Source organism: Cydia amplana, chromosome 14 (assembly GCF_948474715.1).
Source record: "Cydia amplana chromosome 14, ilCydAmpl1.1, whole genome shotgun sequence".
NCBI lineage: Eukaryota > Metazoa > Arthropoda > Insecta > Lepidoptera > Tortricidae > Cydia > Cydia amplana.
In genome coordinates this window covers 3,454,067-3,598,245 of record NC_086082.1, presented here as the reverse complement: position 1 = coordinate 3,598,245, position 144,179 = coordinate 3,454,067, and the positions used below count along the sequence as shown (strand labels likewise).

Genomic DNA, 144,179 nt, shown 5'->3' with positions numbered 1-144,179 from the left:
TAATTACAAAAAGATCTTCACGGTTTGATTGTGGCGGCGCCAGATCGAGGTTTTCTCAATATCAACACGACTTGATTTAATAACATGTCACGGTAAATCAATTCCTTAAAACTAATTGAGTAAAGAAAACCACCCAACGTGGTCAGATTCACCTTGCATCTTGAGATTTGGTACAAATCACGAGTGACCGACTCAAGAAATAGCACATTTATTAAAAATATATATTAAAACGGGACACTTGCGTATTATTAAGACGAAGATTGTTCGCCATGTTTCGCTCAACAACGAGTAGCTTCAACCGGAGCACGCGTTGGCGGACCGACACATGCAGACTGCGGGCGACAAACTACTCTTGTATTTTATATATTTCGGTTTCGCAGTGAAATATTAGGGGCTCTATGAGATAAATTGCCGCCTGATGAAATAAAAAAATCGAATTCATGAAAATCGGTTGAGAAATGCGACCAGGACTATAATCGCGAAAATCGAAGTTCGCAAATTGCGGGCATCTTTCTCTGTCACTCTAATTACGCCTTCATTGGGGTAAAAGAGAATTAAAGATCCCCGCAATTTGCGAATTTCGGTTTTCGCGGTAGTCCCCCAGGTAGCGTAGCCAACATGTCACTCCGTAGACAGATAAGTAATAAAGTAACACAATTTAAATTTTCGGTGATCGCGGTAGACTCCTTCATCACTCGTATTCTGTAACTTAACCCTTCCGCAGCTCGGCGGCCAATTTCACAGATTCGTCACCGATTAGCACGCGACGTACAGTACGCTCGTACCGCATTGGTATGTGGTATGCTAAGAAAGATAGGCAGAGGGAATTTTAACATCTAGTGCACTCTTGGTATATTTTAATCACAGATATAGTGATTTTTTGAAGTTTACAGCAGACCCTGAAACAGTGGTCAGTTTCTGTCGTGCCATGCGTATAGTATGTTGGCGCCAAATCATAGCACCCAAGTAACACAAAGTGCAGCAGCCCAGCGTTCTGGGCTATAACCGCAAAAATCGAAAATTTCGAGCAACTATCTCTGTCATTCTATTTACGCCTTAATTGGAGTAAACGACATAGTTGCTCGAAATTTTACATTTTCGATAGGCCCTCTGTTTCACCCTTCGATCTTTCTCCTCTGGCAAAATACATAAGATGAAAACAGTGGCCAGTTCCCGTCGTGCCGACTATAGCTGCTAGTTGGCGCCACCATGGCGCTCGCAGCAGCCAAGCGTTCAGTTCCACCCTTCCACCTTCCCTGCATTAACAAATTCAATGTAATAAAATAAATACTCTATAAACTTGAGTGCGCTTCATTATTTCTGAGGAATCAAAACATTGCGATGATTAAATGTTATGTACAGTCAGCAGCAGAAGTCGCTAAGCGGGCGAAGTGTTCAAAATTACCTTGACGCGCTCTCATTCTCTCAGACCCAAGATACACTTGTAAGTTTTACTTACGTAAGTAGGGACACAGCTATACTACAGATAACCGTAAAATAAACTATTATAGCGTATAAATAAGGCCTACGAGAGCTTAAATTCAATTAATTTAAATATACTTAATTGAATACTCGAACAGGACTTGCAATATTATATCTTGAATTTGTCTTCGACACCCCATAATTTCTTTTAATGATTTTAGTAAGTACCTTATAAAAATGGAGGAATTTACACAAGTATCTGAGACAAAAGTCTCATCTTGTTTATAAGCAACCGCAGGCCTTAATTATCCGTGAGGCATTCGAGTAGGTAAGGAAGCTCTTGATAAGTTGATGACAAAAAATGCGTATAATTCGTCGATAAAGCTTAAAGTGCAGCTTTTGGAAGAGTTGTTACGATCGCATGCCGTGCAATGGCGACCGGTAGCAGGCGGGGCCACAGAATAAATAATAGTACTAAGTACAGAAGACTCACTCTCTAACAAAATGCGTCTGTTACGATCAGCACAGATATGGCCGCTAGGTGGCGACAGCACCACGCGCGGCTTATGGCTTTCCCCAAAATTGGGGCCGAACGGATGTACATGCTATTATTTATTATGTGCCGGTTGCTTTTAGTAAAGTGATAGCTGGACTTTACAAATAGCCACGATGGATTTCCCGGTGTCGACAAAAAAATGGTTAAACGCGATTCAAGACTAAGGGCACATTTAGACGGCGCGCGAACTCGTATGCGATTTTAGTTACATTGCGGACTGTTGGTTACGTCCAATTCAACCGACCGATCAAAACCCGCAATGTAATGAAACTCGCATGCGAGTTCTCGCATCGTCTAAATGAGCCCTATTCTTCATTCAGCTGTACACTTCCACGTTAGTTCATTGCATATTAATTAAGCTATCCATATTACAACTAAAACAACACCAATGAGCAAAATACATATAGGAGGTCTACATTATAAGAAATTCTAGCTGTTAGCTTACTTAACTACATGAGACTGTTTGTTTCTAAATAAATAAATAAAAACTCGAGCCGACTTCGCTATTTTGAAGTCCTTTGTTTAAATAGGTACGATTAGACATTCTGAGATCCCATTTACGCTGGTCCGCCTGCCTCGCCCGAGCGTGCGCCTCGCCCCTCGGCCAGCAACGCCAACACGGCGAGTTAATAAGGACAAACGTTTATTGTGGCCAGTGGCCACATTTCGCGCCCGAAACGGCAGTGGGCCACTTAAGTGCGTTCCTCGAACTTAATATGACAATTAGTAACGCAAGATGCTGCTTGGAACATTGTTAGTAAAGGGGCATATGTTCTGCGAACACGGTAAAACAGTTTCGGGTAGAATCGGACCAAGCTAACTTTGCATGGGATTTTTGAATGTCAATGTGATAAAGTCTATTCCCGAAAAAACTTATTAATATATCGCAACCACAAATTGCAAAAATAAGAAATTAAAAGAAAATCGCAGCACATACCTATACTATTCTACTTATCTATACTAGCGACCCGCCCCGGCTTCGCACGGGTTACACAATTAGTTTAGGATTATGTTAAGGTACAGTCGCCATCAGATATGTATATCGAAGCGGCCAAGGCGCTCACAAATCACACGCCTCTTGTCAAGTCGTTAAAGGGCTTGTTCACATATTTTTGAGCATCTTGGCCGCTCCGATATATCTGATGGCGACTGTACATATTATCCTAAACCTTCCTCAAGAATCACTCTATTGATAGGTGAAATGCATGAAAATCCGTTCAGTTGTTTTTGAGTTTATCGCGAACATGTACATGTCGCAGGGAAATGATCAAAATAGAGATTTGAAGAAATCTCTAAGGGATATGATCAAATCACGCAGGATGTTAAAATGGCGAATCCATATCATCATTTCCCTAGAAAACTTCAGTCATTTGACCAAATCACTGACTCTGTTTAGTGAAAAGACAAAATCGGTCAATAAACGCGAAACGCTTTTTCATTTCACTAGATTTGTTTAGGAATTTGACAAAATCCCTAACCACGACAGTAAGTTGACAAAACGAACTCAAAAAGTCAACTAGTTTTATAATTTCGCTAAACAGGTTTAGTGAAATGATAAAGTCTCAACTGGAAGATGGTACATATACTTATGGTGATTTGATTAAATCTCTGAACGGTTTAGTGAAATGACGAAAGCAAGTACAGAATACAACAGTTTACTTTCTACAGTTAAGCGATTTGATCAAATCTCTGACTAGATTAAGTGAATTTTTTTGAACATATGGGCTGAAAAATGAAAGAGACTTCTCTGCACAAATTCAAAGAGTTGCTAATCAAATCAAGCGTGTTGGTGGACGTCCCTAAGGTAGACAGAGGTCCATTAGATGGAAGTAATTACCGGGGATTGTTTTAAATTACTGCTAAGCTATGCTAAGTTATCTGTATTTGGAGGTCAGGGGTTCAAGAAGTGTTCCTGTGAAAAGTCCAAAGTACAATGTAAAACAAATAGATGTGCCTGTAAAAAAAATAATGTCATGTGTAACTCAAGATACCACAAATCTACACATGTTTTAACAAATAATTGGCTACTTTCCTACTAGCACACTACTAGTCAAATCGGCTACTTTTTTAGAACTGTCAAAACGATTTTCTAATATGGAATTTGGGCGTTTTCTAAAATAAATATTGAAAACCCGATTCTCACAGATCCTGGTGTTTTTGGGTTCTTTCAACTCAGAATCACTAGCATATTCAATCCTGATGATAAAAAAACTTGTCCCAAAAATTTGTAAGAAAATTGTACATTCTACTACGTCACGTCCATACAAGTGAAAAATGTTCTCATAATAAAACGTGACGTAATGGAATGGACATTTTGGGACATCTTTTTTTAATGGAAGGATGGAGAATGCTGTCGATTCTGAGTAGAATGAGCCCAAGCATGTCCAGATTTGAAAGAATCAGGTTTTCCATATTTATTTTAGAAAACGCCCATTTATATGAAAACCTGTATAGTGACGTCACGGTCAACTCACATACTTTATTACATTACAATCCGATTTATTAAAAAAAAATATGTTTAAAATAACTGCTCTGTCTATGTTTTTCTAATAATTATCTGGTGCTTTATTTCGTGCACGGTGTGAAATAATTAATTTGAAGTAATTAGAGGAAAGTACTTATTAAAATTACGTTTACGCACTTGTAGCTTCGTTTTTCATTACCGTCAAAACTGGCAACTTTACCATCAAAAGGTAACTTTACCATAGTCTATTGTAGTAAGAAAGTATGGTATAATTATAATAATTAAAAAGACAATCCCTCTTAATAATTAATTATTATGTTTCAGTTTACAACCACCTATTCTTGTATTCGATTAACTTTGATACCCAGTACTATTGACATTTTACCTCAATCGCTTACAAATCGCTTAAACTGTAGAGTAAACTGTTGTATTCTGTACTCGCTTTCGTCATTTCACTAAACCGTTCAGAGATTTAATCAAATCACCATATAATGTACCATCTTCCAGTTGAGACTTTATCATTTCACTAAACCTGTTTAGCGAAATGATAAAACTAGTTGACTTTTTGAGTTTGTTTCGTCAACTTACTGTCGTGGTTAGGGATTTTGTCAAATTCCTAAACCAATCTAGTGAAATGAAAAAGCGTTTCGCGTTTATTGGCCGATTTTGTCTTTTCACTAAACAGAGTCAGTGATTTGGTCAAATTACTGAATTTTTCTAGGGAAATGATGATATGGATTCGCCATTTTAACATCCTGCGTGATTTGATCATATCCCTTAGAGATTTGTTCAAATCTCTGTTTTGATCATTTCCCTGCGACACACATACCTACATACAAACAGACCGACGCGGCGGGGGACTTTGTTTTATAAAGTGTAGCTTCCGCTAATACTTTTAAGAATAAACGCATAACATTCAAAATAACTTTAAAACATTTAAGTGGTAAAATTGTATTTAAAATACTTACGCATCACGTACTAAATTCATACCAGTTTTTACACCAACAAATGATGTTTTATCCAATAATGACACGGTGTATTTTATTAGCCTTATTCGGATAATCGTAAATATCAATGTGGAATATAAATTTAAAAGCAGAATTATGTTTTTTTGTTTCACTTTTAAGAAACAGATCACCGCTGTGTATTTATTAGGTACAATAATGAAACATTTAACTTAATATTCATTGCTTTGTTGAGTGATTTATGTTGACGCATTTACATAACACAATGTAAAAGGCTCCTTAAAAGAGCATAGACAAAAATACATTTACTCGGAAATTCAGGCGGCTACTTAAAAATGCTGGCTGCCATCTGTAACATTTGTTGACACTGAGACATGACAGATGAATAAAAAGTAAAACTAACGACTTGCGGCAGACTACGCATGTGTGATCCGCGCCTCAAACGAGACTTTAAAAAAACATGGAAGCTTTATTTTTAATTTTAATTTGTAGGTTGTAAAGATTAAATTGGGTTGTGCTGTAGCCTAATCGTTTTTCAGCCAACGCTAAGCTGTTAACTGTAAATTTAAGCTAAATATTTCGTGTCATTAGAAACGCCGATCTTTTAGCAGAGTCAAAAATTAAAGCTATGCCATTTTCGACTTTGAGCGCGTACAAATAAAGAACGCGGTGACATTTTGACCTCACGAACATTAGTCAATAATTATTTGGCGAAATGTCAACGTTTCAGTTTTGTTGGAAACCATTTACTTATTTAAGTTGTAGTTAATTAATTTTACAGCAGTCAGGTGTTCGCGGTAATTATTGAATTTCGTCTTCCTTTTCAAATATTTATTTTTTACATTGTCAGTTAATAGTTTTGAGTTGTACAGTCGCCTGCAATTAAATACCTTACACAACGGAAGCCGCAAAAATATGTGACGCGGTCTTATGGCGCTACAAATAAGATCGTGTCAGATATTTTTGCGGCCTTCATTGTGTAACATATTATTGCTGGTGACGGTACAATAGATATACAGGGACATATTAGGTTAAAAACAAAACAAAAACTGCAGCGTAGGAAGCTCTTTAACTAAGATTCTAACTGCACGAGACAGGCCTAGCCTAGTGTGGCGGCAATTGGTAAAAAAACTTGTACACTTTTAGGCAAAATCTATTTTTTAACCGACGAAAAAAACGGAGGAGGTTCTCAAGTCGACGCGTATACATATATATTTTTTTTATTTATGACCACGCATAACTTTTTACAGAGTACATAGTTCGATTTTGATAATTATTAATATAAATAAATTTGGAAAAAAAAATCCAACCTTAAGGGTAAGAAAATAGGAAACTAAAAATGGAAAAATAAAAACTTTTTACAAAAAAAATAATACCGACTTCAAAAAGGATGAAATAAAATATTATTGAAGTAATCAGCTTTATGGCTATAAATCCCATTTTTGACTGGTATTGTTACTACTTGGCTTGGCACCGACTTCAAACATATCAGTTGGTAACGCATAGACTTCAATAATATTTTATTTCATCCTTTTTGAAGTCGGTTTTATTTTTTTTGTAATTTAGGTCCTCTATTCTTTAATTTGCGCAAACGCAAATCGATCTAACCCTAACCCTGTGCGGCACGTGGCATAATGTCAGTTTCGGCAGCCACCTGCCGGCAAGCTGCCCGCCGCACCTGTGCTGCATCAGGTGGTAAGGACGTTGGTAATTGTTTAAGACGGTTGGCTAGTTTGGTAGGAATAGGAAGGACTTTTTTGTATTACGTCAGTGGCAAACAAGCGTATGCGTAAGCGATTACCGTAGACATCAGAAGGCCTAGCCAAGATGCCAATCGTTTGAATCGTGTTTTTTAAATACAAATACAAATACAAATGCATTTATTTCATTACTTTTTACATCAGTAGCGGCTATTAGGCCCCCTGAACAAAAAGGGTGTCACAGGCGCGTTGCCGATTCTTTGAAAACCTGTAAGTAAATCAATTTTTTGATATTGTAGTCTTGACTGGGAGTTAATTTCATAATTCTTTTGAAATCTAATACAAGGTTCCATGGATGCAGAAAATAGAAGACGTTTAATGGTAGCGTTTATTTTGAAATTCTTCAATGTTTTCATGATAAACGGTAATTGATGGTACTAACTTCATGTATTGGACTTTTGTAGTACTTATATTTAATCACATTTTCTAGACAACTTCGCAAAAAGCTACATTCACTCTTAACCTATTTACCTATCTTCTACTACTATTCTGATTAACACATTAAGCCTATCCTCAGAACAGCTAACATATTTTCGCCAATTTCCAACCACTTAACGTACCGAAGTTCCCCAAAGAAGCATTAGCGGAAAACCTGAGTGTTTATGCGACCGGGAGCTGCCGCGACTGTATGGCGCCGCGCGCGGTCGATATTGGGCGCTTCTACAGGGTGCATAATATCAAAGGTAACTAGACTTCTTACTTTGACATTGTATTGTAAATTATTTTGATAATTTATCTATGGCCATAATGGCCATACACAGGCCAGGTGGGCCGCCGCCTACGGCCTCGCGCCAGGCGTGGCTCACTCCGCGATTTCGTCGCTTTGCTACAGGTAAGTAGCTAAAAGTACATCCGTTCCACAACAATTTTGGTGGCTAGCCATTAGCCGCGCGTGGCGCTGTCGCCACCTAGCGGCCATATCTGCCCTGATCGTGACAGACGCGTTTTGTTAGAGAGTGAGTCTTCTGTACTTAGTACTATTATTTATTCTGTGCTAGTACTATTATTTATTCTGTGCTCGCGCCCCGATTGTTTAATGCACAATTCGGACACCAGAGTGCCTGACAACAGACTACCTTGCCTACATTAAATTAGGGTTTTGCCACAGATTAATGAAATAGTTGTTTTGCGCCGCCACTAAAACTGCACACTTAGCTGGATGATCAAGCTACAGGCATGCAACTTGTAATCCGGAGGTCGCGGGTTCAAACCCCGGCTCGTTCCAATGAGTTTTTCGGAAATTACATGTACGAAATATCATTTGTTATTTACCAGTTGCTTTTCGGTGAAGGAAAACATCGTGAGGAAACCGGACTAATCCCAATAAGACCTAGTTTACCCTCTGGGTTGAATTAAAAGGTCAGATGGCAGTCGCTGTCGTAGAAACTAGTACCTACGCCAATTCCTGGGATTAGTTGCCAAGCGGACCATAGGCTCCCATTAGCTGTGGCAAAATCCCGGGACAACGCGAGGAAGATGATGATACAGCCAATCTCAGTTCTGTTCGTTTAGGTCGCGCTTTCTAGGCACACATAGGCCGTAATAACCGTTCTCAGACTGTACGTTGGTTTGCAACCACTATAAAAACTGTAGGTACATGTGGCAGGAACGTGCAGACCCCCGCGCACCGACGGACGCACGTGCATTTGTTATTAGCTAATCTAACAGACATTAGCGGTAAAACGACACATCTGCGTACCAAGGCAATTTGCAGCCACATGTCAACTATTAGCTGGGTCACGCTGGGTATAGGTATGTCTACCTAAGTATAAGTTAATTAGTATGTACCTAAGTACTTAGGTACGGCCTAAGATACACTCTTGATCGCGGCGAGATCTTGAGTTCTCGCAATATGGAGACGTTAGTCCGAAATGCTGTCCAGCTATCTATTAGATTAGAGCATACAATTTTCTTGATTTTCCGAGGTACGTTGTTTTCGTAGACTTTACTTATTTTATACGTAATACGTAGTTACATATATATTTGATTTGGATATAATATGAAACTTTGGCAACTTTGCATGACAAATCGTTAACCACTGGTAGCGACATCTTTTGAAATATTGTGTCAAACTATGACGTAGGAGTAACTGCAACCGGACATGTATGTTTTGCTACTCGCCGGTAGATGGCGTAATCATTGAAATAATTTGAATTGAGACGTTTATTTAGGTAATTGGTTAGTTCCTGGCATAGAGAAAAAATACATAGAGTGCTCACTCCATACATCAGTTTTAGTACCAAAAAGACTATTAGCATCTAGCATCGAGTAGCGGAACTATCAGTACTGCTACTTGACAATAGATGTAGCACCGACCGGAAAGTCTTATGATGAGATAAGACTTTCCGGTCGGTGCTACATCTATTGTCAAGTAGCAGTACTGATAGTTCCGCTACTCGATGCTAGATGTAGACACTGAAATTAATAGTCTGAACTGATGTATGGAGTGAGCACTCTTATGTTCCTGGTTCTGGTTAATTAATTAAGTACTTTTTCATAATTTTAAAAATATCCAGTTTAAGCGTATTTAATTGTATTTGAGTGATGAGTTTGAAAAACCATTAACTTTTCGGATATTTTTGGGGGGCTATTGTACAGGTATGACCTGCATCACAGCAGCGGAACATGTGATTGTGATCTGCCTCATACCAATCTTCATTTATTTTATAACCATGCATTTAAAATACCTAGCTAGTAGGTACCTCAATTTTCAACACAAACAGATGCATATCTGCCAAGGCCACGACGTCACGATTATCTCTCAGACACTTGTAAACAGTATCAGCGGTGCTATAGGTCTATAGCCTGACCAGTAATATATGAATATATGAGGAGTACTGCTCGCAGCATCTAGTTCGTACAATTTACGTCCTGTGTATGACATTGATGGACTTTCAGATGAAATGGAGTTAATAGTTGCAATAGTACAATGGAGAAATATTAAGTTTATCTTCTGTGTAGTTTATCTCCCACCTAATTACAGGGATAGCCAATATCTAGCCGTGCTGACGTGCTTAGAAAACGTGGTTTGCAAATACCCAGACCTCTGTGTTTTAGTGTTAGGTGATTTCAATTTAAACTCTTGTAGTGCGACAGTTAAATACCAATTCGAGACTTTTATGACATTCTGCCAATTCCACCAGCACAACACAGTTCTTAATAAACACGGTGGGCTATTGGACCTTGCATTGAGCGGATTAGGGCCAGGGCGAGTCAAAGTGTCCGGTGATTTGGAGCCGCTGGTGCCGGCGGATGACTACCACCCGCCGCTTGAAGTGGAGCTTGAGTTTCCACGCGGTACGCCAATGTCATCCTTTCCCTCTATAAGTGCTAGTCCAGTACAGGGGTGGGATTTCCGTAAAGCGGATTTGGAGTCTTTGTACGTATCCCTGGCGGGGATTGATTGGGTCGATGTACTGACGACAGGAGATGTTGAGGTAGCATCGGAAATCTTTTATGCAAAGTTATATGAGTGTATTTCTGCGTGTGTACCTAAAAGGAAACCGAAAAAACATACAAACTGTAAGTACGTCTATCCAGCCTGGTATACACCCGAAATTATAAGAAATATACAGAACAAATATTTCCACCTTAAAAGATTTAGGCAGACCGGGAAAATCTTCAACAAAGAACTTTACAAGTACTACAGGGGGCATGTGAAAACGCTAATCGCAAACGAATATAGGCAGCACATCAGAAATATAGAGGGCAGTATTATTGCCCAACCGGCCCGTTTCTGGGATTATGTTAAGAGTAAGAAAAAAGACAGGAGACAGTGCACGGGGTACACTTATAAGGATAGGACCGTAGTCGGACAGGAGGCCGCTGACGCATTCGCTGAATACTTCAGCTCGGTATTTCACCATGAAACTCCGCAGCTGAACGCAGTGGCGGCGGCGCGCTACGGCGAGGATGTGGATACAGCGCATATTTCAGTTAGCAGCGTAGACGTGGAGGAGCTGCGCCGTGCGGCCAAGAAACTTAAGCCGCGTTCGGCGGCTGGTCCCGATTCCGTCCCCCCGTTTCTGGTTCGGGATTGCATTTGCGTTCTGGAACAACCGCTCTTGTATATAATGAATCTGGCATTAAATCAGTCTTCATATCCTTCCTGCTGGAAATTATCGAAGGTGTCCCCAGTGCCCAAGAGCAATGCTGGGTCGGAAGTTAGTAACTTTAGACCAATAGCGGTGCTGTCGGTCTTCGGCAAGATCTTTGAGACTATCATTGACGGGCAAATCAAATGTCAAATAGAGTCTCTACTTGATGATGCCCAACACGGGTTTCGAGCTGGTCGGTCAACCACAACCAATCACATATGTTTTGTGGATTATGTGACTACAGCCATGGATCGTCGTTTACAAGTTGATGTGGCCTATTTCGATTTTAAAAAGGCGTTCGATCTGGTTGACAACGACATTCTGCTACAAAAGTTAGCTAAGCTAGGTTTCGCGTCCAAGCTTTTGCACTTTTTTGCTAACTACTTGAATGGTCGTTGTCAATACGTTACCATGGCCGGGTATGAGTCCCAGCCGTACTATACTCGTTCCGGGGTGAGCCAGGGGAGCACACTGGGACCGACTTTGTTCCTGTTGATGATAAATGATTTGCCGAAGGTCATTAGCGCCGCTGGGTGCTTGTTATTTGCGGACGACCTCAAGCTGTTCCTGCAGGTGAGTTGTAGTGCGGACTGTGCTAAACTGCAGAGCGATATCAACGCTGTTAATGAGTGGAGCGAAACCAATAAGTTGCAATTCAACATATCTAAGTGCAATATAATAACTTTTACTAGGGCTCGCTCTCCAATTCATTCTGCGTATTATCTCGGGAATACCTCACTCGAAAGAGTGTACCAGGTAAGGGATTTGGGACTTGCTCTGGATGTGGAGCTAGACTTTCGGGAGCATGTAACTAGCACTTGTAAAACGGCAACCAAAACCTTAGGATTTATAATGAGGGTATCAGCGGAATTTAAAAATACCACAGTGGCTATGATGCTCTACAATGCGTATATCCGGAGCAAGCTGGAGTTCGGAGCCCTTACGTGGGACCCCAGTGAGGAAAAGTATAGGCTGATGATCGAGAGGGTACAAAGACGGTTCGCGCGATATATCTACAAACGAATTTACGGGTACTACCCTTATATGTATCCCTCTCTTTTCGTGCTGGGTATGGTGGGACTCAGCACGCTTAACCTCAGACGCAAACTGCTGCTGTTGATCCATTATTGTGGAATTCTCAATGGTGGAGTAAATAACCCCTGTGTGCTGGGGAGGTTGGGTTTATTTGTACCGAATGCGCGCCCCTGTCCTGCAGGGCTGAGCGCGCTGCCGGCGAGGCGCCCGCAGCGGCTCTTCGCGGCGAGCGCAGTGCGCACGCGCCGCGCAGGGAACGCACCTACCGCGAGGGCCCTGTCTTTGCTTAATGCCATGTCCGTCGACGCCCCACATATAGACGTGTTTGCGGATAGTGTTGGTGGATTTGGTCGAAAACTTTTAATTTATTTAAATAATAACTTTGTATAGTTTATTACAAGGATTTGTTTTAATTCAAAAATGGTTTACAACTTTACAGATTTAATTATTTAAATTGTATATTTTGTGGCGTGTTACGGTTAATTTTATCTAAATGATTAGTCCTAGTATATAAGCGACTTGGTTTCTTTGGACTGTAATGCTTATATATTTCGTAATAAATAATAAACAATAAATAATAAACAATGATAATTGTCAAGAGGGCGCTGTTATTCTCATGACAATTCAGTGTAGTATGAAAAAATTAGTTCCAGTGAAATTCCGCAATATGGCGCACCCTCAATAGATCCTGGTTCACCTATACTTTATACTCAAACGAGTCTCAAATTTAATTTCAGATTTCACAACTTAGATAATTTTGCGTCAGTATCATCTACTTATATAGTAAGTACAGGGGGCCGATTTTTGAATTTCGAACGTTCGAATTTAAAAGCGAGTGGTCGAAAATACTCGTATACGAAAATTTGTCACGATTTTTTTCGCATGATCCTAATAATACCTATTTTTGAAAGTCACCATTCGACCGTGTAGTGATTGACTTTCGATGGTAAGGACTTAAAAAATATTTATATTTCAATCAAAAACTAGCTAATCTAATAAACACATAAAATCTAATAAATTAATTCCTTTAAGATATTTTTTTATTGGCGGCATATAATACAAATATGTGACTAAAATTGTGGATTCCTACTTTCTACTGATAGAATTGAATACGAGTGGTCAATACCACTCGATTCTCAAATTCTATCAGTAGAATTTCAAAAATAGCATTTCATCGTTTTTCACTGATTTTCGAGTGACGAAATCGAATGGTCGAGATTCAAAAATCGGCCCCCAGATAGTACAATAACTATAAATACAAGTAACATGTGGTAACATTCACATACACAACCTAAAGAAGTTAGCGGTGACGACAATAGTTATCTAACATTTTTATTTTATATTGTATGTTTCTGAAAAGATGTCTCTGAGAAAAGTTTTGGTGGTTAATAAAACATTTCCCGCTGCTGGTTTGGAGTTGTTGAAAAAGCAGTAAGTTATACAATTTTACTATCCAGAGATGATCCAGAGTAGATTTTAGGTTAGGTTAGATATGTTTATGTTTAACATATGATTGTCAATAACTTCAATAAGGTCAATTTCTTATTAAATATCCATGTCAGTCGCGCCTCCCAAAAATACCCGCACTGATGTTTTAAACAAACAATAATTAATTCGCAGAAAAAGGGTAAAGATTACATTTTAAACAGTAATACAATTGTTTGTTTTAAATTGACTGTACCTACTACATGTCTTCCGTTAATGTTAAGTAATTATACTAATTATCGATGTAACAAATGGATTGTCACATTCATTACCATTATTATAATTTCAAGAACTAAAACATTGACGTATACGTACCTATGTAAATAATAGTAATATAGTGTGTCAAGGGTCTGTTTGATTTCAAACACAGACAGAGAGAATCATACTATCTTTGTCTTACACTAGTACTAGCACCCAAAAGAAAAGGATGAGTATAGTTTTTTGTTCCTATTTACTGACAAGATTTGGTTGACCCAGTATATTTTGATTCGTGTAATTTATGCCGGTTACGTGATTGAACGAATAATTAATTTTTAATGCTTTAACGGCACGAGTAAAGGATGACTCACGCTGGACCGGGCCGGGGCCGGGCCGGAGCTTCCGGCACTGCGTTTTCTATGGAAAGTACCTCGTCAGCACATTTCTCTAGGGTCAAGAGTCAAGATATTTTGAAATTAAGAATAAAACGTAATCTTTCCCATTTCAGAGTTGAGGTGACTGTTGTGCCCCACATAGATCATGAGCCTGAAATTGTGTCTGCAATAGAAAATGAGTTGAAAGAGCAAAAATATGATGGAATCATTTGGAACACGAAGCACAGGTTGACTGGACCTCGTTTGGATTTGGCTGGTTAGTATTTAATTTTAGACATTTATTGTAATAAAGCTAAATTATTCAATATTCTTCTTTGACGTGGAAAACTCCAATTAAATGGGATTTTTATATCAATCCTCGTAAGACCCAAGCCAATTTAATACTTACGAGGCTATCCTGTCGCCGGACACTTTCTGCTAAGAGGGACAGAGAAAGGTATTTTTTATTTCTCTGTCTCTCTTTGTAGCAAGATAACTATAGCTGGTCAACCAAATCTTGTCAGTAAAAAAAGGCGCGAAATTCAAATTTTCTATGGGACGATATCCCTTAATTCGCGCCTACTTTTTTCAAATTTGTCGCCTTTTTCTACTGTCAAGATCTGGTTGACCAAGTATAGTAGATAACCGGATAAATGTGCTTAATAATCCCAAAAGCGCCACAACATCGAGACGGTATTCTCCCGTCCCGGGTTCGAACCTTCGAACCCTGGTAAGGGTATTAATTGTGCGTTTATCATACAATTCACAAATACTTGTTCCTGAGTCATAGATGTTTTTTATGTAAGTATTAAAGTATGTAGGTACCTAATTATACAGTATATCGTCGTCTAGTACCCACAACACAAGCCTTATATCGAGCTTACTGTGGGACTGTGTCGATCTGTGTGAAATTGTCGTATTATATTTATTTATTCTTTGGAGGTTAGAAACACTCTTGATTCTTTTAATAAAATAAACGATCCAATGAAAGAATAGCAATTGATATCCTATATTTTTTTAAGGACCAAAACTAAAATGTGTGTCAACAATGTCATCTGGCTTGGACCAGATCGATATAGAGGAGATAAAAAAGCGCGGTCTGCGCCTGGGCAATACAGTTCAGGTTCTTGACAATGCGGTGGCAGACATCGCCGTTGGACTGCTTATAGGAGCGGCCAGGAGGTTCAAGGAGGGGGTAGAAGAATTGGAGAGGCAAGTACCTATACTCTTCTAAGCTTTTACACGTTTTCCGGATAGATTAGACACAGCTTGAGAGGGCACGGGATCTGTTTTGCATCTTGCATCGTTGCATCCAGCACCTTTAAATACTACAATAGCCTCCTATCCTACTACTCAATTCTTGAGACTCAGGTTCCAAATTCCAGGTAAGTACCTGAAAAAATAGGTGCTAAGTACCTGGACACACTGGAGAAATACTAAAGATAATAGAGGGAAGGATCGCAGAAAGTCAAGGAAAAACGGGGAAAGCCAAGGAAGTTCATAAAAATATAAACAAGATTAAATTAGGAGCTAACCAAAAGGTGAAAGAACTGTTTAAAAAAATCAAGAATTGGAGAGAGCTGTCCCAATAAAAGTTATCATTTGCTTTATAAAAGTGATCATCATCGTCAATTGGTTGAAAACTTTGTCGAGAATATGTACCTTATTGCATGTTTTGCCCTAAGTATATCGTTTGAACCCTCTTTGCTAACCGATTTATTTAAGGCTAAACCAAAAATAAATTTTGTAGGGCTAAGATGGCCGGCTCTTTATCATTTGTCACCATGGCTGTCAAGTTCTAACAAATATGTAAGTGCGAATGTGACGCATAGCATGACAGGTGATAAAAATGCGACCATGATAGCTGGTCGAATACTTATAGCAAATCGTTTCCAACAGTGGCGTATGGAAAGAAGGAGTCCAGTGGATGCTGGGACAAGACATAGAGGGCAGCACAGTGGGCATCGTAGGCCTCGGGGGCATTGGGCAAGCCATCGTCAGGAGGCTGAAGGGATTCGATGTGAAGCGGTTCGTTTATAGTGGGAGGAGTGAGAAACCTGAAGGTACGTTTTATGACTGCTTAGATTATTTTATGCTGGCTTCTGCCCGGGATTTTGTCTAGGTGGTACCTACGTGGAATGATTATGATTGATAAAAACTATCCTATGCCCTTCCCCGGGCCTCAAACTATCTTCATACCACATTTCATCTAAAGCTGTTTTCTAAATCAGTCGGCCGACGCCGGTTCTTCTTTTAGATTTAATAGTTTAATTTTAAAATGTAAGTATCTTACCTAGAGTCTGTGCGGAAAGAGAAGAGTCGTGGAATGTATTGGGCCACGTTCTATGACTCTTTTCTTTACGCAGACTCTAACGTTTTTGTTTCACCAGCCAAAGCATTGGGTGCAGAACGAGTACCTATAGAACAACTGCTAATGGAAAGCGACTACGTAGTCCTGTGCTGCCCGCTCACAAGTGAAACCAAGCATTTGATCAACGATGAACGGCTCGGTATTATGAAGAAGAACGCAGTTCTCGTTAATATAGCACGAGGAGGTACGATCGTTACGTGACAACTAAAACTCACTATTACATAGAAAACAATTTAACCTTTTTCGGTACAACTACGGTTCGCTGTGACTCGGCTTTTAACTTGTGGTAAATGTAGTAATTAGTGAGTTTTGGTTCTCATTGACAAGATATTTTTCACCTCAGCAGCTCGAACAAGGGTACCTACTTTGATTCTTAAAAACAGTGAGCAAAATGCGATTTTGCTCACTGAGTGAGACAAAATGACATTCAAGTGACCTTTATAGTCAAATGTCATTTCAACATGCGGGGTCTAAAAAGTTCGAAATACTTGGGTTCTATTATCTCTGTCCCTTTCACACTGTTAACAAAAAGAAACAGACAAAAAAAAGATAAAACGACATTCAACGGTATATTCATGGTTTATAATAGACCCCCGAAAAACTTCAGACCGCATCGTTCCAAACCACGTACGAGTATGAATTCTTAATAATTAATTAATAAAAATAAAGTTTAAGATTTGATAAAAACTGATAAAATACCATATTTTAGGTATTTTATTGTACAATTAAAATAATGAACTCAAAAAATACACAGATCATCACGCAAAATTATTTTACTTTTAAGAATTTCTACCATAGTTGACAAATAGTACGTATCCGCAATTCGGACCGTATCTTACAAAGATTTTTTTTACAATAAAAAGTTGTCGATTGAAGTGTCAGTTAATGTTTGTTGTTTCTATATTATTTTACTGGAATTTATTATTACGTTTTGTTTTTGTGTTCCATTGCGGTAATTAAACTTAATTGTTTGTATATCTTAAGAAAACATGAGTGCAGGTACATATTAAGTGATGAAGAAGGATTACATTTTTCAAGTTGTCTAATAGGTATGGTCTCACTGCTCAGGTGAAAAATGTTGTGTACTACACGAGATCAAAGTTATTTACATCTCGTGTGCTTTTGAGTCCCTTACTACGCTCAAGATTCTAAATTAGATTCACTCGCTACGCTCGTGAATCTATTATAGAATCTATCGCTTGCACGGGACTCAAAATAAGCACTCGAAGAAATATCAAACTTTGATCACTTGTTGTACAAATAACTATTTTCAAACACTTCCATACAGCATTGCTGGCCTAGGTCTGGACGGCAAAGTGAATTATGTAGTAATATACTGGGTCAACCAAATCTTGTCAGTAGAAAAAGGCGGCAAATTTGAAAAATCGCGGGTTAGGAACACTACGTTTAAATTATTCAAAAATCGTGTGTCATTTATATCTTATCTGTAGAACTGTTTTGTTTACATTTCATCGTTGTTCGATGTACATTGCTGCTTTTTATTAGTTTCCTAGGGATACCATAGGTACTTTAGTTTGCTTTACATTGCTACTGACATATCCGGCTTGACAGACTATAGAATATAACATTTAAACTATGCCCAGCCATAGCAGTAAGTAGCTAACTGATCGAAAACCCATGGAACGTTTTAACTCTACTCGTCATAGTAATATAACTTAGCCTTCTGAGCCTCAAAAATTTTTTTTGCCATAATAAGTACTTAGTTCTTTTTTTACAGGTGTCATAGACCAGGAAGCGTTGTATAAAGCTCTGAAAGAAAAGCGTATTTTCGCGGCAGGGCTCGACGTTACAACTCCAGAACCTCTTCCGAAAGACGACCCTCTAGTCTTATTGCCTAATTGTTGTAAGTGCACATTTGTTACATTACTTGTCTGCCCACGACTTTGTCTGCGTGGGATGCCATAAAAACCATACGATGTCCATCCTCAGGTCTTAAACTAACTCCATACCAAATCCATCTAAATTGGTTCAGCGTTCCTGAATACTTACAGAACCGATAAAATAATATTGTCTATGATCTCTAGTTTTTTGTTCACCATAGACAATACTCGTACCTATTCATATAGTGCGACATAAAATAATAGAAATTAAATAAAAGGGAACTAAAAAAATCATTGTTGTCATGTTTAAGCATTTTACGTCAAAAATGTGACCGTTACGTAGGAAGTGACGCCCTCATTTATTTTCTACAATTTCTTGTCGGACTGTATCACTGAAATCGATTCACAAATTAAGGCCATATCATATCTGTGTGTAATAATTATAATAATTTTATTCATCATTTGTTTCATTTACCTCTTCTTATAGGTAATACGATTTCAAATAGATTAAGTATGTACTTAAAGCTGGTCAAGCAGATCTTGTCAGTAGAAAAAGGCGGCAAATTTGAAAAATGTAGGCGCGAAGGCATATCCTCCCATAGAAAATTTGAATTTCGCGCCTTTTTTTAATGACAAGATTTGCTTGACCAGCTATAGTTAATAGTTCTTTGGGGTATGTATAAAGTTTTCTAATATTCATTTTCCATTTTTACAGTTATTGTACCTCATTTAGGCAGCGCTACAAACGAGACCAGAAACATGATGTCTAGAATTTCAGCCAAAAACATATTGTTAGCATTAGAAGGGAAGCCTATGGTGAATCCTGTTATCTAGTTTAATTAAATAAGTTTAACTCAACAACCTTCTTATGGCAAGAGTAGAAAAACGAATTTTAAATACTTATTTCGTTACATTTTGACTTTCACTCGATGGAAAAATATATAAAATGCACTTTAAACATTACAAACAACAAACGTATTTGACAATTTTTTATGGTGGTTTGTTTTGAGGATCAAATGTCTGTATGGGACCCATTGTCTTAAAGCAATACAAAAGTCACAAATGATAGTCAAAGTCTGGCACCCGCACTTTACTGAACGTTAGAAGCCGTTTCAATGTATGGAAAACCAGGAAATTGCGATTTTGTCGGTGAAATATTGCGTTTAAAATGTATATGGTTGCCATACAATATTTTTTTAAATAAAATGTAAGGAATCGAATTTTGAAATTTAAGGCCTTGTATTTTTTTATTATTCCCATATTTTTTAAATTTCCAATGCATTGTGATAAATTGCTCATTTTCTATCTATAGATGGTCAAGCAGATCTTGTCAGTTGAAAAAGGCGGCAAATTTGAAAAATTTTGGCGCGAAGGGATATCGTCGTCCCATAGAAAATTTGTATTTCGCGCCTATTTCTACTGACAAGATTTTCTTGACCATCTATATTTAACTAGATTTCGTTATACAATTCATCATGTGTCAAATACCCTATTAACAAAAGCTAACAATACGAACATTACTTCTAAAAATCTGCACATATTTGAGGGAACGTATAGATTACTTTTTTTTATTTGTACGTACAAAAAATTTAAATTAAAAAACATGATAATGAGGGTAGAACACAAACTTAGCTTGTAAAAATGGCGCAGTCGGTAGTATAGGATCTACACTTACAAACGTTTGTGAAAAAATTGCTTAAATACTTATAGCTAAGTATGTATTAACTTCAAATTGTTTGTTTTGAACAATCATAATCTTGGTTAGGATTTTTCTAACTTTTTATTTAATTTACTCGCTCATCAGATCGACAGTTTGTGGCATATAATGCATCAACAAAACTACTGGCGGTAGGTCGTTTCTCTAAACCTATTTTAGTTTTGTTGCTTTTCGCCCCTTTTTTTACATACGATTTAACGTAAAAGTCACTGAAAAGGTATATCATTACGCCCAGATTGAAGAAAATTATAAATAGCATAACGAAGGAGGTGTTACATTTTGACACGAATACGCTGGCGAATGCGTGTAAGACGATGAGTCCAAATTGTATCTGAAACAAGAACACACAACATTAATTACATGTGGACTTCCTTAAATTCAATTTTAAAGATAAAGTCATAAAGATACTTATACTAGTTCTAAAGTTCAGGAATTATTTCAACCGGTCAATATAGTAATTTAATTTGTGTAATACAATAACAACACACAGGTACCTGCGCCAAACACGCCCCGATTTTTAAACTAGAATAATTATAGCCTAGCTACTATCAAAATCTCATACAAATAATAAAAATAACGATGGGTGCTTACATTAAAAATTAATAGAATATAATAGAATAGAAACCAATCATTAACTAACTATAATTTGTTGTCATCATTCCATTCTTTTATGTCGCCGTTATGGCCCTAGAACAGTGGTTTTTAACCGGTGATTCCCGAACGGTTGATGGCCCCTTGGGGTTCTGAAGTGGTTTACGACTTTATGTTAATTACTTATCACTAAAAAGTTAAGAACAACTGCCCTAGATCATATGTGAGCAATTAAGATCACTTTTCTACAGACGGATTGCCTACAAATTATTCTAACAAATTTAGTCCTTACCAGCTGAAACGACGTAATATACTTCTTCCACCACAAATATTTCGCCAGGCTAGGGTACGCAGACAACCCATAGTAACCATACATGATAACATGTACGAAAGAGTTGAGCGTCCCTAAGAATATAAGTACATCCGTAGGATTGTACTTGAGGGCGAACCACGAAGCCATCACCATGAGAGAATGGTGGTAGACATGAAGGAAAGACACTTGGTTCGTCTTCTTTCGCAGTACGAAGAACACCGTGTCCAGCAGTTCCGTAATCTTTGCGATGAAGTATATCCAAACGCCACGTATTATCTGAAATTCGATCATGATTACAGGTAAATGTTGCTGAAGCCCTTCCTTTTGCACAGCCGCAGGAGTTGCTAAGCGGGCGAGGCGTTCATAATTAAGAGCCAACAGGAGCTAATATTTAAATATTTTAGGTAAATATACCCGTCTCGCTAACGGAAGCGGCTCCTAAAACTAGTGCGATAAGGACAAGGCGAAAAACCCTTGATATCAGTTTTGAATAGCACGCCTCTCATTGCGGCATAGTCAATTAGTCCATTTTGGCCATTTTTGAAGGGCTCTAGCGCCTTCAAAAACAAAAATATCAAAAAAAGCAAAACGGTCCGACACAGATATTGACAATATTGATCTGTGTTGAAAAAATCATTGCTCTAGCTTCAAAACCCACGGAGGAAACAGTCGAGTACGTTTGTATGGAGAAATGCCACTCCTGTTGGCTCTTAAGTCTAAAGACGCGTCAAGATTATTTTGAACACCTCTTAGCAACTATTGCTGCTGGCTGTATGTAGTTTTGATCGGTATGTGGGATTACATCTACCCACTTGTCCTTTTTCAGGAAGATTTCTGCTGAGGAAGATAAAGAATAAGTACCTATGTTGTTTCCCTGTCTCACTTAACAATACTTTGTAATACGATGGCTGCAATAAACAATTATGATTAGGTATGATTACTTACTCAGCGTACTACGTAGGCGAACAACACAGTTGTTGCGTTCGCTTAGAAGAAAACATTGAAAAACTTACATAAGCTTGGGTTTCCTTTGCTTCAATAGCACAGTGCGAGCTCACCACTCCATATGTGCTCATTTGCCATACACCCTGCGAATAAATATTAAATTATCAAACGTTCGCATAATGGTGTAGTGAACGTTCCTACCGATACGCTTATGGCACTTCGCCAGGTAATGTGACTATTGTTTGTAGAAAAAAGGTACCTACAATAGAATTATTAATATCTAGCTTTTCCGCCCGTTTTACTATATTTTCAAGTGCCATGCTATTGGTCATCACTTTTATGATATCGCCTGACCGTCTGCAAGACGTGTAAACGTTTTTTGCCCTTGGTTCACCGCGAATGTCCCCGATTGTTCCTACATACGAAAAAGCATTGGTTTTTGGCAACGGTAGGTAGCTACTGCCAGAAAAGAGTACTAGATACGACGGGAAAGTAGCATTATTAGCATCGCATTAGTTATTTATTTATTAAAATTATATTACACAAAATACAAAAATAATGTGGAAATGGCAGACTTAATGCCTATAATATAATGGCAATCTCTACCAGTCTACCATTGGGACTTGGAGCTGACGGTTAGCTCTTGTTAAATTTTGACTATTTACCAGATTTAGCTAATGATCGATGAAAAAAAAACTGCAACGACCATTCAGCTGCAGAAAAATCTGTATCAGGGGGGATTAATATGGGGGTCAGGTATTAGCTGACTGTACTTTTTACTTACCATGTAAACAATATAGCAGGATAGCAAAACTTGAAATAAATTGTATACGGCTAAAACATTCGTGAGTTTGTAGGCTGGTCTTTTGGACATGTAGGCGGGTCCCCATTTCAACACAAATGTGATGTACGCGAACCATATTGTGAGAAGTAGCCAAGGTGTGGACATCAGGAACCAATCATCTACGTAATCCACTGAAAATATACATTTTTATTACCTAAATAAAAAAAACGTGGGACAAATACACATTTAAGAGAACTTTAAACATTTCTTCTTCAAATATGGAAGAGCTCCACTAAGAAAGGATTTTTTGGAATTCAAAGCCGAAAATAGGGTTGATTTTTTTCTACTCAGTCAATGTCGCGGGCGGAGGATAGTATGATAAAAATATATGTATTATCTCACATTTATAGACGCGAAATTCGCGAATTCAAAACGCGACAAATTATACATAAACCTTCCTCTTGAATCACTGTATCTATTAAAAAAACCGCATCAAAATCCGTTGCGTAGTTTTTAAAATCAAAGCATACATAGGGACAGACAGACTGCGGGAAGCGACTTTGTTTTATATATACTAATTAGTGATAAATATATATTGTTATTATTCTTTATTCATTTTTTTATATTTTTTTTTATAGAATTTATAGAATTTATAGAAAAAGCTTTATTCAAAAACGCTTAATTTAAACTTAACTAATAAAAACACTGACATAGATTGGTTATAAAGCGTTCCTGAAATGGTCTCCACTCAGCTTCATGTCAAGGAACCTTTGAAGTCCCCGACGCTGGTCTTCCGTGGAAACCCTTTCGAGAGAGCGCAACTATAAGCTATACAATTTAAATTAAATATAATACTACAGTTATACAAATTAAATTAAATATAATTTAGTTAGTTTTTGTTATTATTGTTATTAAAAAAAGGTGACTGAAACCCTTTTCCCTTATATACCTACAAATAGTAAAATAGACTCACCGGCACCCTTATACCAAGACATGGTTGCACAATTTTCAGTTGCTTTTTACCACAAACTATAACTTATAACTTTATAAGTACAACCTATCCTGAATGTAATACACTACCACCACCCGACTACGTTTGTCACTATGTGTGTTACCTCTGTGTTACGTTCGTTTGTTAAAATTGTTAAATTGGGATAGTATTTTATTCGGCATTAATATGTAAAGGTAAAAAAATAGGCCAAGTTACTAAGGCAGTCAAGTAAGGCAGAAATTTTGGCACTCATTTTTTTAACTTAACAAGTCAAACCACTTTTATATGTACTATTGTAATTAAAGATGAAAGGAGAAGAAGAAAATAAATGGATCCAGGTCACTGACAGTATTGCTTATTACTAAAACACTTTTAAAAACAGTAGCTGAAATGGTATCTAGGTAGCAGGTAGCTACTTATCTTGGCGTCAAGTTACCTTTCGGACACCTTGGCGGTATGAATTTCAAAGTCGAATTTCAAAAAGTGGGCACCATAACGCATGAAGATGACCTGGGGAGCATTTTTTATTTACAAGTTTACCTACTTTAAGTTTTAAGGTACTTTAGATTTAATATTAATGTTTTTTTATTGATTTTGTTAATTTTGAAGGATGGTGCAACGATTTTGTTAGCACACACAGTGCAAGTGTTATTTTAAGTATCAAACTTCTATGAAATTATGGCTTTTAAAATAACACTTGTAACACAGCCTGTGCTATCAAAATCGCTGCAGAGTTATCATGATCTGAGGGGGTACCGCGAAAACCGAATTTCGCAAATTGCGGGCATTTTTCCCTGTCACTCTAATTAAGCCTTCATTGGAGTAAAAGAGAAAGATCCCCGCAATTTGCGAAATTCGGTTTTCGCGGTAGCCCCTCTGACTCTAACGTGGGTGGATAAAAGGCTCGGATGTGTAGGTTACCGGTACGTACGTATAATCTCTATAAATATGTAATTATTTATTTATGAAAGACAAGAGCCGAACGGCATTTTTCTTCAAACTTGGCCAGACACACTGCCACGTCTACAATAGGTAGGTCTATTTAATTAAATCATCTACGAAAACCTTGATTTGAAGTGAAATTCTTTAGCGTCGCGTATTAATTAGATTAGGTATGTCTTTCATGAACTTTGGCATTGCAATAGCAAAGTAAATAAGTGTTTTTCGTTAACAACAGAGAAAAAACCGGCCAAGTACGAGTGGGACTCAAACACGGAGGGTTATAGGTTTTAATAAACGATAAACCAAGACATAAAACTATTAAAACGGATTATCAAAAAAAAAACAAATACTTATCATTTATTATCAGGCAACTAAAGTCTATTTTTTTATTCCGTAGACTAAAATGACATTTAATAGTATGAAATGACATTTCATGTTCATACTATGAAATGTCATTTTAGTCTACCGAATAAAAAAATAGACTTTAAGGCCCATATACATGTCACCGTAAAATTGTAAACACTCGTCATATTATAATCTCGCTAGTTACATTATAAACTGACGGTAGGGAGATTATAATCTAACCTAACCTACGTTAGATTATAAACTAACGGGTTCACAATCTTACGGTGTCATATACATACCTTACAAACTAACATAGGTACAATAATAAAAATCTTACAAGCTAAAAAATATTTATTATATCGCGTATATTGAATTTCCGTTCCGTTACTTTTGAAGCGGCATACATCAAAAACAAACAGGTTTATACCTGTCATTCGCTCATCTACCCGCTGGCCATGTGCTGCACCAATTAGTTTTTCTGTTTGATGATTTTTGGCCGATTTTTGAAATTCGACCGCTTGATTTCGTGTATTTCGTTCAGTAATATCTCCACTACTAGGCATGTAAATTCTACTAATATAATTGAAAACGAGTGGTCAATAGGTTCCCAATTTCTGTCGCTCGTATTTCAAAAATCAGCATTTCGCTGTTTTCCACCGATTTTCGAGTGACGAAATCGAGCGATCGAAGTTCAAAAATCGGTCCCCTGCAGACATTTTGGACTAGTCATTGAGTTTTCACTTCTGTCGGCACTGCCGAAATGCAACCCGTTGTTTTTTATTTATTTTTTACGTGTTTTAACACTTTTAACATCATTGGAGAAACGAAAGCCACCAGACACCGAGGGCTTGGGCATTTAGTCCGAATGGGTGAAGATCGTGCAGTCTGGAGAGCGTAATTCCGTACACATAGATTTGATAGATTGGAGTTCGTACATTGAACCGCCATTTCATATCTCTATCGCACGTGCATAATTATATTGCTGTCCAACTCGCAAAGTGGCATTGACGCGCATGGGATAGAGATAGCAGAAATGGCAGGTCAATATAACACTTTAAACTCTCGCGTTTTCTACACATATTTAATTACACAAACGGGTCTACCGCGATATAATTTCATTGTTTTTACCTTTGTTTTTAGCTGAAACGTCGGAATTAAAGGTAAAAACAATGAAATTATATCGCGGTAGACCCGTTTGTGTAATTAAATATGTGGCAGGTCAATGTATGAAATTCTCAGAGTCGGTCTCAGAGTCCTTATTTTATCTAAAATATTCTCTGGTATATGCGTGCGTCCGTGAGGGACAAAACATACGCAATACGACTCTATGATTGGTCGAATTTATTTGTTGCCTATTCTACCATAATCCATACTGACTTTACGGTGGGGAATTAAAAAAAATGTGAGACTGTGACAAGGACAAACAATAATTGAATAATAGCGCTTTCGCTGCTACTCCGCCTACTCCTACTGAAAGATACACAAGACTCCCGTTTGGTTCGGTCATTTCCCCCCACCCCTCATGCCTGATCCAGTTATACTAGATTCATGACTCTGTCACAGCCACTTTGTCAGTAGAAAAGGCAGCATGTTGTTTATAAAATGTAGGCGCGAAATGGCGCGAAGGGTTGATCTCCCATAGAAAATTTAAATTTCGCGCCTTTCCACTGACAAGTTAGGTGTGTTTGAGTATAGCATGTTAAGTGCTTCAAGGTCTATAGAGGCTTGATGGACGTCGATTGTTGAGCTGGACATAAATGGCTGTGCATTACATAGTATCTCTATCTGTCAACCTACTGTCAACCAAGTAATAACAATAACATAACCTACAATCACAAAGTAAGTTAACGTTTATTTCCAAGAGTAATTAAAATTAACTGATAAGTTTATACAACCAATCAAGTTAAATGGTACGCAAAGTTTGTGAAATACGTCGGCTGCGCGTAGCTCGCGGTCACGCTCTGTGAGTGTGGAATTTTAAAGATAAAATCTAATTTAATAAAAGTTTGTTATCAATTGATAAACTGATAAGAATGGTTATTTGCTCGGTAACGTTACTCGGTCTGTGTGCGTTTGTTTCACAGACGGGAAGCGCCGAGATTGCAACGATGACGAAGGATTTAAAAGTGTTGGTTTCTTCGAATGATTACCCTGAGGCGGGGTTGCAGGTTCTACGGGAACAGTGAGTGTTAACTTTGATTATTAAATAAAAATTGTCTTTTACACATAGTTTAACACATTTAGTGCCGAAAACCCGACTATTGGCTATTAATTTTATGATTTCGTTCCCAGGCCGAACGACCCGATAGTCGGGATCGAGGTACTACAGCTTTTTTGTGGCCTGGTGCGGATGTCTATATTTGGCTGGGTGGCAATGAATGTGTTCATAAAGTACCATCACGCTCCGTGATTGTTGCGCCATTTAGGGTCCTAGCTAAATTGGTTGTTCAATATAAGTTTTGTTTTGTGGAAATTCTATAGCGTAAGCGCTATAGAATTTCCAGTTTAGCAAGAACTCTAAATCGCATAACAATCCCGTGTGGTGACTGTACAAATGTACATGCATTTATTTACTTCAATATTTAAATTAATTCTGTAACTTATCTCATGTCTCTTCATTCCATATAAGATATCTCAATTATTTTGTATTTCAAGTACCTACCAAATAACCTCTTATTCTCTTAACAATTAAGTTGTTCTGTTTATCATGCCAGGTTATCAACCTCTGTCTTTTTGCATCTATCCTAATGGCTACCACTAAATATAATTATAAGTTTGAGAAAAAATTATGAGGGTAATTCAAATAAAATTCAATATTACAGTTTCACGGTTCTCGAGAGTCGGTACAACAACTTTGGTGAAGAAGGCATTACACAAAACAAGGAGGAACTGCTCCGACTAGCTCCTGGCATCTCGGCCCTGGTCTGGGTGTCACACCACCCTATCACTAAGGAACTGCTAGACAAAGCTGGTAGGTCATATGGTGATAAGTTTTTGGCAAAAATTCCATTTTATCGCTGACTGTACTTTTTTTTCCACAAGCAACTAATACTCATTGAGACAATTCTAAAAACCCCAAACAGAATTAGGGTTCGTTTTCATACAAAAGTAGTCAACAAATAGGTTGTTACAATCACTAAGTTAGTTAAATGTAGTCATTTTTATCTTATCTCTGCGAGTATTACATAAAGGTTATCAATTATTTAACCTAGACTGTTATAAAACATGTAATCAATGTTATCTTCTCTGCCATATTATCTTCTACTCCGACAGCCAATAACATAAAATAATAAAGGCTGAATATCCAAATAAAATCAGGCGCCTCTTAACCTTTTAACCGCCAGCAATTTTTGATCGAGCGTGCTCGTGTCGCCACCGACAGTAATTGTACCACACAGAGTAAGGTTGTCATAGTTACGGGAGTTATAAATGTGCTGTAAAAACCAAATCAGATCTTTGTCTTATTTATCAGACTGTGGCGAAATGAGCTGGATATGTAATGTCTTATATATCACACTCTGGCGGTTAAAGGGTTAAAGCCGTAACACATTATCGTACCGCACCGCGACCTCGGTGCGCCGCACCCATATGTGAGAGCGAGAAAAAGATATCTCTTTCTCGCCATAACAGACTACCGCAGCGCAGCGCACCGTAGCCTGTTACGGATTTTACCCATTTGGAGAATCTGATTTGGAAAAAAGAAAATATTTTTTTGTTTCGTATGAATTAAAAATTCTCTTTTTAGGGTTCCGTAGCCAAATGGCAAAAAACGGAACCCTTATAGATTCGTCATGTCTGTCTTGTCTGTCTGTCTGTCCGTCCGTCCGTATGTCACAGCCACTTTTCTCCGAAACTATAAGAACTATATACTGTTGAAACTTGGTAAGTAGATGTATTCTGTGAACCGCATTAAGATTTTCACACAAAAATTGAAAAAAAAAACAATAAATTTTGGAGGTTCCCCATACTTAGTCAAAAACTCAAAACCCCCCCCCCCCCTGTAATTTCCAAAATAAGAGAATAATAAAACTAAAAAAAATATATGATGTACATTACCATGCAAAATTCCACCGAAAATTGGTTTGAACGAGATCTAGTAAGTAGTTTTTTTTAATACGTCATAAATCGCCTAAATACGTAACCCTTCATGGGCGAGTCCGACTCGCACTTGGCCGCTTTTTTGCTCTGGATACACCTTCATTAGAGTTTTAAAGTGCTACCCACAATTAATTTTACCAGCTGTGAACCTGTATTTAAAAAAAAATACCATCGCTAATAGCTCCATCCATGGACGTTTCTAGCTGATGGATTAAATACATTTAGTTACAAATTTTAATAGAACTGCCACCCCCCGGCGACGCTCTTGGCTTCATCTAAGATAAATGATTACCAGCCTTTACCGTTCCAGGTCCTTCTCTCAAAGTGGTGGCAACTGCATCTGCCGGCTACAACCACTGCAATGTAGACGAGCTCAAGGCGCGCGGCATCAAGTTATCAAACACACCAGACGTGCTCAGTCCTGCGGTCGCCGAGGTCGCTATTGCGTTGATGCTAGGCGCAGGCAGGCGCTTTACGGAGAATTTGGAGCAAGTTCACAGGTAATGTTGCTGTTATATTTGTTGTAGCCGTATGTCAATAAAACAACCAAAAATCTGAAATGGTTATTTATTATTTTTGGTTTAAGTCATGTTAACTTACAAGTAAAAAAAATACCTTTGCATGTATACTTATATTTTTGCAAAATTATCCTTAAATTTATGTGCAAAACAATAATAATGTATGTACCAAAAAGTATTTTGGATAATTTCTATAAACCGATATCTCATTATTGTAATACTTTCAGCAAGGCAACATAACATTTAATTAACTTCTAAACTTATATGACTCTATAATAACTTAGTTGTTGGATTTATTTGAATTTTGTACCATTATGTACCTATATTTTATAAAACTACCTGCTAAAAATTGTACCATAATGGATAGCAAAAATACCAACGTACAACTGTTAGCTGCAAAAACAAATTAGGTAATAAGATGGCATAAAATTAGATTTAACTTTGGCAAGCCTAACACATTCAAGATTTTTCCTTCTCTTCATCAGAACTGTCATCCCTTCCTAGTGGTTCCTTTTTTTCTTCACTCATAGCCTCCCAATAAGAAGGTGGTGCGGACCCACTAGCTTCCAAAGAACTGTCAAGTCTATCAATCACTTGTACAGGTATCTCCAGCACTAAGTTACGGTGTGGCATCGATATAACAGCGGTGATAGCTACGGCATAATCTCTGGCTATAATCTCTGAGTGATCTATTGATGCAAGGCCCGCTGGAATGGTAATTTCATCCGAGAATGTTTTGGTTTCACCACTCTGCACGGCACCATATTTAATATCAGTTTCTTTTACGTCTTCAACAATTAACACTGTCACCGGATTTCACTACGGAGTTAGCCATAGTAGCTTTAAGGTTCATAATGCTCTTCTTGCTTGAAAATAAAGAGGTTAATTGAAACAAACTAGTCTGTTCTCCGTAAACGGTTGGTTCGGTTGGCAATCTTGGAGTCACTCCGGAAACAACAGTTACTTTCTTCTTGTAATGCTTGTTAAAGCTCAATAACTCTGATTTTTAGGGTTCCGTAGCCAAATGGCAAAAAACGGAACCCTTATAGATTCGTCATGTCTGTCTGTCTGTCCGTCTGTCCGTCTGTCCGTCTGTCTGTCCGTCCGTATGTCACAGCCACTTTTCTCCGAAACTATAAGAACTATACTGTTGAAGCTTGGTAAGTAGATGTATTCTGTGAACCGCATTAAGATTTTCACACAAAAATAGAAAAAAAACAATAAATTTTTGGGGTTCCCCATACTTCGAACTGAAACTCAAAAATTTTTTTTTCATCAAACCCATACGTGTGGGGTATCTATGGATAGGTCTTTAAAAATGATATTGAGGTTTCTAATATCATTTTTTTCTAAACTGAATAGTTTGCGCGAGAGACACTTCCAAAGTGGTAAAATGTGTGTCCCCCCCCCTGTAACTTCTAAAATAAGAGAATGATAAACCTAAAAAAAATATATGATGTACATTACCATGTAAACTTCCACCGAAAATTGGTTTGAACGAGATCTAGTAAGTAGTTTTTTTTTTATAGGTCATAAATCGCCTAAATACGGAACCCTTCATGGGCGAGTCCGACTCGCACTTGGCCGCTTTTCCAATTTGATGCGGACATAGTATTTTATATTGCACCAAACTGTGTATTGAGGGCTCTTGTTCATGTATTTTAGTGAACCTGGTATGTTTTGTGGTAGTTGATAGTTAAATTCAGTCTCATAACTCCCTGCTGGCAATGGTTCTCCTTTTGCATTCTCATAAATGATGTTTTCTACATCCACATAGTTTTCCGAATTCCTGTATGTACATAGTTGATTATTTGACTTCTGGAAGTCATCGTCGAGTACTAGCCATCCATGCCCTTTCAGAGACACTATTATCTTACTAAAAACAGTTTCTTTGTCCAAACAATACTTGATCTTGCCTGAAACTGTGCTTCCTGGCGTGTACACCCCATCCACTGGCTTACATAAGTTGATTTCGCAGTACAATCCCATGATGGTGATGTTTTGATCACAATTTCACAACAAATACGTCCTCTTTCAAATATTTGTGATCATTAATGTTAATGCATTTGTTAACCGACTTCAAAAAAAAAGGAGGTTCTCAGTTTGACCCGTATGTATGTATGTATGTATGTATGTATATTTGTTCGCGATTATCTCGCGTTTGGCTGAACCGATTTTGATGCGGTTTTCAAAAAAGTGTTTCTTACATTCTGGAGAAGGTTTTAGTATACATAGATCTGAGCTGATGCTGAACCCTGGCTGTACCTAGTGGAACTCAGGTTTGGTGCAACATAGGCTCACGCTGTTTTGGTCATCCGTCACATCTTTATGAGCACTTGGGAGAGCAGTACCCAAGATAGAGCTGATGCTGAACCCTGGCTGTACCTAGTGGAACTCAGGTTTGGTGCAACATAGGCTCACGCTGTTTTGGTCATCCGTCACATCTTGATGAGCACTTGGGAGAGCAGTACCCAAGATAGAGCTGATGCTGAACCCTGGATGTACCTAGTGGAACTCAGGTTTGGTGCAACATAGGCTCACGCTGTTTTGGTCATCCAACACGCCTTGATGAGCACTTGGGAGAGCAGTACCCAAGATAGAGCTGATGCTGAACCCTGGATGTACCTAGTGAAACTCAGGATGTATACCTAGTGGAACTCAGGTTTGGTGCACCATAGGCCCACGCTATTTTGGCCATCCGTCACATCTTGATGAGCACTTGGGAGAGCAGTACCCAAGATAGAGCTGATGCTGAACCCTTGCTGTACCTAATGGAACTCAGGATGTACCTAGTGGAACTCAGGTTTGGTGCAACATAGGCCCACGCTATTTTGGTCATCCGTTACATCTTGATTAGCACTTGGGAGAGCAGTACCCAAGATAGAGGTGATGCTGAACCCTGGCTGTACCTAGTGGAACTCAGGTTTGGTGCAACATAGGCCCACGCTATTTTGTTCATCCGTCACATCTTGATGAGCACTTGGGAGAGCAGTACCCAATATAGAGCTGATGCTGAACCCTTGCTGTACCTAGTGGAACTCAGGTTTGGTGCAACATACACACTTTGTTTTGGTTATCCGACTTGTCGTCGTGTGCCTATGTTGCAGAGTTCCGCTAGGTGGGTCGATGAACTTTTTTCTAACTGCCTTTAAAAAAAGGACGTTCTCAGTTTGACCCGTATGTATGTATGTATGTATGTATGTGTGTTCGTGATTATCTCGCGTTTGGCTGAACCGATTTTGATGCGGTTTTCAGAAAAGTGTTTGTTACACATTCTGGAAAAAGTTGTGGATGGTTTGAAAAACCAATTGGACCCGGTAGGTGGCCATGCTATCGGTATACCTACCAACAAATTTAAGTTGCTGAAACCGATTTAGATAAAATAGTGGGAGTGGGAGCAATATACATACAAATCGTTTAGCACCGAAACGTCATATTATGTTGTGACGCAGTTATCATCGAGTTAGGCCATCCCCAACATTAGTAGGTAGTTACTAGCCCAAAACTAAATGGAGAGCCTAAAAAACTAGTATTTTAGCCCAAAACCTAAAATAAATGAAGTACCTACCTATCACTAAAAAGTAAAAAATAAAATAAAATAAATAAAAGAAAGAATTAAAAAATTAAAAATAAACCCAAAATAAAATAACTTAATATAATATCTTTATAATATCTTTTTTAAAAAAAGGGAACCGCCTTCAAAAAACCAACCCACTGAAAAGCACAAAATAATTTCTATATGGCACTCCTCTACGTGTCCAGTCCCTATCCCGTCAAAAGCAAATTTCTGCCAAAAAGTAATTAATACCTAATAATAAGAAAATTAATAATCATCCGGGTAATTACTTAGTTTTTGAAGGCGGTGCCAAACCAACAAAAACATTCTTTACTACCAATCAGAAAAAAAATACGAGTACGTTGTAGTACCTACAAGAACTAAATTAATGAGTAAACCAACTATGTCTTTATAATGCAAGTAAGTGAAGCGTTCGTTCTTCGTTGTCTAAAATATCGGTTCTCAAAAATTTTGGTTTGGCACCGACTTCAAAAACTAAGTAATTACCCGGATGATTATTAATTTTCTTATTATTAGGTATGAATTACTTTTTGGCAGAAATTTGCTTTTGACGGGATAGGGACTGGACACGTAGAGGAGTGCCATATAGAAATTATTTTGTGCTTTTCAGTGGGTTGGTTTTTTGAAGGCGGTTCCCTTTTTTTATTTGTTTTATCTGATAGTGTTATCTCAGTTGTAATGTTTCTAATAGAACACATGATAGTAAATACTAACTTTTATGAATAAACTAGCTCAACTATTGGAATGTGTCATCTTTTGTTTGGAATTGTGGGCGTTGTTTCCCTTATGTTATTTAGGAAAAACCAAACAAAATTAAGAATTCAATGCATGCATGATGCATAGTTTATTTACACTAATAATCTAATTTAATTAAACCCTATGTACTTGGAAATAGAGTCTAAAATGCTATTTATGAAATGCACTTAGCTTTGACAGTTAACAGACAGCGCGTTCATGATAACAATTTTATATAGGCTGCGTTCGGTTGACTAAATGAATGAATACTTGGCCAAGTAATCGGTATTAACACATAGCTACTTGCGTGCTTAATTCCTAGTGAATTTAGTTTGACCTATAAATTTTCTTCAATCACTAGGTTTAGACGGCGTAATTGGCATGGACTGTGCATGGACTAGTTTTTTTTTGTAATTCCCTTTTCTTTTTCTAGAGTATTGCATCCACTTTCGATCCTTTTCTTTTCGACGAATCATTGATGTCCTCGGCCATCACTTCCCAGTAGGTCGGTGGATCATCCCAGCTAGAAACGCAATAGCTGTCCTCATCGCTGCTCGATAGAGTTTTTATTACTTGAAATGGTATTTCTAGAGGCATATCTATATATAAGCCCGGTAATCTGACAACAGTAATTACAGCATAATCTCGGGATAAAAATTTACAATGCTCGATCGAAGCAAAATGTTCAGGAATTGTGATTTCGGCAGTGAATTTCACTATTTCACCACCTGGTATAGTCTCATAACTATATCGAGCACCCTCTACATTGGTATAATTTTTAAAAACGCTGCCTCCCATAGAAGTGAACTGGTCAAGTTCTGATATTTTCACTTGAATACCTTTGATTGTTTTATTCGTATTGTTGGTGATCTCATATTCCACTTTCACACACTCGCCGGCTCTGAGAACCGAAGTCATCATAAGGGCCTTTAGTTTGACAATGTATTTTTTACCTAGGCATAGAGGGTTGATTTGGAGTAAGCTTTTCTGGCCACCGTAAACTAAAGGCTCCATGGTAAGACGTGGTGTCTGAACGGAAATCACGTGTATCTCTTTTTCGTACTGCTTGTCCGGTCTGAAAACATTCAGCATCTCAAATTTAATAGATACAACATACTTGACATAGCATTTCACAAGGTACTTCACCGTTTCCTTATAGTAGTCTATTGATGCCGGAATATTATGAGGGAGTTGAAAACTGAACTGAGTATTGAATTGTCCTACTGGATGAGAGTCCGATTCGAAAGTGTATAAAACTTCGTCTAAATGAACGTAAATTTCGTCGTTGGTGTATGTATACATGCGTCTTCTTCTCTTCTTCGTTAAATCTTCTAGGTAGAGATGTCCACGACCCTTTAAGGATACAGTTATCGATCTAAAGTTGTATTCTTCATCGATGGCGTATCTTATTCCTCCGGATACGAAGCTTCCAGGTTGGTACGTGTGTCTCCCGTCATCTGGTTTACACAAACTTATTTGACAAAAAATCCCCATAACGAATGTGTCGTTCGAGTATTTCTGCACTATTTCATTATAAAATGTAGGTACTGTCCGTTCGATTTTCTTCTAAACATTGAAGCGGGCGGATATTTCGTTCTCGTTTCGTCATTATCATAACCAGATAAGGTTAATCCATTTATCTTTAAGATACAATACTCACTACAAAAGATCATAGGTAAGTTTTGTTTATTCACAGGGATGTTGCGGATGCAGATTTTTTGACATCCGCGGATGCGGATGCGGATATTTGAAGGCTCACATCCGCGGATGCGGATGTCAAGATTAGGTCCTACTTAGAAAACGTCAAATTTTACATTTTTAGTATTTTTTTATTTAAAAAAAACTAAACTTTTAGTATTTGAGCAAGAATATAGGTGTGTTATATTTAATAAACAGTAACTTCGCCGACTTTTCTGGATCTAGACGATTTCGTTATAGGTAATGACGAAATTACCTAGCACTTACGCCGCCGCTAAGACGTTCCTGTACCGACTTGTTCGACATCCGCATCCGCATAAGCTCCGCATCGATTTTATGCGGATGTTGAAAATAATGCGGAAGTTCCGCGGTTGCGAATGCGGATGTTCGCAACATCCCTGTTATTCATCAATAATTTCTCTTTGCAGTGGACAATGGGAGATAGGTTTCCAGAAAGTGTTGGGCCAGGAGATCCGCGGCAGCACGGTCGGTGTGTTCGGCCTCGGAGGCATCGGACAGGCCATCGTGAAGAGACTGGCCGGGTTCGAGGTTGAGAAGTTCCTTTACACTGGACACAGGGAGAAGCCACAAGGTAATTGAAATGTTTTCATTGGTGAGTTTTGTGACACCATGTTAGAGTCTGTGCGGAAAGAGAAGAGTCGTGGAATGTATGGGGCCCAATACATTCCACAACTCTTCTCTTTCCGAACAGACTAATGTTTAGGTACAATAGGTCTCCTTGATCAATCAGCAACCGTTTTTGTACAATCGACGGCGCGGAGTTATTACAGATATTTTTTTAATTTTGGCACTTCAGCGATAAATACATTAGTTATCGTTTATAAATTCCATTTAAGTGTAGCGCACACACTTAAATGGAATGGAACGCGTTATCTGAGTGAGTACCTGATTCTCGAGTAGAAAGAATACCTATAACTCTGTCGAAATTATAACCACACTACTGGACCGCCGTTTTCAAGGACCCTTGCCTTGTTTGTTAATACACTCCGCTTAATACTTCAAAAATAACTACCTGGTTTATTAAATCCCTTTGATTATTACTAAAAACTCACAAAATATTTCAGCGAAGGCACTCGGCGCCCACTTTGTATCCAAGGATGAGCTCCTAGCTCAAAGCGATTTCGTGATCCTCGCGGTGCCCTTGACCAATGAGACCAAACTGATGGTGAACAAGGAACTGCTGGGGAAGATGAAGAGGAACGCCATACTTATCAACGTTGGCAGGGGTGGTAATTATATTGCGAAACAACTAAGACTGTTACAGTATAGTTTGTAGCTTTCTAATAGACCCCGAAGGCTAATCCTATTGTCTATTGTTCACTAAAACCGCACGTGCTACTTACCTGCAAAAAAGGGTCCTAATTATTCTATTTGGCACCTGAGCGCGGGCTAGTCCAACGCTCATAAAACCAGTGTAGGTGCGCTCTCCGATAACGCGCCTTTGTTACGCATCTCGATGACACATTTTAGACTGGTTCTGTAGCGTTCGACTCGCCGGCACTCAGTAACCGAAGTACCGATTTTTTATGCAGGTGGTTGTGGCACGTGGCACGAGCGGTTTTTCTCAACAATAGACAATAGGATTAGCCTTCGGGGTCTATTAGAAAGCTACAAACTATACATTTAGCTGATTTACCGCTCTAGCACAAGGCGGACACGCCATACATCGAAAATCATTGGCGTTTATATGTGTGAACGGCACGTCTGTACACGCGTCATTGTGTGAGTAAGCCGCTTAGGGCTGACTCTCGTGCGGCGCGCGGCGCGGGGAACTCGGGGAAGGCTAAGCCCACAGACAATCAAACCTCTAGACATAGCATAGTCGCGCTACCCCCTCTGCCACACATACGGTAGCGTTACTCCATCTTCGAGTCAATCCCGTGCCGTGATTGGTCCGTGTCTTTGAACGGACCAATCACGGCACGGGATTCGCTCACCTCGTCCCCCCGCACCCCCGTATTTTTGGCAGCATCGGTTTCATGAAAGAATTGGCCTAAGCTCAGTCTAGAGGTTGGATTGTCAGTGGCTAAGCCGAAGCTTGCCAAGGCCGGCCGAAGTGACACGACGAGCCGCCCGCGCCCCGGCATTTTGAACGTTCGTCCGTCATCGCGTCGCTAACCGAACTGAGCGCGCGGCTAAAACTCGGCTAACTGCTGTCGAGGGGCGAGGTAATCCGAGTCGGGGCGGGGCGGTGCGTGTCCGTTCTGTATGATAATACTATTACTTATTCTGTGGCTCTAGTGCGGTAACTAGCACTATACGTGCGTATGTCGAAAATTTTAAGGGCCATATGTACTGTAAAACGTTGTACTATACACGTGCGAAAAGTTAATTCGCAACTCGTGTTGATTTAAATCTCACTCACTCACTCGTTGCTAATTTCGTACTTTTCGCACTTTTATCGTAATGTAGGTACTATTGTTCAAATTGTTGACTGACTGGCCAAAAAAATTAGCAAAGCAAAAATAAAGCCAATATTTATGGACGATTTCCTTAGAACGCTCCAAGTTTGACTAAAACGTCTTCTCTGAGCCCATCACACATTTTTTTTTATACCACATCGGTGGCAAACAAGCATACGGGCCGCCTGATGTTAAGCAGTCACCGTAGCCTATAAATAAAATAAAAATAGCCTTTATTTCCCTGGAAAGTAGGTAGGTACATAGTTTTTTTTTACTTATTAACGTATTTTTAAAAACTAAATAAAACAAAATTAAAATACTAAAAAAAAAATTAGGTGGTAACAATTGGTTTAGGTATTACGCGGGAATCATCCATTTTTGGACGAAGGCCTCCTCCATCTCATGCCAGTCGTTCCTGTTTTGGGCCAAGCGGGTCCAGTGGTTTCCGGCCACTGACACGATGTCATCTTTCCAGCGGCAAAAAGGATGTCCGTGTTTCCGTTTGCCCTCTGCTCGTCTGGTGAACCAGTGCACAACACGTTGACTCCATCGGTTGTCGTTTAGTCTTGCGACGTGTCCGGCCCATTTCCATTTAAGTTTCGCAGTCATTTCTAGTGCGTCGATGATTTTTGTTTTAGACCTTATGTCGCTGCTCCTGATGCGGTCCTTCAGCTTGTAACCTAGCATACTGCGCTCCATCCTAGCATACTGCGCTCCATCGTAGCCTATGGACGCCTGCAACTCCAGACGTGTTACATGCGCGTTGCCGACCTTAAACGCCACCTTAAACACACCTCTCTCTCTCTCTCTCTCTGACAGCAATTTAATAAACAAATCTCTGGTACATCAGTAGGCACCTACTAATTTTTTTCATCTGTTCGGTTTCGCCAGATCTCGTAGACCAAGACGCCCTATATGACTCGTTGAAGAACAAAGATATCTACGCCGCCGGACTAGATGTGACCACCCCCGAGCCGCTTCCCAAGGATCATAAACTGCTGTCCCTGTCCAACCTTTGTAAGTGACAAGTTTTTTATAGTGGAGTCTGAATCTGATGAAATTGTCCGATCTAATCAGGCCGTGCGGACGCAAACGCCAATTTGATTCACCAATCAAATCAGCAGGTGTGTACGTGTGGACGCTAGATGAGATTGGCGCCAATTATTTTCCTGATCAAATCGGTCGATTTTTCCCAGCTCGTCTGGATACGGCTTAATTTTTAGACTCCGAGCACCCTGCTAAGTTTTCATGACAAGTGAAAATTCTGTCACAAGTATTGATATACTAGGAGTGGGACCCTTTCTTTATTTGTAACACAGAAATTGTGACCAATAAACGATTTTTCATTTAATTTCAATTCTAAACGTCAAGTAAGGAATATGTACGCATTGTCATTGCCAAGATTATTCACACAGGGCAAGTCAATAGAAAAAAAGCTTTATGTCCACGCAATAAGAGCCAAAAAGACGTCGCTCGGCTCGGCTCGGTCGCCTCACGTCGCCGGGTTCTAACTTGTACCTTTACAATGAGTTTATATCGATTTTATAGTCTGGGAAAAAAGAGTAGAAATTAAAAAGTGGCAATACTGTAGTATTGTCCCTTTCAAATCAATCTAAAAAAAACGGGACGACACTACAGTGTTGCCACTTTTTAATTCCTACTCTTTTTTGTCAGACTGTATAATAATTGCCAGCACAGACCTGCTGGGTTTTTTTTTATTTGTATTTCAGTAAAATAATTGTATTTATGTGGATATTGGAAACAACCCAATTTTTTGGTTCCAGTCGTACTTCCCCACATCGGCAGCGCCACTGTGCGTACGCGCAACGACATGGCGACCCTGGCGGCGCGCAACGCCGTCAACGCACTGACCGGGAATCCCCTGCTCACGCCTGTGCTTTCTTGAGTGCGGTAGTGAGCGATCGCGGGACAGTGGTTATTGATGTGCCCAAATTGCGAAATTTCTACATAGAAAAATCTCGGAAACTTTTCATACTTTTGTATGGGAATCGAAATTTTAAAATTTATCGAAATATTTGTCTGTATGAATATACAGACAAATATGACAATATATTATGAGAATTCATAGCTATAATAGTCCTAAGTCATTTTGAGACAATTGAATGACAGCAATCTTGTCAACGTCAGTGACGAGTGATATTTTTATCAATGCCGAATTTAGTAGGTATTTAGAAAAAAAAAATTAAATACGAAATATTATTTATTTCTTGATAAAATTGCTGTACAAAATGTTAAATAGACAAATAATTTTATTTCTAATAATGTTAAATTACTTTAAAGTTGAAGGTGTTACCTTGTCATTGAATAAATGAAATTGTTTATTACATAACCATTGTTTTCTTAACACACAATAAGTTTTTTATTATTAAAAATCATATATTGGCCACAACTTGGCACAGAGTAAAAAATAAGCATTAAATTACAGATAGACATTTTAGTTTTTAGAATACAATATCTTAGAGTCAAGTATTTACAAACATATAGACGTAGAGTATTACATCATAAAAATCATCAGTCTCAAAAATAACTGGTATTTTAAACGTATTGAATAGTTAAAATGATGTTTTAAATATGCAATTTTTTGAGACTAATTGATTCTAGGACTACCACAGATTTTACCATGCAAGTCTGCCTAAACTAATACTGCACTAACATTAAAATGACAAAAAATGGGACTGCTTTCACTTGTCTATTTGGTGGAAATTAGGGAATGCTCCGGGTACTGAGTTTGTATGCCAAGAACTAGGAATTCCGGGTTCCGGTACTGTATTTGTATAGAAAACCAGTAACGGCAGCACTCCCTAGTGGAAATGCCACACTCTGTCACTGCAAAGTCTGTGTAGAATTAGCTTGCTGACTTGGTTTAGGTGTTTACTCGTTTAGTTATTCTCAAGGTGCATCCTGGACGACAGCAGCCAGGTCTTTTAGGAATGGTTCTATCTGACTCTCTAAAGATAGAATGTGGCCGGTGTTGCAGTTGTCGCTGCCGATGAAAGTTATCACTAGAGGCAGCTTGTTCATTTGTATCACCTGGAAATTTTAACACAAATCTCACAACAATCTCGCGGATTATTGAGACTAATGCTGACCACAAGAGTGCCGGATTACTGGAAGTTAGAGCAAATCTGCATATTACTTTGATGTGTTTTAAGCATGTTGTAGAAAATTTTTTTATTAAAATACTAAATTCAAAGAAAATTCTACTGTTGTACTCCAATTTCAGTGCCGGATTACTGGGTATACCGGACCATCAAGGTGCCGGATTATCGAGATTTCACTGTATTTATAAACACAAGCAAAGCACAACAAGGCAGGACATGTTAGACATGACGTTAGTACATAGCATTTTACTGACTGCATGCTTAGTACGGAAAACATCTTAGGTAAGGTAGAGGCCAAAATCCATCAAGATAATCTAGAAATGTAAAAAGCAAATTACCTTACTTTCTTAGTATCTTACCTGATAACTGGAATACATTGATATGATAGTCTTGTTCCTGCCTAAGCCAAGTTTGCTGGCCTGATCAGTTGCCATACCGAACGTTGATATGAAATTAGGCCTTAGAGCAAGCTGCGGCGCCCTTTCAGTCACCGCTCGCACCAAAGGTACTCCATCTCTGTCCGTTATTATTATGCTGTGTAAGCCATTTACTCTGTAATGTGAATAAACAAAGTTAAAACTGTTAACATGCTTTCCGCTCACTTTATGTGCAACTTGAACTGTGAACATACTTTTCTAATAGATGGTTCAAATATTTACGCAAATCATCAACCATTATGGGCGTTAACGATTAATTTTAATATGGAATAAAAACAAAATCGTCTCGTATCGCGTTGAGATTGTTGGTTGACAGCTGACATTAGTGACATTTGATTGAATGTTGTTCAAGACATTGATAAAGAATCTGAAATCAAACTAAGATTACGTTACATCTTGGAGGATATAATCAAACGGAGACGCCATGTCTGTAATTTTCTGTACAAAACAGTCTGCCGATTTTTGCGGGGGAGGGGAACGTCAAATGTATGCGTAACGTAAAAATAGCCATGTCAGATAAACGTCAGTCCATACATTGTGTATGACCGTTGGCCGCCTATTTTCGACAGAGGGGAAAGCCTGTTAATGGCTACTCCGTTTAGTTGTATCCTCTAAGCGTTACATTATATAGATAAATATGTTAGCTAGATTTCAATACTATTTGATTAGTAAAACATTTATATTATACTGGTTTTTAATAAATTTTAAAGGTTAATAAGCATTTACAAAAGTTGTTTTATTAGGCGTTAATAAAATTAACTGAAACCGACTGATATTTTCATAGACAAGTGACTTTTGACATCTTTTTCTATTCTTTTTCAAATTCAAGTTTTTTGCCTTCGGGAACAATTTCGTAAGTTTCGTAATGATATTAATGTATAGCTGGTCAAGCAAATCTTGTCAGTAAAAAAAGGCGCGAAATTCAAATTTTCTATGGGACGATATCCTTTCGCGACTACATTTTTCAAATTTGCCGCCTTTTTCTACTGACAAGATCTGCTTGACCAAGTATAACAACAAAGTCTATAAAATCATTGTATTAAGACTTCCAATTAATAATAAAATAATAATGTCCTTAATTATTTTCGTTAATTATTGAAAAAGAAACCTAGAATCTGTTTTCTGAGAAAAAATAATGCAAAATAGAATATTTTTTTTAGTCTATTGCCAAAAATGAAAATGGCAGAAACCGATTGACATGTCTGCGACTTTCGTAGTTTATTTTTGGGTACAATAATTACTTACTGCCTTTGTACTTTTTTGGAGTGCTAATGTGTTACTTTATAAAGCATTACATTTATTAACCGTGCGTATAAATGAAGTAATACTAAGCTGAACATGACGCAGTATGTTGCAATTCTTTGTAGAAAAATAACTTTGCCATAATGATAACAAAAGATGTAAAAAAATCAACCTTGTATCGCTACCAGTTCGTTTTCGTCACATGTGTAACGTAGATATTAACGAGTCATGATTATTGGCGGCCGCGAAAGTGCGAGAAAGCATACGTAACTGGTGCAAAAGTGGTTTCAGTAATTGTGACGTCACGTACTCGAAAATACGCTGTTTGGTGTGTAAATAAGTGTCGTCCGGATGCGCGGCGGCTCGCGCGCGCTCTCCGGTGTCCTGGGCAGGGCACAATTCGCGGCGTGAAGCTCCGCGAGGATGGGCGGCGATGTCTGCCCCGACCGAGAGCGCCGCCAGCCTCTCCCCCTGTGCTTGCACTAACATATCGCTTATGCAATTGTTCCACGAGCTCAAGCAGAAGTTCCCGAGCGTACCCGACCATGTTGTGTCTAGCACCATCGAGCTGTACTGCCACGACAAGCAAGCCTGTGAGACGCAACTGCACAGCGAAGTCAAGGCCTCCCTAACGCACGCGTACCACGCGTCGTCGTCCGCTGCCGCGCGCCACCACGAGCACAAGCTCAGCACCCCGGCCAAGTGCCGGAACCAGCCTATATTTAAGCATGAGGCTCCTAAACTAACTGCCATTAATGCTGTCACTTGCCAAGCGCCTCAAACAGCTGTATTAAGCACATGCATTACAGATGAGAATGAAAACAATAAGGTAAACACTGATGCTAATCAAAATGTTGTTGAACCCAAAGCCTTTATCAAAGAGGAAAATGTCAACAATTCCTCTCCAGTCACGGTCATAAACATTGACAACTGTTACGCAAAGTATAGTGCTGAATCACCGAGTGACTTGGAGTTGACGAACGAAACACCTAAAGAACAAGTTAGTACACCTCAGTCTAACCCACCAGAGCCGGAGATCACAAACTATAGGATACTTAAAAGTAACAAAGTAAGATGCAATTTACATGAGAAATTAGAGAAAGGGAAAGGCAAGAAAACTATTAATAAAGAGGAACCGAAAGTAGAGGAACCAAAGGTTACAATCAACAAAGAAAAGCCTAAAGCAAAGGAGGAGACTCGGGAAACTGATCTACCATCACCAAAAGAACCAGTACAAGAGAAACCAAAACGGCCAAACACACTCAATTTTATCAAACCAAATCCAGATATTGCATTTAAGCCCCACGCAGAGAGTGAGCCGTGTAGATCTGTCTCACCAGCCCCTCCGAAACAAGAACCCCCTAAAGAACCAACTCCTGGGACGTACAGACCTGAAAGAGGGTACTCCGAGAGACAGGATCGTTTTCCTGTCAATGTTTCAGTTAATGTTAACTGTCATATGGATTATGGCTACGATCCATGGTTAGAAGATTTTCATAGTCCGAGACCTATAACATCGGTTAATTTGACGGTTTGTACGCCAACATCGAACATGGCTAGTCCGGTGAGAGATAGGGAGGATGATTTTGAAGGGCATGTGTTGGTGACGGTGAGCCCTAGTACAGCGAGGGCGCCTCCGCGGCGTCGGGCGCCTCCCCCGCCCGCGGCAGCAGCCGCGCAGGAGCGCCTGGAGCCGAGGCCGACGCGTGCCGCGCCCGCACCGCCAGAATCTTCCCATGGTGAGTACTATTTGTAAAAGATGACTGAATTAACTATTTACGATATATGATGTTGTGGTCAGCAGGGATCGGATACCGGTATTTTTTGTATGGGAACGGAAACGGTATTTTTTCGTTCTTTGCTAATTACTTCATTTCTAATTGAGCAATCTAATAATACGAAGTCGTAACCTAAAAACACAACTGAGTCCTACATTTCGAGTATAAAATAATTCGAAAAATTTGGTTATTTCTAAGTTTTTGCAAAAAACCGGTTCCGATCCCTGGTGGTCAGATCTTAGAATTTACCATTTCATGATGTGGAAGTCATTTCATGAAATTATTGGTAGGCCATATCATGAAAAAGTCAAACCTCCCTCCTTCCCTACCTACCTATGACCTTTAATATTATGAAATTTAAGAAGTAATCAATTCTAAAATGGCATAAAGCTTAAAAAGAAGCCTACAGAGGGAACTGGTCTTCAACAGAAGGATGTCACAATCCTTAGAAAAAGGAGAATGATAATATCTAATCCAGGGGTCACCAAATCACGGACCGCGGTCTGCATCCGGACCACCAACCTATTTTATTTTTTGCTTATATGACGTCACCCATAAGCGTTCTGGCTCAAATATGAGCTGCTGGGAGCTGACAGATTAATAAACAACTAGTGAGACATAGAAAATTTCAATTTCGACGAAATAAGCAACACCCTAATAATGATGGAAATTTCCATCAATACTTTATGTCCCAATTTCGAAAATGTATGCACAAAAAGTAACATAATATTAAATTATTCCCCAAATATCAATATTTTCGCAGTACTATCGTTGAATACAGAATACAAGGTCAATAGTTTTCGTAAATGGCGCGAAACGGCGAGCCCGCGAATAAAAAATTGAAATGTCAAAATTCTGTTTATTATTTTTTAACACAACTATGTTCTATTTCACGCTGTACTGTTGTTGAAACATGACAGTCTTAAAATAAATGTCAATCACCCGCAAAACTACCTTTAATTAATAGGACAATGTTGACCTGAAGAAACTAAATGGTGACCCCTGATATATTCTATTGTTTTCTTTTTCAAATTCCATATATTGTTTTGCTTTTTAGCGATAAGGCCTGTTATTTACCTCTGCTTGTGTTTCTGTTTTCTTTTTGTATTGTTTTCTTTTATTGAGGTGTGCAATAAAGAGTACTAGCGACCCGCCCCGGATTTGCACGGGTTAACAAATTATACACAAACCTTCCTCTTGAATCACTCTATTAAAAAAAAGAAAAACCGCATCAAAATCCGTTGCGTAGTTTTAAAGATTTAAGCATACATATGGAATGGACAGACAGACAGACAGCGGGAAGCAACTTTGTTTTATACTATGTAGTGATTTGTATTATTTGCACTACTTACTAATTGTATAGAAAAGTGGATACTTATGTTAGGGAACAGACTGTACATGAGAAGATCAATTATTGTACTCTTGGTTTTACTCATAAATATTGATATCTTACTGATCTTACGCCCTTTCTATCTTATACGTTGCCTTTAGGTTTGTCTTGTCTCATTGAATATGCATAAAAAATGAGTGGGTTGTTGACTACGTTTACATAATACAATAAGTCAGTGTTTTTCAAACTTTATGGTGTCACGGCCCTTTATGACCACAAAAATTTTTTCGCGACCCCTAAACCCCGCGTCTACGTTTTTCTATCTAGTATATAGTTTGTAGCTTTCTAATAGAGCCCGAAGGCTAATCCTATTGTCTATTGTTAAGTAAAACCGCTCGTGCCACGTGCCACAACCACCTGCATAAAAAATCGGTACTTCGGTTACTGAGTGCCGGCGAGTCGAACGCTACAGAACCAGTCTAAAATGTGTCATCGAGATGCGTAACAAAGGCGCGTTATCGGAGAGCGCACCTACACTGGTTTTTTGAGCGTTGGACTAGCCCGCGCTCAGGTGCCAAATAGAATAATTAGGACCCTTTTTTGCAAATAAGTAGCACGTGCGGTTTTACTGAACAATAGACAATAGGATAAGCCTTCGGGCTCTACTAGAAAGCTACAAACTATACCTATAACAAATTTGGAACCACAGACCAGTGTTTGGAGCGCACCTTTCTATCATTCACTCGGTTACATATGCGTTTTGGCTGAATATCCCCATCTAGCAAAAGAAGCCCTTAAAGTTTTGATCCCATTTGCTACTTCATATTTATGCGAGCTGACGTTTTCATCAATGGTCGATATCAAAACCAAAAAAAGGAATAGATTGAATTTGGAAAATGATTTAATCGTCTGCGTGTCGCGGCAGGAACCGCGGTTTGACAAATTAGTCAAAATGAAACAAGCTCATTCTTCACACTGAATACAGTTAAACCTTTACTTTTAAAATACAGTTTACCTATCTAATAATGATTTGTTTTATTAATATGTACATTAACATTTAAAGTTTAAATTTTAAAGTCCTGATTGGATTATTTTAAGTTTAAAAAATGAAATTGATTTCCACTTTCAAAGCTGAACTTCGCGACCCCCTTGACTTTGAAAAACACTGCAATAAGTAACGGGTGACCTTTTCTTGTTGCTGTTTCTTCATTACATGCATGTTGATTATTCAAATTAGTTATTATAATTCGATAGATAATATAGATATCTTCTATTATAATGCAAGTAGTAGTAAAGAACTCTCACGTGAGTGTAAGTGTAATGGCGACCGTCTACCAAATTCTGAGCACAAATATTTCTTAGTGTTTACATCTCTTTCTAAAAAGCACATTACTCTATTTTAATGATTTTAGCACGAAAGAGTGATAAAACCTTTATATATAGAACTGTTAGAAAATGTCATCCCGGTTTAGTCAGAGAGTTACTCAAACATAATTTAATAGTGTGAGTAATGTGTAATCATTACATATATATCCATTTATTATAATTACATTATTAGCTTTATGGACATAGGCGAATTAGGCGATGGTTTAATTAAACACTAAACTACAGCATACAAATAACCAAACTTTGTTACCTAGGTACCTTAACCTTTTGACTGCCACAACTATTTTTTCTATAATACGCAATAGTACACTTTATTAGAAAGAGTTAAGTCCCAGATTTGCTGGCCAGAACAGATAATTCACACCTTAAAATTGTCCTAAACAGTTCCAGACCGTTCCCTCATCGAGCGTCAGAAAGAACGCCTCGGACGCCTCGCGCGGGCGCTAGCGCAGGAGCGCACCCGCCTCGCGCAGTTGACTCGAGAAGCTCGCGTACTATCGGCACCTTTACCATCACCGGCGCAACGACAGCAGTTGAGAGATGATGTTCAACGCTTGAGGGCACAGTGCGATCATCTAACCAAGCGTGTAGAGTTGTCTGCGCCGAGTTTAGGTAAGGCTATACAGTGCTTGACCTTTGCAGTTGACTCGAGAAACTCGCGTGCTATCGGCACCATTACCATCACCGGTGCAACGACAGCAGTTGAGAGATGATGTTCGACGCTTGAAGGCACAGTGTGATCATCTAACCAAGCGTGTAGAGTTGTCTGCGCCGAGTTTAGGTAAGGCTATACAGTGCTTGACCTTTGCAGTTGACTCGAGAAACTCGCGTGCTATCGGCACCATTACCATCACCGGCGCAACGACAGCAGTTGAGAGATGATGTTCGACGCTTGAAGGCACAGTGTGATCATCTAACCAAGCGTGTAGAGTTGTCTGCGCCGAGTTTAGGTAAGGCTATACAGTGCTTGACCTTTGCAGTTGACTCGAGAAACTCGCGTGCTATCGGCACCTTTACCATCACCGGCGCAACGACAGCAGTTGAGAGATGATATTCAACGCTTGAGGGCACAGTGCGATCATCTAACATTACTAGGAAGGCACGCCTCTTGGGAATGTGTTTAGGCGTGTCTACCTTGAGGATTCCAAAATTGAGGTAGTGTGTTTGATCCCTTAGTACCAATAAGTATCTTAAAACTATATGAAACATAATATGATATTATACCAGTTGCTTCTTGTCAAAAACTTTGTTAGGAAACCGGATCAACCCCAGTAAGACATCTAGGATGGCAGTCACCTTCGTAAAAACCTGTATCTGCGTCAAAATGAAAGTTATTGGCATTTATAACTATCGTACAGTCGCCGTCAGATATATCGGAACGGCCGAGGTGCTCACAAATATCTGAACACGCCTCTATTGTCAGGGCGTTAGAGTGCGTGTTCAGATATTGTGAACACCTTGGCCGCTCCGATATATTTGATGGCGACTGTACAATCATGTAATAGAACTAAAGCTGACGGTTGCACATTTCAGAGCAAGAAGAGTCCGACAACTTCTACAACAACATCTACACAGGGCAGCGGTCTCCGGCCTCCTGGAAGTGCCACATGTGCACGTTCCTCAACCACCCGCTGCTCGACAAGTGCGAGGAGTGCGACATGCCGCGCATCGTCATAGGTACGTCGCCCGCGCACACACTCGACTCCGGCTTCGGATCCTTCCGTGACAAAACTAGGAACAGACAGCAAAACTTAACTGACGCTATGGACAATTTGCGCTGTTAAAAAAAAAACAATTGTGTCCCGGAGTCCTTTAAGCCAAATGTGTTGTTTTCTTGAGAATTTTTCAAGTGTTTATAGACTATATAACTAGCATGTGCTCGTGACCTGCATTAACATTGAAGATACCAACTAAAGAACTTGATACAGTGACTATAAGTGAGTTGGTATTTTCTTTCCCAGTTTGTGTTGTTACAGTGAAGTGAACTTTACGACGAGTGGACTTTTTGCATGATTAATGTTTTGACTGGATTAACATTTAATTCCTATTTTATGTGTATATATTGCTAAAGTTTATAGACAGTTTTAGCAGCTGAAGAGATGAAAAGGATTACTCCTTTTCCTTGTGATGGTAAAAGTATTGGAAGAATTGTTTATTAGTGTTGTTACGAAGATTGAATATTGGGGTATTTAACTTAATTCATAGTGATAAATGATAATCTAGTGGCCTTTGAAATAAAGTAAGAATAAGACTGACTTTTTGATCACTGGGTAGGCTTTTGTTTCATACCGAAAAATTTTACACACATTTTTATTAAGTGTTTCGAATTTTTGATGATATTTTTGGTTGTCTGACTTGTCTGGTAGAGTTCCTGACTACTGCCAAACAACCAGAAATGCAATCAAATCGAAATGAATACGTCAAAGATGTGTCCAAAGAAATTGGCGTTCGAAACCCCCGTGATATCGATTCATTCAGGATTATGAGACAGCAGCTTATCTGAAGATTAAAATATCATCTTAAAAAATTTAGATCTCTTTGTGCGGTGTTATTGAAAATAAGAAAACAAATTTATAGAGGCATAATTAAAATTCTAAATTAAATACACAGGTAACGCGAATAGCGAGGCCTTACTGCTTATTATTGAAAACGGATGTTGTCTATTAGGTAAAAACATTTCTTAATTTGTTAGGGTCGCTTAAATGTATATTATGGTTATTATATGAAATTATACAAATATTATTAGAATTGTTAGTTTGGTATCGACGATATATTTATTGTTTTCGTGTATAAGTTGACTGAGACATCACTTCTTAACTTTGTCACTGTGACATCACGAGATCTCACTTAGACTATCTGCGCCTTGCCAAAAAGTCTCCTAAACTATTTATTTGTCAGAAGAGTTAGTATTGCTCAAATTAATATAGCTCAGTTTGCACAAATTTAAAACTTAAAAGTAGGTAACGCAACTTTATCTAAATGGAGTGGTTAACGCATAAAAATCTTTATTGCAAAACTAGTTAATTCTACATAAAACACGTTAGAAAACGTGTAAAGGCAAAAAATAGTAAAAAATAACATTTGATGGTGCGCATTATGTAAGTACGAAATTCGTTCTTAACCTTTTTAAGGATATGTTTATTACTAAGCCAGTAAAAGTAACATTTGAATATTTTCCAAATTCCTTATGATTCTGTGGATTCTTTTTTGAGCGCTCCTAAATAAGATTTTGAAGATGGACTAACGTAGCTACGATTTTTCCATTTTGCTACTAAGATTTTAATTATTTATTACTTTTTAATAATTAATTAAAATCGTCAGGTGACAAGCAAAAGTCACTAACTACTATAAAATATTTAAACAAAAATCAACCTTCTTTTCGTACTGATATGGTTCACTATGGCTATGAACTTGTGGTGGTAATTAGTGAGTTTTGCTTGTCACCTGACGAAATGTAGCTGACCGTCCTGGCTCCTGGCATTCATAATAGTTTTTATTAAATGTCTAAATTATATCCATTATTATATTTAACTGTGATAGAAGTAGGGTTTTATGTCGTAAGGGTGAGGTTTATCGTTTATCGCCACAATGCCTTATCGTCGCCTATACGTGACAAAAAAAGTAAATAATTAAAATAAAGACAATAAATCGGAGAATTGATTGTGCAATATCGGGTTGTCACGTATTATAGTGATTCGGATGCAGAACAGTAGGTATGACGTTGAAATAAAATAAAAATTAGGGTTTCAATTTGTTAAAAGTACTACCTTTATAATCGTCACGGTGATCATCGATGTATTTATATAGAATATTGCATAGTTTTGAGATTTTACGTACCTAACGCATTATATTTGTTATAGAAATGCTTCTATAGGTGACATCTATTGGCATACAGGTTAATGGTGACATTATAATGCTTTATTTATTACTATGTTGTAACTTAAAGTAAATCACAGTCATGATTTTTTTATCAGACATCAGATAATATTTAGTAAATAAAATATATGCAACTTTGCCTTACTAGTCTAGATTTTAGCTTAGATTTTTAACATATCGTTAATATAACTCCACTGATATCAATTCAAGGAACTTGACTTGTAAGCGTTTTATCGCCTTGGACGAAACAACATATAAGATAACTTCATATTTTTTAAAGTTGACGTCATACTTTGCAAGCTCAATATGTAGGCCATACAGAACGACTCACTATGGGATCAGACTTCAAATTGCTGTGTAATTCATTTCGGTCGATAAAATATAGAAGTTTTCTATGTAAAACCAACTTCCATAGTAATTTTGGGGTTAACGTAAAAGTCGTTCAATAATACCGTGAATCAGTATGACTACTCGAAAAAGCCCTATCGTATATCAATATCACAATATCTGGGAGACCGAGCTAAGCTCGGAAAACCTATAAAAACTCAAAAATGCGCGTTTTCCCAGGGATCTATTTCGCTAGCTAGATCGATTTTTCGCCCCCGAAAACCCCCATATACAAAATTTCATCGAAATCGTTAGAGCCGTTTCCGAGATCCTCGAAATATATATATATTAAATATATATATATAATAATTAATATACAAGAATTGCTCGTTTATCGTATATCAATATCACATAACACAAAAGCTACTTGAATCACAATTAGGCCACTAAGACGGTGATAGATAAAGTGCGTAGGTCCGTAGGAATTATTTACGATAACTTATCAACCCTATCATTGCTATAGCTATAGACGTGATATAATTACGTTGAAGACATATAATAAACATAAAGTTGTCAGTCTTGTCTGTGAAAAAAGGTACTTTTTAACTTCATTGCAATCTTGTTCAATGTTTACAATAATATCTATATACCAACACCATTTAGTGTGTATCAGCACTTTTATTGAACTTTTACAAATAAATATTTATAATTCGAGATTTCATAGAGATTGGCAGTTTGCTCTAGTATTAATCATGGACACTTAATATCACAATAATTTAAGAAAAGTGTGGTATGTTAATGTATTAGCTTTTCTAATATGCAATATTTTTTACACAATTAAAAATAAGCATAAAATATTGTAGGCTAGATTGTTGATTTGTTATTATTTAGTAGGTTCAAATGTGTTATATACATATATTAATTATTGTCTTGTTTAGTCTGGTGTAAATTTAATTATGTGATCAATGAATTTATGTATATTGAGAATAAATGATTACTTTTGAAATGAGTTATTTTTAAGACACCTTTGGCTAATAAAATTAGGGCATGATTGTAAATATTTTTAATTATTCCGAACCGAACTACTGAATGTTTTAAACGTCTTAAAGGAAAATGATTTATAAAAATAAGCAGAATAGTGGTAGGAAGTATTACAACTTACAAGTATTTTTTTGCAAGCATAAAGGCTTCGTCACACAGGCGCGTTTTTCGGGCGGCGCGTGAGCGGGGCGCGCCGCTTTTACATATAAAACGCTCACGCCCCGCCCGGAAAACGCGCCTGTGTGACGAAGCCTTTATACGCAAACACACAAGAACACAAGACAATTAACTCGAACAGTTTATGTTTAAAAAGATGCTTGTCTTTCTTTATTCAAGAATTATATGTAAATCATAACTACTTATAATTCGGTCAAATTGTGTTAAATGTATGGGGAAGACAAACAAATTATAGCCAGCATTCAATGAACGTAGTATGATAGCTTTGGGTATGGTGCTTTACGCACACTAGTGTCCCATCCCCTCCCCCTGACGCAACCCCCCCTTTTAGCATAAAATATGTCCCGGTTAACGGTTTTTTTTAATTTTTGAGAAAAGTATTAGAGTTAGGAATAAACTAATAAACTTGGACACTAGTGTGCGTAAAGCACCATACCCAAAGGTATCATACTACATTCATTGAATGCTGGCTATAATTTGATTTTCAAAAAACACAATTTGACCGAATCATTAATAAATCAATATTATTAAGTAGGTACATAGGTGGATTAGGTGGTATTAAATAAAACAAAAGAAAAGAATTCCTCAGGTAAGTCATGATTTTGTTTTGCTCTTAACACCCTTTAACGAGTGTTGTCAGTGGTATGTTTTGCTGTTTTCGTATTTTTTTAACCTTTTGACCGCCACGACTATTTAATATAACAGGTAATAGTAAACTTTATTAGAATGTATTAAGGTTCATTTTATACTGTAACCTTTGTCGGCTCTGGTTGGCTGTGGCGGTTAAAGGTATTTAATCAGTTTAAATTATGATTAATCGTGTACTCTCCTGCAGTTCGAGCTCACGAGGGGATCACAGTCCGCCTGGTGCCAGGACGCCGAAGTAAGTACATACACATTAGCTAAAACTAATCTACATTAGCTAAGTTGTAAACCACGAATATGTCAGCTAAAATTAAAAAAGGTCCGGTGGGGTAAGAGAAACTATCTTGCTCACGGTAATAAGAACAATATGAATTCCATGGTGAAAGAGAAAAAACACCAGAGCACCATTTAAACCAATATTTATTAGGGAATCACAAATATGAGAGTTTAAAGGTCCTAATAATATACAATACGCGACGCCGTTCACGCGCAAAACTGATCTACAAAATGGAGTACGTCGGATGACGCCATCAGTGATGTGGCATTCCCAGTTACGGTAGTGATGTGAAGTATCGATAAATGACGATTCCGCCTTTTAATACGATGGTTCTTTTTTACGCCATTTGACCTTAACTATAACTGTATACATGCACATAGTTCAAGCTCATGTTAACATTGCTTATTGTAGTACACTTAGCTTAGGTACATATTAGTTGGACAATCTTGAAAACCGGAATGCCTTGCGGACTGTACTTAAATCAGCTTAACTAATAAGGACTTGTTGAGACGCGACAGTGATATTACTGTGCTCTGTTCCTCATTAAGGCTGATCAATTTATATGAAACATATCCATTACTTATCATAATAATTATATACATTTTCATACATTATTTGTCATTTTCGTAGTCATTGTAATTGAATTAATAAATACATAGGTAATATATGGTGCATATGAAGTGGATCATAAGCCTGGTGTCTTAAGTTGTATGACGTAGATTTCTAAATAATTTCGTGCGTTGCCTATTGTATTTTGGTTGTAGCCTTGTTTAGTTATCATAACAATAACATTGTAGATGTCGCTAGAAACTTGTTTGTTGGTTCATGTTTAAAGCCTTGGAACGCCACTGAATAGTTAGGCTGTTAGAAATTTGACTCTTTTTAATATTTATTTCCCGCGTACAGCAGAAGGTATTGTTCGACTTACCTCGATAAAAATAGGTATTAAAAATACCGGTTATTGAGTGTGAAGTCCACACTAAAATCGTAGCGATCAAAATTCCTACGGTCACCTTCAGTGTCATGTACAGTCACCACACGGGATTATTACGCCAATTAGGGTCCTAGCTAAATTGGCTTCTCCATACTTACGCTATGGAATGTCCAATTTAGCTAGAACCCTAAATGGCGTAACAATCAAGGGGCGTGACTGTACATATAGAAGACAGTGGCGTTCTTAAGGTTAAAACTTAACCTTATTTAATAAGTGTAATTTCACAAAACCTTTATATCTGTTGGTTTTAATCAAGAATGGAACAGACCGCAGCACCGTCACTAACAAATTGGCATTTAATTGAAATTTGACTGTTTAAATTTCAGAAATTGTTCGTTCGTGGGTGTTATGAACGACGCTCCAGACATGAATTCTCTTAAGTGCAGTAGTACCAAAGTAGACACACAATGGCCATTAGTAAACCTTAAGCCCCCTCCACGCTCGTGCTCAAATCGCGGCTTCGCGCCGCGATTCGGGCACGAGTGTTGAGGGGGCTTTATTGAACTACAATATGGCTACAAATGGTTACTTAAGTGCGTCTTTGTGTGTATATACATAAGTCGAAACGGATCTGTGATATTCGCATTTGGTTAGTTATTACAAAGTCTGATATATTATTATTTACATCTACAGTTTTGAGTTCACATTCCAAATTTTGTAATATCGTTGTATTTTCCTATTCTCAATGAGTGCCGTTACCAAATGCGAATAACTGTTGTTATTTTCGTTATCTGCTGCACTTAAGGTGAATAGGGAATTATTTACGACAAGACCTGGCTGACACTGCCAGACGATTATAGACTTAAAGATATTTGTAATAAGGTACGGATGAACTGGTTCATTGTGCTCTACGTAAGCTACGATACTTCATCAAACGCCTTACGTGAAACCAGTATTTTACCGTCTATTGATTATGATTAGACGACTTTCTTGACACGGCACATATTTGTTAATAAAAAATGTTTGCCAACTTTTTCTAGTTAGACCAGCCTGACTGATAGACACGGTTTATGGTGGGTGGCTTAGTGATTGACCGCAAAATATTGAAGTCATAAATCCACGTAGGTACCTCACTGAGGTACCTACATAGGTAGGTAGGTATTAATTTACCGAGCAGAAAAGTTTAAAGTTTTTAGATAAAACTGATTGTTGATTAGGATATTTTTCAAATATGAATGATTCTTTAAATTACCTATCAAATAGTATCAATTATGTCTGTCCTTTTGTAATTCACTACAAACATATTTTAGGCAGGTACATTTCTATTTACCGGATATTATTCAATTTAGAGGTAACACCACAGCCTTCTTCGTAGTTAAGGATCAAGAACTACATTCTACAAGCTCGATATTTTAACGGTTCTTCTTTCATTGTGGTAATAAATAAAACAGGAACTCTAAATTTCATGAAGCAATATTTAAGTGAAAGAAGAAGTACTTATATACTTAAAATTTTATTAAAAGATTTACTTATTAGGTACTTTACTTACTTCACTAGCTTAGTGACCTAAAAATGAACTCCTCTGAAACAAGAGAATGCCACTTAGCCCAATTCTGCGCCACATCACTTTGGGTACTCCTAAGTTTAAATTTAACAAAAAATATGATTGTCTTTGAACAAATCACTGTGATTTCTAGTCGATTCTCCGAATTTCTTTACTATAAAATTTATTCATATTATGTAGGTAAGTACTTGAGGTGTTTTAAAAAATTTTTAATACTGATAAACTTTCTTCTAAAAAAATAATCTTTTTGGTTGTATAAAGAATGATCATGAAAATTGTGCTATAATTAACTTGTTTTAAAGTATTTCTTTCTGATTACTCATATAACTACCGGGCGAACGTATTACAATCTTATTGATCGCAATAGGTATTGACCTACCTCCACTTTAGTCGCCGATGGTTTTCAAAAGAGCCAGTTATAGAATTCTGGACACAACTTTTCCGAAACTCACAAAATTATTGTTTCGCAATTTATTCTAAGTAGGGACGATATATATTCAATGAAACTTGCCGCAACCGCAATGATGCTGGTTCACTATAATATCCATCTTACTTTTCGATACCTATTTTAGGCGAAGGATATAACATAACAAGGAGGACGTAAGGACGTAACATTTTGAAAAGTGTCTTTATAACCTGTCTCGGCAAAGCAGTAAGGGGGGCTACCTCGAACCTCGAAATTTTCATCACTATCACTCCATTCTCGTAATATTCATAAAGATGGTGGCAGACGTTCTTCGAATTTCGATCGTCGCGGTAGCCTCCTTGTATTATGGTATTTCAAATTTATTTTGTGCTTAACAGTTAGTTTTATTCCAGTCGATTTTCTGCCTTAGCACATAAATTACTCGTAATTAAAGCCCATATTTAAAACACACTGCCGAAATCGTACGATGCATGTAATATTATCTTTATAATTATGACGATAAGGTAGAAAATTAAATGTAGAAAAACCATCTGTCGAGCACATAATAAAGGATATACGCGCGATTAAACGCGTTTTAAATTACACTATTTCTCGGAAAGGGTAGTGTAAACAGACAAGGATGACATGGGCTTAGGAAGAGGCAGGGTAGGATGACTGCTATATATAGTTATTGGCCACTCTTAGTGTAAGGCCTGAGTGGACGCTCGAGTTGGGCGTGCAGCGGGGCGGGGTGTGCGGCGTGCATGTCAAACAAATGCAAACGTATAGGAGCGGCCTTAGTGCACGCTGCTCAAATCACTTGGGAGCCCGACGCCACGCTGCACGCCCCGCCGAACGCTCCGCTCCGAGCGTCCACTCAGGCCTTACACTTAGAGCTCATTTAGAAGGCGCGCGAACTCGTATACGATTTTAGTTACATTGCGCACCAATGGAGGTTACAGCAATTCAGCCGACAGATCAAATGACGCAATGTAATGAAACTCGTATGCGAGTTCTCGCACCGTCTAAATGAGCCCTTATAAGGCTTCAGTTAGCTGGTTTCTCCCGGATTTGTTAGGAGTGGCCAATAACTATAGCAATCGCCCTACTCTTACTCCAATACATAGGGCCCGAGAAATAGTGTAAATTTTAAAACGCTTTATAACCTTGTATTATAATTAACGCATAGTTATTTTGCGCTCAGCTAGCACGATTCCTTTATAGCCGATGTAGAACATTCGTATATTTAGTCTCTTTCTACCGAACTGTGTAAGTGCGAAAGGGACAAAATGTTTTATTTCGACTTTAAAAGTATTGTGTTAAGTTTATTTTGTAATACTCCACGTCTACTGCTAGTATTACATGGGTTCAGTGATTTTGATGTAAATATTCCATAGGTTATTAGATTTCAGTTTTTTAAATGTTGAAAGTCACGACTATATTATGTAACACAAAGCAATATTAATGTGTTAAAGTCCATTTTAAGTATACTGTAAATTTTGGCGACCAAAAAGGTTGACTTTAACCTTTTGAACGCCAGACGGCGAAAGAATATGCTGTTTCCCGGACGCGAGGCGATTGTTTAAGCGAAATTGAACTTAACGGAGTCCCGCGTAAGTCCCTATTGCTTTGGCAGAGCTGTCGGCTGTAACCGTCGTTGGCATCCTTGGCTTGGCTTTCCAATGACGCCCACTGCTGACTGTGGCGGTCAAAAGGTCAATAATAATGTATTTAAAAAAGTAATCAAAAATATATTTAGGTAAGTAATGTATCTTATCTTATCTCTATCTTTGGGGTATTAATTAATGATAGTGTAATAAAAAGCTTAGAAAACTAGTAATCACCTGTGGAATAATTTACATACATTGTCACTGTACAGAAGCTTTTAGTTCATAGATTATAAACTTGTATGTATTTTATATTATGTACTTACTATTGTAATTTAATCTGCACATTTATCAGAATAAACTTGTTACTGAAATTTGTTTAATTTATTTGTTTTCATTGTCACACATACACAAAACAAAGGCCTAGAATAAAATAATAGTATGAGACAAAGGGAACAATTTTAGGTTTTCCAATCACAGGGCAAAACAAGTGGTATATGTTTGACAGTCTTAGGTATATCTATGCGCAAACTCCTTAGTGTAGATCCTTGTACCTTGCAACCAACAGCAAACGCATTCAGTGCCGAAAACCCGACTATCGGGTATTTTATGAATCCGTTTCCAGGCCGGACGACCCGATAGTCGGGATCGTGGTACTACAGCTTTATATGACGAATTTTTTGTGACCTGGCGTGGATGTCTTGTTTGGCTAGGTGGCAATGAATGTGTTAAATAAGGAGAAATAAAACTTTAGATACAATACATTTATTAACTATTTACAAACCTTATGCAACTAACTTAAATGGCAGTACCACGCTCCAAATTCTGTTTAATCTCAGCCGTGTGCTCTCCGTAGAACCTCTCAAGCTTCTTATTGAACTTGGCGTTCCTCTCGTTGATGTAATCAATGTCTGCATCGTCATTATGGATACGTCTGCGTGAATATTTCGCGCGCTTGGCGATCTGGCCTTCCAAGTCGTCCACCATCTTGTCAACAGCTTCCTTCCGGTCCTGGTGCATGCCGTGAATGATCACGTTAGGCCCGCCGTAGAACGCATCGCCGTATTTTTGTTTCTGTTTCTCGTATTGCTCCATATCTGCTGTTGGCATGTTTTTAACTAATCTGTTGTACTGCCTCACTGTCGCTTGCTCGTAAGTAGAGAACCCTTGGTCTGGATTTTTCTTTTTCTTTTTACGCTCTAAACGCTCCGCTTCGACTGCGGAGATATTCAGCAATTTCACTCTGTCGTAATCTTTGCCTTCTGACTCCGCTTCGCCTCGTTTCTTCTGGTCGTCGACGAGCCACTCCGCCTGGCGTCGCTTCGCCTCATAGTTCGGGGGCAGCTTGTTTCTAGTCTCTTCAGCCACGACTTCCTGGTGATTTTGTGTTCTAGCCTCATTTCTGGCGGAGTGCAGAGTGCGCAGTCTCTTCATTCGTTCTGCTTGTTTCTCCGCGAATGTCATTTCCTTGCCTGATGCAGAAGGTCCCGCTGATTCTGTTTCACTCATTTTTGATTCTTTATCTCGTAAAGTAAATTGTAATTTGTAGAAATCTTTAAAATAACCCCTCAATTCCCACAAATAAACAAGCTAAGCTCCACAAACGATTTGACACTTGACAATGACATCGATGACGTCATACGTCAAAAAGCCTGTGAATAATAATATTCATATTTTTTCGTGGGTAACATTGAATGACGGTCATAATCTGAACAATGAACATAATAATAAATTGTAGTTATTTAAATTAAGCTCCGTATCAATACTAGAATCAAAATTATATCATCAATATGATATAACTATCAATATTATATATTCGTAAGAAAAAAAATTGTCACGTGAAGTTAGCCGCACATCGTCAAAAATTTGCCGAACGAACATGAACGAAGTGAAGTGAGTCAGTCAATCGGTGTTTTGATACGGTGACGGTCGTGTAAAAAAGTGTGTTAAAGCGTACATTCTCTAAAACCGAAGTGTTTCTTAAGTTCATGATGTCGGATGAAATCGCAGAGAATGGAACAGCGAACGGCGACGTTCCGGAGATCGAGCTGATCATAAAGGTATTAACTATGCACGTGTTATGTTAAGATTACCGGGTCGGCGTAAACGCGGCACGCGCTTACGAACGCGAAGAGTTGGCAAACGTGAGAAACATAAAACATCTTAAGTGGGATTAGTCGGTTACCATGGTGTCGCAAGGCTGTGTGTGTCTGTTTGTCGGCGTAGGAGCGCTCGTGAGTCGTGTACGGTGCAGCGCCCGCGGCTCTTGTGCATGAAAGTATATTATTATTGCACTTAGTGCACTTATAATGCGCGCAATGTAGGTCAACGCGACTTTGTTTTGTTTCCCGGCCATCTGGCGAGCTTTGATGCACTTGTTGTGATTTTGCCGTAATCTTTGATTGTAACATTAATCATGCAGTATTCTCGGAAGTTAATCCATTATTTACATACCTAACTGGCTGGTTTTAGATATAAAACTATGCTTATGTCAATATGTGGCTATGTTTAGTAATGACTAACCAATGGTTGTGACCAATGGGTCATCATGACTCATACTATTTTCCTGTCCTCAATAGAGAAGGATAAAAGTATAAATTTATAACCAATGTCATAGTATAAGTACCTACTTAGAACATTGTTTTATAACTGAACATGTGAGCTTAAATGTTATTCTTACAAGTTTTACATACATATTATTACATATGTAACTTCACAATATGATTCAGTCTTATTCATATCTTAAAAGTTAATAGAGTCAGACCTAAAAAAGTCTGCAGCGAATTTGATAGCCCACGCAGTGCAAGTGTTGTTTATAAGTCACAATTTCATAGAAGTTTGATGTTTAAACTAACACTTGCACTGCGTGAGCTATCAAATCCGCTGCAGACTTTTCTTGGTCTGACTCTAAGTAGGCAGTTCATTTCATAGAATTATTTATTTATTTAAACTTTATTGCACAGTCAAAAAATGTACAAAAGGCGAACTTAATGCCAGAAGGCATTCTCTACCAGTTAACCCTCGGGCCAAACAGAGAGCAAGCAGTAATAGGTGCAAGAAAAATTAAAAGTACGAACAGTTTAATATTAAACATAAATTTTTATGTTGTAATAATCTAGATACTTCAACAATACACAGTTGTACTTGTCCAATTTCTTGCTCACATTTGTACCACCTGCCTCTTGTTTGTTTTTATTCCCATCATACCATTTTTTTTGGATTGGATATAATCATTTGGTGCTCCTTGCCTACTTAAGTACCTATACCTACTACTGAACTGTTGCTGCTGCACTAAATCCTAATATTTATTTCAAGAAATTAACATTCCAAGAGATGCAATACAATGATCCCCACACTAGGCTCAGCCTACAACGTAGATCTTAGAGAAATATTGAAATCGCATGACATGGCTAACCAACCACCCTGCAGAAGTAAGAAATGGTGTACCATATGAAATGTAATAAGCAGTAAAGTTTTAACATAAACCTAAAACATCAGCAACATACAAACAAATTACCATCAATAAAAGTTGCGGGCAACCACATTTATAAATTTACAACTCCCTACAATAAACTAAGTGTCCGTAATATAGCCACAGGCCACATTTATAAATTTACAACTCCCTACAATAAACTAAGTGTCCATAATATAGCCACAGGCCACATTTATAAATTTACAACTCCCTACAATAAACTAAGTGTCCATAATATAGCCACAGACCACATTTATAAATTTACAACTCCCTACAATAAACTAAGTGTCCGTAGTATAGCCACAGGCCACATTTATAAATTTACAACTCCCTACAATAAACTAAGTGTCCGTAATATAGCCACAGGCCACATTTATAAATTTACAACTCCCTACAATAAACTAAGTGTCCATAATATAGCCACAGGCCACATTTATAAATTTACAACTCCCTACAATAAACTAAGTGTCCGTAATATAGCCACAGGCCACATTTATAAGTTTACAACTCCCTACAATAAACTAATTGTCCATAATATAGCCACAGGCCACATTTATAAATTTACAACTCCCTACAATAAGCTAAGTGTCCATAATATAGCCACAGGCCACATTTGTAAATTTACAACTCCCTACAATAAACTAAGTGTCCATAATATAGCCACAGGACATGTTCCTAATAAATTAAAGAGCTATCCATGAATCAACTGCCATAAAGGGTCATAACCAATTGAATTTATATTCAAGTCATGCGGCCTTCCTTGTATGCTAATGCCGTTATGCAATATTTTCTCAATTACCATAGTAATTGGTATTGTTAATGATTATAATATAAATATGGTGAGTGTTAACAACTGGCTGAAGGTAATTAATAGTTTCTGTTATTTGTAGAGAATGCCAGATGCACTTTTGAGGGAGACATAGACATTGTTTCTTGTCATCCTTGAGTAAAAGAAATGTTTTATATTTAGATGGAACACCATTCATACTGCAGAAACGCATTGAAATTGTAACTTTATTAGGGTAAATAGTAGGTTCAAAATTCAAAAAAGTTTGAAGTAGAACTTTTAAGCATTTGCTTTGCAGTCATTAAAAATTTCATCATAGATTATTTGTTATTGGCAAAAAGAACATATGTGACATTTTCAACTAAAAGGTACCACATTGTTGGTTGTTGATAAGGTTGATTTCAAAATGAAGCTTTATGGTAGTAGCGTCTTATTGACAACCTACAATAAGTACCCTTTTGGCTGAAAACTGCATACTACTTCTAGGTACTTGGCAAAAGGATTATGTCAATGGTGTCCTGTTTTAGGTGAATAAGTATAGTCACAGCCTTATATGTATATGCACTTTTTTACCTTATGCCATTATTGGTTGAGTGCTATATAGATCCCATCTATTTTTTTATTTCAATTATTTATATGGCAACTATACAGCTTAAACTATTTATTGAGTACATGTAAAGTAACTTACAAAAGCATAATCATAAATATCAGATATTATTCTTCAGTGATAAGCACACTTACCCTACTTATCGGCTGCACCTTTAACAACGATTACAATTAATGGATAGGTATTATTATCACAATTATACTTATTTTATCATTATCACTGAAGTATAATAAAGTGTTACAACTAATAGTGACACAACCGGATTTAAATGGAATGATTATCGTTTAAGATACCTAATTTTAATTTATCACATCGAAAATCTAATCATTTTGTTTCAAAAGTAAGGTCAATGCGGCCAAATCCGTCTGCGGGTGAATTCCGACACAAACAGTACACTTGTCAATTTCATTGCTTTTAGTTCCAGCTGTCAAAAGCATTATGCTCTGTAAGTCTGTAGACGGTTGAAAAAAAAACCAAGCATTCCAAGGGTTCCGTACATTAAGTTAGACTCACGCTTGACTGCACTGGAATGTAATTTTTTTGGCTATTTTCTTAAATAACTTCTAACCTATTTATTTTAAAATTATAAAAAAAAATATTTGAAATTCCCAATATGAGCTCTTTCATTTGATAGGTATGGTGGTCCAAACCTTGACATCCAAAAATTTTTTTTAGATTCCTCACGTCGTGGGCTATCAGAATATAACCCCATGTATGTTAGCCGATTTTTTGTAGTTTTCGAGTTCCACCCAAATCGCGAAAAAAAAATTTACCTGAAAAAAAAATCGCGATTTCGGGGTTGGTCCCATAGTAAAAGTTGCTTAGTATAATCCTAACCTCCCTGGCAACGGGAATGCAGTTATTTTTTAGCCACTCTGTATGGGAACCCCGGAATTTCATAACAAAAGTTAAAAGTTTAAAAAATCATAACTCGAAAACTACGAAAAATCGGCTAACATACATGGGGTATATTCTGATAGCCCACGACGTGAGGAATCTAAAAAAAATTTTTGGACGTCAACGTTTGGACCACCCTGTACCTATAACATTTTTTAACTTTTTCATTCACCCCCCAAAAGTGGCCCCCATGTTTAAAATGTATTTGTTTATGTTACATGTCCGTCTTTGGGTCACTAATTTACATATGTGTACCAAATTTCAACTTAATTGGTTCAGTAGTTTCGGAGAAAATAGGCTGTGACAGATGGACAGACAGACGCACAAGTGATCCTATAAGGGTTCCGTTTTTTCCTTTTGAGGTACGGAACCCTGAAAAACTCTTAAAAATGCTTTAAAAACTGGCAAAAGGTCACTATACATGACCACCCCGTTGCATATCTGTCTACCAGACATATTTGAAGTATTAGCGGTAATATGGCCTTTAGCATATGTACCGACATCTCATTAATGAAGTTTGTAGCTTGTGTATTTTTTATCAGCTGTTGCATGATTCGCGCGGCCGTTCATAATTCATGCTCTTGACACTGTCAACACGGTGTAATTATTTTGCTTGTCTTTTTGATGTCTGCTTAATGATTTATTTATGGGCTCATGAATTACAGTTTACGTGTGTTGTGTTATAATTAAGTCAATTTTGATAAATAGTCTGTCAATGTGTCAAAAGATTCGTTTTTAGGGTTTGTTCCACTGTCCGTCTGTCTGTCACCGGGCTGTATCTCATGAACCGTGATATTAATGTATTTCTGTTGCTGCTATAACAACAAATAATAAAACGTACGGAACCCTCGGTGGGCACTTGTCCAGTTTTTAGGGTTCCGTACCCAAAGGGTAAAAAACGGGACCCTATTACTAAGACTTCGCTGTCCGTCCGTTCGTCCGTCCGTCCGTCCGTCTGTCACCAGCCAGCCTATTATGGATAGCTTTATCCATCTTTATCCACGTGATAAAAAAACTGTCACTGTTTAACACCGTGGGAAAGAAAGTGACGGACACCGTTTTATCACGCTGTCACGTAGACAAGAACGACCATCATATCCGTACAGGCTGTATCTCATGAACCGCGATAGCTAGACAGTTGAAATTTTCACAAATGATGTATCTCTGTTGCCGCTATAACAACAAATACTAAAAATAAAATAAAATAAATATTTAAGGGGAGCTCCCATACAACAAACACGATTTTTTTGCTCTATTTTTTGTTGATGGTGCGGAACACTCCGTGCGCGAGTCCGACTCGCACTTGGCCGGTTTTTTATATACTTATCTAATAGCAATAAGCTACAAATTTCTCACTTATCCCGCATTATCGTCCTAAAATGTCATTACTAAACTGTCCAGTAAAGCGTGCCATTACTCACCCAGGACTTGCGATTTGTCAGCCGAGGGTCCTAATTAGGGTCCAATTAGCCCTTCCTGAGCACCTGCAGCACCTGAGCATTCCTGGCTGTGTACTATAGTAGACGCAAACCAAACTGACGACCGGGGTCATATCACTATCTCTCTCACCCTTCCTACGACTACGCGATTGTGAATGAGAAGTTTTACCCCGGTCGTCAGTTTGGTTTGCGTCTACTGTAACAGAACACTGATTATAAGTAGACTTTATGCCTTTACAATAAGGCTTACGTATTGCCAATTAAGTGTCGATGGTTTTCGTGTGGTCCTGAGAGCTGCCAAGTGCTGGGTGTAGCACCAGCGTAAGAAGACCTCTATCTGTATAGTATAGAGGATAGACCTATAGTGGTTAGTTTCAGAATGATTGTCTGTGATCTTTCTGTGATCGATGGGAATTAAGCACTACACACGTCGATGGTCATTTATTTTTGGCTGTTTGGCCGACTGCTTCGCTCCTTATAACATTGAAAACCTTTTTAAAACACATATGTACTAAATAAGTAATATGTTTAAACGCGTCTAGACTCCGACCACACTATCTCATTCTTATTTCTGTAGTAAAAAATGTGTGTAACGATATATTTGACCACTTTGGCCATCACTGTCCGGAGAGAGAGAGATAAACTGGGTTGATAAACTTTTTGTTATTCTGCCATTTTGTTAGAAGATCTTGTACGCCATGTTCTACTAACACGCTTGGGTGATGGCCCTTTATAGAAAGGGCGTGTAAGTACCGATAAAAATGTACTAAGTGAATTTTAATGCCTTATAATCAAGTTTTAAAGAGTGACCCAGGAGACCGTAACTATGACAACGAGAGACAAGCCAATTCACCCATCTACTACTGACTTTACATCAGATTAGAGTTGTACCTACAGGTGCAGTAATGCCTGATAGATTTTCCAAGACGATAAATCTACCAGCCCGTCTTCAGTGTTTCATGCTTCGCGGCCGTTAAACGTTGTTTTGGTCGTCAATCGTGTGCTGCGCTGAATTATATAATTTTAATTGGCATTCTGCAAATTGCGACGATACGCCTCTGGAACGCGGTTGATCTATGAGGGAAATAATCTGCTTCTATGTCTGAATGTAACGCGGAACAGACAAATGAAAGTCATTTTAGTCATGTGATACGCAAATACGCAATCGATGCAGTCATTTGTTTATGATGATATTTAAAAATGATATCAATCGTCCCACACTAGTAATTTTCCAGTCCCTTCATGAATCACTTAGGAACTAGCCTATTCAAGAATATCCCATAGGAATATCAAAATCATAGGTACCTATTGCAATAGGAACATTTCAGCTGTTTTATAAATCCTTCATCACCATTTACTAAAAACTTTTTCAAAAATACGAGTATCCATACTCATGCTCTCATCATCTTTAACTACGCTTTATTTATCACAGGAATATCAATCGTCCTGCACTAGGCATACTCTCCAGTTTCTTCTTGAACCACCACTTCAATAAGTCGGAAAGGAAAGCACTATTCCAGAACTTTCCTTCACAAACCTCTCATCACCCTTAACTACGCCTTATTTTATCACAGGCAGATCAACCGTCCTGCACTAGGAATACCAGTTCCTTCATGAACCATCACTTTCTGACTATTCCAGAATTTTCCTTCACAAATCGTGCTTATTTATCATAGGAATATCAATCTTCCTCCACTAGGAATAACCTCCAATCTTCCTTGCCGCCTCCCTCCCCCGGTGGGGCGGGAATGCGCTCTCTAGCACGCGCGCGAAACAGAAACCGTCGTTGGAAAGTGACGCTGCACGCGACGCCTCGTGCTAGGGCAGACCCATTAGCATGTCCAATATGTCCATTGTTAATTATGATTATGCTAAGAAGATCTGTTCTGCTCAGTCGTGGGGAACGGGTTTCTAGATGCCTATCGATTGATTTGAAAATGTCAAATGCTTTCGTTTTCACGATTTACTTGCTAATTATTGTACACCGTAAGAGATATGCGTCTGCATGGTCGAGGAAAAAATATGATCACGAAAAATTACAATTAACGAAATATACACAAGGGAAGATCTATGAACACTTGAGTGAAAATTACACATCATGACATGACGTTGGCCTCTGGACAAAGCTACATTATCAAATTCCTAGAAACACCCGCTAATCCATCCAAGATCTTAAGTAGGTACATAACTACATACATAGTTGTTTTCATTGCACAAGGTCGCGTCTTTTGGTGACTTCTGTCACCAGTGGTTTCCATTTTGTCCTGTCCTTGTTGTATTGAGCAGAAAAAATCGTTCTCTAGAAAAAAAAAACAAAAAATTGTGACTAAAAATTCAGTCAGGATCCTTATTATACAGTCAGCAGCAGAAGTTGCTAAGCGGGGCCAGGTGTTCAAAATGATCTCGACGCGACTTTATTGTTAGGAGAATAAGAGCGTGTCAAGGTAATGTATAGAACACCTTGCCCGCTTAGCTACTTCTGCTGCTGACTGTACGTGTACACAGACAAGAGTTTAATTAGAGGCAGCATTACGAGCATGAACATTTTTCTAGCATCAAAATTTGATGTTTTTGCAATAGTCATTACTTTCATATCGCGTTTAACGCTCTAGTGTACAATATTCGTGATTTCAATATTCACCTGCTTATCCAACCCACACCAACCTTATCTTATCGGGTGTCATTTACAAATCGCCTGACTCGTAGAACTAATTACAGTGAAACTTTGTGAAAAGGGACCTGCTTAAAATCAATACTTTAAATTTAATATATGGTGTCCAGTCAGCAGCATAAGTTGCTAAGCGGGCCAGGTGTTCAAAATGATCTTGAAGCGACTTTATTGTTAAGAGAATAAGAGCGTGTGAAGGTAATTTTGACTACCTCGCCCGGTTACCAACTTCTGCTGCTGACCAAACTGCGCCCCTCCTTTCCTTAGCAGGAAAATGAAGTCATTTATTAACGATACTTCAGGAACGTCTTTAGTCAAAAGATTATGTTTACTTTTAATTGCTCTGCTGATACACAAATTTCTTCGGACAGACTTCCAAAACTTTTTTGAATTAAGTAGCACAATATCTGAACATATTCAGAACCTGCGGGCGCAGCACGGTTCCATTTTTATCGCATATCACTATGCGCGTCCCTTTCGCACTTACATACTTGTTAGAACGTGACAGGCATGGCGATAAAAACGCCACCGTGCTACGCCGCCAGGTTTATTATCATTCATTTGGAGCACTGACTTCATATAAAAGAAATAGACACACAAAGCAGAACAAAAACGTCAACAAATGTGGATCCCAATGACGTATTCGCACCATTTGCATTGATGATAAAAACTCTTACGTAAATTTTGAGTCAAGATAAATATTTCGTACAGAAAAGAGCTTAATGTCGTAAGCATTAAGTGTCAAATTTGCAAACATAAGTACCTACACTGTTAAAAAAATTAGTCCGATGGCACTAAACGTAACGTATTTATGTCAAACAACGTCAAACGAGAATAATAAACACAGACTTGTAATTGTCGCTCGCGCTTGACAGACAGCTGAAGTGTGCGAAAGGGAAGCCCTCGCGTATATGAACATCGCATGAGTGCGAAAGAGTCAGACTACAAATGAGAAAACGTGACCATTTTGGAGTTTGACAACGGCCGCGGACGGCCAAGAGCGTATCACCGTAATTTTCAATGTGAAAAATATACACAAATTCGGATGAAAACTATTTGATTAAGTAATACAATGAAGATAGTGTCTTGTAGTGTACCGGATTTCAGTGTCACGGGGCCAAATAAACCTAGCAAATACTCATTTCAGAGGAATTATGATATTCCGAGCGAAATTTTCTTGACGATATTTTGTCAAATTAACAGCATAAAAAGTGTAAGAAGCCGGTTTATACAGTTAATTATAAGTTTTTCTTTCTTTGTGTGCTAATATTTTATCATATTACTCAATAATTTAAGATATTTTGTGTAAAAACATAAACTGTTACTTTACGCTAGGGCTTGACAAAATGTTCAGATGACAGTATCGATAACTTGTCGGTATATTAATTGCTATGTAATAATTTCTTCACAAGACATCATTAAGATATTAACCTTTATAACCGACTTCAAATAATAACGATTGTTATACCTTTTTGAAGGTGCACATGTTTAGCAGTAAATTTAAACTTCACTTTCCAACACAGTAAGAGTTAGACTAAGATAAGTCTGTAACGATTTTGATAGCACACGGAGTTCAAGTGTTATTTATACGTCATAATGTCGTAAATTTTAACGTTTGAAAAAAAAAACCGGCCACGTGCGAGTCGGACTCGCGTTTCAAGGGTTCCGTACATTAAGTCCGACTCACGCTTGACCACATTTCTGATAGATTTTCCTGTCATCTATAGGTAAAGAACTATTTTGTGTATTTTTTTTCAAAATTTTAGACCCAGTAGTTTCGAAGATAAGGGGGGGGAGGGATGGTCATTACTTGCCTATTTTCTTGAATAACTGCGAAACTATTAATCCTAAAATTATAAAAAATATATATTTGAGATTCTTACAATGAGCTCTTTCATCTGATATGTAACACGATATAGTTTGAAAAAACTTTATTTTTTAATTTTCTCATTTACCTCCCAAAAATGGCCTCCATATTTAAAATTCATTTGTTTACGTTACACGTCCATCTTTGGGTCATAAACTTACATATGTGTGCAAATTTCAACTTAATTGGTCCAGTAGTTTCGGAGAAAATAGGCTGTGATAGACGGACGGACAGACAGATAGACAGACGCACGAGTGATCCTATTAGGGTTCCGTTTTTTCCTTTTGAGGTACGGGACCCTAAAAACGGTAATTTACAAACAAACAAAGAAATTTACAAACTTATAACTAGGTAAATATAAAAATTAAGGGTAGGTATATAATTATATGCTATTAGGCCATAGGTACCCGGCTAAATGTACCTAGTACGCTGCTGGCGTTTCCTCTTTGCACCGCTAGCGAAATACGCTGGATAATACGTTTAAAATAACACATTTGAAAAAGTTGTCGATAAAGCAACCAAACACCGACAGATTATTAATATGTTGTAACATGACATCACTATTTTTGAACTCACATAGACAATTTACGCACACACTTGCATTTCATTTTTGGTCGCACTTTTGAAGATTGACAGTTGTTCTTGTCTATTCTAATTCTATGATAATGAACGAATGGAGTCACTTTGGTACACTTTAATATGTATTACTGTACAGAAAAACCAATTGAAGTAATAAATAAAACAAATTTAATTTAATCGGGAGCTCAAATAAAATTAATTCGTGGTTCAAATTCAAACAAATTTCGGGAGCTCAAATAAAATTAATTCGTGGTTCAAATTCAAACAAATTTAATTTTTAATAAGTAAGTATACCTACGTCTTTAAATACTAATTTCCTTGAAATAAATTCAACTTATTAAATAAAATAACTGTGTATTTTAGATCTACATTTACTCATCGCACGGGTGCACGGGGACATTTAGGTACTGATTGGTTTTTTTATAATGTCCATACTTTATAAAAAAAATTCTGTGGTTGTCACTGTGTTCAGATAGGTTTAGCATTTACAGTTAGTAGCCCTTATTGGTGTTGTATATGTCGGAAACAGGGAAATGCGCCGAACACACAAGTGCCGTTTTGCCTTGTTTAAAACTGCATCACCCCTATCTCTTGCTATAAGTAATTAAATAGCAGTCCACTTTACACGTCGCATAGGTTTTCTTGGAAATCTTGAATTTAAACATAATATTATTCCTTACGAATTCCATATAAAAATATAAAAAAAATATTGACCTCACATCGACTCATTAGATTTTTGTTCCTTGACATCCCTTCTTTGGTACTAACAAATTAATTTATTCAAAACCATAAAATTACCACCAGATTACATAAATTATATAATGCTATCCAAAGAACTAACCGAAAGAAATACATTCCATCTTTTTTCCTTGTTTTATCATTGTTATTTTTACATATTTTAACGGCACATTTCGTAATTGTTGACAACTTCACATTTGAGCGTTTCAAACAAGACTAAACGAAAAAGTAACGCGTGATTTGTTTTAACGTTACTTTTGTGGGGCCATTTTTTGCGGCTGATTGTGTATCTAGTTCTTTATTCTATATCAATGATTTGGAGCATGCTTTTTACTTCCATACCTATAATTACTTCCTTTTCCTTGGTTTGCCTTTCCTCTTACATTCATTATTAAATACCTTTCTCGTCTCATATATTCAGAACCAATCAAACTTCCAGTTCCTTAATCTTAATATCCATTTGTCCTGGTTTCACAGCGAATTCCACATTCACGATTGTCGGACGGAGAAATCCGCCTGTGACTGACAACCGATAATTAAATGCTTTAAAATATTCAATTTCAATCATACGTTGTTCTCTCCTCAATGGACACGCTAACTGGTCGTTAGCTTTTAGTTTTACTCTTTACAGTAAGCCGATGCTGTGTTTATGGACACGATCATGATCGAAATTGATTGCTTTGGACCATTCATGATTAGCTTTATCATTTTTCCGGTGGGCAGTGGACTAGTTTAAATCCTAGGTAGGTATACGTACAGACAGTGGTATATTGTATTATGGAGTCCCGGGAAAGGACATATGATAGTTTTTATTTTATTACAGAAATCATCCCTTTAAATGTGTGGATTTACTATGGAAGTGGCATAGTGCCATTACTAGTTCTATGCGAACGAAGTCACAAATAAAAGCTAGTTTTTCATGAAGTTGCCATCTCAAAACTCCAACCATCAAATTAATCAGTTTTATTTCGCAGTCAAGTTTCGCTTCGTTGATTCTAACCTTGAAAATATTGATAATCCGTGTCTATTAATATTTTCTCAGTAGTTGTACCGCAACAAAAACTGCCTCAAAAGCCTTTGTCACGACTCGTCTGCCCACGCGCAGGCTTTTTGCGCCAATCCTACTGATCACTTGTCTAGTAGACGGAGCATATCGTTATATGTATATGCGGCCACGTGGCTACAAAAGACTTTGAAGGATGGGTTTTTTTTTGTTGTCCCTACACTTTTTTTTCAAATTTGGGATTTTTTATGTTATTTCTACTGAGAATCACGAGCTCTGTCTATCCTAATAGGAGAAAAAAAGTGTCCCAAAATTTCCATACATTTTTCGATCTTTCCATTGCGCGACCGCCATACAAAGTCTATGAAAAATGGTGACGTAATGGAAATAAAAACCTTAGGACACTTTTTCTCTCCTATTAGGATAGAAAGAGCTCGTGATTCTGAGTAGAAATAACATAAACAATCCCAAAGTTGAAAAAAAAGTGCTGGGGACAACAACCAAAAAAACGCCCCGGATACTATTCATTATTATTTTTAAATATTATTATCTCAAAAATCATACATTTTGAGATGTGACCGTAATGCAGGCACCATAAGATGACTGGAGGTCATCACAACACTAATTTATAAATATATAGAGCGCAAGCTGTTTATTTCAATTGCGTCAACTTTTACGACCAGGGGCCTATTGCATACTATTTACAACTCAATACAAGCGGACGCCTCTTTTCATTCCCTTTTATTAGCTTGTATTATGAGTTGTAAAATATTATGCAATAGGCCCCGGGGGCCCGTTTCTCAAAAGCTTGTAACTTGTAATACAAGTGGAAGTCCCTTTCTAACAAAAACTGTCAAAAAGTGACATCCGCTTGTATTACAAGTTACAAGCTTTTGAGAAACGGAACCTTATACGCGTGTTAATTGCAAATTTGATTCAAAATCTTCAAAATATAATGAAATAAATGGCCTTTTTATAGGCCTCTCGGGGCTAGACGATTATAAATATTAGGGGTAAGTAATCATGGAATGTTTTAGTTTATGTTGCAATACTTGCAATCTAGAGTGGTGCTACTGGTGCTCGCGGTAATGATTTACAAGTACAAGATGGGCAAGGGGGCCCATGTGCGGTGACGTGACGGCAAATTTTTCAGAAACTTGATAATCTGCGGTCTATATGAGGAAGTCTATGACTAAACCTGACTCATACCAAACTAGACATTACATTGGCATCAGAGACTGTTTTAACATACACTTCATCTCTCTTATGAATTGCAAACGAACGGAGAGTACTCAAGAGTATTTAAAGACTGAATTTTTAACGGTTTATCGGTTACTACAATAATGCTTCCTTCAAAACTCTTAACTGATTACTAGTGGACTTACATCTTTGCAATATGGTGTACAAAAGGACATTTAACAGCGCGGACGATGGTACAGTCGCCCTCAGATATATCGGCGCGGCCAAGGGTGCTCACAAATAGCTGAACACGCCTCTATCAAAGCATTAGACTGCGTGTTCATATATTTTTGAGCACCTTGGCCGCTCCGATATATCTAATGGCGAATGTACAGTAATGACACTGAGACATAGCAAATAGTCGAGCACTCGAGAAGGACACTTCACTGGACGTGTCGTGCGAACGCGTGTCGCAAGTGTCGCAACATACGTGTAGGCTGCTTGTGTGTTTTAAAGCACTTAGAAGTGTGCTTAGAATAAAATAGACTTAGGTACGTTATTTTACTTTAAAGTTTAAAGAAAAACAGACGGCTCAAAAAGTTAGATAGGGATTTTTTTCACGTCTACTGAATGTTTTTGATTTGATCAGATTGTCCTGTACAAAAATAAATTAACTAGAAAACTACATCATTTAAAAACCTACTTGGATGATACTTTAGAAATATTAAGACGAACTACTTAGAAAAAACGATAACTAGAATACCTAGCTATGCAATAAAAATAGGTCAACTTTTTATTTCCAGTCCACTTTTTGCCCTTGCACTATAAACTATAAATAAAAAACTGCTTAATTGCATCCAGTAACTAGAGCAGCTGGCGCAGCGATAATTGTTTGTTTATCAAAAGAACATGCAAGTTCACAATACGTGTAATTCGCGATCAAAATTGATTGCTACTGAGGCAAGTGCGTTAAACAATTTAAACTCATTTTGTCTCAGCTATGTCATCTCGTCATGTCGCGATCGCGAGGCCGTGTGTCCGCAATGTGCGCATGGTAGCATCATGCGCGTTGCTGTGAAAGAAATGTTTGTATAACATTAATAAAAAAAATTGTTACTACTTACACAAAAATTGGTAAGTGGTAACAAAATATTGCGAAGTGTGTCTCCATTACACCGACTAACAGGTTGGTTTGTAAGTTCTGTAACAACAAAATTGGTTTTAGGTTTGTGATCATAATTTATTTATTACTTACCTAAGTTCTTCTCTCTATTTACTTATTCTTATTCTATCTAAAAAAAATTAAGGTGTATACGCAAGTCAGCCAGTGTAAATTGACCGGAAAATTGTTATACCTAATACGAGCGGAAGTCTCTTTTCGATTCCATCTGTTAGAAAGAGAACTTTAACTAACCTAAGACTTAGGCTTTGGTGTCCGGTTGACTTCGTATGCTGTATACGCTATACGTCAGCCAGACCAATGCATTCTGTAGAAATTTCTGTCTTCATGTAATGCTGTGCGTAGGGTTTGCACGACGGATCTGAAATGTATGGGAAGATCCGCGGATCCGGATCCAGATCCGGATAATTTCATACATTTCGGATCCGGATTGCAAACCCTAGCTGTGCGCTTACAGTGCCAACCGGAGACCAACGCCTTAACACACAAGCAAGCAACCTCATCCGCACACGAGTGTGCCGATCAATTCGTTTTCTACATAATGACGTACTTCATTACACCACCGCCTACACCAGTTACGTATCGCCCATACACACGCGTCGATGGACGTAACTCACCTTCAACCGCTCGTAAACATTTCATCGTGAACGTTACATTTTTTCCTCCGCAAGCCAATTACCGTGTATTTTGTAAATGTTTTTGTAATTGCGATCACTTACGCGATTTGGGCTATCGTGACGGCAGCCAATTATAAAATTGCGCTTAGAATCGCGGGTTGATATCTTCTTAAACGGTGGTATTTATTCGTTTTTAGATCTTGTCATGTCGCTAATAGACTTGGAGCTATGTTGACGGCTTTGGTTCTCATGCAGATCTCATTTCTAATTCGATCTTGCAGAGAAGCTCCAAACTTAATTCCATTCCATTGCAATATTTCTAACTATGAGCTTTTTCCTGAAGATCATGTTCGAGTATTATAGTGTAACTAGCACGGGTAAACCTTCACAAATTACATACCTAACTCCTAAAACCTTCCTCAAGAATCACTCTGTTGATAGGTGATAAGTTGATAACCGCTTGAAAATCCGTTCAATAGTTTTTAAGTTTATCGCGAACATAATACAAATATACACACGCGACGGGGGACTAAGTTTTATAAGATGTAGTTATACAATACAATTCAACAGTGCAATTACAATATAGTACAATTTCTATGCATTATCTGTGCATGATCAAGGCACTGACTAGTTCAAGCATTTGCCAGTGTAGCAATCGTAGAAAGATTGATAATTCAAGGCTCTGGTATGACGTCTATGCAGTCCCATGCCATTGTTGCAAGTAAATGCAGATTACAGTGATCAGAACTGAGCCTGCTAGTTATTGTCTGCATTGTTCCACAGGCTGTAATTTTAGCCTTACTAAGATATTGCGTATCTCTTTCCAAATTGCAATCGTCAACGTCAAACACAGTTATTAACTTTTAATCTGGATTTAGTTGTCAATTGTTATAAAATTATTAGAATTGGTTTGCATTGTCTTCCTTTTCGTTATTATTTTCTCATTGCATTTCATTTTACCTTTGGTTCATCTTTTACCTGTATCATTTGGACAAATTGTCTTCCGTGTGCACAAAAATGTATCAGCGAGAGACGCTCTTATAAATTAAGTAAATTTGAATTTGAATGGAAGCCCAGGTTAATGTTGTAATTAAAACCTTTATGCGATATCAGTATTTAATTGAATTTTAGTTAACTTATCAATGATACAACACAAGCTACACGATTATCTTTAAACTGATAACCTGCTTAGGCGTCAATATGAACGTAACCTTCGTTCACACGATTTGTGGGACAAATAACAGAATTATTTTCGGCTGCCACGATTCCAACCGGTTGTTACGTCAACATGGAAACACTACCGAATGAATTACCAGTAAATAAGTATACGCTTTGGATAAGAAAGCTTCATTTATTACTGGCTTTAAAAACGATTGAATGCATGTTTTGAATATAAAAAATAATGAAATTGGTGGTTTATTGCTATTGATGTTTATTACTTATTAATTCGTAAAGGTTAACGGTGTTTCAAATTATTGTAAAGCTACCGGGATTTTGATGGCTGACTGAGATCAACATGTCCACTTAAACGAGGAACGCCGTAGTTTCTAATAGTTCATTTCTTTTAAACTTTCTTGTATTACGTACATGTAAAATACGAAATACGCGTAAAGCTGAGTAAGGGTATTCAGGGTATTCTCTTAGTTTACCATAAGTATCTGAGGGTCTACCGCGAACCACGTTAGACGTGTTGCCTCTCCGTCGCACTTGTAAATTCGTACGTAAGTGTGACAAGGAGGTAACACGTCGAACGTGGTTCGCGGTAGGCCCTCTGTTTCCATAATGTGTCAAGTTCCCAATCACACACAATCGTTTTCGTTTGGGTGGTGTTCCCGCGATTCAAAATGTCTTCCGCTTCCCGTGTCGTTGCCAAGTGATATCATCTCCTATTTACTCATGTTGGCTATAGTAACATATGTTTGGCACATGATCAGTTTCTGTAACGTTAACAAACCACGTATCTTTGAATCATTTAACAAGTGTTCTGCTTTGTGTTAGATTAAGTTTTGATTACAGACCGGCCAATTTTGCTAAATTAAAATTCACTTGGCTATTCACACAGTACCTAAATACAAGCTTAGCCAAAGATACAAATTTGGTCCGAATCAAACCATACGGTGGAAACAACATGTTTAAATATATCGGCACAACTCGCAGTCTCATCACTTCAAACTACTTGACCCTAAATAAAAACTGACTTGTTAACAAAGTCCACTGACCTTTATCTATTTCTAAAACTACCCATTAATCGAAACGAGAGGGAAACTCGATTATTTCAAGAATGTCTAATCGATTCTCGGACGATCGAGACGAGTCGGATTGGCTCGGATTCGACAGCGTTTCGAAATCGAACCGATCACGGAACCGAATTGGTATAAATAGGAACCGCCATTTATGTATATTACTGCAATCGGTTGCTGAAATCCAGATTTTAACGAATGGTTAACAGTAGAAGCGTATACAAAAAAGATCTTGTTATTTTCATTCCACAAACATTACATAACACTACTTAGGTTTATATTATGTGCAAGCAAAGTCGTTTTTGTATCGAACAGCAAAGTATTACTGAAATGTTTTCATTAGTAAGCGTAGGCTTCGCAATAGCTGACCGTATCTGTAATGTTGACAGAATTGCAATATAAAATTACGTTTCTTTCACGTTACTTAATATGAAGAAAAAAAGCGAAAATACATAAAATGCCACGATAAAGATGGCGGGCATGGGAGAATGTAAACTGTCACAGGAGTCAACTTAATTAGCCTTTTAATTGACTGGCTAATTCAGGATTCCCCACGTCGCTTAGCTTAGTAAATACCTTGTATTGTTCTGTAATTTACGGAAAACACTATATAAGGCCTAATACAATGTGTTTTTATTGAACTTCGATGAATTCAAGGAATTATTCCTAGCGTAAAATTAACGTAATTTCTCTTTAACTTTTTTATAATATCCATTAATTAATTTAAATGTGCAAAGTACGGAACATGCAATCTACCTGGCAGTTCTTTACTGTAATAAATACCTTGTAATGTTCTATAATTTACGTAAAACACTATATAAGGTCTGACACAAAGTGTTTTTTATTGAACAATAGATTCAAGTAAGTAAACATTCCTAGGCTAGAATTAGCGCAATTTTTCTTTAGCTATTTTAATTATATTTAATAATTAAATTTAATGTACGTGGCAGTTCTTTATTTTAAATAGTTTAAATGTCAAAGTAATCTTTGCAAAGGGCGTTTTTATACAATATCTACTGGTGTTATCCATCGGTTCCTTTGTATAAATTATAACCCAAATTGTATAAGATATGATAACAGCGCGGTTAGTTTACGTCATATCCACCAAATTTAATCGACTCGACGAAAACATAATCGACAACAAAATAAAATCGGGGGGTGAATCGCCGCGGGGTTGACGCAGACGGAAGAGGGTGGGGAGGGATGAAAAGTAGATGAAAAATAACTTCTGTCTATAACGTACATGTCCCAAATAGTACCAAAGGAAAAAGTGTAATAATTGTGCCGTAATTTTAGCTAATTACCCTGAAGTACAAACACTCTGACTATATTATCATTTATCAGGCACTTAAGATCGTTGAAACTAAACACAGACAGTTGTAAACACGTCATAGGTATAGTAAACTATACTCACGTACAGGTGTTATTAAATACATTATTTCAAATGTTATTTCTATTTCCATGAATGTTAAACTGCCTCAAAGGTGCCAAGTGAAGTCCGGCTAATAATTATTTCACACTTATTTTTCTTTACATCTAGTGTTTTTAAAGGCGCTGGAGTTGATTCTTGCAAATAATGACAACCATTTATTTACGCTAAGCCACTATTATATGTGCCGACCAAAAGGTACCGCTTTATTAAACATTGCGCCACTGACATTAGAAAACATCCTTATTGAGTTATTAATAATATACATCCCATTTTTCTCTGAACATCACATAAGTTGAGGCATTATTATCAGTCTTGCTAATACGCGTTCTTTGCGATAAATAGTTTTCTATAATGACAGCTTTGCTTAAAGATGTTTTTTACTTTTTTTTAAGACAGGTGGCGGTCGTAGACTCGTGGTTGAGGGAAACCGAGCACGTGCCTTCTTTTTTCGAAACGGCAACACCCATTAGTTTTTTTTTAAACGCTGTGCAAGTTTTATCGTTAGTGAATTATCAATTGGCAATGAATTTTTATCAAAATATTTGTCGCATTCTTTCGTTATCAGTAATTTAACGTAAGCATTTGTTTGGATGTGCGAAAATTATAATATACGGTTCTGAAGAAAATCGTTGTCAGTATTGAGCACAATAGGTATTATAAATAAAATACAAAATGCTTACAAAAATCAGTCAAATAACCAAGATAACGATTATCTACAAACTACATATTTCATCACTTTTTTAATTTCACCTTTGTGTTTTCTTGGAATTGTACGAATTTCATTTTCCTTTTGGTATCATTGTGTTCATCTGTGCGTAATCTTTAGTATAATATTACTTATTCTATGCTTTACTATAAAACAAAAAAAAATAGATTAACCATGCTACTCGTAGATGGATGTGCACGACTAGTCACAAGTCTTATTAGAACTCAAATAAAAAGCGAGCCTAAAAAACGCCAAAAAGCACCCACAAAACATTTCAACTCGTGTACAGCCTTATAAAAGGCAGGTGAACCAACATCAACGCTCAACTGACCAATGATACACCCTATGTCCCCGCAATAAGAGCTACGTTGCAGTTAGGGCCCGGCCACATGTCAGCGGTGCGGCGCCGCCGCCGCCGCGCGGCGCGGCACCGCAGAAATCTGCGGCACCGCCGCCGCCGCGCGGCGCGGCACCGCAGAAATCTGCGGCACCGCAAACCGCTCTGCGGCGACGCCCGCCGCAACGCAAAATTTTGCGGTGCCGCGCCGCGGCGCCGCAAAGCGGTGCGCGGCGCCGCGCGGCGGTGCCGCAAAGCGGTGAGTTTCGCCGCACGCGGTGCCGCCGAGCGGCGTGCGGCGCCGCAGATTTCTGCGGTGCCGCGCCGGTATTTTCTTTTGAAATGATTTGCATCTTCATTCATTATACGAAGATATGGGTTCACCCAAAATTTTCTTTTCAATTATTTTTTTATTTCTGCGCCTTCTTAAGAGTCCTTAGTCCTACAAGCGAGCGTTTTTTGCAATCTGTTACCTTTTTCATTCAAGATTACGACGTAACTATTAGTATTCATTCAAAAACTGATAACGTACTTAAATAATCATTTCTTAAACTAGCAAGTAAGACCGTTCAAGTTGACATTTTCTCTTTTTAAACCTAAAATAAATGAGTTTTCTTGGGAGGCTTTTTCAAAATTTGCAGTGAGAACTGTCGTTTCGGTTCTCAATTTTGCAGTAAACAAGAATCATTTGATACATAAATGATTACAATTCAATTCACCATATCTTTTACGAGCGGCTAAGACTATTGAAAATCAAAGATTCATTAAAAAAAATGGATATTTAACCTTCCGAACTTTCTTCATTTTTTGGGTGAAAACAGGGTTACATTATATTTTTTTATCGCAAATTGTACTATTATTTTGCCCTAAAAATAATATTATAGCAAACTATAACTATACGTTAACCCATAAAAAAATAATCATAACTATAGGACCTACCTTGCCGTAAATTTATATTATTTTAAAACACGTATAAATCACGCTGCACCGACGCCGCGCGCTCATTCTCCGCCGAGGCGGCTTAGGGGACGGACCTGTGCTCGATCGTCAGGCGTTCGGTGACTATGGTGCGTTCGTAAACAGCCAGAGAGTTCCGAGAAGTGCTGTATACAGCGACTAGAAAATCTTGATACAAATAAGTACATTTTTTACACCATATTTAATTTCAACAACAGACTCTCGCTAGGTGATAGGTTTTCAGTGTTACTTGAATACTGGTTAGGTTTTGCATTATTATTATACCCGGACGACCTGGATAATGTCCAGGTTCTCATGATGGAGTCAGGAGTTGGTCACCAGAACTCCTAATCTACATATTATCACTCCATCGTGTTTGGGCTCATTAGATTTGCCCTGACGAGCACTATATATCTTGAGGAGGTCCAGGGTCTCATGATGGAGTCAGGAGTCGGTCACCAGAACTCCTAATCTACTCATCATAACTCCATCGTATTTAGGATTATTAGATTTGTCCTGACGAGCACCATCTATCTAGATGAGGTCCAGGGTCTCATGATGGAGTCAGGAGTTGGTCACCAGAACTCCTAATCTACTTATCATAACTCCATCGTGTTTGGGCGCATTCGATTTGCCTTGACGAGCACCATCTATCTAGATGAGGTCCAGGTTCTCATAATGGAGTCAGGAGTTGGTCACCAGAACTCCTTATCTACTCATCATAACTATATCGTGTTTGGGCTCAATAGCTTTGCCCTGACGAGTACCATCGATCTAGATGAGGTCCAGGGCACAGGGCTATATTATAGTTCTTACGAACAGATACTTATCTCTCAAAGAAAACTCAAATGCCTACCGTTTTAATACCTACACAAAAATACAATGGAATGACCTTCAACGCACCGCTCCCCGCACCGCGCGCACCGGCACAAAGCTAGGGTTGCCGACGCTTAGAAATTATTTTACAAATAAGTACCTACCTACTTACCTAAACTATAGATTGTATGAAAGATACCTACCTACTTACCTAAGGTACAAATATAAGTTTTATTAATTGTAAAATAACTATGACCAAGATAAGTTGCAATAAGTAATTAATAATTATAATATTCCTTTTATCATTATTAATTACTTATAAATTTATTTTATTATTCTCTTTATTTATCTTTTGTCTTAAGTTAGGGTTTTTCCTTATTTTATTATTTATTATGATGAGTGACTGCGAAATATTTTAAAAGGTCATATCTCCCTACAGTAACCGTAGTGTTTACGCCGTTTTATAAACCGCGTAAACACTACGCGGTTTATAAAACGGCGTACTACGTAGCTTGCGACTATCGTAAAAAAAATTGGTATAAGTACTTATATTGAGAACGTCTAATAGTTACTTTTCCTATTAATTGGTAGAGCAAACACGGATTTTTTTATTAGTTTTTTTTTTTGTTTCTGCATCCATCCACAATTCCACACTACAACATGTGTTATTTGTTCGTGAAGAAGACATTTATTTCGCATACATTTTGGCATATTCGAGCGCCGGCGACCAACTAGCTTGATTTTCTACCGTGAACGGGAAGAGATTCGTAGGTATAAATCCGTGCTCGCGCGGAGAGTTCCATAGGCCTGAGCGCCTACCGCGAACCACGTTCGACGTGTTGCCTCTCTGTCGCACTTGTAAATTCGTACGTAAGTGTGACAGGGAGGTAACACGTCGAACGTGGTTCGCGGTAGGCCCTCTGTCCAGGGTATCTTAATGGAGTGGAGCGAAGATGGCATAATATAAATAATCGGATTTCGGTATTGACCCCGACGAGGCCATCAAACAAAAAAAAATGTGGAATGTAGTCAACGGTATCATGGTTTTAAATAAAAACAATGACTGGTTTTAACAGATAGGGCCAGTTGCATATCACAAATAAAGAAACATGTTTATTTGCAGTATGGACGGGCCCCGACTTTCCCCTAAAAACAGAAATAGTACAAAAAGACGACAATTTGTGGGCAGCAAAAATGTAAACAAAACTCATGGTTTGTCATGGTTTGTAAAAAAAAACAACGGGTTGCACTCCGGGAGTGCCGGCAGAAGTGAAAACTCAATGACTAGTGCAAAATGTCTGCAGCACTATGTATAATTGATGTTAATGCCATCTAGCGTTATTTCGTCGCATTACTTGAAACCCCTAAGCACATCACTGTTGGTACTCGAGTTATATTAATACCGGTTAGAGGGAAACTCACTAGATGGCATTTAAACCAATAAAGAAAAACTCAATAACATTGTAACAGTTTTTTGATCAGGTCACGTGTCCGTCTTACGGTCACGTGATCTGTCGCGAGTTTAACATTTTTTCCCCACCTCAAAAAGTGCACAGCGCCGCTAAAGAAGTTTGAAAATACAACACTACTACAATGACGAATATTAGTAGTAAGGTTTATTCGGGTAATTCCGAAAATAATTGTAAAATCACTCATATTCCGTTGTAGTAAGAGTCAGCTTTCGGAATTATCCGCCACTATTTGTTCATTCGGAAATACCCGAATACACCTTATTCATAAGAAGAGTGATTGTCACAATAATTCCATGCCAGAGGTAAATATTGTTATTATTTACTCGCCTCTGGTTATATATTATCCCAACACATACACTCTATTGACTACTACCATGCTTATAAAATAAAATAAAGAGTGCCATATAACGCTAAAAATAATGTTACTTTGCAATTAAATTGAAAAGTATCAATATTATTCTCGCCTGCGTTGAAACGCGCTTAACTTTGCCGGCGCTCGCGTACCGAGCGCCAACGCCATCTATCGAGTGTTATTTCGTGAAATCGGTGAACGCTCTAAGGAATAAGGCCTCTTAATAGCGCGGCAGTACACCGAGAAATTCAGTAAAATGCTGCAAATGATGTTAAAGGTATGAAAATCGGTACGATTGATCTTTAGGACATTTGAAACAATTTGACCCGAAGCACCATTAAATAAAAAAGCGAGATGAGTTATCTTTTTTTGTAGGGAATTTGAAAAAACTGTTTTGAAACCTATCATGTGTGGTATTAAACGAAAGGACTTTCTGAGCCGATTCCAAAAATATCATATCATTACATTTCAGTCATTTTTTTTAATTATAATAAAAATAATTTTCAAAACATACCAAGTTTGGGCTTCTCCAGATACAATACCGTTCAATATTTTTTTGTAAAATATACCTCAAATTTATACCTAATATCCTCATATCTAACCCTAAGAAAGCAATTTAGAAAATAATTACATGAAATATGTTTTTTTTTTATTCTCAATTTTACAAAGTGTGATCTATGAATCTCTCAATTATATATTTAAATAGAAAGCATAAAATTAATATAAGTATAACGGTTTTTCCAGAAAGTCGCTTATATCTCGGAATCTATAAGTCGTAGTAAAAATTATCTATGTAAGAATTAACTGAAAAAACTCACCTTTTACTAAGTGCATTGCTGCCAATTTTGTAAATTATAAGTAAATAATAAATAAATAAATAAATATTGGGGGACATCTTACACAGATCAACCTAGCCCCAAACTAAGCAAAGCTTGTACTATGGGTACTAGGCGACGATATACATACATATATAGATAAATACATACTTATATACATAGAAAACATCCATGACTCCGGAACAAATATTAGTGTTCATCACACAAATAAATGCCCTTACCGGGATTCGAACCCAGGACCATCGGCTTAGCAGGCAGGGTCACTACCCACTAGGCCAGACCGGTCGTCAAATTGGCAGCAATGCACTTAGTACTCATCTGTCAGAGATGACAATTAAAATTAGGTTGGCAACAATGTATTTCATACAATATTTTTTAAGTGGTGATTACACGAAGTATCGTAAACGTACCAAAAAGATACTGCGTGTATGCACAAATACTTTTTTGGGGAATAGACTAAAGACTTGTCTTGACAACTATAACATAGGGGTTTAAAGGTGTGTGTACGACTTTTAAATGACAAATAAATACCTTTATTACGGAGTAGAAAAAATTAAAACAAATATACTAAATGTAAATATTTTCAAAATTGCTTTATTAGAATTAGATATGAGGATATTAGGTATAATTTGAGGTATATTTAACAAAAATAGTAGTTTATGTAACTGCTATATAATGAGAGGCATCAAAATACGAGTGTGGGTTTAAAAGACGAACGTTAGTGAGTTTCTTAATAGGATCACACGAGTTTTAATGCCTAATTATGTACGTTACATACACTAATTTATCTAAACACATACTTAAAACTAATTAAAAGATAAACTGTACGCCAAATGACGGTGAATGAAAACTTTTTTCACGCATGTCACGCATCCATAGTTTTTTTTAATTCCTAGACAAAAGAATAAAGTTCCTATTCTCATGTCACTCGAGATCAAATATCGTGCGGTTAATATTAAAAAACATACTAAACTAGTAAACTGACGTTTCATATCGATAACTGTTTTAATATCTATGGATACTAGAATAGAGTACTCCCACTTAAGTTTTGACTGCTGTTCCAAATTTAAACTCATAACGATACTAAAAATTTGTAACGTTATAACTACTTATAACATTACAGTACAAATTTTCCTATTACCACAGATAAGAAAGTTCTCATAGTAAAATTGGTCATAATAAAGCTGGTTATTTTCTACGGTTTCTGAACGCATTATAGAGCACTAATGACATGTGTGTAGATAAAAATTTTAACGGTATTGTATCTGGAGAAACCCAAATTTGGTATGTTTTGAAAAATAATGTTATTATAATTTATAAAAAATGACTCAAATGTAATGATGTGATATATTTTTGGAATCGGCTCAGAAAGCCCTTTCGTTTAATACTACACACGATAGGTTTCTAAACAATTTTTTTTAAATTTCATACAAAAAAAAAGATGACGTCATAACTCCTCTCGTTTTTTTTTTGTTGGTGCTTCTGGTCAAATTGTTTCAAATGTCCTAAAGATCAATCGTACCGATTTTCATACCTTTAACACCATTTACTATGCAGCGTGGCATCGCACGCGGCGCCGCACGCCGCTTGGCGGCACCGCGCGCGGCGAAACTCACCGCTTTGCGGCACCGCGCGCGGCGAAACGCACCGCTTTGCGGCACCGCGCGCGGCGCCGCGCACCGCTTTGCGGCGCCGCAGCGCGGCACCGCAAAATTTTGCGTTGCGGCGGGCGTCGCCGCAGATTTCTGCGGTGCCGCGCCGCGCGGCGGCGGCGGCGCCGCACCGCTGACATGTGGCCGGGCCCTTAAATGTGATGACGGAACATGTGTACACGTTTTATAGGAGCGGCGGGGTTTCATTTCAACGTTATTTATTGCATTAAACCGTTTTATCATACTTACAAGGGCGTGCGCATCTTACAAGATATCTTTACATTCTACATTGATACATTTAAATATCATCGGTTTATAATTTGGTATCTGGATCCTAAATCCGAATTGTATGAAGATAGGTACGTTACAATCCATTTGTATTCGGAATTCACTAAGTAACCTTTTCTTAGCAAAGTTAAAAAAATCGTGAGTGCATGGCGTTGGCGTATTAGCGAGCTTACGCCTAATAGAGCAAAAATAATGATCTACGAAATAAAATACAGGAAGAAGGTACAAAAACTAAAAGAAAAAATGATCTTGTAACATATGTTGCCACAAAAGGTGCCACAGAATAAGTAATAGTAATAATAGTATACGGTGCTAAGATTAGTGTTCACGATGACGACCGTAGTCTTGGCCTAGACCTATTGCACGATTCTCTTTGAGGACTGTTGTAACACCGTAATATATCTTAGTTAGAGATTGAAATGACAGGTCGAAATGTCAAACGTCATAAAGTGACCTTCTTTAGACAAATATCGCTGACATATCAACCTTAGAAGGCATTCAACATTAACTGACCAAATAAGTGAGGCATTCTTATTTCAATGTGAGACATTATTGACTTACTATTACCAAGTAAGTATTAAGTAAACGAAACCTTGACATTTCATATTATCACTATTTAAGAAATGGAAAACTTGGAAGTGTAATAAAGTAAGCTAAACAAACACATAAGTATATGTAGGTATTAATCGCAAAGCCTAATTATAGTCTCCAAATTGGCTCTATATCTAATGTACGTGACGGCAGCTGGTTAGTTTTTAAATAAACTTATTTTCGAATAACTTTTATCAGTATTTTGAAATTGAAAATTGAAATTGAAATCATTTATTTCGAACAAAAGTCCATAATGTGTTAGTAACATAAATACTAATTCTTAAAGCTAGGGTTAGTACAAACATAATCTTAAAACAAATTCTGACACACTGGGGCATGTAGCTGCACCCAGTGCTTCAGCCACGGTGAGTCCCACCGGTCGGCCAACGTGCACAGGATTTAAGCAGTTGACTTTTAAATTTCACAGCGACCTTTCGAAGACGTTACATAATTATGCAAACGTCAATTCTTTCATCTATAGAACGCCTGTCCAAAGTCCTGAAGTCTAGGCTAGACCGCAATAGAAAATAGCCTCAAGGGGTACTTTAATAAGTAAATTACAAAACCTTTGCCGATAGACTGGTAGATACATACAACGAAAATGTTCACAACAACCCTTTCGAAATAGCTCTAGTAAACCAGTCTTTCTCCATTCCTTAAGGATCCCAGGATCAAGTTAAACTAGAACTAAGCCTACAGTCGAGGAAAATTGCTTCGTGAATGAAGAGACCGCATATGGCATGCCTGCCGGCATTAGCAGCTGCCATGCGGCCGTTATAATTCCACATTCGAATTTAACGTAACGTTCGAAACAAAAGGAAATCGTTTAAAGAATCAATCCCGCTTTAATCCTTATTGTGTTAGTTATAAAGTTGAAATTGGAACAGGCTTATACGACAATGTATTCGGTCCCTTTGTTTTAAATATATGTATGTTAGTTTGATGAGCAAGTTACTTACTCAATGGTGCTCTATTACCGACTGAAAGCACGTTTTAAAACAATTTTCTTAGCTCAATGACAATACTACATCTAGAACCACGTAGTTTTTAAGAAAAGATCGTGTTTTACATGCCTAACAACTAGATTATTTTACTCAAAACTGTTGTGTTGACTAGTGTTGAGTTAATAGATGAAGAAACATTCTTTTATCACAACGAATTACCCAATTTGCATATGTTTGTATAATCTGATAGGACTGATAGATATGGCGACCAGGAGAAAGACTAGTCGACCTATTAAAGTTTCGTTAGTACATGTCCGTTTCGAATCCACACCTCATTTGTCGATGACGTCATTTCCATTCATTTGTGGGGTAATCCCAGTGAACGCGTAATCCAAGGATTACGGCCACCTGGAGGTACTGTACACAAAATCGACAAGGACATCAAACCAAATTAAGTCAATAACAGTTTTGAATGATTCACGGTTAGTTTCACTAGACTTATATCGACCGGGATATGAACCGTGATTACCTTTGGTATTGTTTTCGAGCTCCCGATATAACAAATGATGATGATGATGAGTGATGAATTAAGTCGTTATTCGCAACTGATCTATTTTCGTCGCCCTCTCCCTAAAAAAATATAACAAATCCAGTATAGTCTCTAAATAATTATAATAATATTCCTGTTGTACCAATGGCCTCTAAACGGTTGAAGAAGACTCTATTCGTTATTCGTAACAACTTTGATTAGTACAGCTGGTCGGCCGGCAACTCTTATCGGTACCAATCGTTGATTACTCATTTAATACTCTAGATAGACCCTCCTCTTCCGTGTACCTTTCTCACTGTAGGTACACGTCTTGCGTGCTATCGCCCCGCCCAATACCCCTTCAATCTTCTTCTGCCTATCTATAAGTTGTACACTACACTTTCTTTCTTTTTGTCTGTTACCTTCCGTTCATACCTTTCTCACTTGATGGTCTCATCGGAAGATCAGCGCTGAAAGTCACCAGCATCATGCTGAGATGGGTCCATTTCGTGACACTTTATTTTCACTATGTTCTTTTTATGTAATTATGTCTATTGTCTGTGTGTTTACGAATAAAAAAATATTCTATTCTATTAACATTCCACTTGCCTTCATACAGTAATAATCATGAATAATCGCCGCTCCGTTTGAAGTAATTTCAAGATCACTACCACAGATATCGGATGTGAATTGAGCGGTAATTGTATAGTATGATAATTAGCCGATAAACCTATAAACGGGCACGATAATCACTCGTTTTTTCAACAGATGTGCCACTGACATAAACTTAATGCAGGTGCATTCATTACTAAGTTAGCACGGTCCGACTATCAAGTCAAATCAGCTACTTTTTATGAAACGTCAAAACGATTACACATTTCTTTCATTTAAATGGATTATATCGCGTATAATTTAAAATACATATCTTTTTCCGGGCATTTTCGTAAAACTGCGTTTATAAAACAATTTAATTTGTTCTCTAGTAGTAAGTCCTTTTGATTGAAAAGCGAATGTTTAGTATGTTTATGAAACTGTACAGCAACAAGCCGGCAGATTAGATCATCAGCAGTGTTCACTTGATTCAATAATTATTATGTCAGCTGGTTTCGTCTAACTACTCAATCTACTTCTGGACAAATTTTAGAAATAGGTACAGGTACTCTTCATTTCCCGCTCGATCTTGAACTCTGTACCATAACTAAGAGAGTTGAATTTGTAACGGCGATTGTTCAAAAATTATTATACCTAATGTAATGCGTTTACTTATTTGGTGTTTTGATAACATCAGAAACGGTTGAGACGTAGGTTTCTAAGCATATTATCACTTTCATTGTCGTAGGGCTTAAGCTAAGCTAGGTCAATCATAATATGAATATGAAGGCAGGTACATACAAAAACAACACAAAATACATATAAACACATTACAAAAAACACAAACTGCCGGTGGTCAGGGTCGCACAGAGGAACCGACGTACTATACGCACCGGCTCCAAGATTACCGCCTTCTGCTGTATCTGACCCAGCCACCTAGCTGAGTCTCTCTAGATGTTGGTCTAAACTCTTCTAAGCTTTTATTCTTAAGGGGCCCACAGATTACCAGTCTGCCGGACGATATCAGCCTGTCAGTTGTTCGGAAGTCGGAACTGTCACCTTTTGCGTTTAACTGACAGAAGGCTGATATCGTCCGGCGAACTGGTAATCAGTGAGCCCCTTTTGGATGACACAGTAAAACAAAAGCAAATACGACATTGCCACATAACGTGTCGCGTTCCAATTATTTGTAACTCCATTGCCATTGTCCAGACACCTGACTGGCTTTTCGTACACCTTATTATAAAGGAATAAGGTCTACAGATGGTCAAAGAAGTTGCTGTCAGTACTGAGAACTGTTTCCCATGTAACCGAGTGTGGCGATTATGTTTCTAAACTGATTATTCTGATCACGCATCACTTGAAACGGTTTTCGGAATGTAATGGATCAATTATACAGCGTGAGTCCGAAAGATTGTAACGGTGTGCTCCTGAGACCATAATATGAACACATTCTTCGACAGACGACCTGTCTGGCCTAGTCGGTATGGTAGTGACATTGCTGCTTAGCTGATGGTCCCGGGTCCAAATCCTGGTAACGTCATTTATTTGTGTGATGAGCACGGATATTTGTTCCTATGAGTCCCTGTCTGAACAAAACAAAACATCCCTATGTATTTATATTATTTATGTCTAAGCCTTATTGAGGTTACTGTGGTACTGGGTCTGTGTAAGAATCGGCCTAGAGTTAGACCAAGTTAAGTTGGCTGTGATTTTGATAGTAAGACGAACGTCATAATTATTAGAAGTTTGACGTTTAAAATAGCACTTGCACAGTCTGTGCTATCAAAATCGCTGCCAACTTAGCTTGATCTAACTATATTATATTTATTTATTACTAGCTTATGCCCGCGACTTCGTCTGCGTGGATGATGATAATGATGGTTGATGAAATCGGTCATATAGTCCTTCATCAACTATCTCTATACCGAATTTCAACAAATCGAGAAGAAGTAACAGACAGACAGACAGACACACTTTCGCGTTTATAATACTAGTATGGATTATTTATTAACTGTAGGAGGAAAATAAATGGACTACCTATCTATCTATCTGTAGGTAAACACATGTAGTAATGTAATAACAAGCGTGATATAATAAGTTGGTCTCAAATCCGCGCAGGACCGCTGAAGTAGAGGTCGTCGTGAGGTCGGCCGTGACTCATCCCAGAACCGGATTCGCGCTGCTCGAACGTTGGCTGTTTTGCTGTTTAGTTATTGTACAGTCGCCATCAGATATATCGGAGCGGCCGAGGTGCTCAAAAATATCGGAACACGACTATAACGCCTTGACAATAGAGGGGTGTTCAGATATTTGTGAGCGTTGGCCGCTCCGATATATACGATGGCGACTGTACCACAAACGTTGGCGCTAAATGTGATAGAATTAACAAGAATGTGTGTTATAATAAGTACAGTAAAGAAAAAAGCCATCAGTAATCAAAAGCAGATGGCTTTTTCCTACGATTGAAAATCAAAGAAATATACGCCCGTGGACGGAATAGGCCCTATGACGGAATTAGCCACACTGACCTTACAGTAAACACCAGAGGTCGGCGGGGGTGAGCTATTTTCCTTATAATATGATTATATGACGTAAGACATGTCAAATTATAAGGTAAATAGCTCACCCCCGCCGACCTCTGGTAAATACATATTAAGATACCCAGCGAATCCAGCGATGAACACTCTGTTACTATCATCGAATAAAAGGAAATGTTTATATATAACGGCAAAATATTTAATTATTTCTAAATTTGTTTCAGGTAACCTATTAAGGATCTGTTTGACTGATGTCACGAATTTCCTGACCCATCTTAGAATGTATGTATATTTTCACAGTATACCTGCGTTATTCATAAACGCGCTACAAGCCTCAATTGGCTATTAATCTTTGTGACTTTGTCTTTATCCGTCATTGACTTACCTAAAGTGTCATTCTGTATAACTTGCTAACTATGTAAACAAACCGCCATATTGAAACTGTCAAAAAATATGAATTTACTAGTGACTTTTGTTTACATAGTTAGCAAGTTCCATAGAATGACACTTTATGTATTTGTTAGAAAGGTATAAAACATAAATGGTCTAATTGAGGCTTGTAAAGTTGCATGAATGTGTGTTAGTATTTGCAACGTGGAAGTCGGGTGACATTAGGTGACATCACTGTCTGTAGAGCATTTGGCTTCCTGTCCTGTCGTATCGATTATAGCATTACATCGCCATAAGGCTGATTTAGACGGCGCGCGAACTCGCATGCGATTTTAGTTACATTGCGGACTGTTGGTTACGTCCAATTCAAACGACCGGTCAAACCCGCAATGTAATGCAACTCGCATGCGAGTTCTCGCATCGTTTAAATGAGCCCTTAAAGCAGTGGTTCCTAACCTTTTCAGTCCGGTCACCCCTATGACTAACTAGGGAACCTGATTTTACCCCTCCTGCCAATGGTAATAAAAAATAAAACATGTACGTTTGTTGTATTGTTATATTAGGTTAGCTTATTTACCCCCGTAAAATACCAGTTTTACTCCCAAGGGGGTAATTACCCTCAGGTTAGGAACCACCGCCTTAAAGTCTTAAACTACATTCCCGGCGATAACAGTTATATCAGAGTCAGAGTCTAGTAAATGAAGTAGTCCGATAGCCGGGTCAACATTCTTTTCGATGTCTTGTTTCTGACCACTCTGTCACGCTGTCACGCTTATGTATGTATGTATGTATGTACGTAAACACTTTATTGTAGAAAGAAAGTATACAATGTACAAAGGCGAACTTATCCCTATAAGGGATCTCTTCCAGTCAACCTTTGAGCAATTGAGAGTAGACAAATGAAAATGACAGACAAACGAACCCATGTACAGAAAAGTAAATTATGGTTCAATTATTACACAAGTAAATAATTAAAACCTTTAGCCTAAGTTTATATTTGTCTTTTATACAAAAAAAGTTGAGTGCATGTCTTTCTAGCTGCGCTGTATACAGGTTGTTTCCTGTAACAGGAGCAATAAATTAAACTGTAGGCTATACTCCTCAATCTGACCAACATTTGTTCAGCAACTTTTGAAAATAACTCATGTTTTGATTTTTATTACACTTTAAGGTTTATTCTCTAAGACGCAATGTATTGCAAATTTTGTTATGTTTAAAGCGTGACAAGCAACGTCAAACACACTGATGTCAGCGTACATGGAAGGCAATATTTATTTTGTATATTAATAACTCTGGTGATATGTTTTGGAATCGATTGTTTGCCGGCGTGAAGGTTGCACCACAATGTTTCGCCATATTTGAACCTCCGCGAGATAAGCAGCTTGTCCGATTAGATAACGTCTGTTTGCATACTCTGCAGGGAAATGTGTTACTTCATGGGAAGTTGTTGGGAGTTTGGAAAATGTTTTAAGTACCTATTAGCTTTTAAGGGGCCCACTGATTATCAGTCCGCCGCGCCGGACTGTCAGTTATAACAAAAAGTTTACAGTTCCGAACAACTGACAGGCCAATACCGTCCGGAGGACTGTTAATCAGTGGGCCCCTTTGCACTTTGTATGTTTTTTTTTTATATTAGCCTTCAGAAAAATTTTTGTCGATCGATACATTTCAAATATCGACATATAAAACCAGAAGCATTTTATACTTGGTAACACTTAGGGCTTCCAAATACCGGACTTCTCACAATACCGGTATTAATACCGAAACTGTCTTCATAAATACCGGGATCCCGGGATCCCGGTATTGGATATAAATCGCTTAAAAATATAGAGTTTTATTAAAAAGGGGAATTAGAAAGGCTCACTGGAATATCAGATATGTCCTACTCGTAAAAGCTATTACAACAATAAACAATCAATGCCGCCATCTGCAATAATTTTATTTCACACCAGGTTGGCAATAATTTTATCCAATTTGTTGACTTCACCTCACCAGTCACATTTGTAGTCCAACTTAACCAACCAGACAACATTTTTTTAAATTTCCGTCAAAATTGGTTTGCCATTATTACAGTTATCCTTGCTCTTTCGTTTTATATTTTGATAAAATTATAAGAACTAATTATGTTAATGTTAATGTCACCGCGCCGGACTGTCAGTTATAACAAAAAGTTTACAGTTCCGAACAACTGACAGGCCGATACCGTCCGGAGGACTGTTAATCAGTGGGCCCCTTTGCACTTTGTATGTTTTTTTTTTATATTGGCCTTCAGAAACATTTTTGTCGATCGATACATTTCAAATATCGACATATAAAACCAGAAGCATTTTATACTTGGTAACACTTAGGGCTTCCAAATACCGGACTTCTCACAATACCGGTATTAATACCGAAACTGTCTTCATCAATACCGGGATCCCGGGATCCCGGTATTGGATATGAATCGCTTAAAAATATATAGTTTTATTAAAAAGGGGAATTAGAAAGGCTCACTGGAATATCAGATATGTCCTAAAAGCTATTACAACAATAAACAATCAATGCCGCCATCTGCAATAATTTTATTTCACACCAGGTTGGCAATAATTTTATCCAATTTGTTGACTTCACCTCACCAGTCACATTTGTAGTCCAACTTAACCAACCAGACAACATTTTTTCAAATTTCCGTCAAAATTGGTTTGCCATTATTACAGTTATCCTTGCTCTTTCGTTTTATTTTTTGATAAAATTATAAGGACTAATTATGTTAATGTTAATGTCACTATCATCATATTCATCACACATAACTTCAGGATTCATCCACCACCAACCACCAAATATTTATCTGACGCATTAGGCAACGATCTTGTTTCAATAATAAAATGCGGGCTAGAGACCAGTTAGAGTTAGACCAAGTAAAGTCTGCAACGATTTTGATAGCATACGCAGTACGCAGTGCAAGTGTTATTTGTACGTCATAATTTCATAGAAGTTTGACGTTTAATATAACACTTGCACTGCGCGTGCTATCAAAATCGTTGCAGACTTTTCTTGGTCTAACTCTAGATACGTCTGACGTTTAGTAAGCTTTTTGATACAGCCGAATATAATGGATTTAAAGGGTTTATACTGCGCATTTCCCTCATTTTTTTAAATACCGGGATCCCGGTATTACCTTTAAAAATACCGGTATTGAAAAATGCGTTTAAAAAGACGGGATCCTGGGATCCCGAAATACCAGGATCCCGGTATTGGAAGCCCTAGTAACACTACCTACTGCAATGCTTACTCCGGCAACTTGCTTCCTGTTGCTACAGTAGAAACTGCTTTTAATTTAATATATATTAGCCACTTTAAAAATTAACCCGCTGTCGAAGTTACCCTAATGCACCTTACATGTCGGAATTCACAAACGCAACGAGGCTATGCTCATTAAATCGAGCGAAATGTAATTCCCCTTATTTAAAATATGGATGCACTTGCGTTAAATTGTTGGAGAATTGGCAACATAATAATTTCTAAGAACGATAAGCCCGGCTATCTTCATTATCGGCATTATCGCATATCGATAGCACTTGTGTAAGATAGCGAAACTATATACTTCCTTTTGTAGACATGCACTCTAAGGTATTATGTATGTATAATGTACCAATCAGTGTTGGCCGTAATGTGTAATTCTAATTAACAATTAATCATTTCCATTAACCATTAAATCCGCAATTAGTCAATTGCATTACGCATCAATTTAAATTAAGTTAATTAGAATTGAATTTTGAGACGTTTAATTACATTGATTGTCAATCTAAATTAACGTTTAATGCAATTAAATCAATTTTTTCATAAACTAATAATTAATGTTACTATTGTTTAGAAACTTGGAGCTAGGTATTAAAATTAAAAATAAGCATATGAATACAAGCTTCAGTGAATTATCAGGTCGTGATATTTTAAAATGAGACAACAAAATGACCCTGAAACCTGGCAGTAGGTACCTACTGGAACTCAGGTTTGGTGCAACATAGACACACGCCGTTTAGGCTATTCGACTCGTCACAATGAGCACTTGGGAGAGCAGTACCCAAGATGGAGCTGATGCTGAACCTTGGCTGTACCTAGTGGAACTCAGGTTTGGTGCAACATAGACACACGCCGTTTTGGTCATCCGACTCGTCTTGACGAGCACTTGGGAGAGCAGTACCCAAGATAGAGCTGATGCTGAACCCTGGCAGTACCTAATGGAACTCAGGTTTGGTGCAACATAGACAAACGCCGTTTTAGTCATCCGACTCGTCTTGATGAGCACTTGGGAGAGCAGTACCCAAGATAGAGCTGATGCTGAACCCTGGCAGTACCATTAGGTACTTCCAGGTAGGAGTTCCATTAGGAACTCAGGTTTGGTGCAACATAGACAAACGCCGTTTTGGTCATCCGACTCGTCTTGATGAGCACTTGGGAGAGCAGTACCCAAGATAGAGCTGATGCTGAACCCTGGCAGTACCTAATGGACCTCAGGTTTGGTGCAACATAGACAAACGCCGTTTTGGTCATCCGACTTGTCTTGATGAGCACTTGGGAGAGCAGTATCCAAGATAGAGCTGATGCTGAACCCTGGCAGTACCTAATGGAACTCAGGTTTGGTGCAACATAGACAAACGCCGGTTTGGTCATCCGACTCGTCTTGATGAGCACTTGGGAGAGCAGTACCAAAGATAGAGCTGATGCTGAACCCTGGCAGTACCTAATGGAACTCAGGTTTGGTGCAACATAGACAAACGCCGTTTTGGTCATCCGACTCGTCTTGATGAGCACTTGGGAGAGCAGTACCCAAGATAGAGCTGATGCTGAACCCTGGCAGTACCTAGTGGAACTCAGGTTTGGTGCAACATAGACACACGCCGTTTTGGTCATCCGACTCGTCTTGATGAGCACTTGGGAGAGCATTACCCAAGATTGAGCTGATGCTGAACCCTGGCAGTACCTAATGGAACTCAGGTTTGGTGCAACATAGACAAACGCCGTTTTGGTCATCCGACTCGTCTTGATGAGAACTTGGGAGAACAGTGCCCAAGATAGAGCTGATGCTAAACCCTGGCAGTACCTAATGGAACTCAGGTCTGGTGCAACATAGACAAACGCCGTTTTGGTCATCCGACTCGTCTTGATGAGCACTTGGGAGAGCAGTACCCAAGATAGAGCTGATGCTGAACCCTGGCAGTACCTAGTGGAACTCAGGTTTGGTGCAACATAGACAAACGCCGTTTTAGTCATCCGACTCGTCTTGATGAGCACTTGGGAGAGCAGTACCCAAGATAGAGCTGATGCTGAACCCTGGCAGTACCTAATGGAACTCAGGTTTGGTGCAACATAGACAAACGCCGTTTTGGTCATCCGACTCGTCTTGATGAGCACTTGGGAGAGCAGTACCCAAGATAGAGCTGATGCTAAACCCTGGCAGTACCTAATGGAACTCAGGTTTGGTGCAACATAGACAAACGCCGGTTTGGTCATCCGACTCGTCTTGATGAGCACTTGGGAGAGCAGTACCCAAGATAGAGCTGATGCTGAACCCTGGCACTACCTAGTGGAACTCAGGTTTGGTGCAACATAGACAAACGCCGTTTCGGTCATCCGACTCGTCTTGATGAGCACTTGGGAGAGCAGTACCCAAGATAGAGCTGATGCTGAACCCTGGCAGTACCTAGTGGAACTCAGGTTTGGTGCAACATAGACACACGCCGTTTTGGTCATCCGACTCGTCTTGATGAGCACTTGGGAGAGCAGTACCCAAGATAGAGCTGATGCTGAACCCTGGCAGTACCTAGTGGAACTCAGGTTTGGTGCAACATAGACACACGCCGTTTTGGTCATCCGACTCGTCTTGATGAGCACTTGGGAGAGCAGTACCCAAGATTGAGCTGATGCTGAACCCTGGCAGTACCTAATGGAACTCAGGTTTGGTGCAACATAGACAAACGCCGTTTTGGTCATCCGACTCGTCTTGATGAGCACTTGGGAGAGCAGTGCCCAAGATAGAGCTGATGCTAAACCCTGGCAGTACCTAATGGAACTCAGGTCTGGTGCAACATAGACAAACGCCGTTTTGGTAATCCGACTCGTCTTGATGAGCACTTGGGAGAGCAGTACCCAAGATAGAGCTGATGCTGAACCCTGGCAGTACCTAGTGGAACTCAGGTTTGGTGCAACATAGACACACGCCGTTTTGGTCATCCGACTCGTCTTGATGAGCACTTGGGAGAGCAGTACCCAAGATAGAGCTGATGCTGAACCCTGGCAGTACCTAGTGGAACTCAGGTTTGGTGCAACATAGACACACGCCGTTTTGGTCATCCGACTCGTCTTGATGAGCACTTGGAAGAGCAGTACCCAAGATTGAGTTGATGCTGAACCCTGGCAGTACCTAATGGAACTCAGGTTTGGTGCAACATAGACAAACGCCGTTTTGGTCATCCGACTCGTCTTGATGAGCACTTGGGAGAGCAGTGCCCAAGATAGAGCTGATGCTAAACCCTGGCAGTACCTAATGGAACTCAGGTCTGGTGCAACATAGACAAACGCCGTTTTGGTCATCCGACTCGTCTTGATGAGCACTTGGGAGAGCAGTACCCAAGATAGAGCTGATGCTGAACCCTGGCAGTACCTAGTAGAATTCAGGTTTGGTGCAACATAGACAAACGCCGTTTTAGTCATCCCACTCGTCTTGATGAGCACTTGGGAGAGCAGTACCCAAGATAGAGCTGATGCTGAACCCTGGCAGTACCTAATGGAACTCAGGTTTGGTGCAACATAGACAAACGCCGTTTTGGTCATCCGACTCGTCTTGATGAGCACTTGGGAGAGCAGTACCCAAGATAGAGCTGATGCTAAACCCTGGCAGTACCTGTATTAAACAAAACATACCGTTTAAAGATCGAAATGACATTTGTAATTTATCATTAGAACATAATTGTGAAATATCTTGTATTGAAATGACTCATATAAATGTTATTGTTATATGTATATACCACTCAAACTTAAGTAGTTACCAAGTATTTCTAAATTCGTTCGAAAATGTACTACAAAAACTAGTCAATGAAGACAAATTGGTAATTGTTACGGGCGACTTTAATATAGACTACCTGGTTGATTCTCAGCAAAGACGAGCCCTAATGGACTTAATTAGTTCCTATTCTTTTACACAACTAATCACTCACCCAACTCGTCTAGTAGGCTCGTCGGCGACATGTCTTGACCACGTTTACACAAATAACTTAACACAATATCACGAAATTGAAACAACTATTATACCCACGCACGTGTCTGATCATTATGCACAAAACATAACTATTAATGTACACTCGGCTCCAGATAGTCGCACTATCTCACGGAGTTTTCCAAAACACAAACTTGATATCTTTAAGAGCACGGTTGAGTCAGTGGACTGGCCACACATTATTCACAAATACAAACATAACCCCATATCACATTTAACATCAATAATAAACATTTTAAATAACGCTAGCACGACTTGTTTTCCATACAAAAAGCAAACGAATGTAAGCACTAAGCGGATTTGTCCTTGGGTAACGGATGAAATCCTAGTACATAAACAGTTACTCACACAACTACTTAATAATTGCAATAATGCACTCGACAAACAGCTTTTCTGTCCCATTATTTTACAACAGTCATTGAAACTTGAAACATCCTTATCAAGTGCAGAGAAGTCGTACAATGTGAACTTGTTAAAATGTTCTTCTAATCCACAGAAAACACTATGGCAAATTGTTAATGGACACACTGGTAGGAAGTCATCTAAACACGAACAAAACTTAAGTACGTTGCGAGATGACGCCGGTGCATTATATAACTCGAGCGACCAACTGGCTAATGATATTAACAAGTTTTTTCTAAGTGCAGCTGATACGGTGCGCGCCCCCACCGTTGATCCGAATGCTGCATACCTACTTTTATGTCAGTCAACCAGCCCTAGCTATGTGTCTTTAAGGTTTGAATTGTTCTCAGAGGCAGAATTGTATAACATAGTCACCAAAGGAGTAGCGTGTAAGAATACGTGTGACATATATGACATTTCTATAAAATTACTAAAGATAAGCATACCGATAATATTATCACAATTAGTTTTTATATTTAATTATTTAATAAAAACTGGAACATATCCAAGTATTTTGAAAAATGTAAAAGTAGTGCCTATCTATAAAGGTAAAGGGAATAAAGACGACCTCCAAAGTTATAGGCCAATAGGAGCAGTGCCCAAGATAGAGCTGATGCTAAACCCTGGCAGTACCTAATGGAACTCGGGTCTGGTGCAACATAAACAAACGCCGTTTTGGTCATCCGACTCGTCTTGATGAGCACTTGGGAGAGCAGTACCCAAGATAGAGCTGATGCTGAACCCTGGCAGTACCTAGTGGAACTCAGGTTTGGTGCAACATAGACAAACGCCGTTTTGGTCATCCGTCACATCTTGACGAGCACTTGGGAGAGCAGTACCCAAGATAGAGCTGATGCTGAACCCTGGCAGTACCCGCAGGTTCAAGATGTGACGGATGACCTAAATAGCGTGGGCCTATGTTGCACCAAACCTGAGTTCCACTAGGTATAGCCAGGGTTCAGCATCAGCTCTATCTTGGGTACTGCTCTCCCAAGTGCTCATCAAGACGAGTCGGATGACCAAAACGGCGTTTGTCTATGTTGCACCAAACCTGAGGTCCATTAGGTACTGCCAAGGTTCAGCATCAGCTCTATCTTGGGTACTGCTCTCCCAAGTGCTCATCAAGACAAGTCGGATGACCAAAACGACGTGTGTCTATGTTGCACCAAACCTGAGTTCCACTAGGTACAGCCAGGGTTCAGCATCAGCTCTATCTTGGGTACTGCTCTCCCAAGTGCTCATCAAGACGAGTCGGATGACTAAAACGGCATGTGTCTATGTTGCACCAAACCTGAGTTCCACTAGGTATAGCCAGGGTTCAGCATCAGCTCTATCTTGGGTACGGTCTCCCAAGTGCTCATCAAGACGAGTCGGATGACCAAAACGGCGTGTGTCTATGTTGCACCAAACCTGAGTTCCACTAGGTACAGCCAGGGTTCAGCATTAGCTCTATCTTGGGTACTGCTCTCCCAAGTGCTCATCAAGACGAGTCGGATGACCAAAACGGCGTTTGTCTATGTTGCACCAAACCTGAGTTCCACTAAGTACAGCCAGGGTTCAGCATCAGCTCTATCTTGGGTACTGCTCTCCTAAGTGCTCATCAAGACGGGTCGGATGACTAAAACGGCATGTGTCTATGTTGCACCAAACCTGAGTTCCACTAGGTATAGCCAGGGTTCAGCATCAGCTCAATCTTGGGTACTGCTCTCCCAAGTGCTCATCAAGACGAGTCGGATGACCAAAACGGCGTGTTTCTATGTTGCACCAAACCTGAGTTCCACTAGGTATAGCCAGGGTTCAGCATCAGCTCTATCTTGGGTACGGTCTCCCAAGTGCTCATCAAGACGAGTCGGATGACCAAAACGGCGTGTGTCTATGTTGCACCAAACCTGAGTTCCACTAGGTACAGCCAGGGTTCAGCATTAGCTCTATCTTGGGTACTGCTCTCCCAAGTGCTCATCAAGACGAGTCGGATGACCAAAACGGCGTTTGTCTATGTTGCACCAAACCTGAGTTCCACTAAGTACAGCCAGGGTTCAGCATCAGCTCTACCTTGGGTACTGCTCTCCTAAGTGCTCATCAAGACGGGTCGGATGACTAAAACGGCATGTGTCTATGTTGCACCAAACCTGAGTTCCACTTGGTATAGCCAGGGTTCAGCATCAGCTCAATCTTGGGTACTGCTCTCCCAAGTGCTCATCAAGACGAGTCGGATGACCAAAACGGCATGTGTCTATGTTGCACCAAACCTGAGTTCCACTAGGTACAGCCAGGGTTCAGCATCAGCTCTATCTTGGGTACTGGTCTCCCAAGTGCTCATCAAGACAAGTCGGATGACCAAAACGGCGTTTGTCTATGTTGCACCGAACCTGTGTTCCATTAGGTACTGCCAGGGTTCAGCATCAGCTCTATCTTGGGTACTGTTCTCCCAAGTGCTCATCAAGACAAGTCGGATGACCAAAACGGCGGGTGTCTATGTTGCACCAAACCTGAGTTCCACTAGGTACAGCCGGGGTTCAGCATCAGCTCTATCTTGGGTACTGCTCTCCCAAGTGCTCATCAAGACGAGTCGGATGACCAAAACGGCGTGTGTCTATGTTGCACCAAACCTGAGTTCCACTAAGTACAGCCAGGGTTCAGCATCAGCTCTAACATGGGTACTGCTCCCCCAAGTGCTCATCAAGACGAGTCGGATGACCAAAACGGCGTTTGTCTATGTTGCACCAAACCTGAGTTCCATTAGGTACTGCCAGGGTTCAGCATCAGCTCTATCTTGGGTACTGCTCTCCCAAGTGCTCATCAAGACGAGTCGGATGACCAAAACGGCGTGTGTCTATGTTGCACCAAACCTGAGTTCCACTAGGTACTGCCAGGGTTCAGCATTAGCTCTATCTTAGGTACTGCTCTCCAAGTTCTCATCAAGACGAGTCGGATGACCAAAACGGCGTTTGTCTATGTTGCACCAAACCTGAGTTCCATTAGGTACTGCCAGGGTTCAGCATCAGCTCTATCTTGGGTACTGCTCTCCCAAGTGCTCACCAAGACGAGTCGGATGACCAAAACGGCGTTTGTCTATGTTGCACCAAACCTGAGTTCCACTAGGTACAGCCAAGGTTCAGCATCAGCTCCATCTTGGGTACTGCTCTCCCAAGTGCTCATTGTGACGAGTCGAATAGCCTAAACGGCGTGTGTCTATGTTGCACCAAACCTGAGTTCCACTAGGTACAGCCAGGGTTCAGCATCAGCTCTATCTTGGGAACTGCTCTCCTAAGTGCTCACCAAGTCGAGTCGGATGACTAAAACGGCGTTTGTCTATGTTGCACCAAACCTGAGTTCCATTAGGTACTGCCAGGGTTCAGCATCAGCTCTACCTTGGGTACTGCTCTCCAAGTGCTCATCAAGACGAGTCGGATGACCAAAACGGCGTTTGTCTATGTTGCACCAAACCTGAGTTCCATTAGGTACTGCCAGGGTTCAGCATGAGCTCTATCTTGGGCACTGCTCTCCCAAGTGCTCACCAAGACGAGTCGGATGACCAAAACGGCGTTTGTCTATGTTGCACCAAACCTGAGTTCCACTAGGTACAGCCAAGGTTCAGCATCAGCTCCATCTTGGGTACTGCTCTCCCAAGTGCTCATTGTGACGAGTCGAATAGCCTAAACGGCGTGTGTCTATGTTGCACCAAACCTGAGTTCCACTAGGTACAGCCAGGGTTCAGCATCAGCTCCATCTTGGGTACTGCTCTCCCAAGTGCTCATTGTGACAAGTCGAATAGCCTAAACGGCGTGTGTGTATGTTGCACCAAACCTGAATTCCACTAGGTACACCCAGGGTTCAGCATCAGCTCTATCTTGGGTACTGGTCTCCCAAGTGCTCATCAAGACGAGTCGGATGACCAAACGGCGTGTTTCTATGTTGCACCAAACCTGAGGTCCACTAGCTAGATAAAAATTACGGGCGCCTTTATAAAATTACGATATATTTTTGTTAATTGATAATTATCAATAATATTTTTAATTGTCATTAAAAATTGATTTAATTTTTAATGGTTTGTGAAGCATTAACCATTAATTCTTTTTAATTTTTAATGGTTCGAAATAAATTAATATTAATGCAAATTGATGTTAATGCGAATTGACAATTAATTTTCCTTCAATGGTTAATGGTTAATTCGAATTAACCTTTTCAATGGTTAATTTTTAATGGTAATTGGGATTAACGTTCGGCCAACACTGGTACCAATATATATGATAATGACGCATTGCAAATTGAAAAGCAGAATGTCATTTCAATCAAGTTTGCAGCAGCCCAACTGGGAAAGTACCCTATGAACACCATAAGTATAGTTAATAGTATGTATGTAGTAGGTTTTGTTTAAGCTCCTTTTGGGCATTGTTTAAAGTAGAGCTTCGCTAATCCCGTGATCGCTGTAATCCGAACGCTCTGGGGCCGAAAAAAACTACTTTGACAGTTAGGATTTTTTTAAATTTCTTCCCCGATTAACGTCGTCGTTCGGCTCGGCTAGCATCGGCCGGCGCCTGCCGACGCGTCGACGGCTTTTTCGTTTTTATTGCGCAGGCATAAACCTTTTTCCTATCGGCTTTTGCCGATTTGCGCGTCAATATATCTGGGAAGAGTGCTCGTACTGCTTGTGTTGCTGCTAGAAGACGCGCCGTCAATGTCAACTTATGGTATTGTCCAAAGTTCACAACTCTTACAACACTTGAATGAAGCCTTTACTCTGATCTGGTTAATAGAATGCCATAGACAGTAGATGTTGCACAAGCAAAGCAGTGAAGTAAGCTCGACAAAAACGAACGCACGCTGTGACCCTGTGAACGACCGAGCCAGACAATAAGCTCGCAACGATGGAGACATTACTTACATGATTGAGTGCTTCTCATGCGGACGATATTGAGTTACCACTTAATGGTATTATTGTTGCTCAAACAACTATAATGGCAGGGGATCATCACTATGACATGTCTAACGATAAGTAGTTAAGTAGAAAAGTGAGTTACGACAATAGTAGCAAGTGTGAAGTCCCACTGACGGTAAGTAGACAAGTCAGTCTAGGAGATTTTGCTCCAGCATCAGAAACAACTGTGCCTACCTAGCCAGGCACCTACCGGTACTAACAGGAACTGACTTAATGGACCATAACTTTATGTCATTGCGAAAGGTTTACTAACGCGGTCAGTTAAGGGTTTTGCTTTACTTTTTAATATATAATTTTTTAAATACAATATTCTTCATTGTTCACAATAGTAGTTTATGCAACAGTGATATAATAAGGGTTCTTAAAATTCAAGGGTCGAAGTTACAAAACGAGACGTAGTCGAGTTTTGTAAAAAAAGACCCGAGAATTTTAAGAACCAATTATGAGCTGTTGCATACATTACTTTTTCTATGACAGCTGCAGCAAAAAAAAAAAAAAAAAAGTTATTATTAAAAAAAAAGAGTTATTATTAAAAAAAAATTATTATTTAAAAAAAAATGAGTTATTATTAAAAAAAAAAAGAGTTATTATTGTAAATGAAAACATACCTCTTTCAATCAAGATGATCGGAACTTGTATCTTTAAAAAAATAAAGCAGTTGTATTATACTCATAAGATGACTGCTAGCAGTCATCTTATGAGCCTATAGACAAAGCATTCAAATGACATTGCTTTAGATATCACTGTCAGTCATTTAATTGACACATTTAAGTGCTGGAGTAGAAAAATAATATAAACGACAAAAAACCGGCCGTTGACGGATTGTAGAAGTTTCCCGATCATTTTTCTGTTATCAAGGTTAGCTAAAAAGTAAATTTTATTACAGAAATAAAGCCATTTCCAGAGAGCATTAAGTTGATGTACAGTTTCTTCTGTTCCGCTTGTTTTTCCCAGCTCATTACCGGCTGTCAAAACAGACGAGCCGACGTGACCGCAAATTGCTTCGACATTTGTGGTCCGGTCTGCATTCGCTGCAGATACAGATTTCTCTGAGCGCTCCATTAATTTGGGTACTATTGTTCTGTCCTTTGTCTCAATTCTTGGTTATACAAAGCCTTATCTGATTGGGCGGGGCGTCCGCCGAAATTGATTGTTACTAGTTATCCTAGTTTGAGACAGTTGAGCACTTTTAGATTAGTTCCGTTCCGGTTTGCCCATCGCGTAATTGGGGAAGATTGAGGTTTCGCCTCTGACACATCAGGCGTGAGGTGAACCTTGTCTTAATTACTAAACTAAGGTTTATGGATAACGTGACGATATAATATGTAAACGCATGTGAAATGTGAGCTGAGGACTTCCTGTAGCCATTTTACGTGACTTGGACGTGTCTAACCCAGGCAGGGTTCTCATACTTCTCATATAAAAAAATGGAATATCCTGATAAAATTCCGGACAACACCCTAAAAATCATTTACCATCATACTTACGTTGAGATGAGATGAATCAATGCCTGGCCATAATATATATTGACTAATACCCAGTTTTTTGTATAAACCAAGTCGTATCTCGCTCTTATGCTTGCAGTAAGATGAGTCCTTATCACAGTAAATTTCGGTCAGTGCCCTGTTCTGCAATTGCGTTGATCGCCCAAATTGGTCGTACGGCCAAGTTTGTTTTTACAAGGAAACCGGTCGTTATACATACATACATATTTGACTGCAGGCTACTGCTATTATGTGCTTATGATTTTGAAAGCTGTGTGCAGGTAACGTAAGGTAAATGTCGCTGTGCTCGACACTGCTGGCTCAATCTCACCATCAGAGCAATAAATTACTCGTACATGGACGTTTACTATGAATGTCGTGTTATTAACATTATGCAGTATCCTTCGCATCATTTCTAAACTATGCCATTCCTCCATCCAAGAACGCGGATCATGTATGCGATTAAGTAATAGCATTCTAGAATGGTACAGGTCATCAAGGCTGTCTCAATTAGCACTCCGCCGAGAGGCCAAGTGTTAAACTTGTGAACATGATTACACGAGCGACTTTAGATGGCGTTGCTAACAATTATATAACTAGTGAAGTGAATCAGCCGGCTTAGCACACTACCCGTCTATTTCTAACTGCATGTGTTAATAAGAGAGGGACGGGTAGTTTACGATTTAATCGGAGCTTTTCTTTCACCCTATTAATTTCTCGTAACCTTCATATGGTATGGACAGTCTTAAATCTCTCGTAATTGCATTATGTCAAGGCCGATATTTATTTGTAAACATATTAATGCAGATTACACAATTATTTACGAAATATTGCGTTAATCATGTGAATTATCATAATTCATATGATTAATACCTACTGCAGGCGTGCTCGTCCGATTGGACTGATTTTTGGTAGATTTGCTTCAATAATAATAGATACATTCAACAACATTCTGCAACATTTTATAATTAATACATTACTTATGGGTAAGTATGTGTATAAAATTAAAAGGTACAATACATTCTTAATTATAACATAATATAGGAAGGTTCATTCATAGTCCTGTAGAAGCTAGCTAGAGTTCTCGTCTAGCTTCATAGTTTCAGTCCAAATGGTCATATTTCCAAGGATTCGTAATTCGTATATGACGACGGTCCTTTTCATGTATCTGATATACCGCAGCAGACTCATGGCCACACCACACCCAAGGAAATTCGTAATGGCTCCTCTACACGATGGGCCAACGCCGGCCACTCCAAGGGACCAGCGATGCGGTAGAATGAGATAGCAATATCACTTGCTCCCTCTAACGCATAAATACGTCCCTTGGAGTGGCCGGCGTTGGCCCATCGTGTAGAGGAGCCATAACGGTTTAATTTGCAAACGTACATGTTCCAAATTTAAACAATTTAAACCGTCTTCGAGCGGTTGTCGGTTGGTGACGTCACCGCCCGCGTCGCGGACGCTCGGTCGAGGCCGCGGGCGCATATAAAGCGCGAATTTTACATCGTCAAAACTTAACGGATTTCATCTGGTTGTGTTTTTTTTTTCCTAAATTGATTAGTATTTATTGCGAGTTTCTACATGTACTCGTACTAGTTGCTTAAGTATCAAGTTTACATGTTCCAAATTTAAACCGCCTTATAAATACAAGTGGAAGTCCCTTTCTAACAAAAGCTGTCAAAAAGTGACATCCCTGATATCAATATTAGCACAAGGAGTTAAACAGCAACCGTGTCCCCTTGTAAAATTTAGAATTGATTGCGTGAGAATACGGTTACCAATTGAATGAGTTAACGAACATTTAACGTTCTTTAATAAGTGTAGTATTTGTGAGTTCTATTTTATCGACATTGCATGCTAAAGATCAACCATATAGATTACCAGAATTTAATTACTTGTATCAGAAAAAGTGTAATTTGATCTCTCTTTTAACTTTGTAAAGGGTTTTTAATTAATGCAAGGGCTTGTAATGATGCATTTACCCCATTATTGCTATTAATCAACCAGGTTATTGTGTTTTTTATGAAATCATTAATTTCTAATTAAGTTCGTGACCATGGCCGTTATTCCCTAATCGGTTGATAACGGACTTATAGTTAAGAACTGTCTAATTTCAAACATAGACAGAGAGAATCATACTGTCTTTGTCTTACACTAGTACTAGCACCCAAACGAAAAGGATGAGTATAGGTTTTTTTTTGGTTTGACCAACTACATATATAATCTTGGTTTTGCTCGCATAACTCGGATTACAATTAATTTCAGGAAAGCTAAGACATTATTTTGACGTTTAGTTTTTTAAATCTTTATTGCACTAAAGAAAAACTTATCGCACAAAAGGCGGACTCAATGCCAAAAAGCATTCTCTTCTTCAGTTTATGTTATTTACAAGTTATCCTTGGAGCTTTTTATCACCCTTCGTACCGACAGTTCGACATTGATGTTTATCTTCCTATGGTTTTTTTTTTTTATTTTAGTTTACAATAAACTGTACAGTCACCTGCAATAATATGTTGCACAACGAAGACCGCAAAAATATCTGACACGATCTTATTTGTAGAGCCATAAGAGCGTGTCACATATTTTTGCGGCATTCGAAGAGTAACATATAGGGAATTTGACTGTATTTAAAATAAATTATTTTACAGTACATATGGGGCTACTTTTCCGCACTAGTGCGTAAAATAGCACTTTTCGTGCGATGTCGAAACTTTAAACTGCTATATGTACTGTAAAACGTTGTTCGATACACGTGCGAATAGGTAATTCGCAACTCGTGTCGATTTAAAACACTCCCTTCGGTCGTGTTTTAATTTATCGTCACTCGTTTCGAATTTCCTCTTTTTCGCACTTGTATCGAAAATAACTATTACACTATACATGAAATAAAGCACTAGAAGATTAAGAGACAACAGGAGTGGTCATTTCTCCATACAAACGTACTCGACTGTTTCCTCCGTGGGTTTTGAAGCTAGAGCAATGATTTTTTCAACACAGATTAATATTGTCAATATCTGTGTCGGACCGTTTTGCTTTTTTTGATATTTTTCTTTTTTAAGGCCCTTCAAAAATGGCCAAAATGGCCTAATTGACTATGCCGCAATGAGAGGCGTGGTATTCAAAAGTCAAAACTGATATCAATTAGCCGAAAAAGCAAAACGGTCCGACACAGATAATTTCATAATCATTTAGATTTCCAAATTTGGTTACGATTGGTTAAGTTTTGGAGGAGGAAACAGTCGAGTACGAAACCTCGATTTTTGAGATTTTTACGCAGGATTTTTCGCCTTGTCCTTATCGCACTAGCTTTAGGAGCCGCTTCCGTTAGCGAGACGGGTATATTTACCTAAAATATTTAAATCTCAGCTCCTGTTTCGTCTTAATAGAGAAACGAAGACAGCAGTTATTTTTGGACTCAATTTTTATTTTAAAACCCGTTTAAAACAATAAAGAGCAGGTTATTTGATTGCGACGTCACATGCTAGTGTTTCATATAAATTCCATAGTAGCAAAATCGTTTTGACAGTTCGAAAAAAGAAACTAATTTGACTAGTAGTCAAATACCCTATTATTGCAGGTGACTGTATATTCATTTCATTTACTAGAAGAACTGAAACTCACAAATCGGGGAAAGTAAAATCATCAAATTGGGCAATTGTGCCGCTCGACCGAGTAGAAAGTAGTGTTAGCAAATTAGTCATGCCCGCAAATTATCGCAGGGCTCGGTACAGTCAACAGCCGAAGTGCGTATTACCTTAATAAACAATGAAAATAAAAAGTTTTTGTTAGAATATTGTTTCGCAACTGGGTCGAAATTCTTTTCGGTGTCTTGAGTGGTCATCAGCCACTCTGTCACGTTTCTATTTTTGTATTTCATGAAATAAAGAGAAACAGTTGAGGGGGTGAATGATTTTATTGATTGATTGAAGTGGCCAACCACTTATTGTAACCAGTGAAGTCATGATGAGACGTAAATAAATGTATTCTATTATATTTTATTGTTTATCAACCACCTAATTTGAGTTCGTTAAATGTTTTTTTTCTCGTTAGCGTTTCAAAGTGTTGCTGACTGTCCAAAGTGTGCAAGAGGATGATGGAGCTGATTGGTTTTGTTTGTTACAGGTAAAAATGGCGAATGCCCATCTCTGCCTAGAGAACTTGTAAAGGGAGTAAGTTAAGAATATGTATGTCATGGAGAGTAAGTGATCAATGTAGAATGTCGAAAAAATTAAACCAAGGTACATAGTATAACATAATAGCTTTGGGTAATATTCTTATATACATCACATTCCATAAAGGTGTTTTCTGTAATGTATTAACATTATTGGGTATTAACCCAAGGAGGAAAATGGGGACTACGTTTGTATGGAAAAGTGGACATCCCATTTCCTCTGAACCAAATTTCGATTTTCGCGGTAGGCCCTGAAACTCCTTGTGTTCGTCTTCCAATGTGTGTAAGTATTTCAAAGCCATCCAATTTGCCATGAATCTAATGACCCCATTAAATGGTAAAATTAGAATTAATTTCAATTATCAATTAATAAAAGTAAACCTATGTCAAGCATTGGACGTCTTTCGGATGGTATAATGACGATGACGTTGATGATTAAACTAGAAACCGCATGATGCACCCAGTACCTTCCTATTTTACACCTTTATACTAAGTCTAGCCTTTCATTATGAGCAGACTAACATAAATATGCTTCAGACATTAAATACACCATTAAACTATAATAATGTTATTTAACTACAACGTTAAGTACTTAATATGAGCATTAACATTAAAGCCAGCCAAAGTAAAAATATTAGAACACTAATGTCGTACTAACCTTCAAGCTATTAAAAGTAAGTGCTTGATGGCACTAGACCTTCATGGCGAAATGGCCTTCTTTGTCTATAATACCTTACTGAACGAAGAAGCTTACAAACAATTTATGTACATAATTACATTTAGGGTTGCCATTATAAAAAAAAATGAATATCCTGACATCAGCCTAAAAATCCTGACATTTTCGTTTCATTATGATTGCAGAAACGTCACCTTTGACACTGACATATCTAATACATATCGTATCTAGACCTAATATTTGACTTATCTTAAAGTTCCTGACATCAGCCTAAAAATCCTGACATTTTCGTTTCATTATGATTGCAGAAATGTCACCTTTGACACTGACATATCTAATTCATATCGTATCTAGACCTAATATTTGACTTATCTTAAAGTTCGAATCGGGCCGTGGGTCTCTTTAATTAAGCCTCCGTACCTCGAAGCTTTCAAAATCTGCCTGCGGCTTGTAGGCCACCATCTGCTGTAGCCAAAGAATAAGTAATAGTATTATCATACTGTAGCTGCTCGTACAACTTCAAACTTTTAGGTAGCTTCTAGTGGTTAGTTTAGGTTTCTAAAAACTCTGACACTCTCGCAATGCAAGTCCCCGCGCAACTCTGACAAATAACGATAATCCTGATATGTATATATGTCGGGAAATCCTGACATATGACAACCCTAATTACAACCAGTGCGGGTATGATAGTCACATTAGTCACACTTGTCTACGTGACAGCATGATAATATCTCTTTTGATCGCCGGGTGTTAAACAGTAACGTTTGCTTTATCACGTCGATAACTGACAATAAATAATTTGCTGTCTGTCACCCATTACAGAATTGGTATATATAGACATGGACATTAGTTCAAGGGTGTCCAAACTTCCTGATCTGACGGCCACGGGCCCTACGTGACACTGCTCACTGGTTGCAGTGAGCAGAACCTAGTGTAGCAATTTCTATCTTCTATCAGAAAAGTATGTTTATTTGAATTTCTTAGCTGTAATTTAAGTATTATGAAATTGGCTCACGTATAGATAGAGTAAGGTGTGAGAAAAGTATGCATTTCTATATTTAGTCAGGCATATACGATATACTATCTTCTCAACAAACCTTAAAAGGAGGAGTGAAAAACTAGAATGCCATGCATTAAGCAATAATTAATGCGGTGTCGCAAACATAACCAGGCAGCCATAGCCATTCACAGTATTCACATACCCGAGTTCACCCGACTAATTTATCTTCATAAACGATGGTGATCTCGTGCATAAAACCATTCTTCAAACACTATCACCTAATTATTTAAACGACTCCATTTAACATTGGTAACGACGCCCTTTACATTTATATTAGGGAATCGATCACTGATGGCATGCAACGTGAGCGCACCATCAAGATTTCTATTATAAAACGGTGTATGTCTCTATGTCGTATGTATTACATGCGACCTTTTGTCATGTTAGACAGATAAGTACAACAATGATTGTTGCAATTATCCCGGCGGCGACAAATTGCTCTTATATTCTCGGAATACGTTGCAATTTATTAATTTCTCTTAGAGAGTTGTATCACTGCATTTTATGTACTTACAGAAGTGCTAGAAATATTTAAGTATTGGATATAATACTTTTTCTTTTCTGAATATAGCGATCTAATTTTTTGGCATAAAAGCGTATGTCATAGGATATTTTAAAACAATAATATTTGTCGCTAATAATTAACTGGTTTCTTAAAAAAGTATATGACTAATGTTCCGCCTCCCTATCAGTTTATTTATAGGTAATTACGGTAATTTATCATACCTTAAAAAGTTGACTCACTCCTCTAGTGATAATAATATTTAACAACAATCATCAATCGCGCACTTCTTTAGCCGGATAGCCACTAACCATCTAAGTCCCCAGTCACGGTTCAATAAATAACTTAAATTGACATTTATTTACTAAGGTTGTGTTGCATAAACCTGTTTGCGCGCATTAGAAACCGAGCATCTTATAAATCGAGTCTATCAGGCCAATTCGAACGTACATTGATATTAGAATGATATTTAAATCATGTTATTTAATTATCGTGTGTCTCGACGGCAATACGTGTACGGGCAAGTACGAGCGAAATGCACGATAACTGAATGGCATCCGTTAGATGTCATTCTGATATCAGTGTACATTCGAATTGCATGGCCTGTATGTGAGCATTGGACTGTACACTGTACAGTTTTATTTCTAAGATAAATAATTTACGTTTCATATACAAGAGTGTTACATTTATTGCGCGCGCGCATTTTCTCGCTTAAGATATTATTTCAGTCAACTTTACGTAGTATCAATTTCCTTACCATAACTAGTTCATCTAAGATACTGGTTTGAAACCCAATACATCTTATAATGACGAAATGATTACACGACCAGACCCCGCAAATGAAAACAGCCGCTCGTAGATATAATGAAATTCTAAAAGCAACTAGTGCTTGACGATAATTGTCAATAATTATGCAGTACGCCATCTAAGGCAAGTCATCTTTATGGTGCCTAACTGCATATCGGTCCTTACATCGAATTCATACTGGCCATTATAATAGTGTTAAACTTAACGCCAGCTGCTTGTATGCTTCAATTAAACTGCGTATCATAACCCCCCTTTAAAACTTCATTAACCTATCATTCGATAATAGCTCTTAATATGACCTAATAAAGTGTTTATTGTATTGTTTAAACGCCGACTTATTCAGTTGACTTATTATGAAACCTCATTATCATTGGATAAGTTTTTGTAGTGCAATTGTTTTCAAGATGCGTTGTTACGGGTATCTGGTGACGAGTACAAAGAAAAACTGGTTGGAAATTAATGATTTTGTACCTAATAAGAGGTCCAAAAGAGGAGTTACCTGTTCCATTTTGACGACATTTTATTTTGACGATAAAAAAATAATAAACCAGTTAATTTTTTATTTATATTTTATATTTATTGTGAAAACCAACAGCGATACAGAGTTTTTTATTTCCTTATGCTAATTTATACAATAGTATGGCCAATTACAGGTTTTCCTGTGTAACTTGAAATTGTATCCAGAACATCGAACGGACTTATATCTAGTTAGTAATATAAGTTATTCAAGGAAGTTAGGTACATTGAGTGCAGATATATATATAATATATGTTGGGAACATGATGTGATTGGTGAGAATTGGGATAAGAAGTAACAATGTTATAATATTAATAGTTATAGTAGGTATTTATGTTTTAGAGGAGCCGTGCTGCTTACTTTTAACACTATTTATAATTCGTGTCTTAAAAGACCCTTTTGAAAATCTAAAGATGTCTATGTTAGCAAATACGGAGTTATATATACGAACAATCCGTGTGAGTACATTATTCTTGGCATAATTTGTACCATGTCTTGGCACGTGCAACATCGGAGTATGACGAGTGCGACGAAGCGGAGTATTAAACGTTACCAGAGCAACCAATTCGGGACTGTCTAAACGGCCGTTGAGAATATCATATAACAAACACATGTCCGTGACCTTGCGCCTGTCCTCCAAAGGCAGCAGATTGTGTCTGCGACAGGCATCCTCATAGGACGTAGGAGGTCTACGAAGTCGATAGTTAAGGTGGTTGACGAATTTTTTTTGGGTACGTTCAAGTTGATGGTTGTATGTAATATAGTGCGGGGACCAAATTGGAGAGGCATATTCGAGAGTACTGCGTACGTATGCAATGTAAAGTAGTTTAAGAACTTCTGTGTTTTTAAATACCTTACAGGATCTTAATATGAATCCAAGATTTTTATAGCCCTTATTACTAATATAATCTATATGATCGGAGAATGTCAATTTACTATCAAACAGAACACCTAAGTCTCGAACCACTTCAACTTTGCTAATTGTGATCCCATTAAAGTTATAAGAAAAATTCAAAGGTTGTTTTTTGCGAGTATAACTGACACTTTGACATTTTTTGACATTAACAGTTATTTTATTTTTAGTATAATATTCGTGTAGTTGATTTAGATCAGCTTGAAGGGCCGTACAGTCATCAATGTTCCTGATCCTATAATATATCTTTTTGTCATCGGCATAAAGTAAGTGTTTAGCGTGGGTTAGAGAGTCTGTTATGTCGTATAAGTATGCGCAGTAAAATAACGGTCCCAAATGTGAGCCTTGTGGGACTCCGCTAGGGACTTCACAAAAGTTTGACCGATACCCTCCAAGAACTACAGCCTGTGCCCTTTTAGAAAGGTACGATTTTACCCAACGTAAAAGGTCTCCGCGTATCCCCAATTTAAATAACTTTTCTAGTAGGATGACGTGGTCCACACGATCGAAAGCCTTTTCAAAATCAGTGTAGATCACGTCAACCTGACCACCTCTATCCATGTTGCTAAGAACGTAATTAGAGAACAAAGCCAGATTTGATATTGTAGAACGTTTCCTCAAGAACCCATGCTGTTTGTCGGATATACCTGCAATGATACATGAGTAAATAGCGTTATATACAATTTTTTCGAATACTTTACCAACAGTGTTTAACACAGAGATGCCCCTATAATTTTCTATGTTTGTACGAGACCCCTTTTTGTGTATGGGGACAATGTTAGCCTTTTTCCATGCTAGGGGAAATGTTCCTAGAGTAAGAGAACGATTAAATAGTATGGTGATAGGTAATGCAAGTGATTTCGCGCAGTTTTTCCAGAATATCGGTGGTATCCCGTCAGGGCCGGGACCTTTATCGGTAACCAGTTTGCTTAGTGACCATTCAACAGTAGTTTTAGATACATGTAACGTTGAAATCGAAGTATTACCATTGTCTACAAAGTCAGGTTCGATTGTATGGTCATCGGGAATTGAGCCTTCAATAAATACGGAGTTAAAAAAATTACTAAATGCTTCGCATATACTGATACCATCACAATACCTTCTGTTGTTGTAGGTTAACATTTGAGGATAGTTAGAACCACCGCGAATAGTTTTAATGTATGACCAGAAGTTTTTAGGATTAGTTTTCAAATTGTTTTCTGTTGTTTGTAGGTAATTATTAAAACAAGATTTTTGTACTTGTCGTTGTCTTGACCTTAGTAATGAAAATTCGTCATAGTCTATTAAGTTTCCATATTTTTTCCAACGCTTATGAGCTCTCATTTTTTCTTTAATAATTTTTATCAAAGGTGAACTATACCATTTTGGGAATTTTCGCGGGCCCGTGTTACGGTTTAAGGGAACGAATTGGTTAATACCTGCTTGAATTCGTTCATAAAAATAGTGCACAGCATCGTCTATTGAGTCTATTATATTTAACACTTGCCAGTCGTCAAGTGTCTTTCCTAAGTAGCGCATTGGATAATCCCATCATCCGTAAAAACGGTGTGAATGCAAAACTCAACAAATAGGTACAACAATAGGACGGGTTGCCGCGGCACTGCAGACAATCTCGAGTTCCGTTGGATCAGCTGGCCGTTATGGTACGTGAGGTCACGCGGCTGCCCTTTCTAAACCGAAACACTACAGAGATTGTTATTGAGGGAAGAATTCTACAGTTTGTTTATTACCTACTTTTATTTGAGCGTAGAAACATCTAAAGATTTAAAAAGTTCAAGTAGGAGAGGTTGTTTTCACTAGACTTATATCGACCAGCGGGCTCAGCACGGTTCCATTTTTATCGACTATCACTATGCCCGTCACTTTCGCACTTACATACTTGTTAGAACGTGACAGGCATGGTGATAAACGATAAAAATGCGACCGTGCTACGTGTCCAGGATATGAACCGTGATTACCTTTTGTATTCTTTTCGAGCTCCCACATGCTTCTTGTTCACGGGCAACTGAAGATAGCGGGTGGGTTCATATCCCGGTCGATATAAGTCTAGTTAAACTAACCGTAAATCATTCAAAACTGAGGTTGAGGTTGTTTTCAATATTCCTAAATTCTCACACTAAATATTTAAAAGCTCTTAGTTGGTTTAAGAAATTATTTCTAACAATACTCTAAAAGTCTTGTAACTCTTGTAAGGATTGGAAAATAAACTCGCTTAACATGTGGAGTACATATAGGTTTGAAGAGAAAGTGTGTAAACTTTACTTTAATAAAATTTTCACGATGTACATAAGTGTCTATCTGATTTTCTTAGCACGATTTTTTAATTTGTAATATTTAGATACCTACTTAAAGCATTGATTAAATTAGCACCAGTAGGATTTGCAATCCGGATCCGAAATGTATGAAATTATCCGGATCTGGATCCGGATCCGCGGATCTTCCCATACATTTCAGATCCGTCGTGCAAACCCTAAGCACCAGGAATTAAAATCTCAATTTTTTACCAGAAATACAACGTAATATTACTTACTCATTACCGTGAGACAATATTCATATTAAAAAACCTTAGTCGAAGGTAACGGAGAGCGTAATAAGACATGGCCATGATGTCATTGTCATCGCTAATGCATGACTATATCCACATGGAGCTGAGATCACGATTTATTTGATACGTCATCGGCAACATCACGATGATTTAATGCTAAACTTACACTCAATTCTTACCTACAGCCATTTTTAGGGTTCCGTACCCAAAGGGTATAAACGGGACCCTATTACTAAGACATCGCTGTCCGTCCGTCTGTCTGTCTGTCCGTCTATCTGTCCGTCTGTCTGTCACCAGGCTGTATATACCGTGATAGCTAGACAGTTGAAATTTTCACAGATGATGTATTTCTGTTGCCATCACAGAACATATTAAAGAGGTTAGAATGGCTATCGCGATCGCGCGCAGTTAGTATCGGAACCGGTGGCGCCGCTCGTTCCTCTCCACATTTACTAACTCTCGCGCAACGGTAGTAAAAACTTGTGTGCGTGGTGAATGGATATGCCTCCTTTAGACAGATTTGATGTCTGGCTTCTTAATCTGAAGGTAATTGTGGCGCAAAAGGCATGTTTACTTCGTTTTTCGGTCAGCGCGGGCGAGTAGCATGCGAGCGTTTGCTCAAAACCGGCGGCGACACGTACCCTGCTTGCATCGCCATTCTAATTTGTTCTGTGGTTGCCACACTTGCCACTATAACAACAAATACTAAAAAGTACGGAACCCACGGTGGGCGAGTCCGACTCGCACTTGTCCGGTTTTTTAAGTAGAGATAAAATCAAGCATAAAAGCAAGCAAGCTAATGCATGGGAACGTGCTGGGGCATCAAATCTATCGGCCTTTTCTGAATACCGATATTTGCCTTCCGGTATTGAAAGGCTTCAATACCGGAATTCCGGATGTAATACTGGTATTGATATTGACCATTTAATCGCTAATGGTATTTTTGGTGGGTGCCAAAACCGGACAACTCTGTCCTTAAACCGACTCACAAAGATACTTAAATTCCTTGCACGGCGCTATAGGGACCGTGCGCGTTGGAGGGTCTGCCACCTTGTGGCCTGAATCGGAAACATATGTGCACATGCACATTGCCAAAGCAAGTGCTGCCATCTACCGTTCTCGTCGGTATGTTTCCTTGTGCATATTAGATTCTGCCATCTTCTCGGCTACATCGGAAGCATAAACGACACATTTACGCCTCGCGCCAAAAATCTGACAGCTCCTGTGCTCCGCCTATAGCACGGGGCCTGTTCCTTGATATCACATCATATAATTTCGTCAGTAACAATTTATAGACGTGATCTTCTCTAAGCAGAGCAGACATTTCTTATCATATTTTAATCGTAACAAAACATAATACTAGGCAGGTGTAGATAGAACTTTATAAATAGAAGGACGTAGGGGTCTTAATAATTATCAGTTCAGTTCAGACTGATTATTAATAAGCAATTAATAGGGTACGCCTTTCGATGAAACGATAATTGTTCGTTGATAGTGCAGCACTATTATCCAATTTAAGTTTAAGGGCGACGACAGATGATATCTACAATTTTGACATGTACTTTAGTAGTTTATGTGACTGTTACATAATGAAAGACTTTATGATATGAGTGTTGATAATGATAACATCACACGAGTATGTACAGTAGGGCTAAGATGGCTGACTCTTTATCATTTGTCAACATGGCTGTCACGTTCTAACAAATATGTAAGTGCGAAAGTGAATGACAGGTGATAAAAATGCGACCATGATAGCTGGTCAGCCCTAGTAACACGGTCGCATTTTTATCGTTTATCACCATGCCTGTCACGTTCTAACAAGTATGTAAGTGCGAAAGTGACGGGCATAATGATAGTCGATAAAAATGGAACCGTGCTGAGCCCGCAGGTACACGACTCACATGATAAGCTCTATAATATGATGTGTTTAGTAACCTCATGTTACGATCCCCATTTCGGCATTGATTGCCGTTTGCATTTCATTTGTAATTGACATTTTATGTCGAATAAAACTCAACTGATAATAGAACTGAGATCAAATGAAATTACTTTCTTTTAGAGATGTTGTAGAAGAGACACATTCGGCCCGATTCTAATTTTATTAAATTTTGTTTGAATAAACGTCACTTTTGACACTGACAGATCAAACTTTTGCCGTTTATTAAAATTAACGCAATGACTCTTTACGGATTTGGTCACCTTCCTGCACGATGGTGTCCTGTAGATGATGATCCGAAGACATTACGAAATTTCGTTGGCGACTGGCGTTCGACCTAAAGTCTATTTTTTTATTCGGTAGACTGAAATGACAGTTAATAGTACGAAATGACATTTCATGTTCATACTATTAACTGTCATTTCAGTCTACCGAATAAAAAAATAGACTTTACGTTTCCCGGTCCGGCGGTTTAGGTAAAACAAATACAAATGATGAGAGGATTAATTTTACTAATTTCCTAAGCTTAAAAGTCGGATGACAATGCAAGTTTGTATGAAATAACAGACGCTTGAATCGACAAAAAACATAAAAAAAGTTCATTACCAATCGCATTGCGAACTCTAGATTCAGTCCCCAGTCCAGTATCATTACGTCTAGGAACTCAACAGCCCCTTAAAAGGCAGGGACAACGTTAAAACATCGATACGGCCATACTTCTGCGGCGATAGGTTCCTCTATAAAGCTATTAAAGATTCCTTCTGGGAATCAGCTTGGCTCTTAACAGAGATTCCGCGCTGCCTGGTATGCACATAGTTAAACACGGTATCGCTATGCGAATAGCGAGATGACGATCTTACTCTTATTTTTCTTGTCTTGGTCAGTGATGTATTTGCCTTATGTCAGTGAAACATTCGATCCTTGTTTGCTGATGAATTTTTCGGGATTTTTTACAATATGTCGATAAGCAATTAAACATAAAAGAAAGAGGTTCGCAAGTAATGGGATGAGTACTCATATATAAAAAAAACCGGCCAAGTACGAGTCGGACTCGAGTTCCAAGGGTTCCGTACATTAAGTCCGACTCACGCTTGACTGCACATTTCTAATCGGTTTTCCTGTCATCTATAGGTAAAGAACTATTTAGTGATTTTATTTCAAAAATTTAGACCCAGTAGTTTCGGAGAAAAAGGGGGGGGATAGTCGGACAGACAGACGCACGAGTGATCCTATAAGGATTCCGTTTTTTTTCCTTTTGAGGTACGGACACGGTTGGTTGTGACACGCATTTAAGATTCCTTTAAGGCTTCGTCACACAGGCGCGTTTTCCGGGCGCGGCGTGAGCGGGGCGTGAGCATTTTATATGTAAAATCGGCGCGCCCCGCTCACGCCGCGCCCGGAAAACGCGCCTCTGTGACGAAGCCTTTAAACTTCGTTCAGTCAAAGAATTTAATTTCCGACCCATTTCGTACCTTGTCACCACCTTGTCACAGTTACAATCAATATGAAAAGGTACAAAATGGGTCGGAAATTAAATTATTTGACTGTACCTACTTGTGTTATAATAATAACACACAATTGTAGACTTATCCAACGTTCTACATCTCATTATGCGCACAACGCATTGTTTGCGTGGAGTGCACCGGATGGCAGATTGTGCAACTACGCGGCCGCGCCCTCTAGTTTCCGGAACGGACGTGTTGCCCTCGTTACTTGCCTTTTTGGACGAATCCGAATCCATGCCTTACGAGGATCAGAGATTAGCTCAATCACAGAATTAATAATAAACCTAGAAGATTCACCCTCTAACAAAACGCGTTTATTACGACAAATATGACTGCTAGTGCTAGGCGAGGAGGCGTCCGTTCCGTAGCGGAGCGTGGCAACTACTATGGCTAGACACCAAAATTGGTGTGGGCCGCATGTACTTATAAGTACTTGTAGCGACGCGACGAAATCGCGGAGTGAGCCACGCCTGGCTCATCTGCAAGATGAGCATTAATATGATTCATCTCGACTATCTTGGGCTCGAGTTGTTTTCTGACAACTAAAATATTGTACGGGAGAGCGTCGGGTTGAAGAGACCCCACACTGGCGTCTTGCAAGCGTCGACGTTTAGTCAACTCAGGCTGCTGTGCAACTTTGGAGCAACTGCGCAGCGACAACACTTTCCATAGAGCGGATTAGACACAGACGCTCAAAAGACGTTGGTGTGGGGGGTCTCTTATTGAAGTTCCGTCTCTGTTTACGACCTGTAGAAAAATTTTGCTCTAGGGGTGAACAAGTGAACATGGATGGATGCTGTTGCCTTCTTGGAAATAATCCATTCTCTTTTCTTGTTGATATCGTAAAGCAGAAGTAAAATATATGTGAAGCAGCCAATAATGTGCATCTAAAATGGCCGAATTCAATTAACTTTTTCTTGGAAGTTGGAACATTAGCATTCAAGATTTTTCATTGAACTAAAATCAGCCGGTATAATTAAATCGTGACCGTCATAGTATGCACATTTGCAAAATAATCTCGACCATTGCATTCTCGATTAGCGCTGTCGGCTTTTCAAACGATGCATTCATATGCCATTAGAAATAACTGCCTAGACAATGTTTATTTAAAGATTCAGAATCATATGAATGCGGTACCAAACTCAGAATGTGAATTTCTCTCGATCGAAATATCAAGTAATCTCATTAACGTTCTCATTTATTTTTAGACTATTGTCTCGTGAAAAACGATTAATCTCTAAGTAGATAGCAGCGCGTTTTGTTAGTTGGTTATGTTTGTGAATTCAATTGTTGTGAACACAATACATTTTTTCTATTCGTTTCTCGTTTGTCCATGTACGATTGTCCTTTTGGCTAGGCCCCCAGATCAGAGATTAGCATTAACACGCCATGGCAGTAAACATGCGGCGTCTGTTTAGACCTGTCTGCTGTCAACGCACCACGGAAGACCATGTATTTTTAGCTTCCTACAAAAACCTAACCTAGAACCTGTTAGTTTCCTTTCCGCTTCGCCGGCGTTTCGCTTTTCATCACTTTTCATAGAAACGGGCCTTGTAAGGCGAGACTGCCACTATTCCTAACTCTGACCAATCAACCGTTTAAGGAAAACCAGCGTATCAGACACCTTTAGTAGCAGAACAACTATAGTAAATAAAGAGCACTATTCTACTGGTTTGCGAATCTGGTCGCTTGGGAATGACGGGTGGTGTAATTAGAGAGGGGACACACTTTCACGGTCGCTGGAAGGCCGGTCCGCCGGGTTGCATTTCACTGCGGGTCACTGCACTACAGTGTTTGCGGATGATTGCCGGACAAGGATATATATATATTATACATTCGCGGGGAAGCTTATGTACCCTTAAGCAGCTAGTGAGGTCTCATGTAGTATGGGGTGAACATCACGAACAAATTACCTAGTAAAGACTGTACACGATAAAATCTGGTCATGGATGTTATGGTAATCTTTTTACCGAATGCACATTTTCAAGCAGTTCTTAATAAGCTCAGTTAGCGGACAAATAATGCCGCGTTGTCATTATGTCTTAACGAAAGATAATCCTCAGTAAATATACGGGCCACGACACGACGACAGGACGATTAACCATTCTATATGCGAACACCTCAATTTAAATTCTCTGGACGCTTTAGGTACATATCTATTTATATGGGTTCACCGGGAAGGAGCTTATTTGTTTTTTAAGTGAGTTCTCTTGTGGTGAACAACTAGAACAGGCCTAATAGTATAGTTTGCAAGAGAAGGTGCGCTGAGTGACAGCCCAAGGGGGACTCTCTGACAACTCTGCGCTTCTTACGAAGCTCTGGCAACAAACAGACAACAAAACTAGAAGAACAAACAAAACAAATGACATTAGGCTTTACACACATACGTTACCTAAACTTAACCTTGATAATACTCGTATAGTTTACCTATAAGCATAAAACGTGACTACATGACAGTTTCAGCTATGTGCTGGAAACTTTGCCTTTGCGGCGTGGTTTCAGCGTTGGTTTTCAACCTTCACTGCAGTGTTTTTTTGTTACAGAAGTCTTGTTTCGTGTTTCTACTGTTTCTAGTTAGTTTTTAACCCCATTCCTCCCCGCAATTTAAAATGAAGATTAATTGCTCACTACTGCTAATTGGCGTATTTCAATCGCGTCCAATTCCAGCGGAACGATTGACAAATTGCAACGCGCACCGCGTGACGGACACAAAACGCCATCTTGGCAAAAATCGCGCACAGGAGATGCACTTTCGATTTCGCGACACCGAAAGTGCCAGTATGTTCGGGAGGTGTTTGACTCCGATGTTTGTTTGCCACGCCTGGTTGGCGCTGTAATGCACTTGACTTATCGTGCTGAAGCGAAATGCCCAAGTTGGCATCGCAATTTATTTGTTTTCAGCCTGTCTTCATTACGCGGACGCGGTCCGTTGCGCGCGCGCACTATTACTGGTCGGTAGTTTTTTCTCAGCTGTTTCGAGACACATCTGAATGGTCTCGGTGGGTTTGTGGTTCGTGTGGCTTTTGCCTGCAACTTGAAGTCGATAATCGCACCGCAATATTATACGTAAACTACTATAAGTACCTAATGCTCTAAGCCATGGATTTTATGATATTGGGTTAAAAGTTTGAAGGTCTTTAACAATTTACTATATGGGGGTTTTCGAGGGCGTAAAATCGACCTAGCTAGTTCTTGTCTCTGGGCAATCGCGCATTTTTGAGTTTTTATATGTTTTATTTAACATTATATATTTTTTTAATAATGATTAATTTACATCATAGTTTAACGATTTAAGTCGAAATTTAACATGCGTTACCTTCCTTCTTGAAAAATATGGCTTAAGTGTATAATATGCTGAATATGCATCTTAATGCATAATCAGCATATTATACACTTAAGCCATTACTGAACTATTACTGAACTTTACTACAGTATTATTGCATTAAATTTAATAAAGGTGCATCATAATAAAGGGAGATAAACGCATATGCCACGTAATAGTATATCATTATATGTATATGAGATAAATAACACACAGACTTCCTGTGTGCTAGTGTATCGGATGATTTTATACTTTGGCTGGTCTTGATTACTGACTTGGAATGTTATTGATTTTTATGTATTGAATGAAGTATGTATATAGTCAGCAGATTGCCAATAGTTAACTATTAAAATGTCACTTTGTCAAGTGTTTTGGGTACCTAAACATTTAATAAAATAGTAAGTGTGACGTGACCATAAAAGTAAAGATGATTACAAATTGACTACTATGGCTATTACACAACAGCCTTGTTTAAGCTCGACTAGGTCGCTATTATGTATGTTTAATATCATAACTTTATGAGCAGTCTAATGTTTTATTCATATTACTCTTAATTGATGCCTAGCGCTTATACTTTTATTTATAATACAATAACACTTTTATTTATCATATCATCAACAGATACTGTACTGCCTACTGCCTTACGTTTTAAACCTGTTTTGAATTAATGAAAACGTAAACAAACTTCTTTGAGCAAAGCAAATGGCTTTAAGGCAGGTTGTTAATAAAGGAGTCTGTTGCGCTTCCAGTCCGTATTGACGTCGGCGCCTTTTAATGGTAATTGGTTCGTTAAATGTGGAGTTCGTTTCTCTACAACCATTTGTATATGTAGAAAAAGATATTCAAAAAAAATCTATTTTTGTTTAATTAACGAAAAAATTAAGTCAATGCGAGTTGAGATTATGAAGAATTAATTGAGATGTGTAACGGGTAATTTATTTTGAGGACTGTTTTTAGATTTAAATCTTCTTTAGCAACCCAAAAAAGTATAAGACCCTGCCTGACCTACACCTCATATCTCTTTTAAAATACCCATCTGATCTCCAGATAATTTACCTATACAAAGAGTTCTAGACCAGAAATGACCAACAAACAGTGAGTCGGAAGTGGGTCAGCTTACACGACCTAAGACTGTGTTGGCGACACGCACCACTGCATTGGGTTTCTATTCCACCCGATGTTCTCACTGGTGACACTTTGAATGATACTTATAAATACAAGTAAATTATACATTGTAATATGAAATAGAACTAAAGGATGCTAATGCTTCCAAAGAAATAGGGAAGACCCTGAGCCAAAAGCGAGCGGTAACATAAACGGTAAAGGTAATACCCCCGGGTATAAGGACGATGAGATGGTCATGTCGACGTTCTAAAGCTGTATTTTTTCAGTAATCAGAAAGTTCCTATGCTCTACTTCCAAACTTATGAGATCCTATTCTAAATTGGACCCTCCCTAACGACCACTTGAGTTCACATCACATGCTAGTTCCATCAATTCGGGCTGGAATATCACGCAAGCCAAGGATGTTTTAGGAATAAATCTTAGTGACGTAGAACAGAACCTGAATTTTAGAATTGGCCAGACCAACCAATCTACAGATTTGCGGAAAAAAAACAGGAACAGGAGGAATGGAGCCTGCCGCTCCAACTAAAACCTAACCAACTTTACATGAATCCTCGACAAACTTTGCCAGATGATGAATCTTCTTCCTCAAATCCAAAACAATTATTACCTCATCACATTGTAACGGTCCCATGGCCCCCATACATGCAAATAGTATTAATATAACAGCCGTATATCAATAGGATGTCACGGCGACCGGACATGTCATTCGTCTTGCAGCGTGTGTGCCGGCCGGAACGGCCGGTGGATCGGAAAACCATTACTTATCTAATGGAAATTTTTATTTGCCTGGAGCGTGAAGGTAGCTAGCACTACATGATTATGCTGGGCGGTGGACTGAGGTGGTACAGACGCTTAATAGCTTTAAATATCTGTTATCGTCTTTGTTTTATTATTAACGGTGTCGTAGCCAATGATATTCCTGTCCAATCTTATTTTATTAAGTATTTATTGAAGACTGACGATGAGCTGATGTGGTAATGTCACTGAACTGGAGTAAATTACGAGCCAAATTACAATTAGCAGTATTGAAAGCAATATAATTGTTTGTGTCTAGTTGTAAATCGTTTTGCCTGATTGCAAACAGATAGAAAAAATTACAATTAATCATTAAACGTCCAGCGTGTTCACGCAGTAACTCTACAAAAATCGTCCGTCTTTCGAGCGTAAAACCGATCATAATTTTAATAACACGACTGTCTCAATACATCATTCCAGCTGTTAACTATCGTGTATTGTAGAAAGTCGTAATAGATAGACGTGGAAAGCTCTGTGACCCCGTTGGTGCAATGAGTCATGACCGTTTAACAAAGAGCTTTATGTGCGCGCGTTGCAACATTTGGGCCGAGTGCAACAATAGTTTGGGAGTGTTCGAAATTTAAAATTTTACTTCGGATGGTGCAAGCCATTAGGCTGCACGCCAAACAATGACTGGTGTGGTAAACGTGGAAGGTTAGCTTGAATAGATTTAGACTTAGTATTTGTTGTAAGCTTTCAAACTTAGATTTGGCAAGAGCTCATAGATAAAGGTTAAAAAATACCGTAATTCTAAAGTTAGGCAGGTACTGAGAGTATCTGAGGTGACATTCAATAATTGGTCCTTAAAATATTCAACCCCTCCCGTATAGCCTTCGCAAGTCCATAAGAAGGTAAGCATCCTATTAGAGTGTAATATGGACTTGGTAATTCAGTCTTTGATGAATCGGAATGAAATTATGAAGACAATTCATACGAAGATAAAATAAATTGCAAGTATCATAAAGCAATAACAAGACACGTTATTGCAGCTTCTAACTCAGATCAGACGCAGGACCATGTTTTGAAACATGACGATAGCATACACAATCACACGTCCTTGCTAACAAGAGTTGTACAAATAGCAAATAGGTACACTCGATCCGACACGATGACGACTACAATAGCTCATGAATATTCATGGATATTTTCACCTTGTCTGCATGCTGCTGCTGGTGACATGACGGTCATTCAGATGGCGTTGTGATATAGTGTGTCTTCTGGAATTACTTTTATGTTGAGCTCGATCGCCTGTGGGACTGAGTCACCAGACGAGACGGCTAAGTTACACTTCTTGTAGCTTTGGATCGTCTGTCTTGCGTAACAAGGAAGCTCCTATGTTAATTTATATTTTGTTATTTACGAACGAACCTTGGTGAGCTATTACCAGAATTTAAATTATTACCTCGTTAATAGCTTGCTCTAATAACAATAACAGTAGGTGTGGATTTTTCCTTTCTTTCTTAGAATTGTCGCTAACCGCCATCCTATTAACCGTTATCATCTAAATTACATCCACAAGTGGCTACCTAACCGGTAAATTTAGACTACAATAAATAAGAAAGCTGATTTGTGTACTTCAACTTCAACATTTTCTTATGCCTTAATTTATTGTATATCTCAAGGAAATCAGACCATAATGTGACAGATTTTGATGTTCCTATAGGCAGCATAACGTCTAACGCATAATGGAGACTTGAGTTAGAAAGACGCAAAACGTTTATGCATCTACGACGCAGCCGTTTGTTGTCCACCGTATGTTGGCTGATGTTAATAATAACCTGTTTTGGCTAACCTCTTAAAAATCTAAAAAATAAAGTAGCTTTCTTAAATACTATATGTCCTTCGAAAAACTTAGGAACTTATTCCACTTACAAAACGTTTAACCTTTGACGAAAATCTCTAAAATCGTAACGCACGCGACCATGTTGGTTCTGGATTTTGATGGGTATATGTATGACGATTCGTGCCGACTGCGACCAACACGCAGGTAGAAAGCAACCGTAGACGTTACGTTTACGCCAAACCATTCTTCTAAACACAATTTTCCACACCATAGAACACAATGAGGAAAATAATAAACCAGTTATGCCGTAAATTCCGTGTGACAGAGCGTTAAACGGATTCTGCGATTCTTATTCTTAAAATGATGTACAGTTTTGCTAACTTTTAATTAACATTGCTAATGAGTTTTGCAAACGAATTTTATAATTTGCGGAATTTGTTACGCGCTCGACCTCTTTTAGAGCTTAGCGAATTTGTAATTTATGTACAAAGTGGACTTTTGATTAAAAATTTAAATTTATGAGTGCTACGAGTAAATATTACCAAGTACTTCAGATCTCAAATAAACTGGAGTGCCGTCGTATTTTGCGACACGGTTCCCTGAGGTGCTTAGTCGATTACCGTGCCCCAAAAACTTCGCGACTCTAACTTCACGGTTAAGAAAAATAAGGGTTTCTAGTTGACTATGGACCTCTATAAACGCTCCGATCAAATTCGCCGTAAAGTTGCCGTCAATTGAAATTGCTAACAATGTAAACAAACCATTCAATGAAATATCCATATTCTATAACTTGTTCATTGTTTTATTGTTCAGCCAGCCTATTATGGATAGCTTTATCCATCTTTATCCACGTGATAAAATAACTGTCACTGTTTAACACCGTGGGAAAGAAAGTGACGGACACCGTTTTATCACGCTGTCACGTAGACAAGAACGACCATCATATCCGTACAGGACACAGTTGTCGGTAAGTATTGATTGATTACCACACGGATTTAGCAGTTATTTGATAAGGGAAAATGGAAATCAAAGGCGTTTTAAATGCAAGGTTTGTTTACATTGTTCACAATTTCAACTGACGGAGACTTTAGAGCGGAATCGCTTGGAGCATTGTATCAATGGTTTCCTCAATTCAATAACTATTTTTAAGCAGAACCATAGGCATATAACTAGCTGTTAACCATTATTGTAAATCTTAACACTGTTCTTGTTATTTGTAGGCATCGACAATAGACGGGCGGCGGAAGGGCGCGTGTCTGTTCTGCCAGGAGTACTTCATGGACCTGTACCTACTCGCAGAGCTTAAGACCATCAGCTTAAAGGTATAAACATATATTTAGTATACGCCAGACTTGTTACGAGCCAAGGTGCCGTTAAGGCCATGATCATCGCACCACGTATATCTGTGGACGAATTATGACTGAAGAAAAGCTAAAGAAACATAAAAATACTGTACATTTTTTTTCTAACAACTCTGCTTTCATCTATCAATATTTCGTAGCTTCTGTGTTGCCAGTCAATGGGCAAGGCAGAACTCTTCTAAAGGCTAAGCTTTCTGAAGAAGAAAAAACAATGTTTAAGGCATAAGGTAAAAGGATGCGTCAAATGTCTGAGGTCATGGCGTCCTAAGATTGCCCTTACATTAATCTCGGAATCCCGGTGTTCCAGGTGACGACAGTGGACATGCAGAAGCCGCCGCCCGACTTCCGCACGAACTTCGAGGCCACACACCCGCCCATTCTCATCGACAACGGCCTCGCCATCCTCGAGAACGAGAAGATCGAGCGCCACATCATGAAGTCCGTGCCCGGCGGTCACAACCTATTCGTACAGGTAACTACGAGGCCACACCCCCATCCTCAAACATCGGCCTCGCCATCCTCGATAACGAGAAGATAGAGGCTACATGATGTGGCATGAAGTCCATGCCCGGCGGTCACAACCTATTCGTACTGGTAACTACGAGGCCACACACCCTTTTCTTTTCTCTCTTTGACCTGCTCTCGGATTGTAAAATTGTCATTATAAATCTCCCAGCCAATTCTCTTTTAATGGCGTCGACATTGTCCCATAGAGGAACTAAGACTGATTTCGCAAATGTTGTGATTCCAGGACAAAGAAGTGGCCTCACTTATCGAGAACCTGTATTCGAAGCTGAAGCTGGTGCTGGTGCGCAAAGACGAACAGAAGTCGGCGTCGCTGCGCGCGCACCTCGCGCGCATCGACGCGCTGTTGGAACGCCGGGGCACGAGGCAAGTCGCATATTCCCTCTTATTATTGTTTATAAATTGAATAGGTACCGAAAGTGATTTCTTTTAAATGTATCAATGCGGGTCACTCACGTTTTTGTTGATAAATGCCGGGGTAAATTTGATGTGCGTTCGGGAAATAAAAATGATCGAGTCACTCACGGTTTAGCGAAATACGTTTGATTTGAAACGTGTGTGACCCGGTGAATATACATAGTTCCTATTACTAAAGTTAATATTATGAAGCGAAGTACATGTTTTATTGAACCATGTCGAGATGCATTTAGCATTAAACTTGAGTGACTCTGTTATTTAATATGACTTGTTTTAAAATGGTGATTTAAATTTCATATTCCGCTGCAGAACAACTTTTCTTTTACATGCCATTTTATTACTGTATGTTTCCTTGCACCTTTGCAACCGAGCTGTTGCTGTCTAAGTGTCTATTTATGTTTGGTATGCGAGAAATTGTGTAAACTTTAATGCTAGTTTATGATCCGTGACGACCGGGAAGGAATAATTCCCTTCTGTCATTGCCAGGAATCAATAAGAATACATATTTTAACGCAGATGGAAATCATATAACATATTACCATACCATATCAGTCTTCGCTCGTCGAATAGTACAATCAAACAAATTCATTTGTGACCCGCCTTAGAACGGTTATGTCATAATAATTTTACTTTTTAAATCAATGCAATAGTGAAAATGACGTAGTTAATGTGAAAAGGTTTCACAATGGGTTAGCAATCAAGTATTTCGTTTTTTTATGATCGTCGGTTAGTTTTACGTTAACAACGTTTTTTGCAGGTTCCTGACGGGCGACACGATGTGCTGTTTCGACTGCGAGCTGATGCCGCGCCTGCAGCACATCCGCGTCGCCGGCAAGTACTTCGTGGACTTCGAGATCCCGGTCAGTGAATCTCACATGTTTCACCAACCAGCTTAAAACAACCTTTATTTCTGCTTAGGGTTGCTAGGTTTTACCAAAATTTTAGGTATATACGGGTATTTAACGTAGGTAATGTACGACTATAGATCAAAGGTCTGGACTCTGGAATCCTTATGTCTACTTGAAATGTATGCTAATGCCCTTAAAATCCTTATATATTTTTTTTATAAGATAGAAGTTTGCATGTCGTTTTTTTAACAAACCAATTGCAAAGAACGCGATTTTCTAAAGAGATATCCTGTTTTATTTCAAACAAGATGTCCCTTTAGAAAGTCAGTTACAGAATTCTTAGCTCCAAAAATTTTTTGAACATTTCACGTTCACAACAGAATTTCATGAACAACTAACTACCTATTACAGACGAGCCTGGTATCGCTGTGGCGCTACATGTACCACATGTACCAGCTGGACGCGTTCACGCAGAGCTGCCCCGCCGACCAGGACATCATCAACCACTACAAGCTCCAGCAGGTAACCTTACTTCCTGACTATATTGGCAGCAGAACCACTCCTTACTTCCTGAGTATATTGGCAGCAGAACCACTCCTTACTTCCTGAGTATATTGGCAGCAGAACCACTCCTTACTTCCTGAGTATATTGGCAGCAGAACCACTCCTTACTTCCTGAGTATATTGGCAGCAGAACCACTCCTTACTTCCTGAGTATATTGGCAGCAGAACCACTTTGGTCACCTGTTGTGAGGTTAATAATGAGCGACATCTGAAAGTTTCAAGAAGCAGTCCCGAACATGGTGTATGCTGACATGCGTGTATTATTATTTTGTTCCTGCTGGGGACAGATGGGAATGCCTTCCCATATATGATCGCATCGGTTTCGTCCTATCTATTTTAACATACATAATTTATTATTGGGGTGTTTTGGGCCTTTGAATGCCACTTCGACCAAGTAGTGATCTATTGACGCCGCTTTAACGTTCACTACTAATGCCCGTTGAGTCCAGGAAGTTCCAGATTCTTTGGGCCGTAATGCTTTGTTACATAATTTCGATCTAGACAGTTTCTATGTTGAACTCTCCTTCCCATCTGTGCCCGGCGGGGACAAATGGGAATACACCCTGACATACGGTCGACGGTCACTGCGTATACGACACGATAACAACGTAGATCATGCGTCACTTTCTAATACGCTATTGAAAGAGATGGGAAGCTTTATCCTGTAGTTATCAAATCGATAATCGCGCCCTCAATACCCCTCCTGGTCATATTATGTGTGCGTTATGGGTCTTACTCAATATAGAATGGTGGTAATAGTAAATTTACTAAGGCAGATAGATTATGTTGGATAATCAAATCCTGTCGATTTTCAATCATACTAATCTGTGCTTTAGAAAATGGGAATTTCTGCCATAAAAGTAGCCTAAAGACTCACGGGTCACTCACGTCATTTAGGTTCATTATTATGACTTAATTCCGTGAGTGACTCGTCAGATATTTCAATTTGTTCGAGTCTCACAAGAGTTTTTTCTACAAAGTAGCCTACAGGTTTTTTATTTACTATTCTTCGCTTATATATTTATTTATGTATTGGGTTTTATTTATCCCAGTGGAAATACGCCTTATTCGCTGGGTGACAGAGGTCACAGAGGGTGTACCAATCATCTGATTTTTTTTGTCCGAATACATCAATATTATGTCAGGTCAATAGTATGTCATCAGGTCATTTTGAACTCTCCGCTTGGTGTTCTCCCATTTCTTAGAAGAATGTTTCATTTCGCAGGATTCATTTTTTTTTATTACATGCTACGTTAGCATCTTTTTTGTTATATGATAATCATGCGAAATGAAACATTATCCACGGGATTCTACAAAAGAAGGGTTCCTCCGCTTACAATATCCGTGTTGTCGCAGCAAGCAACTAAAGGTCTGCTGTCTCCCACGCTGCCGCGCAGTCGGCCGCGGGGCGACCCCCACGTGGTGAGCTTGTGTGTTGTCAGCCATTGCCATCTCACACACCTCACATTAAAAAAAATCCAGTTAGACCATGCTCTCTACACGGCCTTTGCAAAAACAGAGTGTGAAAGTGTGAATATAAATGTCAAATTTCTTTGAAGATGTGACGTTTATTATGACATTTCAACACTTTGTTCAATGAATGTCGGTGCAGAGTTAGCTTAGACGGCCTTTACAGATACATGAAAATAAAATGTTGCAACCGGAGGCCCCTTAGGGCCTTCTATCGTAGACACATCTGAATTCTGACATTAATTAACCAGAATATCGTTTCTGGCAGATTTCCTTGACCAATGACCATGTACAATCTGACTGAATTTAGATGTCTGTTATGGCCTTTAGGCGCTCCCCGCACTGCCCGAAATTAAAAATCGGAATCTATGGTTACGGAATATATTCAGAATATTGTGTCTAGAAATAATCCTCCCCTTATTTTTGCGTGGATTTTAGGGTCTATGACTCGAGTGATTATTATTCTAAATTTATATAAAAAAATATAAAGGCTTTACAAAAAACATGATCTCTTATTGAACAAGTTTTTACAGTGTTAGGTAAATTACTCACTTACGAATTAAACACATTTTCAGTGGCCAATTAAAATAAATACATAATAAAAATCATCTCAATATCTGTAGTGACTGTATTGCCTTTTGCTTTCCATCAGAGTTGTTTGCTCATTATTAATTGCCTTATTGGATTTAATCATATCATCAAATCATTTGATTAGGATTACACAAACTATTAATATATTAACATTCTAATTATTTGGGTTTATGTGGTTTATTTACTTTACGGTTATGTCTGATAACATAAATAACATTTGGTAATTTAATTATAATTTGGAACATACTAGTAAATATTTCCACAAGAGATAAAATCTATAGTAGATTATATGATATGCCATATACCTATTGTATATATCCGATTATCTATTTATCGTGAAGATATTTCTTGTTATCGACAAAGTAATATTTTTATAAATATTAATCTATGTGTAAGCCGTGTTTATTGAAATTAAATATTAGATATAGATATTTTTGTTTCACATATCATATTTTATTTAAAAGCAAATTATCAGAGGTTGTTACTGATACAACGCCGCCGCTGATAGCATGAGAGACAGAAACAGTTATTTTATTTCAATTCAATCTGCCGAGTCGAGCAAAACAAAGAGGCGGCCTTACCATCCTTTTCTCGATCACTTTATCTGGATAGTTAAGCCCAAGTATCTGCTAGTTTCCATTGATTGTAAGAATAGTACCCGTATTAGTATAGTAACCTACACCCTGACATAGAGAAAAAAATACATAGAGTGCTCACTCCATACATCAGTTGAGACTATTAATTTCAGTGTCTACATCTAGCATCGAGTAGCGGAACTATCAGTACTGCTACTTGACAATAGATGTAGCACCGACCGGAAAGTCTTATCTCAACAGCATAAGACTTTCCGGTCGGTGGCTACATCTATTGTCAAGTAGCAGTACTGATAGTTCCGCTACTCGATGCTAATAGTCTTTTTGGTACTAAAACTGATGTATGGAGTGAGCACTCTATGTATTTTTTTCTCTATGACCCTGATTAACACATAAGAAATATGAGCTATATACAAATAGAATTTCCCTCCAGGCGCTGAAAATGAAGAAACACGAAGAACTCGAGACGCCCACATTCACGACGTCCATCCCCGTGGACGTGAACTCTTCCCACCACGAGTAGTAGCGCGCCACAAGTCCCACCACTCCACCGTTATTAGTAAATAGTAAGGAACGCTGGCCGGTAGCACACACCCAGCCAACAGTTCACGTGTACGGTATGACATCAACATTACAACAACAACACAAATGTAAAAAAACATGTCTCCTTTTCATCTGTCAACAGTTGCCACGTAGGTATTAGCTAGGTACTCTACATCTCAAAAACATGTCTTTACGTAATAAATATATTCAATTATTCAAGCGGGTCACTCACGTTTTAAGGAATAAGGCAAGGATGAAGAGTGGCAACCCCCAAGTAAATGGGATGGGAATGATGGGATAAGGCAAGGATTGTGATGATGGGTCACTCACGGGTTTAACTCGAAAATGGCTCGACTTTAAAAACGTGAGTGACCCGGTTAGTAAATCCGTCTCTCGAGAATTTTGTTTTTTAAATGTACTTAAAGTCTATTTTTTTATTCGGTAGACTGAAATGACAGTTAATAGTATGAAATGACATTTCATGTTCATACAATTAACTGTCATTTCAGTCTACGGAATAAAAAAATAGACTTTAAATACCAAATAAAGGTTACAATTTTATATTTATCTGAGAGACGATACATGCTCGTCATACCGTACTTGTGTAACGTAGACTGCCAGCACGGTACGTAGCCTCCCCCGTATGTACGCGTGTACAAGGAGCCTCGAGCTCCACCGACAGAAACTTAATATATTTTTATACAAATTTGGAATTAGAGCATTTTTAATTTTTAGTGTTGCTATGTTGGTAATAATTGAGTATGTGAATTTTTATGATGATGGTGCAATCAAAACTTAGTTTTGGACATGTGTTGCCGTTTGGGTTGTTACGCGGCTTATGAGGAGCCAGCTTCTCTAGTTGATCGGTTCGATGTTAAGCAATTGTGGCCATTAGTACTTGGTTTAACTTGTTGGGAACGCCCAGTATTTTGTATCAAACATGATTGGTAAATTAATCGGCAGAGGTGCCGATCCATTAAAATCGATGTTTTTCGGATAATATAAGTGTGGGAGCGAGTCATTGGCTGGTACGGGATTTCCTCCCACATTTATACCCAACTATCTAGTTTATAGCGTTCATACAGTGTTCAAACACAACGAATAAGCATTCTTACATATTTTTTGTATTATATTCATTATTTATATAAGATTGGTTTACAGTATTTTGTCGGTTCTTTTTTGGACTAGTAGTGTAGTGTTAGGTTAGACATTTCGTTTCAATACCTCTGCCTGTTTATTTTGCCTGGTTACTCTTTACAAATTTTAATTTATTATGTATAAAAAAATATGTGAATACTCTTGCCTGCAATCAATGTTACCTTTGGGAAGGTAGTTGTTTTAATTTGCAATTTTATTCTCATAATTTGAAATAATATGGTCAATATGATAACAACTGTATAATTTAATAAGACATTCAATTTACAACAAAATATTCTTCAAATCAAATTGTTATAATAGTTTTAATAAAAACGGTCTGTAGAAAAAGTATATGTTGATAATAAAATACATAAAAACATAGTACACACTCACACTAGGGCGAGAGACCATCACCATGTCTGGACAATGTATAAAATATTAATTCTAGATTATAATTTAAGTGTTAAGGAATAAATCTGGATAAATATTATTTTTTTCATTTGCGTTTCATTTTATTTTATAACCTTTTCTGTTCCCTTATTTCTTTTGTAAATGCTTGACATAATTTTTATCAATTCCAATTTATTGTGATAATCTTCAATGCTTCTTGTGCCTTGCTCAGTTTTATAATAAAATTGTAATTTATACAAATAATTATTGCAATGCCATGTGATACTTATGTAGTAGCTTTCATACTTTAATAAATATTTCAATATATGCAAGTATTTGATTAATTTAATCTTTCTCCTAGAAAACTTAGATTTGCTTTAACACAACTTTCTGTTTCATCCACTCATTTTTATATACGTCTTCAGTAAATAAAGAGCTAAGGAACATATGGGTGAGGAAGGCAGTCACTCCCCATATTCTGTATTGATCCACCCTAAACACCGGCAATATGAAGCCATTACTGAACTGAGTGTAGAATTGATTGTTTTTATCACACAAGGATTCTACTGATAATGTAAAGATCTCGGCAACCTCATCCTTGTTGATGTCCAGATCTTTTTCTTCTAAGTGCTTTATGGTCCCGACCACAGGGGTTATCATGATTTTGTTATTGCGCCCCGGCACGGGGGGTCCCTGTCCCCACAGTTCTATCTTTGTCCGTGACAAGCCTATTTCTTCTTCAGTCTCACGAAGCGCGGTTTGTATCGGCGTCTCGTTATTATCCTTTTTTCCACCAGGAAACGAAATTTGTCCGCTATGGCTCCTTAGGTTGTCCGCCCGCAAAGTAAACAACAATGACGGAGTGTTCTCAACGTCGCAGACAGGAATGAGAACGGCCGCTGACGCAGTAGGCTCTTTGCCCCGTCTTCGAGGAACAGGAAATTTCATCATATTCGCCATACATCTGTCGCGAGATGCTGTCGAAAATAAAGTCTGTATAGCAAAAGCCGCCTTACCAGACATGGTTTGTAAGTTATGAAGTATTGATTCACTTTTGTCCACTTATTAAGTTAGGGTTTGAAGGGCACTATAATTTTGTACACTGAAATCGGAATGGATTATGATATCAATGAACTTGAAGTCTGAAGTGATAACAGATAATAAACAAACGTCTGTTTGACAGATATCAGCTGACTACTCACTCCAAACTGCGTTTTTTTTTTTGCAAAAAAATATTGTTTCCAGCGTCAGATTGGAAAACTTAAATCGCTTTGAGCGAATATTTTGACATTAGTGACATTGACAGTTGTTTGCATTGCAATCCATTTTCCTGATAGTATTAGAAACTGCTCAATATTGTATTTTTTTAGACTTTGGACTGCCAAATATGACTTCATAATAACAATATTATGTGTTGCACAAGTAATGCTTAAGTCGCTAATCATGTCTTTATCACCTCAAAGCTTATTATCAGCCGCGACTCGCCAACGTTGTGTATCGAAGTTAAAAGAACTGCCTTCGCTAGTCGTTAATGACGAAAAAGCCAGTGAAAGTGCGTCGGTGCTGGTGCCCTTATGCGTGCACGAGGGCCAGGTATGCCTACTGTACACGCTTCGATCCTCAAACTTAAAAAATCACAGCGGGCAAGTGTCCTTCCCGGGAGGCAAGGCGGACCCGAACGAGACTAATATTGATACAGCTTTAAGAGAGACTGAGGAAGAGATCGGTGTTCCTCGCGACAGTGTGGACATTTGGGGCTCAATGCCTCGAGTTCAAGGTCGGAATAAGAACTTAGCTATTAATCCAATAGTAGGTGAGATAAGGAATTTCGATATAAATAAATTGCATGAAAACCCAGATGAAGTAGAAGAGATTTTTTTAGTGTCTATGCAGGCGTTTTGCGATACGAACAACCATGCTCATTGGATGTGGAAGGACATGCAGCTGCCTATGTTCCTGTACGGGCGGCACAAGATATGGGGCATCACCGGAGCCATAACACACATGTTTCTTAACTGTTTATTGCCTGAAGATGAGTTTAAAGGTGGCTTTTCTAGGAAGAAGTTTCAGCTGGAGGAGCTAATGAATTCTAAATTATAATTTACTGCCCTAGAGACAAAATTTACCAAAAAAAAAATAGGAAATTAGTGTCATTAGGAAGACATGTCAGATTCAGAACCATCTGGAATATAGTACAGTGTTTTCAGGTCAAAATAGTATTTAATTTATTTTTTTGGATACTAAGTAAAGAATATTATAGATAGTTAACACATTCACAAACAAGACATCCATGCGGCCACAAAAATTTCGTCATATAAAGCTGTAGTACCACGATCCCACCTATTGGGTTGTCTGGCCTAGTCGGGTTTTCGGCACTGAATGTGTTAAAGACTAATGAATGGCCAGCAACAAAAACTTTGTTTACTATAAAATACAACACTCATGTTTTGTGTTACTAATCATGATGTAGATTATAATGTGGACTATTAGTATGTTTAAAAATACATGTATTGAGGTTGAAGGTAGAGTAGGGTAGGTAGGGTATTAAAAAACTAGTGATGGGCGACCGGAAAGTTTCCGTTATGGGAAACTTTCGGTAACGTAATTTACCGAGAATATTTCCGTAATATTCTCGTGATGGGAAAGATATGGAAATTTATGTTTTTTGATGGTCAAAGTACATATTATTATATAAATGACTTCTAAAGTTATAACACACCAAGAAAATATCATTACTGAACTAAATAAAAGATTCCGAATAAATTACCATAAATTCTCGTAAATTACCGACCAATTCACCATGCAAATTAAAATAAAACTGGGTATTTACTACATAATATAGAATTATAAGAGAATTAAAAAGGTGTTTGTTCTAGTCTAGTTTCATAAAAGTAATAATAGTATTATGTACCTAAATATTTTGAGTCATGCATGGCACGGGTCAAGCGCTCGGGCGTCAGGTATGCGCAGGTACCTAGTCAAAAATCCCACGCTAGGGATAGATAAGGATAAAACAAAAGGGTTAAACTTAATGTTACTTCAGTTCTTTTTTAACCACCGTGGCAAAAACATCTTAGCAAATAGTAAATTAGTAATCGCGATATTGTGATTTGAGTCAGTTTGTAACCGAATGGTTCACCATGAAACCAAAGTCAGTTATTCATCAATATTTCCGAAAAAAAGAAGAACTAGGAAAAGATGTCCACGAGTGCAAATTTTGTGATTTAAAATACCGTTCAGTGAATGCTACAAGGATGAAAAATCACATATTAACATGCAAAAAAGCCCCAGACAACGTAAAAACATTGTTTAAACCAGCAAACCGAATTGAAGCAGAGCCTGAGTCAGTGGCCTTACATATTGAAAATGAACACGCAGAAAAAGAAGAAATAGACACTGCTATTGCACGTGCGATATATGTGTCTGGTTCGCCGCTCTCAATGCTCGAACATCCTCTTTGGGTAATAGCATTGAATAAACTCAATCGGGAATACACGCCGCCTGGCCGAAAATGCATAATGCATAATGTGGTGCAGTGTAATAACATGTAATGTGGGTAATAATAATGCGTAAATCTTTTATTTTCATCAGTAACTGTAAAGGTTTCAGACACTTAACATAAATTCCCTAGGAAATTTCTATGCCATTTAAGAGAACTTACGGTAATTTACGGTAACTTATGGAAATTTACGTTTTAATCATGTTTAAAGTAATGGCTCTTGGCGCGAGGATAAAGTACTTTGGAATATGTACATCTTTCGTTATTACGAAAAATTCGATTCCCATATATAAAAACAAAGTTATTAAGTAAATTGCCATTTTTGGTAATATTACCGTAATCTTTCCGAGAATATTCTCTCGATCGGAAATATTCTCTGCAATTTCCCATCACTATAAAAAACACAAATGAAAAGATTTACTCACATGTTGTGAATAGTTGCTATTATACTAACTTAAACTAAGTAATAAACTTTACCACTAACCATACAAGTGATCTGTGGTTATGGATATGGATTATATACCTAAGTACTTTAACATAATTGCTGCAGCAAATAGTGTAGGTATGATGAAATGTATTAATTTAATATTCCATAATGGCATGGACAAAATTGAAATATTATTTATTTTTATACAAATCATGTTTTCTATGTTTTCACTTTAAATTATACTTTTAGATTACAAACAATAATTTTCTCTCCCTAAAATATATACTCTACATACAACAAGTTTATTTGCCTAGATGTAAATGTCAAATAACCAGGTATTCAATTCACAAATGCTAATATTGTAGTATCTTTCAAACAACATGGGTACGGTGACACATGTCATCTCGATACGGTTAAAACCTATAACCTTGACGTTTCAAGGTCAATATCATGCAAACTTGTATTACCATACCCATGTTGTTTGAAAATACTATAGTGGATAAAATAGGGCAATGGAAAAGTAAAATAAAAGACCTTTATAATATCTATTCAAAATGGCAATTGAATTAAACAACGATAGGACACACGACTTTGATGAACAGTCCTTATTGCGTCAAACTTAAAGAGAAACTTGATGGATGACCCAACTAATGTATGGAAGAGGGTGGCGGCAGCCATTTGCAATCAATCTTCTCGATCATCGGCAGCCCGTGCCGCCTTATGTACTCGAGCCCGCACTCGTACGTGCATATGTTGTAGTATCGGCGCATGTTCGAGCCGCAGACGGGGTCGTACTGCGTGGTGCATAAGCATTCGTTCTCGGCGAATCCCGTCCATTCGCCCGATTGGCCAAGGCACGTCTTTAATGACAGGCAGAGGAGTACTGGAAAATGAATGAGTTGGTAAAAAGATTAGGTTTCCCTTAATTTGGCACTGTCCAAAATACCTACTGGACAAAATCTTTGACCCTATTTTTGTATTTTTTTCTTAACCAGAAGCAGTGATACTATTGAGCGCCGAGGAGGTTTGAACTCACGACCTTCCGTAATTTTTGCCTAATTAAGGGTTAGGTGTAATAGCACCCATGCTGCACTAGGACCTATACTATATATATTGTTGCGGAAGAGTACTTCGGCGTTCCTGGGACCTCGCCTTATAGCAGCGAGGCGGCAACAGAGGGGTTTTAGTGGGTAAACCTGGGGTCTCATTAGCCCACAACAGGGAGTCCCACATAACCATCCCGGCCCGTCCCCGCGCCGGGTGGTATGCGTAAAGCATTTCCCCTCTTAAAAAAATAAAAAATAAATAAATAAAAAAAGGACCTATACTATAACATTAATACCTACATATGTATACTCGCGAGCAGTTAGCGGGCTTATCGCAGACATGTACTTTCGGCAAATCTAGACACAGGACACACCATAAGGTCGCGAACTTGACGAATGCGACCGGTGGCGCTTGTGTCCAGTCCGAGGCCTAAGGCAAGTAAAGCCAGATGGGACCATGGGGTCCATGGGGCTGACTAATGCACCTAGATACTTACAGTGAAAGTCAACTTCTACTAATGTTAGAGCAGCTCTAAAAGAACATCATCGTGTTCAATTTTTGCCAGTTTTTCTCCAGGACCATGAAGACATTATCGACGTCTGAGAAACGTCGGAGTTAACTTTCAAGCTTATTTTACACGCGGTCCAGTTAATTGTATTTCTAGCCTCGATTCTAGGCAAGTATTTTCCATAAAAGGTTTCAGATGACGGTTAAAATGATTACAAATCGTCCGTGCTGTCACACCAAAACCTCACCTGATGCGTTAATTGTTACTAAAGACCACCTACCTATTTAAACAGGGACTAAGCATCATAATAACCACTCGGCTCTTCGCATCGTCCATGCCTTATCACTCCAATTTGCACCCCCGTATTTGCCAAATTCCGCTGCGCGCACTCAAACTCGCACTTATTGTTGTACGTCACTCCGTTGGAGGCGCAGAGGGGCATGTAGATCCTGGCGCAGGGGCAGGAGGGGGTGGAGGGGGGAGGGATGTCTTCGAATGCTGATACCAACACCGTGAGAAGCGAGAACACTGTGGAACCAAACAAAACATTGCATGTGAGTGTAAAGGGAAGATGTTCAGAAAATACTTGGTTAACTTCTTATAACTCCTTACGACCTTTGCCAAATTTTTTAGTTTTCAAATGATAAGTCTGTAATACAAAAGGTTGCATTGAAAACGAATCTAAATGGACCCGAAAATTGGAAACATTTTTTTTCTCTTAAGGATGGATAGAATTAGATTGTATCTAGACAAAACAAAAGAGGGGGGTGCTTTGGCTCTAAAAATGCCCATTGTGCAACTTTGACTATGGGGATGGAGCCAACCCCGAAAATGCGGAAAATAGCCTGATTTGGCTGATCAGATGTGTACATTTTCACTACGCACAATTTGGCTATCGGTTCCATATTACATTGATAATTTATTTAGGAACCTCACGAGCTTGTTCGGAATGAAACATTTCATAATTTTTATACAAGATTTAAAAGCGCACTCAATTGCAAGCAAGACTTCAAACACTGACTTAAATTTTTACTTACCCAATATTAACTTCATTTCTGAATAACCAAGTGGCCTTCCTCAAACTTGCACTACCTTTATACACCTTAACTTTAATCGGTTTCTTTACAATGGTACGAATACGTCGTATTAATTGATAAAACAGCAATGTTCTGTGTCGAATCGACGGCTCTTCCGTTACGATTCGCATACATTAACTATTGTTTTTGTGGCATAACCATCGCGCCTGGATGCGCTTAGTATGTAAGCATAACTACTATAGGTCTACCGTTTAACTGAGGCAGTAGGTAAGAACTTATTATGGCAAGCTACGGACTGGTTGAAGGCTTGGCTGCATGGAGCAGATTTATATTATAGCATGGTATAATTATAAACTACCTAGTTTTAGTCTTGAATCTCGTAGAAGATACACCCCTCAAATCCTTTAGGTACCTATACTATTTAATAGCCTGAGATAACGTAGTAGACCTATAGTAGGTAGGGGAGTACCCATGGAGGTATAGGTACTGGTGAGGAAACCGGGAAATAACCTGTGTTGATGACGGGTGATGGGTTAGGTTAGGAACGAGGAAGTAGGTTTGTCATGCTTGGTTGTTGAACTAAAAGTTGACCTTCGAGATCGAGTAGTATATACGTACGTACATACGTACCTATACGTATTCGCTTTTATGAATCTCGGAAACGATACTGATTGATTTAACAAAGTATACTTGTACCGTCTTACAATATTACCATAGCCTTGCAGAATAATAATTGGATACACGTGCCTATTCTTCGTTTAAAAAATCATAAGTATTTAACTCTAAGAATCGAACCCATTGTCTTTAGGCACTCCGATGGGAATAGTTTTATACCTATTATGTAGGTACTACGTATACTATACGCACCTATCCTAGCTATATTCAACGCAAGTGGCAGAATCAATAGCAGCGGGTAAGATGTTTCAAAAGTTCAGTAATTTTCTAATAGGTTAATAATAATTATTGTCTCTAATTAGTGTGTGTAATAATAAGTATGGTAGAAGCTTTTGGCGCCTTGTCACAGAATAAATAATAGTACCTACGAGGTACAGAAGACTCACTCTCTAACAAAACGCGTCTGTTACGATCAGCACAGATATGGCCGCTAGGTGGCGACAGCGCCACGCGCGGCTTTTGGCAAGCCACCAAAATTGGTGTGGAACGGATGTACTTTTAGCTACCTGTAGCAAAGCGACGAAATCGCGGAGTGAGCCACGCCTGGCCTTGTTCTATCAGGTACAATTAATGTTGACTAATAAGTATAGTCTATGCTAGGTGCTAGTTAACACTTAACACGAGCATGTTAAATGAAACTACATGTACTTCATAGTATCTTGAGCGACCTAAACTAACCAATGAGTAGGTACCTACTTATCCTTTAAA

The 144,179-nt window shown here is 38.4% G+C and overlaps 10 protein-coding genes across 11 annotated transcripts; 5 read left to right on the top strand and 5 right to left on the bottom strand.

Annotated features, from left to right (window-relative positions):
- The first annotated feature begins 13,628 nt into the window (after positions 1–13,628).
- LOC134653798 (glyoxylate reductase/hydroxypyruvate reductase-like) lies at positions 13,629–19,445 on the top strand. The gene is made up of 7 exons (XM_063509165.1): positions 13,629–13,730; positions 14,491–14,633; positions 15,379–15,568; positions 16,256–16,419; positions 16,747–16,911; positions 18,466–18,591; positions 19,284–19,445. The coding sequence occupies exons 1-7, from the start codon at positions 13,660–13,662 to the stop codon at positions 19,400–19,402; spliced, it is 978 nt and encodes a 325-aa protein (XP_063365235.1). The 5' UTR covers positions 13,629–13,659; the 3' UTR covers positions 19,403–19,445.
- A 907-nt stretch (positions 19,446–20,352) lies between these two features.
- Positions 20,353–23,923, bottom strand: LOC134654316 (very long chain fatty acid elongase 7-like). Its single transcript, XM_063509780.1, has 5 exons — positions 23,892–23,923; positions 22,919–23,109; positions 22,203–22,277; positions 21,169–21,465; positions 20,353–20,616 (listed from the first exon to the last, which is right to left on the bottom strand). Exons 1-5 carry the CDS (start codon positions 23,911–23,913, stop codon positions 20,353–20,355), a joined length of 849 nt encoding a protein of 282 aa, XP_063365850.1. The 5' UTR covers positions 23,914–23,923.
- A 3,075-nt stretch (positions 23,924–26,998) lies between these two features.
- Positions 26,999–40,178, top strand: LOC134653914 (glyoxylate reductase/hydroxypyruvate reductase-like). 2 transcript variants are annotated; one of them, XM_063509279.1, is made up of 8 exons: positions 26,999–27,035; positions 27,281–27,378; positions 28,019–28,167; positions 29,605–29,794; positions 36,251–36,414; positions 36,908–37,072; positions 39,137–39,262; positions 40,030–40,178. In XM_063509279.1, the coding sequence occupies exons 2-8, from the start codon at positions 27,305–27,307 to the stop codon at positions 40,149–40,151; spliced, it is 990 nt and encodes a 329-aa protein (XP_063365349.1). In that variant the 5' UTR covers positions 26,999–27,035; positions 27,281–27,304; the 3' UTR covers positions 40,152–40,178. The 2 variants fall into 2 exon arrangements, with proteins under 2 accessions (XP_063365349.1, XP_063365348.1); XM_063509278.1 differs by lacking the exon at positions 26,999–27,035 and having other exon boundaries at positions 27,135–27,378.
- A 947-nt stretch (positions 40,179–41,125) lies between these two features.
- Positions 41,126–42,127, bottom strand: LOC134653797 (ragulator complex protein LAMTOR3 homolog). The gene is made up of 3 exons (XM_063509164.1): positions 41,999–42,127; positions 41,727–41,919; positions 41,126–41,296 (listed from the first exon to the last, which is right to left on the bottom strand). Exons 1-3 carry the CDS (start codon positions 42,040–42,042, stop codon positions 41,156–41,158), a joined length of 378 nt encoding a protein of 125 aa, XP_063365234.1. The 5' UTR covers positions 42,043–42,127; the 3' UTR covers positions 41,126–41,155.
- Positions 42,128–42,956: 829 nt separating this feature from the next.
- On the top strand, positions 42,957–55,294 carry LOC134653890 (uncharacterized). Its single transcript, XM_063509252.1, has 6 exons — positions 42,957–44,187; positions 44,242–44,785; positions 47,925–48,146; positions 49,074–49,217; positions 53,797–53,844; positions 55,204–55,294. The coding sequence occupies exons 1-6, from the start codon at positions 43,480–43,482 to the stop codon at positions 55,227–55,229; spliced, it is 1,692 nt and encodes a 563-aa protein (XP_063365322.1). The 5' UTR covers positions 42,957–43,479; the 3' UTR covers positions 55,230–55,294.
- Positions 55,295–59,143: 3,849 nt separating this feature from the next.
- Positions 59,144–59,951, bottom strand: LOC134653889 (pre-mRNA-splicing factor Syf2). Its single transcript, XM_063509251.1, has one exon. The coding sequence runs from the start codon at positions 59,901–59,903 to the stop codon at positions 59,193–59,195; it is 711 nt and encodes a 236-aa protein (XP_063365321.1). The 5' UTR covers positions 59,904–59,951; the 3' UTR covers positions 59,144–59,192.
- A 339-nt stretch (positions 59,952–60,290) lies between these two features.
- Positions 60,291–134,801, top strand: LOC134653952 (chloride intracellular channel Clic). The gene is made up of 7 exons (XM_063509321.1): positions 60,291–60,454; positions 129,060–129,161; positions 129,508–129,672; positions 129,952–130,091; positions 130,900–131,002; positions 131,402–131,512; positions 134,642–134,801. The coding sequence occupies exons 1-7, from the start codon at positions 60,383–60,385 to the stop codon at positions 134,729–134,731; spliced, it is 783 nt and encodes a 260-aa protein (XP_063365391.1). The 5' UTR covers positions 60,291–60,382; the 3' UTR covers positions 134,732–134,801.
- Positions 134,802–136,411: 1,610 nt separating this feature from the next.
- LOC134653888 (mitochondrial coenzyme A diphosphatase NUDT8-like) lies at positions 136,412–137,377 on the bottom strand. Its single transcript, XM_063509249.1, has one exon. It carries the CDS (start codon positions 137,299–137,301, stop codon positions 136,645–136,647), a length of 657 nt encoding a protein of 218 aa, XP_063365319.1. The 5' UTR covers positions 137,302–137,377; the 3' UTR covers positions 136,412–136,644.
- Positions 137,378–137,639: 262 nt separating this feature from the next.
- On the top strand, positions 137,640–138,401 carry LOC134653796 (mitochondrial coenzyme A diphosphatase NUDT8). The gene has a single exon (XM_063509163.1). The coding sequence runs from the start codon at positions 137,704–137,706 to the stop codon at positions 138,376–138,378; it is 675 nt and encodes a 224-aa protein (XP_063365233.1). The 5' UTR covers positions 137,640–137,703; the 3' UTR covers positions 138,379–138,401.
- Positions 138,402–142,052: 3,651 nt separating this feature from the next.
- On the bottom strand, positions 142,053–143,009 carry LOC134653795 (serine protease inhibitor Kazal-type 1-like). The gene is made up of 2 exons (XM_063509162.1): positions 142,797–143,009; positions 142,053–142,287 (listed from the first exon to the last, which is right to left on the bottom strand). The coding sequence occupies exons 1-2, from the start codon at positions 142,810–142,812 to the stop codon at positions 142,055–142,057; spliced, it is 249 nt and encodes an 82-aa protein (XP_063365232.1). The 5' UTR covers positions 142,813–143,009; the 3' UTR covers positions 142,053–142,054.
- Positions 143,010–144,179: the final 1,170 nt, after the last annotated feature.

Coding starts and splice junctions, on each gene's coding strand:
- LOC134653798 (XM_063509165.1), top strand. CDS start 13,660: ATGTCTCTGAGAAAAGTTTTGGTGGTTAATAAAACATTTCCCGCTGCT. Junction 16,420..16,746: donor GAGGAGTGAGAAACCTGAAG/GTACGTTTTATG, acceptor TTGTTTCACCAG/CCAAAGCATTGGGTGCAGAA. Junction 18,592..19,283: donor AGTCTTATTGCCTAATTGTT/GTAAGTGCACAT, acceptor CCATTTTTACAG/TTATTGTACCTCATTTAGGC.
- LOC134654316 (XM_063509780.1), bottom strand. CDS start 23,913: ATGTCTTGGTATAAGGGTGCCG. Junction 22,278..22,918: donor CCTGCTATATTGTTTACATG/GTAAGTAAAAAG, acceptor ATTTATTCGCAG/GGTGTATGGCAAATGAGCAC. Junction 21,466..22,202: donor CAAAGGAAACCCAAGCTTAT/GTAAGTTTTTCA, acceptor ATCGAATTTCAG/ATAATACGTGGCGTTTGGAT.
- LOC134653914 (XM_063509278.1), top strand. CDS start 27,230: ATGGTTATTTGCTCGGTAACGTTACTCGGTCTGTGTGCGTTTGTTTCA. Junction 29,795..36,250: donor AATTTGGAGCAAGTTCACAG/GTAATGTTGCTG, acceptor TTCTCTTTGCAG/TGGACAATGGGAGATAGGTT. Junction 39,263..40,029: donor GCTGTCCCTGTCCAACCTTT/GTAAGTGACAAG, acceptor TTTTGGTTCCAG/TCGTACTTCCCCACATCGGC.
- LOC134653797 (XM_063509164.1), bottom strand. CDS start 42,042: ATGGTTGATGATTTGCGTAAATATTTGAACCATCTATTAGAAAA. Junction 41,920..41,998: donor TTGAACCATCTATTAGAAAA/GTATGTTCACAG, acceptor TTCACATTACAG/AGTAAATGGCTTACACAGCA. Junction 41,297..41,726: donor CAATGTATTCCAGTTATCAG/GTAAGATACTAA, acceptor TAAAATTTCCAG/GTGATACAAATGAACAAGCT.
- LOC134653890 (XM_063509252.1), top strand. CDS start 43,480: ATGTCTGCCCCGACCGAGAGCGCCGCCAGCCTCTCCCCCTGTGCTTGC. Junction 44,786..47,924: donor ACCGCCAGAATCTTCCCATG/GTGAGTACTATT, acceptor TGTCCTAAACAG/TTCCAGACCGTTCCCTCATC. Junction 53,845..55,203: donor CCTGGTGCCAGGACGCCGAA/GTAAGTACATAC, acceptor TTTAAATTTCAG/AAATTGTTCGTTCGTGGGTG.
- LOC134653889 (XM_063509251.1), bottom strand. CDS start 59,903: ATGAGTGAAACAGAATCAGCGGGACCTTCTGCATCAGGCAAGGAAATG.
- LOC134653952 (XM_063509321.1), top strand. CDS start 60,383: ATGATGTCGGATGAAATCGCAGAGAATGGAACAGCGAACGGCGACGTT. Junction 60,455..129,059: donor AGATCGAGCTGATCATAAAG/GTATTAACTATG, acceptor TGTTATTTGTAG/GCATCGACAATAGACGGGCG. Junction 131,003..131,401: donor TCGTGGACTTCGAGATCCCG/GTCAGTGAATCT, acceptor TACCTATTACAG/ACGAGCCTGGTATCGCTGTG.
- LOC134653888 (XM_063509249.1), bottom strand. CDS start 137,301: ATGTCTGGTAAGGCGGCTTTTGCTATACAGACTTTATTTTCGACAGCA.
- LOC134653796 (XM_063509163.1), top strand. CDS start 137,704: ATGCTTAAGTCGCTAATCATGTCTTTATCACCTCAAAGCTTATTATCA.